Genomic DNA, 117666 nt, shown 5'->3' with positions numbered 1-117666 from the left:
GATTAATTGGCTAAACTCATTAACCACATTAATCAATACTCGTTAACTGTGTGTATACTCCACTGAAGACTCACAGTTGAACTCTTCTCATTGTAGATATATTTCTGTGTCCAAGGATATAGATCAATACCAGTAAGTTTGTCATTCACAAGTGTTCGTAACACTAGCTGGGTCAAATTACTGTTTTACCTAGATTACTTCTAGTCCTTAAATACTAGTACTCTTCTAGTGAACAACATGTTCATGGTCCGACCATTAAATAGAAACCCCTCTCGTGCCATAGAGAGTGTAGGACCGTTTGTTCAAATTCGGAGACACCATTTAAGAGAACAATTATTTACTTACCCAAAAGTTGGGAAAGAGTGAATTTCATCTTGTGTGATTATGTTCCTAACTCCCCACTCGATCTTGTCCCTAAAATGATAAGTATATTGAGTCGACAATCTAGCCACTCTCACCCGTACAAATCAAAAGACAATTCCTCGCGAACAGAAATTCATAATACACTTAGGATTAAGACTAAATTACCTAGGTCATCGTAATGAAATAGAAACCTAACTAGTTAGCAGAGTTACATATAGTGGTTACTAATTCGTGGTCCAATCTTATGCAAACTCATTGCATAGGATACCCTCACTCGCATGTCATCTACACAAACGTGTTGGATCATTGCGTTTGTATCAAATACAAAGTGAGTCATATCCATAATGTTACCAAGATAAGGTTACCCAACTTTATCTCTATATTATAGACCCTTTAAGTTGTATCTCGAACATTGATCCATGTATATCTCTACATACTGTTACAGACTCATCAAACAACTTAGGATGTTAGTTTATTGGATTTAGGTTATTAAGACAAAACCAATCATAACATATGTCGCCACGTACCTGAGACGACGCGGAGTGACCGATGTCCTTAAAAAGGGTTTAATTTTAAAAATGAAAAAAAAAGAGTTGCCACCAAGCTTTTTTACGGTGTGATTGGACACCGAAATAAAGTGAATCATTTTAAATAAAATAAAATCGGTCTACAAAAAAATTAGAGTTGAGTTCGAGAGTCATTTGTGTACAGGGAAGGTGTTAGCACCCCGTAACACCCGTTTAGAAAAATGGTGGCCAAATTTTATGTCTTGAGTAAATTTTATTTTTTTAAAAAAAATTATGTCTTGTTTTATTGCTCACCACTCCAATATTTGGAGCAATAAACCCATAAAATAAGTGGGACACACCCATAAAAACCTGGAGGGTATGCAGGCATGTCCTCTAGTACTTGGTTCAGATCTACTTCCACTTGTGATGAAATCCCCGCAACACTTTGTCCTCCTCCAGTAGTGAGCAGTTCCAAGATCTTTGCCAATTGATCTTTCAATCCTTCAACGTTTTAATGAACTACTTGAACCTGATCATTGGTTTGCTCATCCATTATTCGAGTCTTTCTTCTTGTCTAATATGGATGCTGATGAGGTGAACCTTGTGCTATTTTGAAAGTTTTGGCTTTTATCTTTTCCAAAAAGAGAATAATGATTCAATTAGGATGAATCTAGATGTAAATGCTAAATGTGAGAAAGAAAACCATCAAATGATGCAATGGCTCAAACAAACTTAGTGAAGTTAACGCTAGTATCTTATCTGACACAGGCCCTCAAAATGGTGTATAGTCACACTTGATCATACAACCAAATTGAGTGAGAATTTTTCGTGTGCCTGCACGGGAGCAACAACTCCTTGAAGGTCAAAATTGAATCTAATCCTATCGGTACAACCCGGGTAGAGGGCTTATGCTAGTGTGTGAGAATAATATAATAGGGGCAGAAAAAATTAAAATTCTAAAACATATGAATTAACATGATATACGAATCATAATGAGTGAAGCTGAATATAAGTCTTAAAAGATAAAAGGCCCTCAATTTGATCACAACCGTCACATGTGATTGTATGACCAAATTGAGTGAGAATTTTTCATGTGCTTACACAGAAGCATAAGCTCCTTGAAGGTCAACACTACTCTATCCTCATTTCTAATTCTATAGGGTAGAGCCTGGGCATGAAGCTTGTGATTGTGTGTGAAACAATAATAAACACACTAAAAAGAAAATAAAACAAAAAAAATATATACAAGATCAAGATAAAAGAAAAGGCCAAACTCTCAAGGTGGAACCTCGTGTCCTCAATGGAGTCACCAAACTATCGCCACGTATCCGAGACGACGCGGCGTGACCAACGTCCTTAAAAAGGGTTTAATTTTAAAAATGAAAAAAAAAATATTCGCCACTAATCTTTTTTACGGTATGATTGGACACCGAAATAAAGTGAATCATTTTAAATAAAATAAAACTGGTCTACAAAAAAATTAGAGTTGAGTTTGGGAGTCATTTGTGTACGGGGAAGGTGTTAGCACCCCGTAACACCCGTTTAAAAAAACGGTGGCTAAATTTTATGTCTTGAGTAAAATTCATTTTTTTAAAAAAACTTATGTCTTATTTCATTGCTCTCCACTCCTATATTTGGAGAAATGATCCCATAAAATAAGTAAGATACACCCATTAATTAGACTATATTGAGGAAAAATTCATCACTTTAAGAGAATGAGAAATTATTACAATTTCTCAAATTCTATCACAGGCTAGTTTTCGAATAAAGTTTTTTTTAAAATATTGATTAAATTTGTTTTTTATTGGGATCAATCTCGGACTCCCAAAGATATTGATCCCCACCTCAACAATTTAGAAATAACGGACTCCCAGAAATTTTTAGATTTCATTGTAAGATTGTTTTTAGCAAAATGGCATGAGTTATTATAAAAAAAAAAAAAAAAAGATTAGGAAACCTTATGAAATATATATTTAATTTTGAGTTTAAAAGAAATAATTTTAAAGCAAAAAAAAATCTAAATAGTTTAAAGAGAAAAAGTTTTAAAATAGATTTCAAAATTACATGTACTTAAGGTTAAAAAAATACTTTAAAAACTTTAAGAAATTTTTAATGATGATAAATAGTGCACCATAAACCAAATCAGATATGTCACACAATAAATGAGTCAAATAACGTAAGATATCAATACATGCATATATGGACTTGAAGTCATAATATAATAATTATTAAGATGGTAATAAAAATGAGTTAAAAAGAAAATAAAAAAACAAATAAGAAAAGATGAGAATAAATAAATAAATAAATAAATGAATAATTGAATAAGAAGAAGAAAAAAAAAAGAAATCGGAGTGGGTGTCTGCCGCCACCCTACAAGAAAAAAAACAAAAATATATAATAATAATAATAATAATATTAATAATAATAATAAAATAATAAAAAACATAAAAGAAATAAAATTGAATACATAAATAATAATAATAGATTCATCCTTATTTCTCTTTTCTTTCTCTCTATTTTTAGAGAGAAGAAAAAAAAGGTTAAATGACTTTTTTTTATAAAATAATGATAAGAAAATGGTAAAAACATAAAAAAAATTCTTTATACATTTTTTCTTTCTCTCTGCATTTTAAAAAAAAAGAAGAACAAAAGTAAGCATTCAATCTCGAAGAAAATCACTTGTTGTATGAAGTGCGAATCATTATGTAATATAACCTCCAACTAAGTTTCCTTCGTTATGGGATTATATTTAAGGTAAAAAAATAATATGAAGATAAAAATAAAAACAATAAAACGAAAAAAAGCTAAGAACCCACCTTTTTGGGTAGAGATTTTCTCTAAAACCATTTTTTTCTCTCGTAGAGATTCTCTAAAAAAAAATTTCTCTCTCTTTTCTAAATGACTAAAAGTCCCTATTTATAGTCCCGAGGTGCACCACAAATTAGGAAAATTTAATAAGTATAAAATCAAAATAGATATTACGTGGTTTTATTAAATTTCTTTTTTCTAAAATATTAAAAATGTGATATTGAAATATTTTGTTCAAAATAAATTTATATGTTTTTTCCTAATATGATAAATCAAAAAAAGATTTTATATAAATAAATTAATTTGTTTTTTGCTAAGGTGATAAGTCAAAATTGATTTGATTTTTTTAAAATAATATATATTATCATTAATGGTTTTATTTTCCCTTTTAATAAAAGATTTAAAAAAACATAAGATTTTATATTATTACAAAATATTTTATCTTTTTTATTTTTCTTTTAAGGATGAAATTAGGTGGCTAAGCAAAAGGTTATCTTAGTAAAGAAGATGACATTTTTCTTTTCATTCCAACTTAAGCATTCTAATGTTATTTATAAACCTAAATAATAACAATAATATTTTTATTTCTCATCTCAATAAATTTCTTAAATGCAAAAAATCTTAGGCATTTATAACTATTATTAGTAATAATAATACTTCTCTATTATTATCATTATTCTCTCACAAAATATATAATAAACATATATATTTATTTAAACTATTATTCTCTCCCTAATTAAATACATAACCTTTTATTCTCCAATCAAATCAACCATCTCTCTCCTCTAGGATTGTCTTCTTTTTCAAACAATTATAATTATATTTCAACGTATAATTAACTATATTTTTCCATATTCATTATTTATACAAAAACAGATAATTAATATCATATTCTACAAAAAAATCTAAATTATTAATTATATATATATATATATATATATCTATATATATATACTCAATTAAATCCAATTCCACAAAAACCAACTTTTCACTTCAAGATCTAAAATTAACTTAAATCATCAATTCTTTTAATTAATCAAATTTTTTTCAATAAATCACTCTGTTCGCACGAGATTTCCAAAGAAATTTGATTCGTGGAGTTGAACTTGTGTTGATGTTGTATTTATGTTGATTTGATGCGATATGGTTCGATCTCTAAAATTTGATCCTCTGATTCTCTCTCGTCTGGATGCTTACGCTTGATTTGAGGAAGCGGAGCACATGATGTTTTTGAAGTTGGAGTCTTGGAAGAAAGCTTGTATCTTCGAAGAAGCTTCAATCTTCGAGGGTTTTCTTGAAGTTGAAGACTTGGAAGAAAGCTTGGATCTTCAAAGGAGCTTCAATCTTCGAAGGTGTTCTTGAAGTTGGAGACTTGGAAGAAAGCTTGGATCTTCAAAGGAGCTTCAATCTTCGAAGGTGTTCTTGAAGTTGAAGACTTGGAAGAAAGCTTGGATCTTCAAAGGAGCTTCAATCTTTGAGGGTGTTCTTGAAGTTGGAGTCTTGGAAGAAAGTTTGTATCTTCAAAGAAGCTTCAATCTTCGAGGGTGTTTTTGAAGTTGGAGTCTTGGAAGAAAGTTTGTATCTTCAAAGAACTTTGATCTTCGAGGTTGGTTGACTTCAGGAGTTGAGGAGGTTGGGAGAATCCTCTCTAGACCTTATGGAGTCAAAAATTTCCAACCTCCACAAATGAAGAGAACTCCTTTATTTATAGAGTTCCCTGGTGGGCTTTTATGGACTTGAGCTTGTTCTTGTCCATGGACCATACCCATGGGCTCAATCACATGGATTTGGGTCATATTTTATTTTAGACTAAATTAAGCTTATTTTTGGGCTCAATTGAATTTTAGCCTAACTAAATAATATTTAATTGAACCAAAATAATTAATTTGACCCAATTGTCATAATAAAGACACGTGACATCATTAAAATTGTCCAATTTGTCTTTAAATTTAATTTGGGACACATGCCAATTTTTAGTTAATCCCAAATATAATTATTTTAGTAAATGATGTGGCAATTTGTGATTGGTCCCACTACCCATACCCGTTGTTGGAAGCATCTATTCTGTACACGATGCAATTGGTTCACACGTTCCATGGCCAAAATATCTTATAGTTATAGAAGAACAGAAAAAGGTAAAGTTTAAATTTCAAAATATGCATTTTTGCATTAGCATGTTCTTATTTTAATTTTTGACATTCTTTTGTTAGACATCTAGTAAAAAGTCTTGTGAGTTAGAAGCTTTGAAATGAACAAAGTCGAAAATGAATGAATTAAAACTGCTAATGACAATAAGGTTCGTGTTAAGGCATGTAGAGAAGGATATGAAAGATGAATATCTTACTATCCCAGTCGACACTCAGGAGATTTTTGGGTATAGCTTCAATGTGAACGTGATGAAAGATAGCATTAAACAACTTTGTTTGATGGAGGAATTAGCTCTTTCAGTGATATTGAGCTACATGATGTAAGTGCGCAACTTCAAAATCTTTATGTTTCTTATTTTTTAAGATGTCTATTTCTAATATTATAAGATTCTTTTTTAATGTTAGATGCTTATATGAATCTGATCCAAGTATTCTAGAGGAATATGCATTCATGAATCCTGGACAAATTTCAAAAGGTTTGGGTACAGACGAGAATAGAGCTCGACACTTGTGTAATAGATTGGTATCAATCAAGAATAAATTATTGATATGTCCATTTAATTGCGGGTAAGTTAGAATCATAGTATCATTTTTTTTTCATATGGTTTTTAATTATAAATATTTTGTACTAAATTGAAACATATGTTTATTATATAGATATCATTGGATATTATTTATTATCTCATTACGGGCAAATACGGTGTATGCACTCGATTCGTTAAGACATGGTAGTGTTCGAGACGAATTGAAATTATGGTCAACACTTAAGTATTTAACCGTAATTTCACATTAAGTGTATATTTATTATGTAAATTGCAGTTTGTTATATTTTTTTTATTATTTTTAATTCAGAGGCTTAAGAATGTTTTATGCTGAAACAAACACAAGAGCTCAACCTCTTACTTGGGTTTCTGTTAAGGTATGAGAACTTAAATTATAAATAAATGATAATGTGCGTTCAGTTTAAATATTTATTTTTATTTTAACATGTGTTTTGAATATATGTGTGCATATAGTGTGCTCAACAGCCGGGCAGTACAGAATGTAGGTATTACGTGATGAAGTTCATGCAAGACGTAGTAAGGCAAAAGAGCATTACGATTACAGATGTGGTATGCATTTTATTGCACCATATCTCTTATAGCTATTATTCTTACACTTAATACAATCTAGTAATTAAATTATATTTATTTCATTTACAGCTGACGAGACAAGCACCTTATACTCAATCTGAATTGGATATGGTGAGAGTGGAATACTGTGACTTTCTAGGACGCTACATATGATACATGTTTTTATTGCAATGAACGGGTAGTTTTTATATTTATAGTTTAGGTATATCTTGATACGATGTCAATTTCTGTAGGGTTATGTCTTGATCATATTTGTTAGATATTGTTTTTTGTAGAACATTTGTTTACAGTTGATTAATGAAAATTAATTAGTTCATTTGATGGATGTTTGTGTGTATGATGGTACTTGTGTGTTTCAATTATATAGTATGATGGTATGAATTTCATATTTGTGATTGTTGATATTTTTCATTAGTTCGTTGTTTGAAGTTGGAAAGTTAGAAGTTTCGAATTTTTGGAGTTCTGCAGTTGTGTGAGTTCTGAGTTCTGCAGGTTATGTAGTTGACACGCAGATTTGAAGGAGTTGTTTGAATTAGGTTTGTAGTTGTATGTAATGGATTTTACATAAGTTGTGAAATTAGAAGTTTCAAGTTGTTGGAGTTCTGGAGTTGTGTGGGTTATGTAGTTTTGGAGTTGTGGTGGAGGGTTATGTAGTTTACACGAATTTGCAGGAGTTGTTTGAATTAGTTTGTAGTTGTATGTAATGAATTTTGCATATTTTCAGGTTTTGGTGTTTTCAGTTTTTTATATTGTTTGAGGTCGATCAGGTCACATATATGGGCGGGTCGTAATGACCCTTCTTTTTATTTTTCTAAAGTTATTATAGTTGACAGGCTAAAAACGTCAATAATAAAGTTTTGTTGACAAGTAAAATCCGTCAATAGAAGGGCTATCTTGATGGACTGATCCACTTTCTTGATGGGCAAAAAACGTCAACGTCACATTTCTTAATGACCAATCCCATCAAGAATAGGTTTTTGATGACATATTTTGACCATCAAGTAAACTGGTTTTCTTGATGGCCTTTTTAGTTTCCTTAATGGGTAAAACACATCAAAGTCTTATTTCTTGACGGCCAATACCATCAAAAAGGGGTTTTTTATGGCATGTTTTGGCCATCAAGAAAACAAATTTCTTGATGGACTTTTTAGTTTCCTTGATGGGCAAAAAACATCAAAGTCTGCTTTCTTTATGGTCAATACCATCAAGAAATAGTTGTTTATGGTATGTTTTGGCCATCAATAAATGATTTTCTTGATAGGCTTTTCAATTTCCTTGATAGGCAAAAAACATCGAAGTTCCCTTTCTTGATGGCCAATACTATCAAGAAAGAACTTTTGATGACATGTTTCAAGTTTTCTTGATGGTCGGGCTTTCTTGATGTCTGCCTACATGATGGGCAAAGACCATCAGGGTAGATAATTTTTGACGTGCTTTGCACATCGAAGAAGGCCAAATATGTAGTAGTGACTAAAGTTTGCTTTCTTCCTTCTCCAATATCTCAATTCTAAACACAATTCAATGTGCTTGATATACTTGAACTTAACCATGTATTTAGTTCCCCTTAAAACCACCAACATAACTTACTTCTTAGATTTTCAGTTACAAAACAGTTCATCAGGCTAATCATGTCCTACTCTTTTGCCTACTCTTCCACCCCTTTGAGCACCTTTACTTGGAGACATTTTTCCTAAATTTCACCACAAAATCCTTCTCCATTAAATCCTAATATTCATATAATTCTAGTTTAATACAAGCAAGGTCATGTGCATATTCATAATCATGTATCATAAAAACATACCTGACGAGTGACGAAGGATCGTAATAGTCATAAGGACAAAATCAAACTACATCGTAAGTCAGTCTATAGAACCTAAAAGCTGACACTCTGAAACCAATTATAACGACCAAACTTTTTATACTAAGTTGAGTCATTACTAAAAGAAACAATAACAAGAGACACTCTCTTGAAAAGAGGAAGACTAAATCTTCATTAAAAACAGAACACTAATACACTAATACCTAAACCCTAAACCCTAAACCCTAAACATAACACTAATACATAGACGCGGAAGCAAAACTGAGTTCTTATATGGCATGGCACGGATCCTTCTTTGTCCCTCACTAACTTTCCTCTACCTTTACCTTTACTTGAAATATTAAACATAGAAAGAGAGAGTATAAATATATACTCAGTAAGGGACCCACTAATAGTCTCGCTAAGTGTCTGTTAACTTTCTATTAGGGTCCTGTAAAAAAGTATTCCTAAACTAGCGCGTTTCCGAACACAAGCAATCTAATGATCCCATAGGAACACATATGGTATTCGGTGAACCCAAAGGAACACCTAGGACAAAACTGGTATTCAGTAAACTCGAAGAAACACTTAAGACAATCGAGCTGTAAGTGATCCTGTTAGACCCTTCATAAACATATCATGACAGCTGGTGGTCCCGTGGAATCACACAATCATAAAAAGGTGATGATCCCAAGGGACACCCATGCGGGTGCGACCTTTATAGACAAAGTTAATAGAACACACAATCATAGCATGTAGCATATTATAAACATCGTAAACATGACATGAATATTAATCATAACGTTCTTAATCATGTGATTACTATATCATGCATCATTATCAACGTAAATCAGTCATCATCATCAACATACTACCAGTCATAAACATAACACCAGTCATCATCATCAGCCATCAACATCAACGCATTATGCATCTTGGCTACATCAATGCATAATGGAAAATTACATACAAGCTCTTAACTTCAGTTCGAAGGTCTAATAGGAGAACCTCTTACCTGGAGATTTCAGCCAAACAAAATACTCCCTATCTGACAGTAAAAATTCTCCAATTAATTTGATCCTAATCATAAAAGAAAATATCAGTATCTTAATTAATAAAATTAGTAACTGGTTATCATCCCAAAGATCTTCCAAATTAATTAACTTCCTAAAAAATTGGGGTTGAAACCAATTCAACCTTGATTAGAAAAATCCAAAATTTAATCTTAAAAATTTAACTAATTGAACTTTTAAAGAAATCCCAAGTAGATCCAAAATTAAATTAACAAATTATTAATTTAATTACCTTAGCTTACTAATGTTACTCAAAAGAAGGTTGAAAAATTTTGTTAACCTTGATGGGAAAATTCATCTCTTAAAATCTTCAAGCTTTGCCAAAGGAACCAATCATAACTAAAACTAGTGATGCAGCAGCAGCAGAGGGCTATATTAGTGAAGAAGATGAAGAACATTTTTTTTTTTTCTTTTCATTCCAACCTAAGCATTTCAACCTTATTTATAAACCCAAATAATAACAATAATATTTATTATTATTTCCTTTTCCTTTTAGAATATATATATATTAGACATTTATAACCATTAATGATAATAATAATGCTATTATTATCATTATTCTCTCGCCAAAATATATAATAAACATATATATTTATTTAAATCAATATTCTCTCCTTAATTAAATATATAATCTTTTCTTGTCCAATCAAATCAATCATCCCTCTTCTCATAGATTGTCTTTTTTTCCAAACAATTATGATTATATTTCGACATATAATTAACTTTACTTTTCAATATTAATTATTTATACAAAACCAAATAATTAATATCATATTCCACGAAAAAATCTAAATTATTAATTAAATATATATATATCTATATATATACTCAATTAAATCCAATTCCTCCGAAACCAATTCATTCAATAAATATTTAATTAATTTTAATTCTCACAACGTCAAATAATTTTCATTAAATGAATTCACAATAATGTCCAATAAATTAAATCTAATTAGTCAAAACTAAAATAATTGACTCTAAAATTATCTTAATTTTGAGAACGTTACAAGTTAGTTTTGGATTGTTGGAGCTTTTGGAGGTCGAAGTTTCTTTTAATAGTTTATTAAGGAAATAAACTTAGATAATATAATTAAGAAATTCGATTTTTTCAAATAAGTCGTTAAAAGCAATCAAGGTAATTAATGATGGTGGCAAAGTTTCAATTTAATAAATGATATTAAATCAATTAAATAAGTTTGATTAATTAATTAAATAAATTAAGAATATTTTTAAAAAGTAAAAAGAAACCAAATAAAAAATGAGTTGGTGGAAAGGAAATGGAAGTGTCCCATTTTGGTGGGATTAATTGAGGAAGGGTATATGCTTAGTTAGTTGTTGTTGCCCAGATCAAGTCACCAAATTTACTATCTAATTGATGAAATAAGTGTGCAAAATATTTCTTTTTAAATGCGAAGGTTAAGTTGGACTGAAAACTTGGTGAATTTTGTTGAACATAGCTCACTCTCAACTCTATTATTATTAATTACAACAACAAATTCATCATCTTAGAGATTCTTTTTAATTAATCAAAAAGAAAAACAACCATAAAAATACTAATTTTGTCTAAGAGACTGTATGAGATGGATGGTGAACTATAATATATATAATAAAAAGGTAGTACACAAAGCCATGATGTGCAAATCATCTCTTTGGTTTTTGTCCCAACTATATCTATACTACTCTCTATCTCTACACAATATGATGAATGACAAAAATCATAAAATTCTTAATTTACTCTTCAATTAATTATATGAATATTTAATTCATTAATTGCGATTAATGAATATTAATTTCCATATTAATATTGCTAACTGTGATTATTTCAACCCATTGAAGTTTGTTGCTTTCTTAAAAAACAAAAAAAAATCAAACCTACTACATGAAATTGACTTAATTCATAAAAATAGAATTAAAATAGTTTAAAGTTTATGAAACCTAACTTTTACTATTATTTATTCATAAAATCAATTCAACTTACTCTACTGGATTAATTTTATACTATTTGCACATATTTAAACTTTAAAATACGCTATAAATCACATCTTTTTTATTTATTTATTTTTTTTATTCCTTTTGATACAATAATCTGGAAAATGTTTTTGGCTAATTTAAAAAAAAAAATTAAAAAAAAAATTGTCCCTCAACTTTATCATTTGTGTCTATAAGTACCCTTTTCTCTTTCAAAACTTTAAAAAATATCGCTAATTTTCTAAAAAGTTAAAAACTATCTTTTATGATTGGTTTTAGATGGAAAGCATTAGTGTTTTGTTTTTTTTAAAAAAAACCACCTCAAAACTTTGAATTAGTGTCGAAAAGAAAGCAAATATTATGTAACGGCCCCACTTTTCAAACTTAAGCTAAGGGCATTACTTAATAAAACAATACTTGGAAAAATTTCAAAACGATGCAAAGTCTACGTATTTTATTAAATAAAAACAAAATAAAAAAATTTAAGAAAACTAAAAGTTTTGCAAACTAAAATAAATAAACAACTAAAAAAAATATACAACTCGGGCCTACCTAAACCATGAAAATAAAAATGTTTAGAGAATTTAAAAATAAAACCATCTATCAGTTATGACATATAATTCATCAAAACTCATAAAACATGAAAATACAAAAGCATAGACATAACAATTCTTAGGTCCTTTTTGTCACTCGTTACCTATTTCGTAAATGTAACGTTCATTTGTAGATGTGCCATGTTAAGCTCTAAGTAAGAGACTTAGTAGGCGGCTAAAATAAGATTGTGCGATAGAAGGTGCAATTCCTATCTTTGTGTTGCTAATTTCTTCATGATATGTATGTAATACAAGTTTTTCTCTCTATCGTCCAAGTGCAAGCAAAGAGAGGTTTTCTAGTAATTTTTCTAGGGTCGAAATCGAGGAATTAGTATTCCTATTGAATCCATTGCGCAGTTAATCTTATGCGGTATAATGTATACAATGTAGATATGGACAATATATTATATCCTAATTATATACACTAAGGTGCAACTGGTGGTGCAAGATGATCGTGACAATGGATGTATTGTCATACTTGCTTGCCTCTTGGGATCAAAATACTTAAAGTTAAACTGTGATTTGTATCTAATTTGTTTGTATGCATCACAAATAACTTATTCTAATTTAAGGCGAGCATCTTTTTGGTGCTTTCGCCGCACATGTTAACATTTCTGTAACTTATGCGAGGATGAGCTCAGAGATGAGTTTTTATCCCTACAACCTCTTCGTCGCTCGCTTAGTTAAATACAGGTTCTCATTTGTCAAGTGATTACTCTCAATGGGATTGTCTTTTCTCTCGAATATAAAATGATTGACGTTCGTGTTTAACTAAACAAAACTTACAAGGCATACATTTAGATTCTCTAATATCAATAACACATTACATTGCTCATAAACCAATTAAATGTATTGAAAATGGATAGCAAAAGGGAGATGGGAGATGGTAGAAGAAATGCACTAATATTATAAACATAGCTTTAGGCCTCTCGGCCAAAGGGGTACATTTTAAAACTTAATACATGAAAATTGTAAAGTGGGATACAGACAAATAAAACAAGTCCCAGAATATGATTTCTCACACTCCTAAGGTATGATTTTTGCCTGATTTGATGAGGGGAAATGGTAACGGAAGAACTCTCTCTCTCTTTTTGTTCTAAGCTCTCACCTAAAACTCAAGACAAAAAGAATAGGATGAAGAATAAGTTTGTTCTCCAGTTCAATTTGGCACACTTTGCTTTGAAGTAGATTCTTTTATTTATAGGCAGGGAATGATGTTGACAGAACATTCCATACCTCATTAATTCTTCTGATAAAGTTGTATCAGCACAGCGCATACGTCTTTTTCCTGACATTTTCACCAACCAAATTTGTCTGCTAGTGCTTCAAATCGCCTAGCTTGTTTTGATTGTCGCCTCATTGGTTGAATGCGTCTCCTCGCCTCACTTTCTATCGCCAAGCTCTACTTTTTTCCTATGATCATGCAATAAGACACATAAAACGCGATAAAACAGAGATAAAGTTCTTTTGCATACTACGATACACAAGTTAGTCAAATCTACTACTTTTCCCCGCGTTTTCTTCCAATCTTATGCAATAAGGCTTCACTATTTTACATAAAATGCTACAATAACTTGTATTTCTACAAGTTATCACTCGTCAACTTGTCTCTCAGGGATCCCTTTATCTTTGCTTGAAAAGTAAACATAGAAAGGGTGAGTATATATATAAATATACACAATAAAGGACCCACTACTCTAGTCCCACTAGGTTAACCGTTAACTTTCTATAAGGTTATACCATGAGTTGTAACAATTTTGTAGCCTTATAGGAGCACATACATCAATCATAAAGTGAACCTAAGGGTATACTTAACAGTCAAGCCGTCATCAATATTAGTCTAAAGGCGGTGATCCCCTAGGACACCATACATGCAGGATATGCTAGCCTAATAGCAAAAACTAATAGTCGCCATCAATCCAAAAACAATCTAATGCAGTCGATCTTAATCCAAAATGGTCATAAACATATTATGCATAAATCATCCACACATTCTCAGTATATGTTACATAATCAATCAATTTAATCATGTTGTCAAACACAATATATTCAGTTCAGTCAAACCAACACATGTCCTCACCACTGCTTTTAACTTGACCAGTCCATCACAGAAACTCCACTCTTAACATCGAAGGTCTAGTAGTAAAATTTCTTACCTTAAACGTAGCTAAAATTCCTAGATTGAAAATTAATCCAAGTCAACCTAAACATACTAAAATCAAATTAATAATTTTGCCAGACAAAAGTATCAATTTTAATTAACTTAATTTTCCCAATTACTTACCCCAAATGGAGGCTACAACCTTGATAGAATTCTACAACTTAATTAAAGAGCATCCTATTGAACCTTCAATAAGAAAATTTCAAATTTAATCTAAATTTAGAACCTTAATTAAACTTTGATGGGCATAACTCGCAAAAACCACACGAACTCCCTCAAATTGAATCAAATCGGTGAGCGGCAGAGATGTCCAATTTTCCCATGGGGACGCCCCCTCCCCACGAACAAGGCTAGGATTTCCTAGTTAGGCGGGGAATGGGAGAGGGAGTGGAGGAAATTTTTTTTCCATGATTAGCTAAATGGGGACGGGGAATGCAAAAGATTATGTTATTTATTTATTTATTTCGTATGGTTAGAAAAGGTTAAGTTATTGTTGTTATATAAATAATATGTTTAAATTACAAGTTTGATTTCTTATCGGTGAAGATAATAAGAGTGCTTAAATTCAGTTTTTAAATTTAGATTATATATGTGAACAGTTTGATTTCTATTTATATCTTTCTACTAAAAAGTTGATTAGTTTCTTAGGTCAAAATTTGACTAATTTATCTTTAAATTCAAGTTGTGATATAAAACTAACGATAACAAGCAACTTAGTATTAGATTTAATTATTTAATTAGAATTTTCTACATTAATGATTTAAATTAATCAGTTTTTTCGAAAACAAATAATGGACAAAAATTTCCCGCGAGGAATTTAATCCTCGCAAATTCCCTATTAGAAATCCTCACGCCTCGATCCACATATAAAATTTCATAGGGATGGGAAATGAAATGGAAAGTAGGGCTTGGACGGGGAATGACATCCTCAACCTTACCCCGTCTGATAGAGATCCCTAGTAGCGGACAACAGAGGGCAGCGGTCTACGGCTCGGATCTGTAGTAGCGAAGAAGACCAATGGTGGCACAACTTGGCTTGGATAGAGGCTTCGACCCAACTCAGATTTATAAAGATGCGACTCGTAGCTAGTCAGATGTCGAACGAAGAATAGAAGCAGTTGGGTTTTTGTTCGTCGGTCGAAGCAAAATGGAGAAGAATAGAGGTTGTATAACAATTGCATCTTCTATCACACTTGCTTGTAAGAGTTGAGGAAGGGGTTAAGTGTTACCCAAGGAGTCTCAAGTCATATCAAGCAATGACATCCGGAGTTTAACAAAGCGAAGCAGGTACCCAAAAATGGCATCTCATGTGGTGAGGCTCAGTCTTGCACGGTTAAAAAGAAAGATGAGTACATTTATGTAAGGAATCGTAGGTAGCCTTAAGTAATCTCAAATGAGATTTAAGATAGAAACTAGATCCCAAAGCTAAGGCACAAGCATCTCGATGCTTGTTGGTCGAGATGAAGGACAGAGTTTAGAGATGGATTCTTGAGCCATCTCAGGATCATTTTTGGTCGAGACTGGAACCACGAAAGGAATTTTTTTGAAAAAGTTTCATACAACAACTCAGGGAGGGGAGGAATTGAACTAGGGACCTCTTGTCCTCAAATACATACAAGTGCTAGTTGAGCGGAGCTCATGTTGGCAGGAAAGGAAAATTCAAGGGTTCTCGAATAGATTTCAGACATATTTGATCGAAAGGTATGCAAATCTCAGAGATCTCGAGTCATTCCCAACGGAGTCATTAAAGGACGCATGGGGATCAAAACTTTCAAAAATTTCTATCGCACGAGGGTTAACGTTGTTCGGATGCAAAGTTTATTAATTTCAATATACCCCTATTTTTCTCATGTTGCATCATTTTGCTTCAAGAGAAAAATAGAGAGAAGAGTTGAGAGGAGTTTAGATTTCTTAAGAGTTGAGAGTCTAAAAAAGAAAGTTTTTCAGTCAAGCTTTATTTGATGTTTTCGGTTAAGAGACATCCAAAAGAGTTGGGGTTTTGGCTTGTTTAAGTTAAAGCTTGAGGTTGATTCCATATAAGTGCAAGTTTTCCCTTCTTTATTTTAAGAAGATTTGGAGCAAAGTTTGTTAGATTTGGTTGTTGATTTAGACTCTAAATCTAGACAGGAGCCCAGTTGAGCTAGAGCAAGCTCATTAGAAGAGTTTTTTAGCCAACCAAGGTTTATCAAGACTCTAAAAAGATCAAGGTTAGTTTGAAAAGAGTTTCCTGGAGTAAACATAAGGAAATAAAAGTGAGAAAGTTTTTTAGTTTCGAGACCAAAGAATTTACTTGAGTTCTCTTGTTATTTTCAGATCAAGAAGAAATAGAGCAAATTTAGACCAAGAAACTAGTCAAAAGTTGTGAGTGATAAAAATAAATTTAAAATGAATTTCTAAGCTTGATTTACGAAATTATATTTAAAACATGCTTTGAGTTTAAGTATTCAAATATACTAAATTTATGATTTATTTGCAAAGCATGAGTTTCAAGTTTAGAAATGAAAACGAGAAAGCATGTTTAGTTGAATTTCTAAAGCATTCAATTTTGAAAAAAAATACACACGAGATTTATGAATATGATCAATTTGAATGTTATGTTTATGAAAGTATTTAAGCAAAGAAATTATATAAGCAAAGCTAGATCTAAAACTTGCTTGATGCAATAGATTTTACATGAGCATTTTACTTCAGTTGAGTTAAAGCTTTAGCCTGATATTGTTGAATATGTTTTAGTTTATATCGAGATGTTTCGTAGAGTTTGTAAGACAATTCTCAAATGCTCAACATGTTTTACTGCATTCTTTAAGTAAATCAAAATGTCATCAATAAACACAACGATAAACTGATCCAAATAGTGATGAAACACCCTATTCATCAAGTCCATAAAAGCATTTGGTGCATTCGTCAAACCAAAAGACATTACTAGAAACTCATAGTGCCTATAACGCGTTCGAAAGGCAATCTTAAGTTGGTGATAGCCTGAACGAAAGTCTACTTTTGAGAATACTGAGACTTCTTTCAATTGGTCAAATAAGTCGTCTATACGCAGCAACATACGCGACAACAGATACTTATTTCTAATGGTCACTTTGTTCAAATTGTCGATAGTCAATACATGGTCACATGGTACAATATTGTTTTTTCACAAACAACACTGGTGCTCTCCAAGGTGGAGTATTAGGTCGTACATACCCCTTATCCAACAATTCTTACAATTTTGCGATGCGATAAAGAGCTTGAGAAATTGGCGTTGTTCCTAGTGCAACCTTAATAGTAAACTCAATCCCTTATCAGACGATAATCCACTTAATTCCTCAGAAAATAAATCCAAGTATTCACAAATAATTGGCACACTCTTAGGATCTTTTCTCACCATTCCAGTGTCCATTATATGAGGTAGGTAGGCGTTACAACCCTTATTTATTAACTTCCTCGCTTTGAATATCGATATCATATTTGTCAAGTTCACCTTTTTTTCGCCAACAAACTTAACTTCGAACTCACCTTGTTTCCTAAATACTACCTCTTTATTGGAGTAATCTAGGGTAGCATAATACTTGGTTAGGAAGTTCATTCCCAAGATTACATCTAACTCATCAAGGCTTAATAAAACTAAGTCTACAAACATAAACACATTCTCAACTCTTACTTCACAATCTTTATACACTAAATCAACTAATGACACCTCAACGTAGGTGTGCTAATCAACATTCCATCCTTTAGAGGTTCTATCTTGTGATTCAAGGACTTAGCATGCAAAGCAGAAACAAAATAATTAATGTGTGGCTCCTAAATCAATCAACAAAAAGGCAGGAGAATTACAAATTAATCACGAACCTGTAATCGCGTAAGGATTGTATCTGGCCTTTCTTTGATTCATCACAGAGACCTTCCCTTATTGCCTTGGCCTTCCAGGCCCCTTACCCTTGACTCCATTTGGCCCTTCTCTATTTCCCTTAGTGGGATATAGCCGATTCTCAAATTGCAACATTACCCCTTGATCATTTTGAACTACTAAATTAGGAAAATTTATGATGAAATGTCCTGTTTGCCCATTATTCTAACACACCTTTAGGCCTATAAACCTTCCTCCAGGGTTCAAGGTAGTTTCACTTGCTTGCCTTATTAGCGAAGCTCCCCCTGTCAAAATTGGTGCATTTCTTCTCCCCTTGCTCTAATTTTGGCTATGAAAACCTCCATTTAGGTAAGTAGTTCGAAAGTCACATTTTTTAGTGAAGCTCTCCTTGTCATAACTCATTCTACATTCAGAACAAGCATTGAGTCGAGGCTTGAAGTCACCCTTTTGCTAAATGCCTACAAAACGCCTATTGCCCACTTTGACCTCCACACCTTCTTTCACCCTTTGCACTCTCCACTTCGGCCAAACACCTTTTAATTCTCATGGTTGCCTCAACTAATTTTGAGAAGTCTAACCAATTAGAACTGACCATCACTGAGGCTATAATCTCTATTAATAAACCATCCTCAAACTGCGTACACTTGTCAACTTCATCTACCACAAAAGCTAACGCATACTTCGCTAACTCATTGAATTTCTTTTCATATTCATCTACAATCATTGGGCCATGCACTAAGCTCATGAATTCATACCTTTTAGCATCACAAAATGAATAAGGATAAGACATATTTCAAAACATTCTCTTAAACTCTTTCCATGAAACAGAACTCACTCCTCATGTTCTCTCCTTATGCAAGGTCCAAAAATCGTCAGCACTATCTCACAACACTCGCGACAAGAATGTTACTAACTTAACCTTTCTTTCTCCAGGGTATTCCATTACCCCAAAACACTTTTCTATAGATTCAATGTTCCTAAGAACGTAACACTCCTAAGTGTAGAAATTTATGTTCTAAAACTCGTAGTTTGTAATTTAAAATTATATTCTATTCAATAAAGTTGTTATTGAAAAATTATTAGCGAAATTGAATATTATAATCTTGAATCCAATAAAATAAGGTTCCAAGTCTATCTTGAGTGAACTTGAACTTTTTATAGAGAAATAAGCATTGATCAAGTTCGAGCATGTAGCATAAACAGTCTCTAGTATAGAATAGTGTTGGCTTTTTGGCCCTAATCTCAAATTAATTAATTAATATTTTGATGATAACAAATATGAATTTTTTATTGATGGTTTTATTATTTTGAATAGTCCATAACGTGGAGCTCAAAACAATGATTCTAACACCTCTTGAATCACCCAAATTGGAGTTCAAACGAAGAAAATATTGCTAAAAGAAGCTTAAATGCAAAAATGCCCGAGATGGTGATGTGGCAACCAAATAATCAATTTAATTCAATTAGAGAAACCAATTGGAGCAATAGAGAAGAGTAACACATGTGACTTTTGTTTTTATTTTTGCTTTTCTTTCTTTTATTGGCTTTTAAAAAAGAAAAAGAAAATGAATTTAATATTATTATTTATTTTTGTGTCTAACTGCTAGTTTTTTTAAAAAGATTGTGAAGTTGTTTTATTGGGCTTTAAACAAATTATTTTTAAAATGATATATTATTATATTATTATTTATCTTTGTATCTAACAGCTAGTTTTTTTAAAAAATATTGTGAACTTATTTTATTGGGCTTTAAACAAATTAGTTTCAAAAGATATATTATTATATTATTATTCGTGTTGTGTCTAACGGCTAATTGAGTTTAAATATCGACAGTTAATTTTTCTTTTACTTACATCCAACGACTCAAAATGATTTTGGATTTTAATTTTTGCTTCCTTTTAAATACTTCATTTTCCCCAATTTTTTTAAGATCTTTGTTTTTCTTTACAATCTTCAAAAGTTGCAAAAGTCACTATTATTATTCTCTTTAAAGCTTCCAATTTTCATTCTTTTCATCTTGTCCTTGAGAGAATTCTTATTGTATTGTGAGGGTTTATTATTGTGAGCTTAAAATTGTATACTCACTCTTTTAAAGAGTTGTTCTTTTGTGTAATTTAAAACTTCAACATATTGTGACGATTTGATCCTAATCGTAGAAAGGATTGAGTTTGCTCTTGAACCCGAAAAAGGAGCAAGTAGCAGTTTGACTTTAATCCGTAGAAAGAGTCAAAAGAAGGTTTGCAATCAAAATCTCAAGAGGTGTTTGGAAAAGTGGATGTAGGTCGAGTTTGACCGAACCACTAAAAAATTACGATGTCTTCTTCTCTAACTTTTTTCTAATTATTTTTGCATTTAATTTTAGTTAATATTCTTGTTGGTTTAAATTTGATTGTTGGTTTTAATTTGATTGCATACTCTATTACATGCTTTTTATCAATCTTGTTATTTAACATATTTTAGCTCGTTTTCTTTGTTTAATTTAAAATTTATCTAATTAGTTTAATTTAGTAGGCTTATTTGTTAAAAAGTGTGATTAAACCCTATTCACACCCCTAGGATTGCCATACCGATCCAATAAATAGACACTACATGAAAATGAGTTTTTAGTGGCGCACAAAAAACATTACTAAAACGAAAAAAACACCGCTAAAATTACAGTATCCGCGTAGCTAAAAGTTTCAGCGACGCAACAAATACGCGCCATAAAATGTATACTTTTCCTGACATTTGTGCATTACTAAATGCTTACTTTTAGTAACATATTTATTATCACTATTTATCTTTTACAGTGACATAGTACATTCGTCTCTAAATGTGATGTTTTAGCGGCAAATAATGTTATTACTAAAGGTTAATTTGTGACCATTACAAACATCCTTTACAACATATTAAAATCAATATTTAGTGCCACTAAAAATTACTACATTTTTTTAGTTTAAAAAACCAATGATTTTTTGACGTTATTGAAAGCGCCAATAAAAGTATTTTATTAAATAAAAATATAATATTAAATTTACTATATAAACCTGTTATAAAATATCAAATATAATAATCTTAGTACAAATCTGGGTTTTAACGACACTACTAATCAAAACATTGTGTCATTAGAAATAAAAAAAGGGTGAGGTGGGAGTAAAATGTGTCATTGAAAATAGGAGTGACACACTATTTCTTGACACAATTCTATTGTCACAATTTAATTTTTCTTGACACATTTAAATTGTCGTTAGTTAACGACAAATTCTTTGTGTCGTTAAATAATTTCTGAAATAAAAAACCCAAAATTCAAAATTTTCCAATTTCCTCTTCGCACGGCATTCATAAAGAGTCAGAATTCGCTCAACATTTTCTATCTATCTCTACCAAAAACGGGAAACAACGTAACTTATCTCCAAATCTAAGAGACTGTCGTCGAACCCACCAACCTCACACCATCGAACAAGCAAACACCGTCTAAGGGACTGTCGTTAAACCCACCAATCTAAGAGACTGCTGTCAAAGAATCTTGGCCGTTCCGATTTTTCTTCTCCCCCATTGGATTTTTCTCTTTTCTCCATTTAAACGTTGCTCCAATTCCTTCTGATGAGTTCGTTTTCTTCAATTTCTTTTCCTTTTGTTTACGCTTCCATGGTTGTTGTTCTATGTTTGTAATATATCTGGTGTTTAATTTCTAGGTTATTTTGGCAATTCAATTTTTTAGGGATTGTTTTCCACTTTTTCAGGTTTTGGATTGATTAATTTTTTTTTCTCAGATATAGTTTTGGTTTAGTGATTATTGAGCAAACTGGGTAATTGCATTATTAAAGTTAAAGAGTTTAGGTAGAACAAAAAATAGGAAAAAGGAGAGTTGTACAGAATGGATTTGATGGGAGGATGAAGAGAGGGGGTTGTAAGTCTTTACATAAATTAAAGCTTATACATAAAAGAAAAAGGGTTAAAAAAAAATGTGAAAATTTTGATAACTTTAACAAGAGAGATAATGGTTTCACAATCAGGATTGAGCTTTCCAATCACTGCCTCTTTTGATCTTAAATAATAAACAAACACAACTCCATTGTATATAATCATTAAAACAGTCAATATTATTGCTAAACCTAAAAAAAAAATCAAGTTAGAAATAGCACATACTCACTCACCTTCATGATTTGCTTCTTTGTTACTTCCATTCTTTCCAACAACCCAGATATCTCCTTCTGCATTCTCTTCTTCATGCTGTAATAATCTCTTTGAGAGTTCTCCAATACTTTCAGCTCCCCCAACTTCTTCCTCTACCTATCTTTCGCCTCTTTCAAGCCCAACTTCTTCCTCCACCTATCTACCTTTCTTAGTTTTATTAAAAGAGACAAACCTTTCTTATTAAGCTTCCTCGACATAATGTGTAAGATACTTTGATCTTAGCATCTGCAGCAACAATTTTCAAATTATGTGGTTATGACTAATGAGGGGTTAATTACAGGTTTGGAAACAAATAACCATCCTAACACCACATCAGCCAAATTATACCTCTAATCCTTACCCAAGACCTGAAGTTCACATTTAAGAAAACCCCTAACATAGAGACGTATTTGCTTAGGTAAAAAGCATAAAAGTCTAAACTTATAGTTTAACCATCTAATTGTCTTAGAACAGTACAAAAGGAGAATAAAATTTAGATATCAAACATTTTGTTGGTATGCACAATTGATCATATCAGTAAAGCAAGCACTGACAAAAACAATATTGTGGATGTCAAGAATGGCCAATGTTTGAAGGATGTGCCAAAGGAGAGACTATTTTTTATTATACAAATCTACAAATATTATTCACAACTCAAAATATCCTAAACTAAAACCAACATCAGTTGAACTTAAGTTGTCTAGTAGAACAAAAATAATTGCATCGCTGCCCCTTCATTGTGACTTTAACATGAAGATTTTGTTAAAATCCCACAAAACTCTCATAACACCAATTTTAGTTTCTGCCTCATGGAATAAGGTGCATGTGTCCTCGTGTGGGTATGGAAGCACTGTGTTTTTATCAGTCTTCAATTCATCAATATCAACAACTAATGTTTCAAATTCCTCCAGGTTTCTCCCATACCATTTACCATGTACCTGATGCACTTTTCCTTTCACAATCTCCTCTCCGAGCACGTCTATAAGAATGACATACAGTCGTGGCTTGAAGTGAACAAGTTCTGTTGGGCCACTGTCATTGAACTTCATTGTTGAATTCTTAGAATTATTAGTCGTGTTAGTTCTTGATGCAGTTCTTCGATCCCTTCCTATATTATGTACATTTTTATCTTCACATTGGCTATCAGGTGAATCACAGGATCCAGCTGCCATACCCCCTTGCTTATCTGGAATTGCATTGTCAGCTTCTAAGGTTGCACGCCTATCCCTAGCTGTGCGTGCTAGCCTCGCTTTCCTATTGTTCGGCCTGTTCATTCTACAAGCACAAACATTTAAAAACACAAGCCAACCAAGATTCTGAAATGCATAAGAGAGAGGATGCTCACTAATTTTTAAGTTGACATGATGCCACCTCATAAGCCTAGGAAATACATGTAAATCCCTTAAACTAGGAAATCGTTATTGGTGATAAGAGAAGAAACCATTATCAAGTTTAGACTTAGAAAAAATTATCAAGTTTAGACTTTTTGGTTAGTTTGACATACATAACGAATTAATTCATTAGCCCAAAATTGGATTGACGCTGGATTTCTCTACGTTTCAAGTTCATCCAAGAGAGCTCTCTCAATTACTTAGATCTGCTTTTCGTTCATTATGGTATGATTTCATTTTCTTCTAATCTTCTCTTCACTGTGAACATTTTCAACCTTCTCTTCCTCTAGATATTAATGACACAATTTTGGTGTCATCTAAGCATATTTAATGACACGTTTTCCAAAGTGTCGTTAAATAGCCTTTCTTGACAATGGCTTCAATGACGCGAAAATTGTGTCGTTGAAAGTCTTTATGACACAAACTTTGCGTCGTTAAATCCCAAATTTATAGTAGTGTTTGATTAATGTCATTCCTTCCTCTAGTAGAGTTTGTGTCAAATCCACTAGTTTCATCATTCTGTATATCTCCCTCATCCCCTTTTGGAATCTCGGATGCATTTCTTTCAGATTCATCTTCATCCTTACTTTGGGGAAGGTACCATGTTGTGCATTAGCAGGATGGAAGTTAATGATAGTAGGTCTTACAGTCATCTGAATTGCATTGCATTTCAACTAGTGTGAATTGAATGAATTAGCCATTAGGTTAGCTCCATTTAGAATCTCGTCCTTGACACTTACCAGAATGCCAAGTTGTGCCTTGGATTTCATTTGTTCTTTTGTATATTTACTTACAAACCAAAATTTTTATTATTCACTATTTGTTGTTAGAAATCATTAGCATTAAAGATATTTGAGTAGACTCTATTTTAAGCCATTGAATTCGTCTTCGATTTGAAGTATCATATTTAAGATGCTCATCTTCTTAGTTAGGGAGATCGTATCCATTTTGTAGCATTTATGAGTTGTCAAATTGTTGTTGAAATCAATTTGAATTCCACTTCACCAAGTTTCTTCTCAACACAATGTTCAGCTTCCAACCTAACATTTACTATGTTCCATACTACAATACTAACTTTAACTTAAACATAAGAGAAAGTATAAAATGTTAAAAGAGCTTACAAACTATCACCCCTTCAAACATACTAATCAATCAATAAGACTTAATCAATGATAGACTTCTATTAGCATCTATTATTATCTATCTAGGCAATAAGAAGGTAAAAGATCATGCTATAACGGATAAATACTTTAGCCTATTTTTCTATATTTAAAAAACTCCTAATAAATATATATCAAATGAATTTTGAACTAGGATACTCAATTTGAACAATATTTTCAAGATGTCAAAAAGAAAATTTTGGCAAACCTACTTTGATTTTTTTTCAAGATATACCTACTTTAGAATACTTTTTATCCATTGTAATGTTTTTGATCTTCTCATTCTTCAGATTCACATTTCTATTGGAACCGACATTCTCTACAGTGAAAATTTTACCGACGATTTCGAGGTATAATTGCTATCTTTTAGCTTCCTCACGCTTCATAATTTCAAGTGAATTGTTGTTCGTTAACTAGCTCGTTATTGGAAGTTGAAAAAACTATTGGAGGCAGAGCAGTGATTAGCTTTACTACCAATGCTTTAAGATTATATGAATGGATAGAAACTAGGAAATGCCATGTTAGCCAGCTAAAACCTCAAGCAAAACGTTTCTTTTAAGACCATTAAGGATAGGGTGTACGTGAGAATGCTTTAGACAATTACATAAGGAATGTGATCATAAAGAACTATTGTGTACTCTTCTGGAAAAGAGGCAGAAAAGTGAAACCGAGATGCTAAAAAAGTGATAGATAAAGTGTTGTATGAAACAGGGACAAAAAAGTTTGTACTTTTCTGGATGGGGTATGAAACAGAGGCAGAAAAGTGAGGAAGAGAAAAGATGGGGTATGAAACAAAGGCAGAAAAGGAAGAATGAGAAAAGAGAGGTGTAGTTGGCAAAGTTTTGAGGAAGGATAAATGAAAGAGGGACAAGAAAAGAAGTTGTTAGTGGGTAAAAAATAGGAATTCAGAAAACATAAGAGGTCAATCAAAACAATGTTACCTATTTCTTAACGCAAACAAAGCAATGACATACAAAACATGATCTACTCTATTTACAAACCCAAATTATTTCAAACCCAATACAAAAAATAACATATAAGATAGCTGACGAAAAAGGCTATAATAGACTTTTTATAGCCTTTTTCGGAAGTCCTGACAGCCCATGTTATTAAAAGTCTTGGACTTTTTATAGCGTTTTTCTGAAGTTATAATGAGTGCTATTGTAAAGTATGAAGATATAGCTTATACACGTTGCTATGAAAACATTTGATAGCGTTTTTCATTATAGCTATAATAAGTTTATATAGCTTAAATAATGTGTTATCTTTAATATACAATAGCCTTTTTTCAACGTTATAATATAGTACTTACAGCTATAACATTATACTATAATAATGCTATTTAATCATTTCCAATTATTATAATAATTATAATAACCTTTTGATAGCATTTTGTTTTTGGCTATATAAATCTTTATATAGTTGTAACTTATGGCTATGAAAGAGGTAACTTTGTTTTCAAAAATAATTTCTGATTTAATTAGCTTTTTATAAATTTTAGTTAAAGTACTCAACTTTAGCACACATAAATACTTTGTAGAACAAAAAATAATAATAACTTCCATTCATAATCTATTAAAATTACAAAATAGAGTATTTAATAATTTGCTCAAATAAAGTTGTGGTCTAAATGATACAAAGGTAGATAAAGTATTTAGTGAATGTAGCACAACATAAGATAACCCTCAAAATACAAACAAAATTCACCAAGTGTTCAAGATTATATTATCATATAAGGTATGAGCTACTGTCATCGTTAGATCTTTTTTCCACTGGTAAGACACATTTCATTCACCTGCATAAATTTATAAAACATATATCAATATGTGATTTTTTAGACACCAATAATAGTGGATATTAATTAAAAAAACATAGAAAATATTTAACAAATGTAGATAAAAAAATGATAGCATACCGATGGTCACTTTAGTTGTTGAAATTGTCGTCTCGACCTAAATTTGTTAAAGATTTGTCATGTCCATCACCCCTCAATTTTTCTTTCAATTATGAGAAAAAGAAAAAATGTTCATTATCAGAGATTAAAAAAGAATATTCAATTTCATTTTTAATGAGCACTAAATATGACCACTGAGAGTAAATTAGATGTTCTTGAGGGACAGAGAGGGCAATCAGCCATTAGCATTATTGCAACTAACAACAATGCAACAGCATGATGAGGTACACATGTTATATAAATTTCTACATAAAATTATAAATCTAAGAAATGAAATGTCAACCTTAAGCCATTTGAGTGAAAAGTTTTGACCATAATATACAGTTCCATGTGCATATTTCCAATTGCCCCCACTAACAAAATCACCAATTCTGGACATCATCTTTTCACAAGCCTAAGCAGCCAATAGCAAATCAGTATAATTATCTCAAACAAACATACTTTGTTCATCAATGACCAAGTAGCGTCACACACAAATTCAATAAGGAATGGTTAGCACCTGAAGAAGTGTAGTCCGGTTGACTGAGAAAAGCTAACATTATCACCAAAATTAAAAGCTTCATTGCTTCTTTAAGTTGCAAATTCCCCTTGTTGTACATATAACTCCAAATTCTCAAAGTTCCACCTTTTAACAATAAAGTACCTAATCTTTCAAAAATAAATGAGGTCATTTAGAGTATTTCAAAGGTTCATGTGAGAGTCAAATTTTTTTATTTTCATTTGTTTTGCAGAATTATATTAAAAATGAGTAACCATGTCTTTATCAGAAGATGAATGGAAAAGGTTACAGAACTGAAAACAATACTTCCATAGCAAGAGAAGATTGAGAAGATCAACATTTAAGATACTATAGTTCTTCAATAATATCACTCCTCACTGACCAAAAATCACAGCAAATGCCTCCATCAATTACCAGCTTGCTCATTAAATATTATTTGGATAAATCTCACAATATCACAATCACATATGACTGAACAAGTTTCCATCCTATTCTATCAATTGCAGCAACAAAAAACCATAAGTGTCAAAAGACCCAAAACTCAATGGCATATGTAAGCCACCTAGTTCACCTCTCTTGTCCATTGATACATTTTCCATAAAAATACAAGCCAGCTTCTTTGCAAGCACAACGAACCGTGACTAAAACTTATCACTAATTGAATTCAAGAACAAAAAACCTATAAGCACCAGCTAAAAAGCTAAGTAACTTGGTTTAATTATACACTATAGAGAAATAGTATTTATAAGAAATTGCTACCAAGAAACAACCATTCTTACTATGCTACCATCTCAAGCAACTGCAACAAAAGTTACAACGAAGCTATGTGTGAAAAGATTAAGATAGAATATCCGTTAAATATAGTGGTCGAACCCAAGCAACAATATAAGAATAAGAAGACAGTCAAAGTTGAGGCAAAACTTTAACCAAAATCAATGAAAGAATGAACGTAAGAATGTGAAATCAAACGCAAAAAAACAGATAATCTAACAACTTGAACTTGAACAAATGGAGTATGAGGAAAAGAACAACACATTTTCTATTCGCAAAAGCTACAAACCTCGAATTTGAGGCCAATATTCTCCCTATTTGATTGCCTGAATTTCCAAGATTAGAAAGTTGACTATGGTTTGAACCTGGTTTTCTGGAAATAAACTCACTGAAACTTCAGTAAATCCAAGAGCATACTTTTATAAAGAGTAAAAAACTATGCATAAAAATAATGATGATGATAAATCATAGATAACGAATTCCATTTTTCTCTTCTAATTCATATTTCACTCGATTGTAAATGTAGTAATAGTCCAAGTCATTCAATTGTCTAGAATGTGAAACATGCAAGCAAAAGCAAATTTCTACTCACCAGTATTCTAACAACATCCTTATGGATCCATCCAAGAGGATTGTACACCACCATGACCTGGCTGCAGGCACATTTACTCATTCATATTGTAGTTGAAAATTTTAAAGAGAAGTTCTAAAAGGAATGTAAAATAAAAGGAACATTACCAAACTATTCCCTTTTTGAATATCTTGCTCAGTTGGTAGGCAGAAACAGATATTGAGTAACATAAACTTACTCAATATTTTCTTTATTGAGAAAAATGTATGGTTTTAACAACTAAGCAAAGAAACAAAGACATACAAGAAAACCACCCAACTTCATAATCACATAAACATGTGGGAATTCAACTCTAACTTTCTTTTGGGCATTTCATCAAACAGTTTAAGAGCATACAGAAAACATCATCATTAACAACAACCTACTATGTTTCCGTTATCACAAAGAATAAGACATTCTTCCTCAGGCCAAGAGATGAATTTAAATGGAGAAATTGATATCACAATCCATTAGAGTACAAAGCAACACAAAAATGTGACTGTAAGAACAATTAATTAGATGAACATGACTTGCTAAAAATGAAAGGTGACAACAGAACTAGAGTTCACTTCTAGAGCATAATGCTAAAAATTACTTGCAACTTAAATTAATAATTGGGAGAAAAGAATATTAGTTATGAAGTTTTCCAAAAGAAAACTCTACAGTTCAAGCTTAATAAGATCAACAAAATTTTTGCGGCCTCAGAATTTTCCTAACCATTAAAAGTCTATGCAATCACTCACAAATTGAAAGAAGTTAACAACATTCAAGATACAAACAGCATTGTAAGAACTCAACTTTACCCATAAAAACATGAACATAAAAGCATTATCAATAGAGGTGATGTACACTTAAATAGTTTCATTTAAGCTATTCCTTACATACTTCACACACACTAAATTCTTAAAGTGGAGCAAGGAAAAGCTACTCACGGAAAGGTAAAATGAATAATAGGCAGTCTTGTACTGTACAATGTGCCCATGACTACAAAAGTTACATTATATGTGCATTAGAAAGCACCCCAAAATAATATATAGAAGTGAAAACAACAGAAAAAGGTCGTATGATGTGGGAGAGAGATATGTAATGAAAGATAGAGAGAAGTTGTGCAAAATTACCTATAGTTGCAAATCTCTAATTTCAATTTCATCGAGCAAATGGAGGATTTAATAATAGAAAGAGAAGCATTTGCTGTGAGGGATTAAAACTGCAAGAAATCAGTTAACAAAGCAAAACCACAATAAATTTTTTAAGAACAAAACATGAAAGGGATTAATGGAATAAACAAAAATTGGAGATTAGGGCATGAAGAAAAATATGAAGAACAAATGTGGAAGGATTTTTTAAGCTAAAACATCAAAATAACCAACTGTTTAAAGCCAAAAGACTAGAGGTGCGCAAGCCTATTCATATCAGACCACAAGTAAGACCACTAAGCTTGTTATGATCTAAAGAAACAGATCTCATTATTATAAACCTCAAAGAAAAGATGTTTACAACTTAAAACAAAATCATTTCATATGTTTAAAACTCCTTATTGATATTCCACTCAGTGCTCTCACCATAAAAATGATGTAGAAGAAAGGAAAAAGAAGACTAACCTCGAATCATAAGCTTCAAATGTCCAATAGCAGTAGAGAGACGAGCTAGTAGATAAAGAACCCTAAGCAAAACCCATGTGGACGACGGTGAGAGATTAGATGAAGCCAAGAGATTGCAAGTGTGAGAGATTGAAGCCGAAAAATAGGATATTCTAGGAAAACCGTGTGATGAAAGTGATGACGAACAGAGACAATGACGATGGATAGAGATGAAAGTGTCTTCATCGGTTGAATGGCAGTCGTGAGAAGGAGGGTATCGCAGAAAAGAGGTGAGAAATCGTCGTTTGAGGGTGGTGTTTTGGCGTGGGTATCGCATCTGGTTGAACAAAAGAATTCGCGAAAGAGACTCCAAAAAGGGGGAAAATATTGGTGGGATATTTTTATTTTCTACTTTCCACTTTTTTCTTTTTCTTTTTCAATAGCCCATTTTAAAATGGGCTATCTTCGTAGGCTATTAAAAGCCTCATTTTTTGTAGTGACCTTTGCTTTCTATCTTTCTTCTATTCTACAGTAATGGAGAAAGTGAAGCTAGCAAAATCTCAAAGATGGCCAATAAAGCTAGTCCTATGTGCAAGATATTTTCGTGTGTTTTGTTTTCATATCAAGTTAATTGTTGTTTGTTAACTAGCTCATTGTCTGAAAATTATTGTTCTTGGGAGAATGTCAAAAGTAATACATATACACTATGTTAAAAGCCTGTGTTGAAAGCCTCTCCATTTTATTGTCAATCTTTTATTTCTTGTGCCTTTGTATTTTTTTCTTATATCAATGCATTTTGGACCGACAATACTACAAATATGGGTTTTAACGATGCAAGTTTTGCGTCATAAAGACTTTCAACGACAGAATTTTCGCTTCATTGAAGCCACTGTCAAGAAAGGCTATATTTAACGACACTTTGAAAAACGTGTCATTAAATATGCTTAGATGACACCAAAATTGTGTCATTAATACCTTCATCTTTACGCAATAAATATGTCACCGTTATCTATAACTCGACACCAATATATTGTCATCAATACACTTATATTGACGCAAATCATGTGTCACCGTTATCTATACCTTGACACTAATATATTGTCATTAATACTCTTAGATTGACATTTTAAATGTGTCACCGTTATCTATTACTCGACACGATTTTATTGTCATTAATAACCTTATATTGCGCTTTAAATATGTCACCGTTATCTATACCTTGACACAAATATATTGTCATTAATACCCTTACATTGACACTTTAAATGTGTCACCGTAATCTGTCACTCGACACAAATATATTGTCATTAATACTATTACATTGACAATTTAAATGTGTCACCGTTATCTATCACTCGACACCAATATATTGTCATTAATACTCTTATAACGACATTTTAAGTGTGTCACCTTTCAATATAGTGTCGTTGTAAATATTTCGTTATACAAAATTGTTGTCAAGAAATGTGCTTTAACGACATTGTTTCTGTTTAATAAAGGTTTATATGTCGACACATGTTTGGTGCCGTTATTCTTCATTTTCGCAACACATATTTTTCTGTCATATATTTCTTCTTTCAAAAAAATTAAATATTAAATTTCAGCATTACCCACATATAATAATAATAATAATAACAACAACAACAACAACAATAATAATAACAACAGTAATAACAATAGTAATAACAATAGTAATAACAATAGTAATACAATAATAATAACAATAATAATAAATTTTGGTCAATTAAATTCCGCCACGTAATCACAATAAACATTGTGATAATCATAATTTGATTGGGTTTGGATAATTAAGTTTTCTTGTACCCGATCTAATCAAACCCTAAATATAAATTAGGGCAAGAAATAATGGACCAAGCCCGTCAAACAAGTGGGCCCGGACACGAACCCAACAAGCAAATGGGCCCAAGCCCAGAGTGCCAGGTGGGCTCAAGCCCAAGCCAAACAAGCAAATAGGCCAAGCCTAAGTCCAACAGACAGATAAGCTCAAGCTCAAGCCCAACAAGCAAATGGGCCAAGCCTAAGTCCAACAGATAGATAAGCCCAAGCTCAAGCCCAACAAGCAAACGGGCCCAAGCCCACCTAAAGCCCATAAAATTTCTCTATAAATAGAGACATCTACCATTCATTTGGGTGACCTTTGATTGAAGAGAAGAATCGAAGCTTTGAAGAATTGAAGACAAAAATTTCTGAAGACTCTCAAGATGTGCAAGTTATCATCAACCTCGAAATCATCATTCTGAAAGATCGAAGACTTGGAAGATCAAACTTTTCTTGAATTCCAGAAGATTGAAGCTCGAATTGACTTGTAATTACAACTTCTTGAAGATCGAAGACCACGAAGTTCTAAATTTTACTTTTTGTATTCGAGAGAAAGAATCAAAGGAGTAAATATTAGAGATTGTATCCACAATACATAAATCAATACAAAGTTCGATTCCACGAATTAAATTTCTCCTGAAATCTCGTGTGAACAATTTGGCACGCCCGGTGGGACCATCTCTACCTTTCATCTCTTTCTCTTTTTGAAGAACATCCAAAGAAGATCATGACATCTCAAGGCAACACTTCCAAAGCTCTCAGTGACATCGGCAAGCGGCCAAACACTCGAAGCCGCTCAAGGGAGATTCAGTCATCTGAAGATATGCCTCCTTTTGAAGTTGCAAAGAATATTTGGGAGCAAATCTCTAAGCCACCAAAAGGTGGAATTGTAATCAAAGATAATCCTGCGATTGACGAACACAACTCGTTGTATGAGCGCTCAAACGAGGAGGCGCCACAACCAAATATAATGTCAGTTATGGTAACTGATGTGGATACAAGCGAAGACAGAATGGCAGAGATCGAAAAAAGGTTAATATGCTCATGAAGGCGGTTGAAGAAAGGGATTTTGAGATCGCATTGTTGAAGAATCACACCGAATGTCGTGACGCTGCTGAATCAAGTCACACACACACTATAAAAAATGTTAACAAAGGGAAAGCGATTATGCAAGAAAGTCAACCACAAAATTCTACCTCGATCGCATCGTTGTCTGTCCAGCAGCTGCAAGAGATGATTGCAAACTCCATCAAAACTCAATACAGTGGACCTGCTCAAACGTTCTCTTTATATTCCAAGCCATATACGAAAAGGATTGACAATATGAGAATGCTACATGAATACCAGCCACCCAAGTTTCAACAGTTCAATGGAAAGGGCAATCCAAAACAACATGTTGCTCATTTCATCGAAACTTGTGAAACTACTGGTACACGAGGAGATTTGTTAGTCAAACAGTTCGTTCGAACTCTCAAAGGAAACTCCTTCGACTGGTACACCGACTTGGAACCTGAATCCATTGATAGTTGGGAGCAGCTTGAAAGGGACTTTCTCAACCGTTTCTACAGCACCCGACGTATTGTTAGCATGATAGAGTTAACTGCAACCAAGCAGCGAAAAGGTGAGCCAGTCATTGACTATATTAATCACTGGAGAGCATGAAGCCTTGACTGCAAAGATAGATTAACTGAATTATCAGCTGTTGAAATGTGCACTCAAGGAATGCATTGGGGACTCCTATACATCTTGCAGGGAATAAAACCCCGTACCTTTGAAGAGTTGGCAACCAGAGCTCATGATATGGAGCTAAGTATTGCTAATAGAGGAAACAATGATCTTTTAGTCCCAGAAGTTAGAAAAGAAAAGAAAAAAGTGAAGAGCACCCAGAAGGTATTGAAAGGTGCTACCAAGGAGGCTATGGTCGTCAGTACGACCCCTTTGAAGCTTGTCTCAAAGGAAAAGAAAATAGAAAAACGCCAAGACGAAGGCGAAAAAAGACGTCCAACATTGAAAGAGAGGCAAGAAAAAATTTATCCTTTTCCAGACTCTGATGTACCTGACATGTTAGACCAACTACTGGAAAAACAACTCATTCAACTTCCCGAATGTAAACGACCTGCAGAAATGGGGAGAGTAAACGATCCCAATTACTGCAAATATCATTGGGTCATCAGCCATCCCGTTGAAAAATGTTTTGTGTTGAAGGAGTTGATTCTAAAGTTAGCTCTAGACAAAAAGATCGAGCTAGAACTTGATGATGTGGCACAAACAAATCACGCCGCAGTAATCATACAGTCAGATAGCAGATTGTCTGCTATAGGGAGTCTAATCCAATTTGGATCGTTGGAACCTGTTGTTATATATTCTTCACTGGAGGATTTACAAAATAATGACTTCCGGGCTGATGGCCCCAAGGAAGAAGAAAAACAAGTAGATAATGTTGAGGAGGGATGGACGCTGGTAGCGCGTCGAAAGAAGCGCAAGCAAAGTTTTTCCCAAAAAGAATCCGGCTCGTACCGAACATACAAGAGCAAGGGTAAGTCTGAGAGAAGAAACACAAGAAAGAACCTGAGAAAGTTTCTACCGATTATTAAAGAAAGTGAGGGGCTTTCTCGACCACGACGATCGATAATTCTAAAGAACTTCTTTCCTAAAAACTTTCCAATGGAAATAGTCTCGTGTCATACTACCAGTACGACGGAGGAAGACGCTTTCCCCTCAAATGCGATGGAGGAGACACCCAAGCCAGAGGATTTGCTTCCTTTAAGCATAAATGATTTGTTGACACTATCGCGAGAAGTTAAGGATACAATCATCGAGATATTAAAAAATGTTGATGTCTCGACTATTGTTACATCACCAACGAAGGCATATGATTCCTGTTGTATGTCGATATCATTCAGTGATGAAGATTTGCTACTTGGGTCAAAGCTTCATAATAGACCTTTATATGTGTCAGGATACGTTCGGGAGCAAAAGCTTAATCAAATTCTCATAGATAACGGTTCCACCGTCAACATTCTACCCAAGTCAACAATAAATCAATTAGGTACTCAGTGGAAGAGTTATCAAATAGTAAACTGGTGATTCAAGGCTTTAATCAAGGCCTACAACGGGCAATAGGCACTGTTCGTTTGGAGATCGTCATAGGGGATTTGCAGGCAAGCACAATATTCCATGTGATCGATTCGAGGACTACTTATAAAATGTTATTGGGATGTCCATGGATACATGAAAATGGAATAGTAACCTCCACGCTTCATCAATGCTTCAAATTTTATAAACAGGGAATTAAAAAAGTTGATGTTGACTCTAGGCCATTTACAAAGGTTGAGTCTCACTTCGCTGATGCAAAATTTTATACAAAAAGCGAAGACGTGAGTGAAGTCATATCAACTGAAGTTTCAGTGACTAAGGGCACTTTTAAGAACGAGTAAGAAATAATCACAAGCAAGAAATCAAATAAAGGGGATGCACTCAATAGTCAGCAAAATGATGAATCAACGACCCAAACTAAGTCAAGGACGCCAAAGGCTGAAAAGATAGCAACCTTACAAAAGGAAGTTTCAAATCCTCCTATTTTACGTTATATTCCTTTGTCTCGACGTAAGAATGGAGAATCACCATTTGCAGAATGTTCGAAAAACCTGACGGTAAAAAAACACCGAGATATTAAAGGAAAATTTCACCGCGCCGCTTACCAAGATAAAGAAAAGAGAAGCGAAAAAAATTGAGAAAAATGAGTTAGAAGCATACCTTCCAGAAAGACGAACAGTTGAGGGATTCGACCCAAAGGCATATAAGTTGATGGAAAAGGCGGGTTATGACTTTACAACCCGTACTGAGCTTAAAAGCGTGAAAATATTTGACGAAAGGCCTGAGCTTTCCCCTACTCAAAAGAAGCTTCAGAAACAAGGATATTCTATACCTAATTCCAGAGCTGGAATTGAATATCAGTCTTCTGAACCAGTTCGAATAACTGGTAAAGGAAAAGCAAAAGTTGCTAATACATGTCATATTATAGTTGAAGAAAGCAAAGATTCTGAAGAGGGTAAAAAAGATAGAAGTCAAAGAAGTTCAGTTTTTTATCGCATTACTTTTTCTGCTATACGTCCTTTAGTCTTCCAAAGAGTGAGTACATCGATAGCGGAAGACAAAAATCAAGCTTCAACCTGCGGCTCCACTCGACTTTCTGCCTTTCAAAGGCTAAACACAAATGCAAAGAAAGTACAATCTATAAGCTCAACTCCGACCACAACAAAATCTGCCTTCAAAAGGTTAAGCGTGTCAGTAACAAGAGACAAAAGAAAGCCTCCATATCCGTCTCAAACAAATCTAGCCTAGTGACAGGAGACAAGGAAATCCGTAATGCAGTTCCATCAAGAATGAAAAGAAAGATGTTCGTCTCAGTAAATACAGAGGGTTCATTGAAAGTAAAGCGACATAATGTTGTTTTTACTCGACTTGAAGATAATGAACTAGAAGATGAAGTAGATGTGGCAGGTTATTGCCATGTTACAATAGAAGAGACATCTAATCATGATATATTTGAAGAGGATGCTGAAGCGGCTCCGTTATCATTTGAGGATGGGGGTCAATCAACGATTGATAAGTTAAAAGAAGTCAATCTTGGTACGAAAGAAGAACCTCGTCAGACCTTCATAAGCACCCAACATTCTGACAATGACGAAAATGAGTATGTGAACTTACTCAAAGCATATAAAGATGTCTTTGCATGGTCATATAAGGAAATGCCTGGACTCGATCCAAAGGTGGTCGTTCATCGTTTAGCGATCAAACCAGAGCATCGGCCAGTCAAGCAAGCCCAACGACGATTTCGACCAGAACTCATTTCTCAAATCGAGGAAGAGGTAAATAAGCTCATTGAGGCTGGATTTATTCGTGAAGTCAAGTACCCAACATGGATAGCTAATATTGTTCCAGTAAGAAAGAAGAATGGCCAACTACGTGTTTGTGTCGATTTTCGAGACCTAAATAACGCATGCCCAAAAGATGACTTTCCTTTGCCTATCATGGAAATCATGATAGATGCAACTGCAGGGCATGAAGCTTTATCTCTTATGGATGGGTCGTCAGGATATAACCAGATTAGAATGGCTCTAGATGACGAGGAGAAAACAGCATTTCAAACTTCAAAAGGTATATACTGTTATAAGGTAATGCCTTTCAGATTGAAAAATGCAGGTGCTACATACCAGCGCGCTATGCAAAGGATCTTTGATGATATGCTGCATAAACACATTGAATGTTATGTTGACGATCTTGTAGTCAAGTCCAAGAAGAAATGCGATCACTTGAAAGACCTAAAGCTTGTACTCGATCGCCTCAGAAAATATCAACTAAGAATGAACCCTCTCAAGTGTGCATTTGGTGTAACTTCAGGGAAGTTTTTGGGATTTATAGCGAGACATCGTGGCATCGAAGTTGATCACTCAAAAATTGATGTTATCCAGAAGATGCCAAGTCCAAAGAATCTGCACGAATTGAGATGATTGCAAGGTTGTTTGGCTTACATTAGAAGGTTTATATCTAATCTTGCAGGTCGATGTCAACCATTCCAGAGACTGATGAGGAAGGATGCAGTCTTTGATTGGGACCAGTCATGCCAAAATCCATTTCATAGCATAAAGAAGTATCTACTTAACCCTCCGGTCTTAAGTGCGCCTGCAATTGGAAAACCATTAATATTGTATATCGCAACTCAAGAGACTTCGCTTGGGGCATTACTTGCACAAGAAAATGATAAGGGTAAGGAATGTGCACTCTACTATCTAAGTAGAACTCTGACAGGAGCTGAATTAAATTATTCTCTGATTGAGAAAATGCGTCTCGCCCTCTTCTTTACAATAGATAAACATAGACATTATATGCAAGCCTTCACTATACATTTGGTGGCAAAAGCTGATCCTGTCAAATATATCTTATCAAGGCAAGTCATCTCAGAACGCCTCGCGAAGTGGGCTATTATACTCCAACAATATTATATTGTATATATCCCCCAAAAAGCAGTAAAGGGTCAAGCATTGGCAGATTTCCTGGCTGATCATCCAGTTCCATCAAATTGGAAATTATGTGACGACTTACTTGATGAGGAAGTATTGGTAGTTGAAAGCATGGAGCCTTGGATCATGTTCTTTGATGGTACGGCACGAAGAAGCGGAGCTGGTGTCGACATTTTCTTCATTTCTCCTGAGAAACATATGTTGCCATATAGCTTCACACTCTGTGAGTTTTGTTCAAATAACATTGCCGAGTACCAAGCCCTTATTATCAGCCTCCAAATGGCTTCAGAATTTGGGATAAAGTGCATAGAAATATTCGAAGTTAATCATAAATCAGCTCTCTTATCAGTACGAGGTAAAGCATCAAGACTTGAAGCCTTACTTTAGTTATGCTAGAAGATTGATGGACAGATTCGACAGCATAATATTGGAGCATATACCGAGATCAGAAAATAAGAAAGCTGATGCAGTTGCAAATTTGGCCACTACTTTAACAGTCTCGGAAGATATACCAATAAACATTTCCCTTTGCCAAAATGGATTGTGCCTTCAATTGAAAGTCAATACGAAGAAGCTGATGTGATATCTGTATATGCAATTGATGAAGAAGATTGGCGCCAACCCATTATAGACTATTTGGAGCATGGAAAACTTCCCACCGATCCTCGACATAGAGCTGAAATACGTAGAAGAGCTGCGCGATTTATTTATTACAAGACACACTTTACAGACGCTCATATGAGGGACTTCTGTTGCGATGCCTAGGAAAAGAGGAATCGACAAAGGCCTTAGAGGAAGCTCATTCAGGTATTTGTGGTGTCCACCAGTCTGGTCCAAAGCTCCAATATCAGTTGAAAAGAATGGGTTACAACTGGCCTACCATGATCCACGATTCGATGCATTTTGCGAAGTATTGTGAGGCTTGTCAATTCCATGCAAATTTTATACATCAGCCACTAGAGCCACTCCATCCGACAATAGCTTCATGGCCTTTTGAAGCTTGGGGACTCGACCTGAGTGGACCTATCACGCCTAAATCATCGGCTGGTCATTCTTACATCCTTGCAGGAACTGATTATTTTTCCAAATGGGCTGAAGCCGTGCCATTAAGAGAAGCAAAGAAGGAAAACATTGTAAATTTCATTTAGACACACATCATTTACAGATATGGTATTTCTCATCGCATCGTAACTGATAATGGAAGACAATTCGCTAACACTTTGATGGACAAGCTATGTGAAAAATTTAACTTCAAACAGTACAAGTCTTCTATGTACAATGCTGCAGCAAATGGATAGGCAGAAGCATTCAACAAAACTTTGTGCAGTCTGCTTAAAAAGGTGATTTCCAAGACAAAAAGAGATTGGCAAGAAAAGATTGGGGAAGCATTGTGGCCCTACAGAACTACCCATCGTACTCCTACAGGTGTTACACCTTATTCCTTAGTTTATGGCGTTAAAGCAGTACTCCCACTAGAAAGAGAAATTCCTTCCTTAAGAATGACGATTCAAGAAGGGCTAACTACTGAAGACAATGCTAGATTACACCTTCAAGAGTTAGAAGCACTTGACGAAAAGAGACTGGAAGCTCAACAAGCACTCGAATGTTATCAAGCACGAATGTCAAAAGCCTTTGACAAACAGGTAAGGCCCCGATCATTTCAAGTTGGTGATTTAGTGCTCGCAGTAAGAAGACCTATTATCATGACAAGGCATACAGGAAATAAGTTCACACCTAAATCGGACGGACCCTACATTGTCAAAGAAGTTTTCACGAATGGAGCATACAAAATCATCGATCAAGACGGATTATGAATTGGCCCAATCAATGGCAAATTTCTCAAGAAGTTTTATGCCTAATCCAGTTATGTAAACAAAAAAAATAATAATAAATAAATAAATAAAATTTGAACTACGTCATGACTTGATCCCTATATTATAAAAAGGGTACGTAGGCAGCTTAAAGTTCACTTTAAGTTCAGTCACATGTATAAAAAAAAAAGTCATGTTTCATTGTCTGCTCATATGAAAACATGGCAAAATAAATGTAAATGTATATATAAAAAAATCCTTCTGCATTATAATTCAACAAAAATCTTCACATCTACAAGGTTTGCAGCAAAAGAAAAAAGGGGCAAAGGGGGCATAAATCAAAGCCTCCACTTGAAGTTCTTAAATTCTTCTCGTGCAGCTTCCATGCTCTGGCGAATCGTAGCTAATGCCTCAATCGCTTCCTCAGTAATAGCAGGGGTGCTTTCAAGGGTATTGACTTCACCTTGGAGCTTGACAACTTCTAATTCTTGTTGGTCTATGGCCTCCGCTTTTTCACAAGATAAAATCGACAGTTGTTCAGACTCAGCATTTATGCTCCGAAGTCTCTTCTCCATTTCCTTCCTTTCTAAAGATAACTCTGCGGTTCTTTCCTGAATAACTTTGGCATCTCCTCATAGTTGTTTCACAAAAGTCAAAGCTTCCTTGATGGCAGATGTTTCCTCATTTAATTGACGAGCTTTGTCCGTCGACAACAACTGTACAGAATATGAAGATTGCACATCGTTAAAATTGTCTACCCTCTTAAGGTAACTATTTAGATACTCTTCAAGAGAAGTCAGGCCATCCGCATGGATCTTCTCAATCCCCGAGAGAACCGTCGCTATTTCTGGCCTAAGTCTTGGGATATATTCAAAAGGAGTTTGGATGATCTTATCTTGAATATCCTCCCACATACATAAGGCTGTTTTTTGAAAGAAGTTTGAAACCATCTTTTCACCAACCCACTGAGAAGGCTCAGGATTTCTCGTAGTTTGTTTATTAGAAGCGCCTAATGGTAATTCAGAAAACTTAAGGGGAGCATGTGCTTAGCTAACTTTTTGTAAAGATGCTTTATGACAGAAACCTTCTTTGGATGAAGGGCTCTCAAGGTCTTTTCCCCCCACTGTCATTTTACGTCGATGAATCTCCTCGAGAAGAGAAGATGGACGTAAGGATTGTTCAGCCGGTTTATTGACGGGAGTTTTTGAGGTACCAACTTCCTCAAAGGCTGAATCAACTGCGTAAGGTCCCTTCAAAGATTCATCACTATCTGGCTCTATAAATCCTTCAAGATGATCGTTCAATGGTGACTGCAAAAATAAAAAATTAATAAGTCACTTACGAAGAAGATGGACAAAACAAAAACAAAAATTTTAGAAAGGAAAACGTGCAAACCAGTGGTGGAACATCAGGAACTTCCAAAGCACTTAAACCCCTTCCGTCGGGATGATCACCTGATACCTTCGCTTTCTTCAAAGGTCTCTTCGAATGACGATCACTTTTGCTGTTATCACTCTCATCTTTATGCTCCTTTACCTCCTCCTCAAGATTAGGAGTCATCGCCTCAACCAATCGAATTTCTTTACCACCCAGGTTGCTCCCTCGGTTCTTCGGTAGTCTAGGCTGTGAAGGAGGAGGAATGACACTACTCACTAAATGGTGTCTGTTATCCTCAAAATAGGTCCCGTGCTTCGTGGTCCACCAGTCTATAAATCGCTGAGTCACATGCTTGCAAGGCTCTAACGAATGGGCGGGCAAGTATAGCTCGGATAAAGTGTTACGCCTTGTACATATTCTCCAGTGATATAATATATTATTCAGCGCGATCGCAGGTGGCATGCCCCCTATATAATTAGGGAGGTCTTGGTAAAAGCCAAACTGTCGTCCAAATCGATATGGATTGTATGATGTTATGATCCAGGTATTTTCGCAACGAGATGACAAGTAGCAAGAACGCATGCTTATGAAATATGACATTTGCATAAACGATGAATCATGGGTATCAACCATGTGTTCATGTTTACTTCTGTTCTGGAGGTTAGCGTGCCACTGAATTCTCGCACCATTATGGATCAATTCGTGTGCCTCATATTCGCCAAAATAAATAGACCCACCTTCGCCTGAAAAGTTAGTCATCTTGGGACCTCAAACTTCCGTGGGAAGTGGATAATGTGTGCCAAAATAATGGGTTAACCAGTCATGGACGTAATGCATGGGAAAGTGAACGTCCATGCGTTCTATCGGATTGGAGGCTTTGGTTATCAGACCTAGCCCATGGTATATGTTCGCCAAAACTGGAACTGCAAGACTATAAATAGTGCCAACGACCATTAGGCTTGCAGCCCTAAATACTTCAAGACAAAGAAACGATCATTTCTGAGGAAATACGAAACGGCACAACCAGCAAGATAAGAAGGCAGCTAAATACGTTTCATCCTTCAAATCATCCTTGATTTCAAGTTCTGCAAATAACATGCTCTCCCTAGAAGACCACTCACGAGCTTGGATCTTCGAACCATCAGGGTTTTGAGTAGATTTGGAGCGTGACACCTTCTTTTGCTTTTGCGTTGTTGGCTTATCATAGCTCCTAGATCCAAGATACCAGAACGAAATCCAAGAGCCAATAGTTACTTGGGAGTCATTCTTAGAAGATGTCGAGCGATCATTCCTCTGCGTACAAACTATTGAGTAATACGCCTGGAAAAGATATTGGCAGGTCGTCGGAAGACACTTCGTCTTGTCCCGCGATGTAGAGGTTAATTCTTTAAAAGAAGGATTCCTTTCGTCTTAGAAATCTCCCTTAATGGAAAGACCCCCAAAGGACCATAAGTCCCACAAAGAAATGGATAACTCGCCCGCCATAGTATGAAGATTATTAGTCGAAGGACACCATGCTTCACAAAACGCTTGAACAACATCACTGTTACGATCATAAGTGTATAAAGAAGCTGTTACAGCGCCATACAAACGAGTACTGTAAAAAAGTCGTGTATTTCGACCAACTACAAGCTCCAACCACTCCCAATAGCAGTTAGTAAAGCAGAACTCTCCAGGGACCTTGGTCATAGTACCGCAACGTGTTTGGCCTTCAATTAAACGTTGTCCAAGAGTGAGAGCTCTGCCAGAATTAGGAGCCTCATTGTGGATAGAAGATTGCAAGACTCATGCGCTTTTTCCCTCAGACAAAGGTATCTCCACGGATAATCTGGAAAGAACTGAGTTGTTATCTAAGCGTGGCCAATGATCTGCAAAAGCGCCAGCCTATGGCTTCTCCATAATGAGACTAAGTCCATCTTCTCTGGGTTGATTTCTATCAAAAAGTATTACGATATGTCGAACTCCAGACGAGAATCTTTCCGTGAAGTAAACCATTGTTCTGTAAAAGTAAATCATCACAAGCAAGTTAGTGTCGATGACATTGTCTTGGAACAAAGAGTATATGAAAACAAAGTTGACGAATCAGTAGGGCGTCATGATAGAGTTACATCGTCTATCACGAACAAACCCCAGGAATCGAGAAAACAGCAGGGCGTCATGATAGAGTTGCATCATCTATCACGAACAAACCACAGGCGTCGACGAATCAGTAGGGCGTCATGATAGAGTTGCATCGTCTATCACGAACAAACCTCAGGCGTCAAGGAAGCAGCAGGGCGTCATGATAGAGTTGCATCGTCTATCACGAACAAACCCCGGGCGTCGAGGAATCAGTAGGGCGTTATGATAGAGTGGCATCGTCTATCACGAACAAACCCCAAGCGTCGAAGAAGCAACAGGGCTTCATGATAGAGTTGCATCGTCTATCACGAACAAACCCCCAGGCGTCGAGGAAGCAGCAGGAGGAAGCAGCAGGGCGTCATGATAGAGTTGAATCGTCTATCATGAACAAACCCCAAAAGTTGACAGTCATAGAAGCAGGGCATCCAGAAGATCGTAACTTCATATATACTCGTATGGGATCTCCAATTTTTTTTTCTTTCTAAAAAAAACGAGAAGAAGAAGAAAAAATTCGTTAATAGTAAACAAAAAAAAAATGGAACCAACCTTTGATAGAGCTTCAGGTTGGTGCGAACCTGAAAAAAAAAATTAGGTAAGCTAGGGATAAAAAAAAAAGAAAGAAAAAGAAGAGATTAACAAACAAATAAATAAATAAATAAATGAAAAAATCTTTCTTTTAGAAAAGGTAAATATATATATATATATATATATATATATATATATATATATATATATATATATATATATAAAACAAAAAAAATAAGAACAAAAATAACAAACAAAGTGGAAAGTTAACAAAAAAAAAAAAGAAGAAACTAATTTTAAAATAATAATGATAATAATAACAATAAACATCTATGAAAAAATAAAAATAAAAAAAAGAGAAGAAAATTATAGAAATCATATATAAAAAGAAAAAAGAAAAAAAGAAGAGATTAACAAACAAATAAATAAATGAAAAAGTATTTCTTTCAGAAAAGGTATATATATATATATATATATATATATATATATAACAAAAAAAAAAGAATAAAAAAAAGAAAATAAAATAAAATAATAAGTGGAAAGTTAACAAGAAAAAAAAAAGAAACTAATTTTAAAATAATAATGATAATAATAACAGTAAACATTTATGAAAAAATAAAAAAAAATATAGAAATCATATATAAATAAAAAAAGAAGAGATTAACAAGAAAAAAAAGTTAAAAAATAAAAAAAAAAAAAAAAAAAAAAAAAAAAAAAGAGAGGGAGAAAAATCTTTCTTTTAGAAATTATAAAAAAATATGTATAAAAAATAAAAAAAAAAGGAAAAAAACAATTATAAATAGATATTATTTAAAAAAAAAACAAAAACTCTAAAGGTCAGCAATCGCGGCCCCCCTTTCTTTTCTCTCTGCACATCTTCTTCTTCTTCCTTTTTCTCTCTTTTTTTTTCTCTTTCTTTCTCCTTTCCCATTTTCTTTTTTCTTCCTTCTCCTCTACATCCCTCCTGTATTTTTTTTTCACTATCTTCTATGCATCCATTCTTTTCTCTCCTTCTTTCGACTTATTCTAAAAATAAATAAAAAAATGACGAACAAACAATGAATTTTCGTACGATGGTGCAGCGGCGGTGCAGACTAACAGAGGCGCGGCCGGCGGAATGAAAAAAATCAGCAAAAAAAAAAAGAAACAAAGAAAAACCTTTTTCTTCTTCCTCCCTCTTTGACAATAAATAATGTGAATGTTGTGCCTCTTTGCATCATAGAGTATTTATAGGAACTAAAAATAAATCATATCTAGGATTGTTGAGATTTAAATTTAAATTGTTGAGATTTAACATTTAAATTGTTGAGATCTTTATCTAAATCTTGAAGAAGTTTTTTTTTTAATCTTGGAGAAGTTTGAGATTATTTTTATTTATTTATTTATCTTTTTTTTCTTTTTCTTCCGTTTTTAGAAATTACGTATCTATATATTATATATAAATAATAATAATTCAAAAGAGGAAGATATATATATATATATATATTAAAAAAAACTTAAAAATGAATGATCGTCATTCATATACACATTTTTATCTTCCTTTTTTTTTCTTTCTCTTTTTTCTAAATATGTTGAAAATATAATAAAATAAATAAATAAATAAGTACTAATTTTACCTTCTCTCATTTCTCTTTTACACTAAAAAAAAGAATTATAATATAGAGTCAAAAAAAAATAATAATAATAATAAACAACGGCTTCAATCTTCCAATTACTATTTAAAAATAATAATAATAAATTAATTAATTAAATTTCACATAGTGTTTTAATCACTCATATCCGAATACAAAGTGATTAATTTGACATTTTTAATGGGAGCCAAAATCAAGAACAAATCGCTTGTATTTTTTATCTCAGATTATTATTTTCGAAATTCATCCACTCACGCAGGTGTACAAATCTCGAAAAGGGGCATTTGTTGAGCAATAAATTTTGGCCAATTAAATTTTGTCACGTCATCACAATAAACATTGTGATAATCATAATTTGATTGGGTTTGGATAATTAAGTTTTCTTGTACTCGATCTAATTAAGCCCTAAATATAAATTAGGGCAAGAAATAATGGACTAAGTCCGTCAAACAAGTGGGCCTGGACACGAACCCAACAAGCAAATGGGCCCAAGCCCAGAGTGCCAGGTGGGTTCAAGCCCAAGCCCAACAAGCAAATGGGCCAAGCCTAAGTCCAACAGACAGATAAGCTCAAGCTCAAGCCCAACAAGCAAATGGGCCAAGTCTAAGTCCAATAGACAGATAAGCCCAAGCCCAAGCCCAACAAGCAAACGGGCCCAAGCCCATCTAAAGCCCATAAAATTTCTCTATAAATAGAGACATCTACCATTCATTTGAGGGACCTTGGATTGAAGAGAAGAATCGAAGCTCTGAAGAATTGAAGACAAAAATTTCTGAAGACTCTCAAGACGTGCAAGTTATCATCAACCTTGAAATCATCCTTCTGAAAGATCGAAGACTTAGAAGATCAAACTTTCCTTGAATTCCAGAAGATTGAAGCTCGAATTGACTTGTAGTTACAACTTCTTGAAGATCGAAGACCATGAAGTTCTAAATTTTACTTTTTGTATTCGAGAGAAAGAATCAAAGGAGTAAATATTAGAGATTGTATCCACAATACATAAATCAATACAAAGTTTGATTCCACGAATTAAATTTCTCCTGAAATCTCGTGTGAATAACAACAACAACAACAACAATAATAATAATAATAATAACAAAGAAACTGAGAGGGAGGAGTAAAGAAAATTGATAAAGTTTTTGGGAGGAAAATGGCAGAATGGGGAGAGAAAAGTTGTGATAAAAGGAAATTTAGAGAGAAGTTTGGTGAAAATTGGAGTTGGAATGATGAATTGATGAGAAATTAGGGGGGAAAATACGTATTTGTAGAAAAGAAAGCAAAATAACTGTGAGAGAGGTTCGAAACCATGATTTGGAGCTCGCGCGTGAAATTAAAGAAAAAATGGAGGATTTTCAGAAAATTGATAATTATTAACGAAATTACCACTAAAAAATATATGAGAAAAACTTATTTGCAGCTTGCTAAGATTCGAACTTGGAATGTCTGGGGCGTGCGGATGAGTAGACAATGACATGTGGCTGCAACTGAGCGGTGAACAGTCAAGAAAGGAGTGAGTGTGAGGAGATTCAAAAAAATTTGAAATTAATTTGCACCTGGTGGTTGACATTGGAGTTGTGCACGTGGTTTTGACGTCGACACATGTCAAGAATTTTTCAACTTATTTACCAAAATGCCCTCCATCTTCTAATTACCTTTTTTTCGTTCGAACTCCACTTTTGTTGATTTTTGTTCGTTAGCTTCGTAATGGAGTCTATTATAATATTCTGAATAAAAAGAATAAGAAAGTAAATATATGCATGTTATAGTTGAGAAATTAATATTCATAATTTTATAAACAAACGTTTTTTGTTGCGTTAACTTCGTAATGGAGTCTAGTTTATTAATCTGCATAAAAATATCAAAATAACGAATATAAACATGTTATAGAACACAAAATAGACAGATAACTATGAGTCAAATATTGTCCCATCATGTACTAAGGAAGACGAAGAGTTATGGAAAGTAAAAGATTGGTTAGGGAAATTACGGAGAAAGAAAAAAATTTGTTAAATTTTGGAATAAGTATTTTTTATTATAAATTTTTTTAATAACACAAAAATTATCTTGTTAATTAACAACACGAAAATTGTGTCATGAAAAATTAAATTGTGTTAATAGAACAATGTTAAGAAATAATCCATATATTTATTTTCAATGATACAATTTACCTCATCTCGTTCTTTTTTTTTTATTTTTAACGACACAATGGCTTGATTAATAATGTTAAACCTATTTTTCTAGTAGATAATAAGGGTTTGTTTTTTTAAGAAAGCTCTTTTTAGATTAAAAAAATAGATTTTAGTGTGAAACGAAACTCAAAAAAGAAATTATAAAATAAAATAAAATAAAAGAGAAAATTTATTTGTAAGCACGTAGTTTAATTTAATATTATAAACAAATAACACCACACCCACCCCTCATCCCATCGCCTAATCTCAACATTTGATTTAATTTTGCCATTATCATCAAATAATTTTGCTTTCAAAATAAAGTTCTCGTCTCTTTTTTGCTTCACTATCACTCATTTGTTTTAAAGTAATTATATTTCAAGCATCCTATTTTCTTTTTATTAATTTTTTTATAAAAATAGAAAACATAAAATAAAATAAAATTGAAGGAGGGAGAAAATTAAAAAAGGAGGCAATAAAAATAAAAAATGGTTTTCTCTTTCTAATTTTACACCGTGGATGGAGGATGTGGATTTAGTTGTTTTTGGGGCGGCCCAGATTTAGATATGTTTGGACTTTGGAGGCCTAAGGAAAAGAAAATTAAAAAAATAAATGGAGATGCGGGGTATCGAACCCCGTACCTCTCGCATGCAAAGCGAGCGCTCTACCGTTTGAGCTACATCCCCAACATGCTTCCAGATACTTCTTTTCTTAATAAAAACAAATCCTTTTCCCGTTTTTTAAACATATATTAACTCAATTGATTTACTCGTATAAGATGTCTTGTATCATTTAAAAAATAAAACTTTACACCTCCAGAAAAAATGGCCTAAGATGATAGTTAAATGTTATCATAGAAAGATTTCGTGATGATTCTAAAAAACTATTACGAAATGTGTTTTCTATGATATATAATGACTGTCATTACTTATATTTATGATATATAATGACTGTCGTTTATATTTTATAACAGAGAATAACTGTCATTATTAATCTTGTTTGACAGAAATTAAATGTCATTATTTATCATTTATGACATTTATTAACTATCATCATTTAACCTACCATGACTTTAATTAACTGTAAAAAAACGTTTTCGATGACAGTTTTTTTAGATTCAAATATCATAGTTGCATTTCCAGTCTTGGTTTTTCTTGTCCTAATTTTTATTGAATCCCTATTTTTCCTGTTGCCCTGCCATTACACATACCAATACAACCACAAATTACTATACAACACACCCATATGGAAAGAAATGATGAACGCTTTAATATATACTATATAATATATGTACAATTGTTCGTAAAGTGTTTGTACAATAAAGAATGAATATGTATGTTTTGGTACGAACAAACTATTTAAATAAGTGCATTTGAACCAAACTTTTGCTACCAAACCTACAAAAAGGCCTTTAAATCAATGAATTGTCACAAATATGGCTTCACTGCTCCAATGGATTATTGCAAAACCTAATAAGAAAAGAAAATGATAATTGTAGCTTAGAACAAGACTTGTTATAAAGACAGAAAATAGTGCAAACACCCACAACGGACAAAGCAACAATCAAACTTTGAAGTCATTAAACTGATAATAAATAATTAAAAAATTTAAAAAAAAACTCATAAGGCAATAAAACTAAGCTATAATCATCAACCAAGAACAAATGAAACTCCACTTAATAAAATCCAAAAATAATAAACCAAGATCGAGAAACGAAAAAAATGAGAAGCAAATGAAGCAAACGAAAAAAATTTGATCCATGACATTCCACCACATGGAAGCAAATGAAGAAAGTATTAAGAACAAAGAGAAAGTGAAGAGCTTACTTATTCTACTGCAGGCAGCACATGACGAAAGAGATGAAGCAAGAGATCAACTGCAGAAGGAAACAATGTGTGCTGAGGAGTATTGGAACCAACATGAAAAATGGTGGTCGTTGTCAAGTTACTATGATATTGTAAAAGGAGAAGGAAACAATATCAATCATACTATGTACTAGTGAAGACTTTTTGACAAAAGGTGGCCAAAGATTATACTATCTAAAAGGAATCTCCAAGTTGGTCTAAAATTCAAAACCTGTAAGCTTTTTCATCCCAAATATCAGCATAAGACTTTGAGATAATACTAACAAAAGCACTTCAGATTGAGGATAAAAATATCTTCCAGATTTGATGTCTATCAAGTTTAGCTTGGTACAGTTATATTCCCTGCCTTAAGTCCTTTTTCTCGTTAATAGGTCCGACCTGACGTCCTTGATTTCTTTGTCGGTGATATCGATCCTGCTTTTCCATAACCATGCTGGACCGCCTCCTCAATAAAGGATGTTAAAGAAGGAAAAAAGAAAGGACACGGTTGCAAGATTCTAATTTTAAGCTCTTTTTAATACAAAGCAGTCAAATAAATGTTTCACTCATTTATTTCAATGCTATACATCATCAGAGTTTAAAATCTTACCATTCATTTTTCATTCTCTTTTTCTCAAAGCTTCCTCCCATAGTATTATAATGGTGGCTATTCTACCTAATGGACACCCACTAAATATATTATATCTTTCATTACCAACTGGCTTTTCCTCAAAAGCCTCACATGTCCCGAGAACCTTTAAGCCAACAAAGTAAATAATGTCACAAGGTCATCATGAAAGACAAAGGAAAACCAAGCACATAAGTTCCTAAACAGTTATATAAAATTACTTAACAGAAAAAAAAATCTAATTCATGAATAACGTTGTTAACAAATGTTTGCATAGTTCCACCAGTTGCAGCAGCAACCCTTTGTAGATTTTCCTCAGCCACACGGCCAGCAAATAAAATATCTCGATCTGCAAAATACTGTAAGCAGACTGTTTATATGGATTTAGAGGCAACTTTACTCATTGAGTGGTGATCATATTTGTTAATATTTCAATATAAATTGCTTCCTTCTCAATATACATTGTCAGAATCCTATCGACTTCCAAAAATACTGAAGATGCAATCATTGTGAGAACAGACCAAAATAACCTATGTGCCAAGATCGTTAATAGCCAAACGTGAAAGAACCACCTTGGCTCCACTCTCTACACATTTGCAAAATAACCTATGTGCCAAGATCGTTAATAGCCAAACGTGAAAGAACCACCTTGGCTCCACTCTCTACACATTTGTCTAATTTTTCGTAAATAATATTCCATTATGCATCAACAATGGACTGATACTGTGACGGATCAGAGAGCCTACAAAAGAAATTTCTGGAAGTTTAGTGCAGTTGTAATAGAAGGGGGGTGAGTTCTGTAAACTGAATCCTACCGTATCTCTGCATTTTCTTTCTCCGATTTCAATTCCAATTCAATATTTAGCAAGAGAATTTTTGGATTTGAAAACTTCTTAGGTTGTTGTTCGAAACCTGCATGAGAAAATGTCTTCTTGAAGGCAACACCATTTACCAAGGAGTCACGCATGGTCCCTCCAGGAACCTGACAAGACGCATCAAAAGTTACAACAACGCTTAATATTTAGTAACATACCAGCCTTTCATCAAAATCATGCCAAAGTGAAACTAAACAAAAGAATTATTATCAAACACCAAAATTTGTGTACATAACTAAAAGATACTTTGGAAAAAAAATTTGATTAGGAAGGTTTCACCATCAACACACTATTTAAGTGCAGATAATGGTCAAGATCACATTAAGAAATGAGTCAAAAGCGGATATCTACCGTACAACCTTGTGCTTGAAAATCAATACAGCTAAAAAAAGCACGCATTCTATTAGACATTATTAATACTCAAGGTCTCGAGCACCTTTTCTTCACACTGTCTCAAAATTCACAGAAGGCAGTTTAACAACACAGTATACTTATAAAAATAAATTATTATTATTATTATTATTATTTTTTAAAAAAAGTAACATAAAAGAAATACAATATATATCAATATCATATATGAATCAATCTCTATCCAACATGATCTTTCAAATACGTCAATTTAGCTAAGCATCTTAAGTTCAGAAAAGTCCAAAAGAAAATTATAATATTGCACAACAGACTGATTTATTTCCATCCGAAAAGTGCTATCTGCAGCCTTGGAATAAAATAATGAAGAATGTAAAATATAAATGTACAAACCTTCTTTATGTCAATTATATTTAGCCTCATTGGAGGGAGAACTGTGGTGCGACCCACAACGGTCCAAAAGATGGCCACTGTTTTCAACGAGTGGCGAACGCTCGTCCGGTGTCAAAAACCAGTGTAAATGCACTTACAGCGAAGGAAATGGGTCGAGCTCGAGGACTTCCGGTGTTCGTCCCATGAAAACGCGAGTAATCAACAACCATTGATGCAAAGAAATCCTTCTCTCCGCCAATGAGCTTAGATGAAAGTGTTGTTGCAGCACATTTAGCCAACAAGCTTTTCTTTTCCTCCGAGCTCTTCCCCTCTATACTGATTGCCAACTCTTTTACTTTCTCGATTGACTACCAAACAATCCTAGTCATGAGAGTTAGGATCACCATCCAATCCTAACTCTTCAAAACCCTAAACCTTATGGTCACAAGCTACTCAACATTGATGAAGCATGCTCGCAAGCCTACAGAACTGCCATTGCTAAGGTATTAATTAGTCTGATTTTTCAATTTTGTATACCATGAAATAGTGAGATTCGTTCCATAATCTTTGAACTTTATCTTTAACAATCTAATAGGCCTATAAGGGAATAAAACCTGGATGGACAAGAGTAAGCTTCCCATACTACATGCCAAATGAGGAGTTCGAATTCATTTTACAAGCTTTAGAATTCATAGCTGATTATGGACGAAGATTCCTTTCTTTGTAAGCCTTCAATTTGAGAACTGGTAGCTGGACATTGAAGGAAAAGGAACTCAAGGACCTACTTGGGAAGGAGAATTACAGTGCCAATCACATCTTTGCATTCAAAAACCATTGTACCAATGCAGAAGCTAAGTTAGCAGCCATAGTATACAAACATAAATCATATTTAGAATCTGATAAAAAAATTGCCAACCTTCTCCCCAAGTTCCCTCATGAGAGAGAGCTTCACGAGGATATTGAATCCTCCCTATTAAAATTCAGAATCTAGAAAAATACCACATTTTAGTTGCGTTGTAATCTTGGTTAGCATGATGGTTGAATAACGATAACCAACAAATAAACCAATGAATTCTTTTTACAATATTTATTTGCCCAATTTCCCAATTATCGCAGTCCCCTTCTTTCGATGAAAGGAAAAAGCCTTTCTCATTGATTAGTAAGATGTGGTGTGTGCAAAACTTTGTGAACGAAATACAAATTCAGAAGACCCGATGAACAAATGATACAATTTACAAGGGCTAATACAAACAAATACCCCTTCTCGTTGATGCTAACTCAGGTTGAAAGAGAAGGGAGATGAACTAAGACTTAGAAAGGGTAGCAGCAGCGTTGAGGGAGAGGAGGCGCGACGTTCGAACAGAAATGGTAGCAGCGACGTTCGAACTGAAACGGTAGGGATTTTGCGCGAGAGAGGAGACGGGAACGGGAGGAGACGGCCGGCGTTCGAACCCAAACGGTAGAAGCGGCGTTTGAACTGAAACCGTAGTGATTTTGCGTGAGGGAGGAAACGGGAACAGGAGAAATTTTGCGTTTGATGGAGGGTTTTTACGCGAAGAGATTGAGGGTTTTGGTCCCTTTTCTTTCTTTTTTTTTTTAAAAAAATTTTAAAATAAGTTTTATTTTAATAAATTTTAATTAAAAAATATTTAATTAATTTTGTTAGTGTCTTTAATACTATGACAACAAATATCTGTTATGTATTTGAGAATTTCGAAAATACCATTTTTTTCGGCCAAAAACACGTTTTTTGATATTTGATGACAGTTATTTCTTTCCTCTCTTCAATTTGGGATGAAATCAAATGTCATAATAGGTGATTTTTCTTGTAGTGATTACTAACTAAAAATATGGTCTTTTAGGTTATTTTATCCCCTTCAAAGTTGTATATGTATTTGAGAATGACATAAACTATTAACACAAAATATACAATTGCACTATATGTAGAAACACATACTCGTTAACATTGATATGTGAGTTTCTTTTGATCCATGCATATGAGAACATGGGGATCATACCATATGAATCAATCTTGTTTTCTCCTCACAAACTTCATTTGTATGTGTGAGATGTTTATTTTGTTATCTACGATCTTTTTTCAACTTATATGATTGTTAAGTGCATTTTAAAAAATTATGTGAAATTATAATATCGTTCAACTCAATTAGATTATAAAAATTTTATAAGAGGAAATTAAAGTAATTTTTGATATGCCTCAAATGTTAATTAATTAGGTTGGGTAGCATCCACGAAATTCTAATATATGTATTTAGAATTGGAGATGATATATGAGTATACAAGAGAGATAAATATTAGACTTGGATAGCCTAAGTTACCAATTGATTTCATGCACATTCCTATACAGCTGGCATGGGTTCCAAATAATTGGTTCTCTATACCTCCATTTTCTCTCCATTCTACCTTCAATTGCTTCATTCCTATACAACATTAAATTTCATATGATCAGATATATCACCTTTCACTTGGTGAAATTTTTTCGTAATCCAAATAAGTATGCAACTTCTTTTTTTCTCTCAATTTTTCTTTTTTGTTCTACCCTTCAACTACAAATAACCATACCATCCTAAATCTTTTACACTCATTTGAGATGTGAACTCAACAAATAGAAATATATTTCACAATTATTCACATCTAATTATTACACTTCATGTATACAAAATACTATTATTATTTATATGATTAACAATCATACAACATGTGTTTCAATGATCGTAAAATGGTATGAGAGTTTAACATGCACGTAAAGTAAGTAGGGGTTACCATCAATGACCTATTTATATGTACACAAAATAAATAGATAAGCATAGAAAATTATACTCGATTTCATGCTTAGAAAAAATTATTTACTAAAATAGTCAAGTTAGTTAGTCCTACCAAGTAGACACAAATAATTATATATCTTTTAGATTAGATGGGACTGCTGAGAAGATTTTTTGGATGTTTATGACAAGTATGTATATAACTATGAGGATAACTCGATCATCTTCAGACAATCTCTTAATGTCAAATTACTATAAAAGACGACTATTAAATATTATAAACTAATAATCTTAACTTTGTATTTAAATGCAATTTCACCAGTTGAGCCTTTTATGTTTAATATATGATCGATCATGTTGGTCCTAGCTCAAAGTAAACTATTAGAGATAAATGATGGGGTTGGTTGCATTTGCTAGAGTTGGTCGCCTAAGGTGAACGTTGACGTTAGTCATCATAAGTGGGTGTCACTACTCATAGGGAATTGATCCTATTTGTTTTGATCCAAAATGATAGCAAACTAATTCTATTACAATGTTCTTAGGCTTCCCAAAGACAAAGACTCCTGCCTTGAAGAACTTAAGCTCTTCTGTTTATAAGACTCCTTTCCCAGAGTGTTGCATCTATCCTTTGATCAAAATCTCATTTGTTCAAATGATTTAGACTCCCATAAGTTTAGAGAAGCTCTTCTCAATGAATTACAATGCACAATAGTAAAAAGAACGAAGTATGTCTCCAATGTAGGTAACATTCCCTTCTTCTAACACAAGCCAAAACAACTACAATAAGATAATACAAATGTTGCTCTTAGGAAAAACTAAACGATGACCCACCCCTACCTGAAGGACTAAGTGTCTTTTAAATAGACACAATAAAATTACACCGAGCAACCCTAACATCCATAGTAATCGCACACTAAATAAAGGAGGATTTCGACAGAAGAAACATAAAAGGCAACCATCAACAAGGAAAGTATTGTGTAGACCATTCATTTTCCAAAACAACAACAATGAAATGACATTTTTGATATCTAAAGCCATATAACAAATATCGGTAAACTCATAAAACTTAACAATTTCAAATATATTTATTACTATACCAATGATAAGAGACATCTTAAATTTTGAATTAACTTCTCAATGAGATATTAACAGTTTTAGTTTATATATTAATTGTGAGGGTTTTTTTTTTTTTTTTGTAAGGTGGAGAATATTTTTGAAAATTGAGAATATTTTTCAAAGCTTTTTAATTCAAGACTAATAGTAAAATATTTTTGGATAGTTTTTTTTTTTTTTTCAATAAGAATGAAGTATTTTTTTTCTCAACTTAAAAAAAAAAAAAAAAAAAGCCAAATTAGCACAAGTTAATTTAGCGTGATAATAATAATGAGAAACCCTGATTCCCTTCTTAACACCCATACTCCCAACTCACTTTCTCCGTCTTCCTTCCACCCTCTCTTTAGCCGCACAGTCACTCCATTTCTTCTTCTTTTTCCTTCCACCAGCGCCTTTTGTCGAGCTTCCCATCATACGACCCGTCTTTCGACAGCCGCTCTCGGTCTACGGTGCCAACCTCCGCTTACAGCAACTACACTCCGACGAGCAGCTTTAATTGGCCGCCTCCACCATCACTAACACTAACTGGCTGAATACCGATTTTCTGCAGCCACCCTTTCTCTATCGACATCGATTCGGGTTGCTCTTACTTCCCAGGGATCGCATTTTTTATTTTAAACTCCATCACGTTCCTGCAAAGATTCGAGTCCTTTTGGTAAATTTTCTTGGTTAATTTGCTCTAATTTCTTTGGGATTGAATTTAAATTTCGATTCCTTTGCTTGTAGCTCTTCTATTTTAGTTTCTAGGCCCGAGCTTTTTTTGGGGGTAAGATTTGGGTGTAAGTGTAACGTTGCTTTATAACTCTTTCCAACTCAGATGAAATGATTTAGATTAATATCTAATCCTTCGGAACTCTTAGTTGTAGATTCAGACTTATTTGGAGTGTTCAAACTAAGATAGTAAGGTTTAGGGTCGTCTTTATGTAAGTGCGGCCCAGATAAACACTCTTTCAGCTTCGAATAAGGTTTTTTAACTTCACTCAAACCTGTTAAGCATTTTCCTTTTTTATTTAGGTCTTTTTTGAACTAAGTTAGGAGCACCCTAGGCAAGTAGAGTTTTAATTGTTGGGTCTGTATGTTGTTTGCCATGAAGCTGTCCTTCATTTGTGCTATAGGGCTATATTTATTATTTATGATGTAAATACTTGATGCTTTTACGTCTTTATGTGCTTTGGATGTTTAAGCTTTCAGGAATACTGTAATTTTGTTGTGACCACTTACATGTTGGGACGTGGGTTCATGACGTAAGTTTATAAGCTTGTGTTACTGTTGAAAATGTCTGATTCATATAATTTCTGTTGAGGGCACACTTGTTTTATGTAGTTTTGACATAGACAAGGGTTAGAAGCATATTGTAGGACTCATACATTTGAATGAGATTGTGTGAGAAAACAGTCCTAAGTAGTTCGTGCATTTATAAACGGTAGTCAGTGCATATGGGTGTGGCTTGGGTGAAACTGGTCAAGGGTGATATGTCATCGTTGAAATAAGAGGTTCATTGATGCGTTGACAAAGAGTTACAATATGTTTCTTAGTCATTGAGGCATTGGATAAAATGATCATGGGTCGAACTCGAGCATCGTAGAGACCATTGAGGCCCATGGTAGAAATGGTAAGGGGTTGCCACTTGTTGAAGGAGCAAGTCTGAGAGAGCTTTGGAGGGGACTAAAGACGAGCTCATGAGGCTTGCGTAGAGATTGATTGTACATTACATTATGTGTCCATTCATGATTTTATCATGTTGGAATTATTATGTACTTTTCAATGAGGAGCAAATGCAATGGTTGTGAATTGAATGATTCTTAGCTTGTCTGCTATTTGGTGGCTCCTCAAGTGTGAGCTGCTTACTTAGTAGGCATTACTGAGCCACTAAAAAATTTTGTAGGTGATGATGTTGATGACTTTTACACAACACGTGTTATGTACTAACCCACAAAAAGTTCAATTCATTGTTTGATCATTCGTCATATATTGTTCAACCCATCAAATGAAGGGAAACAAGATTGTTAACTTTATTAGATTCTTTAGATTCATCCCCAAGGTTTGCATTTTCTGTTTAATGTTTGATTTGCCTTATCTTTGATTTACCAAAATGTACCTATGATTGAGGGAGATCTATTCATATTGCTTATTTTCTTTACATAACTTTATCTTTCTTTTTTTTAAAAAAAAGAAGAAAAATTCTGCATATCTGTTATGCTTCTCACGTTCTTGTGCTATAATAATTGCATCATATTTTGAATTATGTAGGTGATTTTGTTAAGTATTATTTTTTTCACTAGTATGTGAAGAAAATACCTATTTTATATTACATATACATAATCAAGCTAGATAACACTTGATATTCCTGTATATTACAACATTAAACTATTTCATTCACAATGCAGCAATTATTCAGTCTCTATCCTGGATTTGCTTGCGGAACATAGGCAACTGGTGCATTTTATAATTTGAACCGAAAAAGGAAAAGGAAATGCTACGAAGACAACTGTGTTACTTATTATCTAGCTCACTTGCCTCTGTTCGTACTAAACCCCCACCTGCTATTGTAATAAACCAAGCATTATTGCATCCATTCTTAGAGTTCCAGCAAAACCCTTGCCTTGATCGGTGTGTAGGTTCCCCTCTTTCTGGAAATATCTTTGGTTTTCGAGCTTTCAGCCTTTTGAGCTTAAATGATCTGAGAGACAAAGTTCCAAGGAAACAGAAGACAAGAAAGGGTCGTGGTATTGGTTCTGGGAAGGGGAAAACGGCTGGAAGAGGTCACAAGGGCCAAAGAGCAAGAGGTTCTGGAAAGCTCGGGTTTGAAGGTGGTCAAACCCCACTGCGCCGCAGGCTTCCTAAAAGAGGGTTTAAAAATCCTTTCAGCCTCACGTTTCAGGTATTTGATTTATGTTTATTTCTTTTTGGTTTGTTTCTTGTAATCTGTGTTCTAAAAAGTCCACAGCCCACTGAGGCATGCACCTTGGTCGGATTAAGTAGGTGCACACAACCTTTGTGTGACTGTGTCTCACTTCAAATAATCGAGGCTCCCTTAGTGAAGCCCACTTGAAGCTCTGTCTCAAGGCTTGCGATGTTTGCCTCAATGCCTCGACTTAAGTGATACTTATATTAATATTCCTACCATCTGTTAAAAGCTCTATTTTCTTGAGCTTTTTATTATTATTCATTGTACTAATTTTCTTCATACGTTAAACATTTACATATTTCTATTGGGCACCCCAAGCTTTATTTATTTTTTTAAAAGTTGGTATCTTCTAGTGTTTGGTCCATAGCGCATATATACAGGCACACACACACACAGATGGATCTGTTTGGGCCGAATATTTTCTCCGTGAGATTTATGATATTTCTCTATTGATTCCTTCTTTTCTTTTACGACAGCCAGTTGGTTTGGGAAAGATTGCTAAACTTATAAATGCTGGGAAAATTGATTCTTCTGAATTAATAACTATGAAAACTCTCAAGGTATTATTTTCTTTCTATCTTGATTAATTTATCAAAAGCTTGAAGTTGTTGTTTTTAATAGTGTGTCAAATGCAATACGAAAATAGGATACAGGTGCAATTGGAAAACAAATAGAGGATGGGGTAAGACTGATGGGACGTGGTGCCGAACATATCAAGTGGCCAATTCACCTAGAGGTAAATCATCAACTGAAAATAATTTTCTTTTTTCCTTCTGGCAAGTACTTCAAAGCTTATATGCTCCTTAGTTAATCTGATGTTCTCTATTAATTATTCATAAATCTGGGGGTATTTGATAGATCCCAAACTTGTAGAATAGAATTTCTCTCTTTATTGATGAATTAGTAACAGTACGATATAATTGAATTGAATGAAATTCAATTCAATGGCTAGGGCATTCTTGTTCTTCTCTCTCTCTCAAGAAGTAACAAGCCTACAGAATTTCTTCTCTAAATTTATGATCCCCCTTTACCGCCTAAAAGCTCCCTATTTATACAAAGCCTCCACCGACCTTGCACTAACAACTTTAACAACTAACTAACTAACGCATTTTATTTATTACAAACAACCCCCACACACATATTCTCACACGTGTAACTTTTTATTTTTCCTGCTATAATGGTGTATTACTGGGGGTTTAACATTACCCCTCCCTTCCAAATTCACCTTGTCCTCAAGGTGAAAGTTAGGATACCGGTGCTGCATATCTTCATATTCTTCCTGAGTTGCCTCATGAATAGGCAACCTTTCCCAACTTACCATCACTTCCCAGTTTCTTGTCTTAGTCTTGCGATAATCAACAACTTCAGTAGGTTTAGTCTCCCATTCAAAGTTCTCGTTTATCTGTTGGATTGTTGGCTGTACATTGATGTTCTCTCCTATCAGTTTCTTCAGTTGAGAAACATTGAAAACATGATGGATTGATGAGCTATCAGATAACTCCAGCTTATAAGCAATTGGACCGATCCTTTCAAAGATCTTATAAGGCTCGAAATATTTAGATGACAGCTTCTCATTCCTTTTTCTTCTCAAAGAGAGCTGGCGATAAGGTCTAATTTTTTCAAAAACCAAATCTCCAACCTCATATTCCACATTCCTCCTCTTCTTATCAGCATATCTTTTCATTTGATCTTGTGCCAATTGTAAATGATCCTTCAGAGCTGCTAGGGTCAAATCCCTTTCTTTCAACTGTTCATCCAGAGTGGCATTCGTTGTTACAACATCACCATAGTAAATCAAAGGAGGTGGTTGTTGACCATATACCACTTGGAAAGGAGTCATGCCTAAAGCCCTCTCGAAAGTGGTATTATACCAATATTCTGTCCACGACAACCACTCTACCCATTCTTTAGGCTTCTCACTGCAAAAACATCTCAAATAAATCTCCACTCCTCTGTTCACCACTTCGGTTTGACCATCTGATTGTGGATGGTATGCAAAACTCATGTTCAACTTTGTCCCTGCTAACCGAAACGTCTCCTTCCAAAAAGAGCTAAGAAAAACCTTATCTCTATCCGATACAATGGATGTGGGAAAGCCATGAAGTCTTACTACTTTCACAAACAACTCCGCTACTGTTTTTGCTGAATATGGATGCTTTAATGGTAAAAAGTGGCCATACTTACTCAAGCTATCCACAACTACAAAAATCACCTAATATCCTGCTGTTTTTGGTGGGCCATCCACAAAATCCATGGATATATCGCTCCAAACCTGAGTAGGAACTTCTAGAGGCAGCAATAATCCAACAGGTGAAAGAGCCAACGTTTTATTTTGCTGACATACTATACACTCTTCACAATATTTCTTTATACAAGTCTTCATGCCTTCCCCCAATACAGCTCTCCCGCAATCCTTTTGTATGTACGTAAGAAACCAGAATGACCACCCAAGGCTGAATCATGGTAGGTTTGTGAGATTGATGGTTTCAAAATGGATGTTTTTGAAATTACCAACCGGTTCTTGAATCTCAACATACCATTCTGAATCTTAAATTTACTGTCATTCTGCTCCTTTTCACCACTCAGTTCAGCTATTATCTGCAGTTTTTTATCTCTTTCCACTTCTTCTTTGTCTTTAAGTCAATAAGGATTGGAGCTGAAAGATTGCATAATTGCACCATTGGAGGTATCCTTGAAAGGGCATCAGCTGCTGTATTTTCTACCCTTGGCTTATAAACCACTTCGAAAGAATAGCCCAAAAGTTTAGCAATCCACTTTTGGTACTGTGGTTGTATTACCCTTTGCTCTAGCAGGAATTTCAGACTTTTGATCAGCTCTTACAGTAAATTTTGCCCCCAACAAGGGCGTCTCCATCTTTGGACAGCAAGGACAACTGCCATGATCTCCCTCTCATATACCGGTCTTCCTCTATCTCTCACAGCTAATGTGTGGCTGTAAAAGGCTATTGGGCACTTGGCTTGAATTAATACAGCTCCTATTCCAAATCAATCTGTTTCGATTTCAAAGGGCTGATCAAATTTGGGCAAGGCTAGAACCGGTGAAGACATCATTGCTTTCTTCAACTTTTCAAAGGTCTCATTAGCTTCTTCACTCCATTTAAAACTTCCTTTTTTAAGAAATTGAGTAAGAGGAGCAGCAATAGCTCCATACTGATGCACAAGCCTACGGTAAGACCCTGTTAGTCCGAGGAATCCACGTGTTTCCCGCCCATTTGTTGGTTTAGGCCATTTTGCAATCGATCGAATTTTTTCTGGATCCACTTCCACCCCATTTCCGGCTATGACATCCCCTAGATAATTCACTCTTGTCTTGCCAAAGCTGCATTTTTTTTTTGTCAGCAAACAGTTCATGCTTTCATAGAACTGCCAACACTGCCTCTAAATGCTCCAAATGCATCTCCATGTCTTCACTGTAGATCAATATATCATTAGATCAATATATCATAAAATAAAACCAACACAAACTTCCTCAAGTAAGGTTTAAAGATCGCATTCATCAATGACTGAAACGTAGCCGGTGCATTTGTTAACCCAAAAGGCATCACTAAAAATTCATAATGGCCTTCGTGCGTTCTATAGGTAGTCCTCTCCACATCTTCCTCAGCCATTCTGATCTGGTGGTAACCGGATTTCAAATCAATTTTGGTGAATAGTAAGGCCCCACTTAATTCATCAAACAATTCTTCAACTACCGGAATTAGAAATTTATCAGGAACAGTAACATTATTCAGCGCCCTGTAGTCCACACAAAACCGCCAACTACCATCTTTTTTCTTAACTAAGAGTGCTGACTTGAATAAGGGCTTACACTCGACCTAATAACTCCTGAGGATAGCATTTCTCCCACCAGCTTCTCCATTTCTTCTTTTTGGTGGTATGCATAACGATATGGCCTGATATTTACAGGGTTAGTATCCCTTTTTAAATGTATGTGATGTTCGGTGCTTCGTTTAGGTGGCAACTTCTCTGACCAGTCAAAGACATCAACTGGTCTAATATTGTGGTTATTAACCTTTCTGTCTCACAACTTGTACCACTTTCTTCATGAACTGTTTCATTTAACGATGCTACTGCTATGGATCTACAGTCAATCAGAAAACCATGATCATGTTCTTCCCACGTCTTCATTAGATTCTTCAAACTCACCCTTGATCTAGTAAGGCTCGGGTCCCCTTTAATACATATTTGTTTGTCCTTATCACTGAAAATTAAAGTCAAGTTCTTCCAATCCACAATTGTAACTCCCAAAGAGTAAAGCCACTGCATACCAAGTATGATATCCACTCCTTCATTTGCACTTCCAAGGATTCGCAAATACCCTTCCCTTGGATGGCTGTCCCTGATTCGAGGATCACCCATAATGAGCAGTTTCTTTAATTGGTAAGTACAGCAACTTCACCAATTTTTCAGATACAAGAGTCTATTAAAATCACAATATCTTTATCCAGTAATCTTCCTCTCACTTTCATAGTTCCAGGATCATTCAACCCTACTACAAAATTTATGGATAATTCCACGCAAGCTACGGTGTCTCCTACGATTTTTACCATCCGCAACTCCGTATTTTCAGCTTCAACTTCTTCAGTGATTTCAAACTCCTCTCGTTTATCAGTAACCACAAACATTCTAAGCTCACGTTGTTCTTACATCTTACATTTGTCATCTGCTGAATATTTCTTATTACATTTAAAACAAAGTCCCTTTTTCTCTCCTTGCTTGGAATTCGGCATCGGGCAATCACTTAGATAAACCTTCCTTTCGCGCCTCTCCAGCATTTGAACTTCTCAAAGTAATAGTTCTTATGGGAAACGTTGTGTTTCCTTTAGCATCAGCTGAGGCATAATTGGTAACAGGCTTCGTATTCGTTACTGGTAGTGGTGGATATTTCTCGCCAGAAAAACCATTCAAATTCGCCTCTCCTCTAATTATCTCTCTGTTCTCAACCAATTGAGCTAGCTGCATCATTTCGGCTAGATTCTTTGGTCTACAGAATGCTACTTTCGCTGATACCATGGAAAAAGTCCATTGATAGAAGTTTCTTCTACAACTTTTTCTTGTAAATCCGACCGTGGAGCTACTAGCTTACGAATAGATTCCTATACTCTTCCACTGTTGTTTCTTGCCGGATTCTAAGGAAGCGACCGCAAATGGATCCTTCTCTAGTTGATCGGAATCGAACTAATAGTCTCTCCTTTAAATTGGACCAATTCAAAAATTTCTCCCTCTCCTCTTGCGAACCTTACCAATTAAGGGCAGGCCATCAAAACTAATAGTTGAAACTAGCATTTTTTCAGATTCAATCAATTTATATATTTGAAAATACCTCTATGCTTGGAACAACCAGGAGTCGGGATCCTCTTCGGTGAAAACCGGCATCTCTACTTTTTTAAATTTGCTTCGATCTCCCAAAATATCGTCCGTATTGGCTTTCTTTTCAGTACTAGTTTCACCGATTTCTTGGCCGGAGGTTACTTCGTTCTCTTTCGACTTTGCCGCCGATGACTCGCGTGATGCCGATTAGGTCATCCGATCACTCATCATTTATCGCTTTGTCGCATTCGTCTCCATATATGATAAAATCGCTTGCTGCTGTTTTTTGATATGAAGTCGCATCAACTTCAGATTCTTCGTGATTTCGCTCAATGTTGCTTCGATTACCGGCATCTTACTTGATTCTTTCTTCATTCTGGCGATCTCATGATCAATCATTTCCATCCATTCTTCGATTTGCGTTTGAACCATTATTACTTCTTCCTCGGGTCATTGCTTTGATACCAGTATGATAGATCCCAAACTTGTAGAGTAGAATTTCTCTCTTTATTGATGATTTAGTAACAGTACAATATTCTTCTCTCTCTTAAGAAGTAACAAGCCTACTGAATTTCTTCTCTAAATTTCCCCTTTCCTGCCTAAAAGCTCCCTATTTATACAAAGCCTCCACCGACCTTGCACTAACAACTTTAACAGCTAAATAACACATGTTATTTATTACAAACAACCCACACACATATTCTCACACGTGTAGCTTCTTTTTATTTTTCCTGCTATAATGGTGTATTACTGGGGTCTAAAAGTATTGTCATCTCATGCTACGAATATGAAGCTTATGTACATTCTTCTCGAAGAAGGTTCTAGTGCTGCAGATGTTCTTCCAAGGGTTTCATTTAGCCTCCTTTCTAGTCTGGTTTGGGATCCAGTTGCATTCAGATTTCAGTTTGCCCTTATTTACTATATATTGTTTTAAAAAGGGAACGCGTCTCTTTTATTGATATAATAATGAGATGAGGCTCATAGTATGTAAGAATTATACAATGAGCTAAAAACTTAAGCATCATCAGGCGCACCTGGACATTCAACTATGTTGACACTCCCTTAGGGCCATAACGAACCTTACAAAACTATCAGAACTTTACATTTGGAACCCACACGAAGCGTATACGACATTGTCAACTAATACAAAAGGAATCCAAAGGGATTATCCCTTCTAGGACAAAAGACTAATCAACAAAAGCAAGAAAACAAAAGAGAACAAAAAGGCCAATCAGCTCCATGCCCACAGATAAGGTGAAAACGTAAAAGCTCTCCAAATCACGTTGAGCTCCAGGAATTCTGTAACTGTCGAAGTCCTTAGAAGGATGCATCAAGATGATGCGTTTCTACGAGCGATTTCATGACGATCCAACCAACCAAGGGATTAGTCGTGAAATGTTCTTTGATTCCTTTCAAACAATAAATCTGCCAAAATCACTTTTACCGCAAACGAGTGGTCTTGTTGAACAAAGCCCTCCTAGAAACTGCCATACTGATTCTCTAAAATCATCACTTTCCATGTTGATGGCAAAGTCTCAACCTAAAACCTTATAACTCCGCAGAGACTTAACGAAACACAAATAAAAAACTTCTTTCTTTGATTCTTGAATAAGTGCCAAGCCCAAATTATGAGACTTCAAAAAAACTTTCGAGGGCCGATCTTTTTTTGGATTTTTCAATCCTCTAGTATTCCATGAAACAATTTTCATTGTCTATCGAACTTTTCACCAACATGATATGAAATGAAATGAAGAAACAAGTACATAGCAATATCTACTCTGTTTTACAATATATTTCTAGGTAGTTCTGAAACAACGATGTAATAAAGTTCAGAATAGGGGTGTAAATGCCTCGGGTTACTGTATAAAACCTGAGCCGAACCACTCATTTCGGAGAAGGAAACATGAAAACTGACGCTGACCGGCTCGATGTGAAAACCGAGCCTCCTGCCCCCTGGCTGACAGTCTGGTTGGTTCAGTTGGAGAATCGCCACCAGGAGGTGTAGACTCGGGTCAGAGGAGAACTGTGGGAGTGTTTAGAGGAGTAAATGGGCCTAGGGTTTGGGTACAATAAATTTAAAAATTTCAAGAAATATGTAACTTCTAGGATTCGAATTAACCACTACAGGTTTCCAAGCACACCACTACACCAAGCGCTTTTCTTGTGGAAAAAGTTGTTTTCTAAACGTAATATCATCACCAGTTGACTCCGGTTTCTTTTGGTGTGCCACTATTGTTACCCGAAGCTGTCCGCAGAAATTCGGTTTGCACTTTCTTGTGACCTCCATCGGCTGCAAACCAATTAAGAACTGAACTGTCAACAATTTTTGGTTTGGTTTGGTTTGGTTTGGGCTGTTTATTCGGTTTGCAGTTCACCCTTTCACCCCTAGTTCACAAGATAGAAACAAAAGAAAAATAATGCAAGGGTCCTAGTTTGGGTTATTAGTATGTTGTTAGGAAAGGGACAAAGGTAATTAGATAGAGAGTTATGGTATCTTGGGTTACCTCGAAGTATCCTAACAAATAGCTTTGGAGCTGGATGTCCTCCCAAAGATTTCAGCCTCAGACGAATTGTTCACACCTGAACCATCACTTGAAAACCCGTCTTAAACCTCCCCAGTAGTCTTTACAGGTAACTGAACTTTTAGCTCACGCCCTGCACTTCATTCATCACCTTTGAAGTTCCCTTGTTACCCTTTAGAGAGTAATGTATAAAGGATTGGGGTCTTACAGACTATTCTTGCTGTTTGTGTAGATTGTGTAGCTTGTACGACATTGTTATTTGCTTGTGATTGACAATCTTAATTAGAATATTCCTTCTGTTTGTGTAGCTTGTGCAAACACTGTTATTTGCTTGTGATTGTCATACTTAGAATATCCTTTCTGTTTGTGTAGCTTGTGCAGATGTTGTTATTTGCTTGTGATTGACATTCTTAGTTTACAAGAGATTGCAAAACTTTTATTTCCAAATTGTCATAGTCAGAGCTCTCAAGTCTCAAGTTTCTTCTTTAACCGAGTGGATTGGTCTAATAGCCTCAGATTTAGCTATCAAGGGCTTCTTGCACTTGGAACTAACCTTCAATGAGTGGTGTTCAGGTGTCGAGGGTCACTGTTCGAGCGAAGGAAGCTGTCGAAGCTGCAGGTGGGACTGTTCGAAGAGTATATTACAACAAATTAGGCCTTCGGGCGCTTCTCAAGCCCGAGTGGTTTGAAAAGAAAGGGAGACTTCTACCACGTGCGGCAAGGCCACCACCAAAGCAGCAAGACAAAGTCGACAGCATTGGACGCTTGCCTGCTCCAACTAAACCTATTCCTTTTTCAGTTGAATATGAAGATGGAGGAAAGGCAGCGTCCAATTTGTCTACCTGAGCATTATAGTTGTTGAACTTCGATTTAAGGAATTTAAGTTTCGGTTGTCATTTTCAAATGCAATTTCTCTTAGTAATATGCTCATGATTTTGTTTCTATTACTATTCACACATATGTTAGGTTTAATGATGGATGTTGGCCGCATTTCACCTGAGATTTTACGGTTTTAGGGTAGTAATCAAAATCATTTAGTGTTATCTACTATGTTCAATAAAAGATAATATGTGCATACGTTTTGGGCAACTATCAATTTAATTTAACCCCTTGGTTTGGTTGCATTAATTAAAACCTTAAAATTATTAATAATAATTGTATCACTTTTGTAAATATAATTTACTTTTGTGGATTTTGTTTGTCCAATATGGAAATTGTCTTGACTATTGTAGTCTTGAGCTCAATTCAATTTCATGGTTACAAAGCTTTTTTCGGTATCCACTTATGGTGACTTTATCATCCTGGGTTTTAGTTTACGATTCAGAAACTTGCTTGTGCTTTAAAGCCTTTTGTAAATAGTTCAGGTAGATTTCTCTTCTGATCTCATAAAATCTGAAACCACACCATGGGATGATAATTTACCAGCTTAAGCTAAAGAAGCTACTGTCATAATGTAAAGGCACCATTGAATTAATTGTTAAAAATATAGGAATGTAAGCAAATTAGACATCTTAACTATTTCACCTCCTTACTAGCAAAATCTAAGGCAATGGTTTTAGCTTCCAAGGTAGATTTAGAAATTAGAGATACAAGTCGGTCGATTGTAGTTTTGGACTCAAACGACATTAACCACAAGTAATCCACTTTTTCAATTAGCTCTCAACAATTTTGTTCAAATTGATTATGTTGACTGACTGCCTATGTTGACAATCAACTGGTTTGCTAGATTTTGTCGTTCATTGAACCAAAAAAGAACACTAATAAACCTCCGACGAAAGAAAAAAGAGAAGAACGAGGGAAAAGAAAGAATAGATGGAGAAAAACTAAAATATAATAATAAGATAAATGAGAAAGAAAAGAAAGGAAGGAGAAGGAGAAAAAAGAAGGGACTTCAGATTAATTTCTAATTCTAAAGAGTTTGTTTCTCCTTGCATGTACATTTGATAATGGTTGAGGTTAGTGAGGAGGATAGTGTGACCTGACTTCATTGTTGTTTTGGTGTGCTTTCGTTCGCTAGTTGGGAGTCTTTACATCTTAAACATCTTGAGGTACCTTGAAGTCTTTGAAGATAATATTCCTAGATATTCATTTATTTCATAACTTGTTGTTTGCGAATCAATTACAAAAGAGCGATCATGTTCATAGATGGTTGTCATGCCAAAAAATGTGGTCTATAGAAGTCCCAAATTCTTCGTCCTCCCTAGCACAACTAAGGAGTCAAGACATGTCTCGCAACATCCAAAGGCACTAGGTGTAGCTAGCGTCATATGTGCCATGTCGAGCCCCCATGCGTAACCCAAAGCATGGCCAAGTGTGTAGGTGTGCTCATGATCACGTAGGCGCAATAGCACGCAAACAGTACAACCATGTGCGAGTGCAATTAAGTAAGGCAAATGATTGTATGACACATGCTCATCGTGAATGAATCCCTTGACGCATGTGAGAAACCCATCATAAGACCATTGTCCATATGTGCTAAGAAGATGCTCGATGAACCTAGAAGCTTCTAAAAGACACATGACTAGTTTGACAGCTACACCCATGTCATAGGTGTGACTAGAAGGCTATAGACAACCTCAGAATGGCTACACTACCCCATGATCAGAACAAACCCACAAGGTTCCAATGATGTTAGACACAGGATGCTTGTGAAATCCTAGATATAGTTGGAGAATTTATAACGTGTTGGACAAGGTTATGACATGCATACTAGACTTAATGATGGAAAAACAAGGCTGAAAGCCCTTGGATGTATTTGGTAGTGTCTAAATGAATCTAGAATGTTATACAAATGACTTGTATATACATAGAATTATTTGGTAGGCTCTAGAATAGGCCATAACTTACCTATTAAGGAGGTTTAGAGCATCTAAATTTATAGACTTCATCTATAAATATACTAGAGGGGTCTCATTTGTAACGATCGAATGTCATAGCCAATAGAGCTCATTGACATTCACTCAAACTCTCACTTTGCTTACTCTTTTGCTCACTTTATGATTTTCTTTGTACAAATCTCAATTGAATTTGTCACTTTATCATAAGACATAAGAACTAGATAGCTGCTTGATGTGTGTTATTATTTTCATGTTCAATGTGAGCTCAATAGACGTATCCATGGTTCTATTGTTGGGTTTTATGTCCTAATACTCGTGATTTGTGAATGTTAAACTATTTTATTGTACAATAAAGTTCTGGTTGATGTATTGTTCGACAAATTGTTATTGAATTAGTGATTTGCTCGTTATAAACTATAAATCCAATAAACTAAGGTTCATTGACTATAGTAAGAATACTTGAGTTTTATGTAGCAACATAAAAGTGGATCACTACAAGAAAAAGGGGGTCTGCCGATTTAGAGATGTGTTAGTAGAAGTCAGAACTGCGTTGGTACAGACCACATCGACACAGAAATAGACGTCGACAAGTTGTGAAAGGCATTCCTAATGCTCGAAGGGGATGAAGTCAACAAAGGGTTACTGCTGACACAATGTTCATTGGCATGGTCAACACGTCAGTAGTGGGGAACTGTCGATGTCTGGTAAAGGCGTTGCAATTACGTTATTGCCAACATCGTCAAGTACGTCAACGTACATAAACCATCGACGTGATGTTGATAGACCTTCTTAATGGATACGAACAATAACAGCAGATAAACCAGATCAAATTTTACTCTAATTACATCTACACACTTAGAGATTAACATGCATTAAACATAACCCTAATTACACTAAATTAGGGTTCAAAGAAAACAACCTTTGTAGTTTTTCGAAATCTCGAAATCTTCTCTCGAACTCGAACCAGACTACCACTAGAGTTGACCTGCTAATCTTTGGACTAAGAATCGAGTTGCGGGACCCGTTAACTTGAGGAATTAGAGAGACATGTGGAAAAATGGAGGGAATTAGGTTGAGATTTGTTTAATTTTTTAAGGGAGGAAAAATAAAAGATTTGAAAAAAAAATCAAACGGCCAAAAGTCTTTTTAAATTTGAAAAAAGGACTATTTATAATATAATTACATGCAAAATTGCATGTAATTAGTCGGTCAAAATCTCAACACTTAGAATTCCGCTAACATTTAGTGGAATTAATCACCATTCCATTTTCTCTTAGTGGGTTTGGTGTCATCACCATAAGCTTCCACATAGTCCATTAAGAATTAGTGGGATTATCCAAGAAAAGGTTAGATTTTCCCATTAACTTTAGTGAAGGGGCAAAATGGTCATTTGACCATTCTAGTCAAAATCAAACTTTGACTTTTTAAGTCAACATTTTGACTTTTAAGTTTGACTTTTTAACTAAAAAGTCAACATTTTGACTTTTTACCATTTTGTCTGTCTTGACTAATTCCAACCTCTTGAGCATGAATCCATAGTCATTTTTTTCCAAATTTAAATCACATTTGAATATAAAGTCAGTCAAAGTTTAATTCAAAGTCAAAAGTCAACATTTTGACTTTTTACAACTTTGACCATTTTTATAAATTTCGAGCTTTCGAATATGAATCTCAATTTATATTTTTAATATTTAAATTATATTTAAAAATAAAACCCTTGCTCAAAGCTATAACCAACAACTATATCACTTGTAATTGTCGGTTTCTCTCTCTTCCGTTTGGGTATTGGGTAAGCATTGCGTTTGGTGATTGACGGTTGGATATGAATGAGATATGTTTGGGCCTGAATTGAAGGGCCCATTATTGGTTTTGAAAATGGGAGTTTCTATGGCTTTCCCGCGCCGCGCTTTCAATCTAAATAGTTTCTATGAAATGGTTTTGAACCGCTACACTCTATCTTCTCTTCTTCAGTTCTTCTACGTCCTCAAACCTCAATCTCAATTCTCTCAATCGCATGCTTTGATTTTCCACTTCTCCTCAACCAAACATTCATCAATTCACCTCTCAATCACCTAATTCACCATCTTCTTACCCTTAATTCCTGTTCTTCTTTTTAAGGATCTACTTCCAGCTACCTTTCCCCTCCGATTCCCACACCCTCCCTTCACTCAAACATCCTTCTAAGGATCTACTTCCAATTTCCTTCCATTCTAGTTTCCCTTTCGGTTCACCCAAATCTTCTCCCAAATGGTTTCCAGCGAACCCGTGGATGACCTGATGGCCGAAACTGTGGATTCTATCAATGGAGCTTCCAGAGCTCCCAGGCTCTTCATTAAGGAAATGGTTTTGTCCAACTTCAAGTCCTACGCTGGTGAACAACGGGTTGGACCCTTCCACAAGGTTGTTCAATCATTTCGAGACTAGGGTTTTTCATTTCCTGCTCACAATTCATTTTGTGGAAATACTTCACTTCTCCTTCACTTCAATTTTTTCCATCTGCATTTTGTGGTTTCAGAGTTTCTCTGCGGTGGTTGGACCCAATGGCAGTGGAAAAAGTAATGTAATTGATGCCATGTTATTTGTCTTCGGAAAGCGAGCTAAACAGGTAGGTTCGTCTTTTGTTAGAGCTCACATTACGACTTTGGCTGTGGAATATGTTTTGAAATGTAAAGAGTGGAGGTTCAGTTTGCGCACTATTTAGTTTACGGCTACTACCTAACTACCCATTTCTACAGTTTCACTTTCGTTCTACTCAACTTTCTATCTGAGTTTGTAATCTAATCTTAATTGTTGAGCGTTTAGTTGCTCCACTATCCACGAGCCAACTTGTACCGGTGTATGCTTCAAGAGATTTTCAAGAGTTCTCAACACTTGTCACGGATTGGTTTGTGTTGATTAGGGCATTCTATACTTGACTTATCATTGGCCTTGTGTTTCCTTCGAAGGAAAAACTCATTGGTTGAGCTGTGCTTCCTGAAACAAACTCTCTAGTTCTTTACCATGCAGCTCAACCAAGTTCATCGACTTCCTCATTATGTTGTTCCTTTTAATCAACTTCATAGTGAGATATTGGATACCCGTTACCCAAGGGATTGAATAGGAGGTGGATTACTGAAGTGATTGTAGTTGTACTCTTGAGGTTTCAGTTAGGCTTGCGCTTGCCACCAATTTTCTATATAAAAATCATCAAGGGGCCGTTTGGGGGAAGGATTGAGTTATGAAGGGTTAGTTTTATGATAAAACTAGTGTTATGATAAACCTAGTTTATCGTAACATGTGTTTAGGAGAAGAGTTTAAAAAGGTAGTTTTATGGTAAGATGTGTTTGGGAAAGGGTTTAAAAAAGTAGTTTTATGGAAGAGTTGAAGAGATAGGGCTATGGGGAGTTGAAAAAAATTTAAGAAGACGGAGAGAGAAGGAAGAGGTGTTATGATAACCCTAAAACAAGGGTTATGATAACCCTTCCCCCAAACAAGGGTTGGGTTACCATAACCTAACCCAATAGTAATAACCTTTGGGCCAAACGGCCCCTAAATTATCATGGTTGTAGTTGTAGTCCTGCATGTAGTGGTGTTTGCAAGGTAGCTCAAATTTTCAAGTGCTGTGGTGATGAGAGTAATTTTTTTTTTTTTTTATACTGGATGAAGGTGAAACAGGAAGATATCATATACTGAAATGAATGAGTCAATTCTTATTGCTATAAATTGGACATAGTATAGAGGAGAGGGAATAATAATGCATGACTATCATTCTTACATGGAGGCACAGTACACATAAATATGATACGATCCATACAATGGAATTGAGTTATTAAATTTTCCTTCTTGTTTCTAATAGTAAAAAATGATATGCAGATGCGACTCAACAAAGTCTCGGAGCTAATTCATAATTCTACCAATCACCAGAATTTAGAGAGTGCAAGTGTTTCAGTTCACTTCCAAGAAATAGTTGATCTGGTAACTTTTTGATCAACAATTCTTTTTTTACTATTTAATGTCTGGCATGTTTTCAAAATGTGTTATTTTCTGAGAATCAGTAACTCAGTTTTATTTATGTTGTTGACCAACTTTGCAGGATGATGGAGCATATGAAGCTGTTCCAGGAAGCGACTTTGTTATAACCCGGGCTGCCTTCCGTGATAACTCTTCTAAATATTACATTAATAATCGTGCAAGTAACTTTACTGAAGTTACCAAAAAATTGAAGGGTAAAGGAGTTGACCTGGACAACAACCGCTTTTTAATTCTTCAGGTTAGTTCAATAGCTCTGGTTGTATTCTATTGAAATATTTCTACAAAATTTGTTATATCTTTGGTTTTATTAGGGTGAAGTGGAGCAGATTTCACTGATGAAGCCAAAAGCTCAAGGACCTCATGATGAGGGTTTTCTTGAATATCTTGAGGATATAATCGGAACCATCAAATATGTTGAAATGATTGACGAGTCAAACAAGCAGTGAGTGTCTTTTTTCTCAAAATTTTGGTGGACAATTTCTTATTGGTTTTCCTTATGTCCATCAACTATGTCTTGTTGTGCACTGTAGGGCCATTATTATGTGAGAGTGTTACCGTTAGTGCTCTTGGGACTTCAGTAGATACTCCAATAATTGGTCTTAAGCTCTAGTTTCATGGAGAATAAACTAGTTCTATTATACTGGTTTTTACAATTATTTAGTTTAATTTAAAGGCTTACTTTATACAATTCATCTATTATATAGAATGTGGGGATTAAAAGAGATAAAAAAAATGATTTTCATCTCCTTTCAATTTTTGATGTCAAAATTACGTAGTCCTATATCTTTCTAGTGACAGAAAAATGATGTATACCAAATATAAGAATCTTATTAATGTTTTGACAAGTATTCTATTTCATCCCATCTGTGCAACCATTTTCTTCATCCGCGATCTATATTGCTCCCCATGCCCCGATTTATGTACTGCCACCTAATTCTGGCTGGCAACCATCGCTTCTACCGTTAAATCTGTATTGCCTACCACCCACTGACCTAAGTTATGATCCCGATGTTAAGAATCCTCAAATTCACTCAACATTTGAGGTTGGTGAATCTTCGACAAATTCCAACCCTAACATGCTAGCTTCCTCGGGAATAGCTCAACAACTGGAAGGGCTTTGACAACAAACTGTAGCAATTGAGGCTACTTTAGGGACGACATCCAATTCTCCTGTATTGATGTATTCTAAGAATCCGGTAACCTCGTTCCCTACTTTATCCTCTCCTTATGTGACTAATACAGTGGTTCACTCTATAGCGTATCATCTCTTTGGGGACAAGTTGAATGACAATAACTATTTCATGGTCTCAGTTAGTGAAGATAGTCCTTGAAGGATGACATAAATTTGGCTTTCTAACAGGAGAATTACCTCGCCTTCCATCGGGTGACCCACACGAACGATACTCGAAGGCAGATGACTCTATTCTTTGATCCATATTCATCAACAGTACGAAACCCCATATTGGCATGCCGTTACTATTTGCTGCAATAGCCTTTACTCTTAATGTCAAAATGCCTCTCGCCTATACTCGCTGAGGAAGTAGGTTCATGAATGCAAACAAGGAACCATTTATGTCACATCCTTTTTTAATAAGCTTTCTTTTATCTGGTAGGAAGTGGACCTATGTAGAGAACTAGTTTGGAGTAATCTCAGTGATAGTTTGCAGTACTCTAGAATTGAAGAGATTGGCATGATTTATGATTTTCTTGCTGGTCTTAATCCTAAGTTTGATGTAGTTCGAGGGCGTATACTAGGCCAGAGATAGATTCCCTCCCTGATGGAAGTCTGTTATGAAATCTGCCTCGAGGAAGATTGCACAAGTGCTATGAATATTTATGCAACTCCTACTATTGACTCTGTTGCTTTTATTGTGAGACCCTCTATCAGTGGTAGTGACAAACACAATGGAAAACCAATTCCTTGACGTGAGTATTGCAAAAAACAATGACATATCGGAGAACAGTGTTGGAAGAACCCCTGACAAACAAAACACAGGGCGAGCATGTGTGAGTGGTCTGTTGGACCTTCTCAACCACCTGATTCACACAGGAACTAGATCAATCCCAGTCCCGATACTTTAGGTGCCATTGTCCAATTAGGTATACCTCAGTCCTTCGGTCTTATTAGTGTTGATGGTAAGAACTCCTGGATTTTGGATTCTGGTTCCACAGATCATTTAACTAGGTCCTTTAAACATTTTGTGTCTTATACTCCTTGAGCTGGCAATTAAACAATTAGAATTGTAGATGGCTCATTGCTGGAAGGGGAAGATTTCTCCCTATGCAGGGCTCTCCTTACATAATGTACGTATACGCTTAGACTGTCTTATAATTTGCTTTCTATAAGCAAGATTACTCGTGAGCTAAATTGCAAATCAATATTCTTACCTGACTTTGTCTCTTTTCAGGACTTGAGCTCAGGGAAGATAATTGGCACTGCCCGACATAGTAGGGGACTCTACCTCCTTGATGATGATACCTCTTCTAGTAGCATTTCTAGGACTAGTCTTTTATCTTCTTATTTTACTATTTTTGAACAAGATTGTATGTTGTATCATTTTCGTTTAGGCCACCCCAATTTCTAATATATGAAATATTTATTTCCTCATCTCTTCTCTAAAATTGGTGTGTCTAGCTTATCTTGTGATGTATGTATTCGGGCCAAACAACGTCGGGTTTCTTTTCCTTCACAACCATAACTAACCCACCCTTACACTCTTATTCATAGTGATGTCTGGGGACCATCTAAGATAACAACCTCATCTGGAAAATGGTGGTTTGTAACATTTATTGATGACTATACCCTTCTTATCTGAGGTTACCTCTGTCTTCTGGGACTTCTATAACACCGTAGAAACGTAGTTCAATACAAAGATTGCTATTTTGCCGAGTGACAATGGTCGAGAGTTCCAAAACCACACCCTCAATGAGTTTGTCTTCCAAAGGCATTGTCCACCAAAGTTCTTGTGCCTACACCCCTAATAAAAATGGAGTAGCCGAGTGCAAAAATCGTCACCTTTTGAATGTCGCTCGTTCTCTTATGTTGTCTACTTCCATTCCTTCATATCTCTGGGGTGATGTTGTTCTCACTGCAGCCCATCTTATCAACTGAATGCCTTCTCATGTCCTACATCTCCAGACCTCCTTAGAGTGTCTTAAAGAGTCATATCCCTCTACTCGTCTCATCTCTGATGTTCCTCTTCGGATATTTGGGTGCACAACCTATGTTCATAACCATGGTCCTAACCCATTTAAGTTTACTCCTCGGGCTCAGACATGTATTTTTGTTGGTTACCCTCTGCATCAATGAGGCTATAAACGTTTTCGCCCGTCTTCCTGTAAATACTTTGTCTCTATGGATGTTACCTTTCTCGAAGATCGTCCTTTCTTTCCTGTTAGCCATCTTCAGGGGGAGAGTGAGAGTGAGGAGTCTAACTCTAACTGGGTGATATCCTTAGAGTCTACCGGTCCTACTTTCGTTATCTTACCAATCCCAAATCCTCATTACACAATCCTACCTACGAACCAAGTTCTTGGAAAACCTACTATAAGAGGAATCTTAGAAAGGAAGTTGAGTCTCCTGCTAATCTACCAGCTCTAGTTCAAGATTCTGAACCTTTACGAGGTCAAGGTATGACTGATTCTATTGACAGTAAAATGAGTGAAAGTAATAAGTCCGAGATAGCTATTCCTGAAAATATAGGTGAATAGGGTAATGTTAAAACTGAGGTCATCCTAGATAGAAATGGCGGTAATGATGAAAATGAGGTCAGTATAAGAGTTACTAAAAATGAAATTAGGGAGGATCATTCAAAAAATATCATTAAGTTTGATCTCTCACTTAATTTACCTATTGCACTAAGGAAGAGTATCAGGTCCTGCATTACGCACCCTATTGCTAACTATGTTTCTTATAAGAACCTATCTCCTCAGTTCAAAGCCTTCACTGCTAGCCTTGACTCTAATGTGATGCCAAAAAATATCCACATTGCTTTAGATTGTCCTGAGTGGAAGAATGCTGTCATGGAAGAGATGAAGGCCCTTGAAAAGAACAAGACTTGGGAGATTTGCAGCCTACCTAAGAGACAAAATTGTGGGATGCAAATGGGTGTTCACTCTCAAGCAAATGGTATAATTGACAGCTATAAGGCCAAGCTAGTTGCAAAAGGGTTCACTAAAACCTATGGGATCGACTATTTTGAGACTTTTGTCCTGTTGCAAAGTTGAATACTTTGAACACTATTAGAGTTTTGTTGTCTGTTGCAGTGAATAAAGATTGGTCCCTATATCAATTTGATGTTAAGAATGCATTCTTGAATGGAAATCTTAAAGAGGAAGTATATATGTGTTTGCCTCTAAGATTTGAGCCTCGATTTAATAATTAGGTTTGCAGGCTTCGGATATCCTTATATGGGTTGAAACAATCACCAAGAGTGTGGTTTGACAGATTCTTCACTTTCATCAAGTCTCAGGGGTATAATCAGGGGCACTCCGATTACACCTTGTTCGCCAAAGTCTCCAAGGCAGGGAAAATTATAGTATTGATTGTCTATGTCGATGACATTATGCTATCTGGGGATGATACTGATGAGATTGTTAAAATATGGGGTTTGAGTTTGAAATCAAGGATTTGGGAAATCTAAAATATTTCCTTGGAATGGAGGTGACCAGATCTAAAGAAGACATCTCTGTGTCTCAGAGAAAATACATCATTGATTTGCTAACCGAGACAGGTATGTTGGGATGTCGTCCTATTGCACTTCTATTGAATTCAACTGTAAACTAGGAAACTTTGATGATCAAGTTCTAATTGATAAAGAACAATATCAGCGTCTTATGGGTAACTTAATTTACTTATCCCATACTCGTCCTGATATTTTTATTGCTGTGAGTGTTGTCAACCAGTTTATGCAGGCTCCCTATGAGGATCACATGAAAGCTGTCAACAGAATTTTGAGATACTTGAAAACTGTACTCAAGAAGTCAGAGAAAAGTATATTTCTTACTATTTAGAGTGTGAGCAAAGTTACATATATATAGAGAACAAAGGAGCCCTAGACTGTATGTACAATTACAATAATGGACATAATATAACTATCATAACACTCCCCCTTAAGTTAGAGCAAATATGTCTATCTTGTCCAGCTTGTTGTACAGATAACATATCCTTGCTCCATTTACATCTTTGGTCAAAATATCTCCCAATTGTTCTCCGGTCTTCACATATGCTGTGGACACCCACCCCCATCTTGGATTTTCTCACGAAATGAAGTGACAATCCACCTCAATATGTTTAGTTCGTTCATGAAATATCTCCCTTGTGTGTTCTATTTAATCTCCCTCCTTGTACCTTTTCATTGGAAAATAATAACAAGAAAGTATCGTGATTTTTCTTCTAGTACTCGGGTTTCCTCGTAAATCGGTGTGTGCTCTTTGTCTCTACTTTCAATAGAAACTAATTCTAATCCTAATAGATTAAGGATTGACCATAATACCCTATTCCTAATACATCATTTTATCCCTACCAAAAAAAAAACTTGTCCTCGAGTTTTAAAACGAAAATGAAGGTAAAAATGAATGTAAAAAATACCCAATCTTCATGATCAAGCTAATGAGCCCAAGAAACGATTTGTTCAAAAAATCCTCTATTGTGAAAAAAATGTGACAAAGGAGAGGTTCAAAGAATTTGGGAGACCAGAAGAAGAAGTATCCCTTTCAGAATAGGCATCGGAAAGAGTTTACTGAGGGCAAGCGGATACCACCCAGCAAGGGAGTCTGATCTTTCAGAAGAGGTTGCGGAAGTACCGAAAGCTTTAGATATAAGTGAAGCAGGTAAAAAATGAGGAAAAACCCATTTTGTAAGTGTGAAGAAAATTCAATTAGGGATGTGTTTCTTGCACTTCATTAAAATTTGTGTATGGTTCGGTCAATAGACTTTAATAAAAGGGAATGATGTCCAAATTTGAATTGGATTTGGGTTTGTGTTTTAGGAAGAAATAGAATACATAGGTCATGGATCTTTCGGGTAGGGTCTGTGAAAAGGGTAAAAATTTTGCGGGACCAAATGGGTTGCCAAAAAATTGTGTCGTCTTCTTCCCCTTCGTGGACAACTGCAAATGTGTTGCCAACACGCTTTTAAGGATCTTTATCAACCACACACTTTTCTTCTTTCTTTTCCACAAACGATGTCTTTCATCTTCTTGGTTGGATCTTTTGGTTTGGTCACCTCTACCTTGCTCAAAATACCCTTTTTCTTTTTTTTTTATTTGGGACATGTCAACTCCCCCGTTGTTTCGTAGTCGATTGTAATTAGGTTTCCAAATTTCTTCGAATCAGTTTGCCCACTTCTCCCTTTGATTTCAAATTATCTATTTTCTAAAATTGAGTTTGTGTAGTGGTGAAATTCGTTCCAACTAGTTGCATACAACATAATTTTGTCAATTCTCAGTGTCGATTTTCCTTCCAATCTGGGTCGCATAGACTCCAATTTGAAAATAGTTTCATCTTCTTCGTTCCCACATACTATTTCTTCATCTTTGTTTATTTTTTCTTTCTCATCCGGTTCAAGATGTGCAATCTTGCATTGGTTTTGTTTTTCTTTGGTGACTTTTGTTTTGACTCTTAGAATTTCAGAGACGTTTTCTTCCATTTTTGAATTTTTGTGTGGGTTTCTTGATTTTTGTTCATCACTCACATCTTGACAACGGATTTCTTGAATTACATCTTTTTTAAGTTCTTGCAAATGTCTTGAAAATTGTTCCACGTTTTGAGTTCTCTCCCAACAAACGTTGTACTTTCTTGACCTCCTTCATTTCTTCAAAAACTTCACAATTGATGTACAAATTGGGTGTTATTGAATAAGCTTCTTCATCATAATGGTTGTAGGACCGATTCTTGAATTTTCTTGCATGTTTCTCGATCATTCTTGATTGGTCTCTATAATTATTTTCGTCCCAAATTGTAGTACTATAAAATTCCATTCTTGCAAAATCTTGATAATTCTTTGTTTTTTTTTCTTTTTTTTGGAATTTTAAGGGTTCCCTCTATTAGATATGTGTTGTTTAGAAACGAGCACAACTCACAAAGCTCCCTCTTGTGATCGGCGTCACGAAGAGTTTCTCTCTTGTGATCGGTGTCACAAAGAGGTTCTTGGTTTTCCATCAATGGCAATCAACGTTAGTCCAGACAACTGCTCTAATACCAAATTAATGTATACCAAATATGAGAACTTTATTAATGTTTTAAAAGTTGTGAATACAAGAACACAAGTACTCTATTTATAGTTGAAAAGAAAACTAATCCTAATCCTAGTAAACTAAAGAAACTAATCCTAATTTTAATTAATAAAAGAAACTAATTCTAATCCTAATAGATTAAGGTTTGACCATAATACCCTATTCGTATTGCATCAAATAACTAGCTGAGAAGCAAACTATCATTGTAACTATACCTATGAAAAGTTATAATAAAATTGATTTATTTATTTAAAATACTATATAAGTTCTAATTTTTTTTTAATTAATTTATTAATTTATTTTTTGTTGTTGTTGTTGTTGTTGTTTAGCATTATAACCATGCAACAACGTCTATGGACAGTTACATCTAAAATTTGATAGATATACAAATATCTGTCTAATGCCAAATTTATAATTTTCAGTTCTAGCTCATGTATAAAACAGGGTTGGTTTAATCCATATATTTATCATTGCTGTTATGATATATATATTATCACTTTTTTCTGGATTTTAAACATTGCATATTGGTCTTTCAGGCTAGAGTCCCTCAATGAGAAACGTACCGGTGTGGTGCAAATGGTTAAGTTAGCTGAGAAGGAAAGAGATGGCTTGGAGGTAGAGTTCCCTATTTCTGCACTTAAAAGTATTTTCTGATATATAAATGAAATAGTTTTTATTTTTAAAAGATCAAGAGATAAAAAGAAAGAAAATAAAAAAAAAGAAAGAAAATAGAAAAAAAAAAAATATTTTTACATCTACGCATAACAGGGGGTGAAGAACGAAGCAGAAGCATACATGTTGAAAGAATTATCACATTTAAAGTGGCGAGAGAAAGCCTCTAAACTAGCTCACGAGGATACTACAAAGAGAATAACTGAACTCCAAGATGAAGTGTCCACCCTAGAGGCAAATAAGAAAACTGAGAGGTTCTTTCTTTATCTCTTTTTACTTTTCCCCTTCCTTTATTTCGCCACTCTAGTGAAGAAGTCCAGAATTTACGTTCATACTAAGTTGAGTAAAATTTAGTCCTAATTTCATCACTTGTCTTGAGCTTCAATAAATGTTATAATTGAAGGCTTCCAATAGTTGACTTATTATGTTTTTTTAGAAGAATTTTAGGTGGTTATTAGTGCTCTTTTGGCTGGATTAGCTATTTCTATAGGTATTGGTTATTTTTGGTTTGCTTGGTATTGTTTAAAACATGAGACAAACTATAAAGTGCAATAGTATCTTTTTAGTGTGGGTTGAGTACTTTGATGTTAATTAATATTATAGTTACCTTTTCACTTATTCATTTTATGATTAGTGTTAGAAATAATGGGCTTGGTCACATTGAAAGCCCAAGGGTAGTTATGTAATTTACTTTGCCCTAGTTTTTATTCTGTTAATTAGACTCGTGTTGCCTATAAATATTTCCCCTTTTGTACCTTTATGAGTATTAGAAAATAATAAAATTATCCCCGTGGTTTTTCTGCCTGTACTAGGATTCCCATGTAAAATTGTGTTTGTTCATCGTCTCTACTTTCAATAACTAGGTTTAAATGTTTCTATAGCTGCATTTGGGCATTTTTTAGCTTTATTCTATGTGGTTTGCTGGTTGGTTTATGTGCAATTTTCTAATTTGATTCTTTTGAGGTATAAATTTGACCACTTAGTCAGGTAAGAGTTGAGTGGAACGAAATTGGAATATTTAGGATAAATCAATTCATTAAGCTAAGTATTTTGATGAAATATTTTTCTCATTCGCCAAATAAAACCACATTTGTATAGCTCACTGTTGCTTGTTGGTGTAAAAGATATAGCGATTTATTTTGTGATTATCCTATTTTCTTGAGTCTTGACTCTTCTTAATTGGAAGATTCTGTTTAAGTAGTTCTTCTGGGGAGGGGGAGCCCTCTTCTCCGTCCCTTAAGTTCTTTACGTTGGGTCAGTTCATTTTTTCCTTGTTCCTTATCATCAGAAAAAAAAAAAAAAAAACCCAAATAAAACCATATTGGTTTAGACTGATGCTCTTGTTGTAGGGAAAAGATTCGTGAAACTAGCAAGGAGTTGAAGGAGCTTGAAGCTGTGCATGAAAAAAATATGAAAAGAAAAGAGGTTTGTTGTGCTTCTTCCAACTTTGTTAAAAGATTTAAGTTCTTTTTGTTTGACCTGATTTCAAAATGGTATTATGTTATGTGACCACTTTATACCCACATTTTGTACTCATCATCAGGAACTTGATAATGACTTGCGAAGATCCAAGGAGAAATTTAAGGACTTTGAACGTCTGGATGTTAAATACCGTGAAGATTTGAAGCACATAAAGCAAAAGATTAAGAAACTTGATGATAAGCTTGAAAAGGTGTGAAATAATGTCCAATTTGTATCGAGCACATGCATAAATCTTATCCTGTCTTTTATTACAGGATTCCACAAAAATTGATGGCTTAAGAAAGGAGTGTGAAGAATCAAAAAGCTTGATTCCAAAGCTTGAGGAGAGTATTTCACAATTCCAAAAACTTCTCTCAGACGAGGAAAAAATCTTGGATGAGATTCAAGAGAGTTCAAAAGGTAATTTAATTTTCTTGTGTTTGAGGGTGGTGGTTGATGATTGTCTTGTGTTTGTTTTTTTAATCAAGCTGGCACTGTTTCAAATCAGTTGACTGAGTTTGTTAAATCCTCATTTTTATTATTGTTTTTTTTTAAATTTTCTTCCAATCTTGCCTAAAAGTCTCCAAAGTTTCTGTTGCTAGACAGAATTTTATAGAGGTTGATTATTTGTTTGAGCCAATGGTGCAATCAACATTTTTTTGATTTATTTTTTTCTTTATTTCATTTGCTTCTAGTTGAAACTGAGAGGTACCGCTCAGAGCTTGCGATTGTTCGTGTTGAATTAGAACCTTGGGAAAAGCAACTGACTGAGCACAAAGGGAAACTTAACATCGCATGTACTGAGAGCAAACTATTGAGTCAGAAGGTAAAATTGTTGCAAATTCATTTCTTGGAGTACAGAGTGATGATTACACACCAACTACTCCTATCTAGAATATCCCTTTCTACTTCACAGTTTTGGTCTACACATTTACAGAAATCTTCTGATACTAAAGTTGATCTTCATGTGGCTTTTTTGTGTGGCACTTTACATGATAATTAAGGCTGCAAGTTCCTTTTTTCTCGTATCATTGATAATACCTCTTTTTCCTGCAGAACATGAAAAACAGAAATAATTATTATAAAATTAAAGGGAAGGCTATGATATGATAATATAAGACCTTTAATAATAATTTGACAGTGGGGATTTCTTTCTAGGAGATATGGAGTTGGCATTTTATCTTGCTGACTGAAATTATGGTGATTTGTTTCAGCATGAAGGTGGTCGTGCAACTCTTGATGATGCTCGCAAGCAGATGGTTAACATACTGAAAAACATAGAAGAAAAGTCTATAAACATTGAACAGGTTAAAACTGAGCTTCAAAAGAGAAAATTGGAAAGCTTGAAAGCTCAAGAAGAAGAACAAGTATGTGTTTTAAGGGAAAATTTCTATCTTCTTTTATGCAGTTATGCTTTGGTAAATGATGAAAGTGATTCACTATCTTTTTAGGAGTGTATGAAGGAACAAGAATCACTTATTCCTGTAGAACATGCTGCTAGACAGAAGGTTGCAGAACTTAAATCTGTTATGGATTCAGAGAAAAGTCAGGGATCGGTCATTAAAGCAATTTTGAAGGCAAAGGAAACCAACGAGATTGAGGGCATATATGGGCGAATGGGTGATTTAGGTGCTATTGACGGTGAGTTTTCTATATTTGAGATACTATTCTTTTGATGTTAACGCTTTTGATATCTTAAAACATCCCATCATGGGCTATAAAAATCATAATGCAATTTTGGGCATATAGCACTGTGAGTTTGTAACAACCTAAGACCCTTACTGGACGTGTTCACATGATGACTGAATTTTGCACCAACTTTTTTTCTTTTTCTTTTTCCTTTAAAGAAACTACTTAAAAGTTCTAGTTGAAATCCCTTTAAAAGAATCAACATATCATAAAACCACAACCTAGCTGGGACGGTCACACTAAGCCCATCTTCCATGTTATTTCATACAGATTGTGCCATGAATCTATATTCTGACTCAACACTCAAACGTGAAACCACGCTTTGTTTCATACTCTTCCACGACGTTAAATTTTCTCCCACAAAAATGCAAGATTCCATGACTGGATACAACTTTTAGATGACATAAAATTTGTTCTACTGCTGCCTAATGATCCACCGTAGATAAGACATAAACTAACTCACAATACTTATAAAATAAGTGATATCTCGTCATGTCATTGTTAAATAATTCAACTTTTAATTAATCTTCTATATCTCTCATGATCTTTAAATAATTCTTTTTCTTTAGCAAGTTGCATATTTGATATCGTCTAGGTACTACATGCCTTAAAAGCCTTTCTTGCTTCTCATTACTTCAATATCCAAAAAATACTGATGTAATAAGCTACTTAGTTGTTTTTAGCCAAAGCTGTTAAATGGTTAGATAAACTGTTTTAGTTAGTTACTTGATTACAACCTTGTATTAAAGCCTCCTTATAAATAAAACTCCTCCCTCTCTTTGAGGGGCATAATTCATTCAAACAAAAAACATTTTGGTAGTTTACAGTAAATTAGTATCAGAGCACCATAAGCTCTTGGGACCTATGGCTGTTCGGCGTGCACCAACTGGCGGCAGCTGAGCAACCTGCTCAAAACCCATTGACATATTTAAACCCTGTCCTCTCTCTAAGAACCACCTCATGTTGCTTACTGTCGGTGGAGGCTTCAGTGGAGAGAATTGAAGCTACCCTTCTTGAAGTTCTTCAAAGATTGGAAACAATGGCTCCTCCTTAAGTAGTGCGTGAAGAGCGGCCTGAACTTGTTCAACAATGAGGGCAACGTGGCAATTGAGGAGCTGGGCATCAAAGATTAGGACAAATCCAACAAGAAAGAAGATATGAAGTTCAAGTAGGAGATCTAATTAAGATTATCAAGCACTTCCCTCAATATTTCAAGATTGCTATCAAGATCCCCAAGATTGGAGTTCTATGGATGATAAACATCAAAAAAGATTGATCGATGATCAGGAAAGAAGATTTTGGCCCAGTATGATGATAGAAGAAAAGAACTAGTCGAGTATAAGATGAAGACCGATTTGCCTAGTTATGATGGTAAAAGAATCTTGAAACCTTTCTAGATTGGCTTAAAAATACTAAGAATTTTTTCACTTACATGAATACACCTGAGAGGAAGAAAGTGTATTTAGTTGCTTTGAAGTTAAAGCTGGAGCAAGTTGAAGTCAATAGAAAAAGAAATGACAAGAGGCCTATTGTTTCATGGGAAAAAATGAAGAGGTTAATGTAGGCAAGATTCCTTCCCCTAATTACGAAAAAACCCTTTACAATCAATACCAAGGCTGCCGGCAAGGAGGTCGATTCATGGCTGAATATATTTAAGAATTCCACCGTTTGGGAGCTAAAACAAACCTAATGGAGAATGAACAACACTTGATTGCATGGTTTGTTGGAGAACTAAGGTTTGACGTCAAAGAGACGGTTAAACTTCAACCTTTTTTGCCTCTATCTAATGTTATTACCTATGCTGAATCTGTTGAAGAACTTATTGAAATAAGCTCAATGCTCAAAGAAGCGTACTAGGCAAGGCCCATGGGATAGCTCTAACAATAGGAAGTCCATGGCTGTAAATAATGGCTCCTCTCTCTCCCAAGCCACAATAGATCAAGAAAAAGAAAGAAACCCTGATCCAAATGGAAAGAAGATAGTAACCAGCTCTAAGAAGCAATCTGAAAATCTCTGTCAAAGGCCCAATTTGAGCAAGTGTTTTGGCTGTGGTCAAATTGACCACCACTCTAATTCTTGGCCTAAGAGAAAAATATTATCAATTTTAGATGACGATGGAGATTCCAAGAATGAACAAGAAGAAGGTTTTGATCAAGAAGAAGAATCCCTTGAACTGGATGATGGGAGAGGCTCTCTTGTGTACTCCAAAGGGTTTTGATTGCACCAAAAGGTGGTAGTTCTGCCAGCAAAGGCACAACCTCTTCAAGACTAGATGTACTATCTAGAACAAAGTTTGTATCATGATCATTGATAGTGGCAACAACAAAAATTTCATGTCCAAAGACAGAAAGACTGACTTTTGCCCTTAATCGTAAGGTAGAACCTCATCCTAATCCATACAAGATAGGTTGGATCAAGAAAGGGGGAGATTCACAGATAACTGAAATTTGTTCAGTTCCTTTATTCATTGGAGGAAGCTATAAAGACCAAATTGTGTGCGATGTGCTTGATATGGATGTTTGCCACATCCTACTTGGGAGACCATGGTAATATGACATCCAAGCATACTTAGAGGACGGTAAAACACTTGTGGGTTCCAATGGATGAACGAGAAGATAATCCTATTGCCACTAAGCAAGAAGAATGAAGAAGGCATCAACTAGAAGTTGTCTAATAACCACCTTATCACTGTAAGTGGCAAACCGTTTGTGAAAGACCAAGGGATTGATATTTTAGGTTTTGTTATTGCAGGCCATCCCTCCACAATCCCTCGAGCATGTATCTTAAAAAATCCAAGACTTATTGGAGCAATTCTCAAGCATCGAAGAAGAGCCAACCAAACTTCCTCCTCTACGAGACGTACAACATAGTATTGACCTTGCTCCGGGCTCTTCCCTTCCAAATCAATCTTCCTCATTATAGGATGAGCCCAAAGGAATATGCCATCTTACATCAACATATTGGACTTTTAAAGAAAGGACACATACAACTAAGTATTAGTCCTTACATAGTTCCAGCCTTGACCTCAAAAAAGGATGGTAGTTGGAGGATGTGTGTTGACAGCATAGCCATCAATAAAATAACCATCAAATACCGGTTTCCTATCTGACGAATAAGTGACTTACTGGATCAATTGGGAGGAGCTCTCATCTTCTCAAAGGTAGATTTAAAAAGTGGTTACCATCAGATTCGAATAAAGTCAGGGGATGAGTGAAAGATTGCCTTGAAAACAAATGAAAGATTATTTGAATGGCTTGTAATGCCCTTTGGCCTATCTAATGCTCCAAGCACTTTCATGCACCTAATGCACTAAGTACTCCACTCTTTCTTAAATAATTTTGTTGTCGTCTATTTTGATGACATTTTGGTGTATAGCAATAGTGAAGATCATCTTCAACACCTAACACTAGTCTTTGAAGCCCTAAAGAAGAATGAGCTATATATCAATACGAAAAAGTGCACCTTCTATACGGGAAGAATTTCATTCCTAGGCTTCGTCATTAGCAATAATCAAATAAGGACGAATGAAGCTAAGGTGGAAGCTATTACAAATTGACCAATTCCAAATTCAACAAAGGAAGTCCAAGCTTTTATTGGATTGACATCATTCTACAGGAAGTTTATCAAAAAATTTAGCTCTATCACAGCCCCATAACTAAATGCCTAAAGAAAGGAGGGTTCTTATGGGGAAAAAGTTAACAGAAAAGCTTTGAAACAATTAAGATGAAGCTTAGCAGTCAATCGTTCCTAAAACTACCAGAATTCAATAATCCTTTTAAAGTGGCTGTAGATGCTTGTGGAGTTAGAATTGGAGCAGTTTTATCTCAAGGGGGACATCCAGTGGAGTTCTTTAGTGAGAAATTAAGCCCCTCTAGGCAGTTGTGGAGCACATATGAGCAAGAGTTATATGCTCTTGTAAAGGCTTTGAAGCATTGGGACCACTATCTTTTATCCAAAGAGTTCATCCTTCTCACAGACCTTTTATCCTTGAAATACTTGCAAGCTTAAAAAAGTATAAACATAATGCACGCTCGTTGGATATCCTACATCCAATGTTTTGACTTCACTATGAAACATCAAGTCGGGAAAGAGAATAAGGTTGCAGATGCTTTGAGTAGGAAAGGAACCTTATTAACCATCTTCTCGGCCGAGATAGTTGCATTTAATCATCTCCCACAATTATATGAAAATGATGAAGATTTTGAGAAAATATGGAACAACTGCTTTAATCACATCTTTGAAGCGAACTTCCACATAATTGAAGGGTTCCTTTTTAAAGGTACCAGCTTTGTATCCCTCAAACATCAGTAAGAGAAGCCTTGATCAAAGAAGCCCACGTTGGAGGATAGGCCGGCCATTTTGTTCAAGACCAAACCTTCCACATTATTAGCCAAAGGTTCTTTTGACCACAAGCAAAGAGGGATACCAATAATTTAATGAAAAGGTGTGCAGTTTGTCAAAGGGCCAAGGGAACCTCGATAAATGCTGGCCTATATTCACCTCTGCCAATTCATAAGAACTTTTGGGAAGACCTATCAATATACTTTGTTGTGGGCCTACCCAAACACAAAAAGGTTACGATGCTGTGATGGTAGTTGTTGACAGATGCAGTAAAATGGCTCATTTTCTAGCTTGTAAGAAGACAACCGATGTTCTTTATGATGCTACCCTCTTCTTTAGAGAGGTAGTAAGACTTCATGGGATTCCAAAGACAAATATATTTGATAGGAATGTCAAATTCCTAAGCCATTTTTGGAGGACTCTTCGGAAGAAGTTTGATACTACCCTAAAGTTCAGCACCACTTCACACCCTCCAAACAGATGGCCACACAAAGTCACTAACTGATCCTTGGGGAATTTGATTCGGTGCTTGAGTGGATCTTACCCTAAACAATGGGATATGGACCATGCACAAGTCGAGTTTGCCTTCAGTAATATGAAGAACATAACAACTGGCAAATGCCCTTTCGAGATTGTCTATACTAAAGCCTTGAGGCTTACTTTTGATTTAACAAATCTCCCTACTGGAGTAGAACTTCAAAATGAAGCAGAAGATATGCCATTCAGAAACTTCACTAAGAAGTCCTATATCACCTAATAAAAAACACATCACCTTAGAATACCAAGACATCATTTTCAGTGATAATAATATCATGAACATATATAGTAAGCGTGTTAATATCATCTCTAGATCCTCGATAGAAAACAAAACAATCAGACAAACCTTTCTTCATACTAAATCGTTCAAGTGCCAAGCTTGTGGGATTTTTTGCAATCCATACAAGCAATAATCGAGGTGGTTGCTCCATATGAACTTCCTCTTGAAGATCAACATTTAGAAAATCATTCTTAATGTTAAATTGGTGCAATTGTGAATCTTGAGGACCAACCATGGAAAGAAATAGTTGGATTGGCGTTAATTTAGCTATAGAGGAGAAGATAATTAGAATAACCAGTCCTATATATTTGTGCATAACCTTTGGTACCAAGACGAGCTTTCAAATAAGCCACTGATTCGTCAGAGTTAACGCTAATAGCAAACACCCATTTGCACCCAATTGCTTTCTTTCCGGCAGGTCACAAGGAGAGAGACTAAATACCAATTGTCATTATCATCTTAGGCAACCATCTTCTCAACCACTACATTATGTCAAACAAGATAAGATCTTCGTGATCAAAGTTAGGATGTAATAAGGGGCTGTTTGGGGCAAGGACTATCTAATACTATAATAATCATCTTCTTGCTATAGTATATATTGAAAAGAAGAGGACGATGTAAGGTGTATGTGGAAAACCCTAGTACAGCGAGAAAAAACCATGATAGAAGCCGCTTTTATTATTTTATAATTATTAAACTACCAATTCACCCAAAAGCTTAAGCTAGTGGTTGAAGGCAAATTTAATTATATATCACTAACACTCCTCCTTACTTCTGGACTTGAAATATTTGAAAGGCCCAACAAGTGGAAATCAATTTTAATTTGGGGTGGAAACGACAATGCAGGGGCTTGAACACAGAACCTCTCTAGACCACCTGCTCCGATACTAATATTAAACCATCAATTCACCCAAAAACTTAAGCTATTAGTTGAAAGAAAATTTAATTATATATCACTAACACTAATAATCCAAAGAATACAAAGGGGAAGAATATATATAGGCTACAAAAAGCCCTGACAAATAAAAAATAAAACTAGGGTACAATAAAATGCAAAAATACCCTTGAGGCTATAAACAATCTACCAACCCCTTATTTTTAACATATTTCCAACACTACCCTCAAGTTGGAGCTTAGATGTCAATTAGACTTAACTTGGTAATACAAGAGTCAAAGTTCTGTCTGAGTAATTCTTTGGTGAGAACATCGGGAATTTGTTGACTAAACGAACTGTACAGAATACAGATATTGCCATTATCAAGTTTCTTCTTTATAAAATGTTTGTCAAACTTCACATGTTTCGTTTGTCGTGTTGAATTGGGTTAGCTTATACTTATAGTAGCTTTACTATCACAAAAGAGCTTCATTGGTAACTCATAATCCTTGTGAAGATCAGTCAAAACTTTTTGTAGTCAGATCTCTTCACAGATTCCCAGACTCATAGATGTGTATTCAGCTTTAGCACTAGTCCTTGTGACAACACCCTGCTTCTTACTCCTCCAAGTAACGAGATTACCCCACACAAAAGTGCAGTATCAGAAAGTGGACTTTCTATCAGTAATTGATCCTACCCAATCAGAGTCGATATAAACCTCAATACATTTTCTGTTAGTTTTCTTGAACATCAAGCCTTTATTTGGAGTAGTTTTCAAATACCTAGAATACGATTCACAGCTTCCATGTGTTTTTTGTAGGGTACCTACATAAACCGACTCATAGTACTAACCGCATAGGAGATATCAACTTTCTCATTAGATGTCGATACTTCTCTTTATCAACAAGAACTTTGTCAACATAATTCCTAGTTTCGCATTGAATTCCATTGGAGCATCAGCAGGTTTGCATCTAATCATACCTGTTTCTTTTAACAAGTCAAGAGTATATTTCCTTTGTGAAGCGGAGATTCCTTTCCTTGATCTCGCCACCTCTATTCCAAGGAAGTATTTTAGATTTTCTAGGTCTTTGATTTCAAATTCGTCACCCATCTTCTTTTTCAGCCTGGTAATCTTAGCAATATCATCTTCTGAAAAGACAATGTTATCAACATACGCAATCAAAACAATTTTCCCAGATTCAAACTTTTTTGTCAGTGTGTGATTAGAATGTCTATGAGTGAAGCCTTGAGATTAGCAAAGGTGGTAAATCTGTTGAACCACGCCTTGTGGGTTTGTTTTAGACCATAAAGAGATTTTCAAAGCTTACAAACTTGGTGGTTAAATTGAACTTCAAAGCCTGGAGGAATCATGTACAGTGTACACTTCCTCTTCCAAATCACCATTTAGGAAAGCATTCTTTATCTCCATTTAGGAAATTATTCTTTATGTCAAGTTGGTGGAGAGATCACTCTCTATTTATTGCAACAGATAGAAGAACCGTGACTGTGTTTAACTTTGTCACAAGAAAAATTCTCTCTCAATAATCTACTCCATAAGCCTCAGTGAACCCTTTTGCAACAAGTCTGACCTTGTACCTATCTAAGGACGGGTCCCATCTGATTTGTACCTTAGAGTAAACACTCATTACATTCCATTGTCTTGTGCCATTTAGGAAATTTTCAAAGATCCCATGTCTTACTCTTCTCAAGTGTTCCCATTTCTTCCATGACAGGAGTTTTCCACTCTAGACTCTCCATAGCTTTATGTATGTTCTTTGGTACTGTTGCAGTATCGAGGCTTGCAGTGAAAGCCTTGAACTTAGGCGATAGATTACTATAAGACATGTAATTACACATAAAATGCTTTGTACCAGACCTAGTACTCTTTCTCAAGGCAATAACCATGTCAAGTGAGGGATCATAACTTCTTGGTTTGTCTGAGTCATCCTGGCTAGTCTCACCCACCTGTCTTTTCTAGAGTTTCGTCACTTTTGGCAACCTTGTTCTCTCCTGGAGCTATTATGTTAGTCTCTCTTTCTCAACCACATCAACAATATCATCTTCAACATACAAGTTATTATTATAAAGTTTAGTCATAACTTGAGCTTAGGTTGGTTCGGATTCACAAATTGAAGCCTGCGATGCAATAGGGCACACCACTTCCTTTCTAAGATTATTCTTGTAGTAAGTTATCCAAGGGACTTGGTTAGTGGTTCATGAGGCTCAGTAGGAGCTAAAGGAAGTCAAGGGAATGGGCCAGCTAGCCTCTTCACTCATAATCTCCCCTGAAGAGGGCTCACAGGATAGAAGGGTTTATTCTCAAGGAAGGTGACATCCATGGATACGAAACAATTTTTAGGAGGATGGTAACACTTATAACCTTTTTGGTGCAAAGGACACCCCACGAAAACACATGATTGAGCATGAGGAGCAAACTTAGTATGGTTTGGGCCATGACTGTGAATGATGATAGTGCACCCAAACACACGGAGATGAACATGGGGAATAAGTCGTGTGGTAGGGTAGAACTCCTTGAGACATTTAAGAGGCGTTTGAAGGTGAAGGACTCAAGATGACATTTTATTGATAAGATGAGCTGCAGTGAGGACTGCATCTCTTATAAGTAGGAGAGAAGACAATTAGACAACGTGAGAGAGCGAGCAACTTTAACTTCAAGGAGGTGATGGTTTTTTCATTTAGCTATCCCATTTTGTTGAGGAGTATCGACACTGGAACTTTGTGGACAATCCCTTTAGAGGACAAATTCATGAAGGGTATCTACGCAGAATTGCAATTTTGGCGTCGAATTGTGTCTCAATGGTGGTGTAAAATTGTTGAAATATTGATGAGACCCCATATTTATCAATAAGGAGAAAGTCCCATGTGAAACCTACGTTTTCCCAAAGCGGTGGTGATTCGCGAGGGCCTTCAAACATGACTATGAATGAGGGTAAAAGACTGGGTAGGTCTGTAGGGCTAAGACGACAATAAGACGTTATGCTGTTTTGCTCGAATACACACATCATAGGACAAAGAAGTGACATTCACTGTAGAAAATAAACGAAGAAATAGATATTTCATATATTGAAAATCTGGTGGCCAAGACGAAAGTGCCACAACATACAATCTTTTTTAGAAGTAGAAAAATAAGATGACAATAAACTATCCTATAACAATCCCTAGAGGAAGCATCATAGTCAAGGAAATAGAGTTCCCTACTGTGCCAGACAATGCCAATCATCTTCCTGAGCTAAAGTTCTGCAAAGAAACAATATCAGGTTAGAAGACAACTTGACAATGAAGATCCCTGGTTATCTTATTGATTAAATTGTAAAATATCTTAGAGATGTAGCACATTCTATAAAGTGAGACCCTCGAAAGGGGAAATATGACCGTTGCCTGCAATATGAGCAAAGGACCCATCTAAAATCCTAATTTTTTCATTGCCATCACAAGGAAGATATGAAATAAAATGGTATAAGGATTTAGTTAAATGGTGTGTAGCACTCGAATCAAATATCCAGGGTTTCTTCCTAACGATGCTGATAGTCTTAAGGATTGAGAGTTACCTAATTGTGCAATGGCTTCAAAAGAAGAAGTACCAGGACCACCTTGATTTCCTGCAGAGGTTGGGGTGTGTGACGTTCTGGTAGGTTTACTCATAAATGCCCTATCGGAATTATGCTTGTTCGCGGACGTTTCTTACCATTTGGCAGTCGACCATGTAACTTTTAACAACTGTCTTTCTTATGCCAAAGTTTTTTGCAATGTTCACACATTGGGATAAGCTTCCCATTTTTCTTTTCGCTACCGAAAGTGGAGGAATTGCTCTGAAGGTCGTAGAACCAGTGGTAGGAACAACCATGATGTTCATTGCCTGTGTGATCTTCCTCTAGACGAACCTCAAAAACACCTCCATCGCTAATGGGATAGGCCTCTGATCCAATATATGACCACGAACAAGTCAAGCTTGGAAATCAAGCCGGTGAGGAATTCATACATACGATCAAATTCCTCAATTTTGGAGTACTGAATACCTCTACAAGGATAGTCCTAGATAATCTCTCGACACTGATCCATTGCCCTCTGCTTGCACTCGTGAATCTACTTACGCAAAGTATAAAGGCGAGATGTATTCTGCCTCTTTGAATATAACTTTTGACTGTATCCCATATGTCTCGAGCGATAGCGGCACACAACAAAAGTTTTTCCCAATTTGAGGTTTTGTATTGTTAATTAACATCGACCGAAGAATAGAGTCCTCTCGTTTCCACATTTGCTCTTGAGGATCTTATGATCTAGGTCTTGAAATCTCTCCTGTTAGGTACCAAATTTGTGACCCCTTCAAGAGCCATCTTAATGGATTGAGACTGCGAGTATTAATTTTGGCCATTCAATTTCTCCCCTCCAATTACTCTTATGAATTTCTCAAGGAGCCAGATTAATAATTTGTAGCAGTTAAGATAGAGAAAGTGGTTACCGGGTTCTTTGAATACATCGGTAAGACTAAAGGAGTGACAGAATTTGTGGAGTTTGTGGAAGCACCTAAAGCTGTCCCAAGAGCAAGGATTTGTTGTTGAAAACTTGTTTGAAGATTAGACTAATGTTGTTGAACCATTACCGGAAATAAACCAACTGAACCTTGATGTTCATTATTAGGTGACACATGATGAGGAAAATTCGGTTGCTGCGAGAAGCTTGTTGCCGCGATAAGGAATTTACCTCTGTGGTAGGTGGACAACTCACTAATCTCGTTTTCACAATGTATGTTTTGGCTAGATTTCCATCAAAGGGTTGTGGTGGCAGTAGAGTTGGATGGACATGCAAGGATTGAAGATAACGATCAATGTCAGCTTCGACAGCAGCTACAATATCGATAGCGGGAAAAACGACGACTCTGGTGGTGGAGGCAACAGCAGTTGGAGCGGGGCTGATGCAAAACTAAGGTTATCTTTCACCAGTTAGTTTTCTCCAATGGCGGCTAGGGTTTCGTTACCTAGCTCTGAAAAGAAGAGGAAGATGAACACAAGATATACGTGGAAAACCTTCTATAGAGAGAAAAAACCACGATAGAAGCCACTCTTTTTCTTTTCTAATAATCCAAAATAATATAAGAGGGAAGAATATATATAGGCTACAACAAGCCATAATAAATGAGGAAATAAAACTAGGGTACAATAAAATACAAAAATACCCTCGAGGCTATAAACAATCAATTAGCCCCTTATTTCAAACATATTTTCTACTATAACCCCAACCAGGGCACGCTGCCCTTGAACCTCTGCTTGCTGACCGGTCAGCAAGGCCATGTATTAGGTTGTTTGTAGCACCACATACCGAATTCAAGACACTCCAATAGGAACGATGAGGACAAACTTTTTGAGCAAAACAAGTGTAACTAAATGTTGGTGCAATAGGAAACAAATATTTTGTATGAAAGAGAATGCAATAAAGAATCTTGCGATTAAGGACAGAGGAAGACATTTTATAAATAATGATGATGCAAGTTGTGGAAACGACAACTTAAAACAGTTAGTTTAATATAAATCTAATTGTTTATATCAAAACAATTTAGAAATATAAACGACATTTTATAAACCTCACTATTGAGAAACATTCTTTTATCAATTAGACTTAAAACAATTAGATTTGATATAAAACCTTGATTCAAAAATATAATCCTACATGTTTTCAATAAAGAACTTTAAGAACAATGGTTATTACATGCATCAATACTTTAAATAGTATATTCATGCCTCTTGTTAGTATGTGCCTTTGTAAACTTATGTATAGCATAGTTCTTCTTTCTGTTTCCTGACAGCATTTGTACATGAACCACATATATGTTTACTTTACAACTTGTGTCTAGTCTTTTCATCCCAGTTATTTACAATTTTGATTTACTGGTGTTGTATTTGCAGCAAAGTACGATGTTGCAATATCAACGGCTTGTCCTGGACTTGATTACATTGTAGTGGAAACATCTGGTGCTGCGCAGGCTTGTGTAGAATTACTGCGAAGAGAAAATCTTGGTGTTGCAACTTTCATGATATTGGTATCACGTTTTTCATTATGTTGAAATACATAATTTTATTCTTCTATGAAATTATTCGTCTCACTATCCTTTTTGCAACTTGAATAAACTTATGTGCTTGGTATTTTGATGATCACAAGACAATTGTACTTTTAAAGTTTTATGCCTGTTCACGATAGGAAATTAAGAAGCACAACACAAATATGAGGAATGGACACGACACGGCCGTCTATGATGTCACATTAATTTCTAGAAATCTAGAACGGCCTGGCATGGAAACATGTGTCATCCTAATAAGCTAAGCATGCAATTTGAAATTGGGAACGATGACTCATCTTTTTTTTTCAACATGCAGGAGAAGCAGGTTGATCATTTATCAAAGTTGAAGGCAAAAGTTAGCACTCCTGAGGGGGTTCCTCGGCTTTTTGATTTAATCAAGGTACAAGATGATAGGATGAAGCTTGCCTTCTTTGCTGCATTGGGGAATACAGTTGTTGCTAAGGATCTTGAGCAGGTTGGTTCTAGTACTTTATTGTGCGTTATGTACTTTTAATTGTCTTTAACTGCCAAAGATTATGCACATGTTGAGAAAGAATTTTAGTGGAGCTGGTACGTGTACAAAAGCTGTTGTAGATGTTGCAATACCCTGTAGTGTTAGATATCTAGATTAGTATAGGGTAGGGGAATAAAGGTAATTAGATAGGTGGCAGTTAGATGGTTATAAATAGGAAGTTGGGGAGTGAAGAGAGGGCATGAATGAAGTCAAGGGACTACTATACTCCTTGAGAGAGGGGAAGCAGAAGGTCAATGCTTTTGAAAAAGAATTATATCAGTATTCAATTAAATTGGTATCAGTGCGGTAAATCTTAGAAGGAAATCAACAATGGAGCAAACACAGATTGAAGAAAAACTGGAAGCCTTTGAACAAGAAGTGATGAAGAAAAACTGGAAGCCTTTGAACAAGAAGTGATCAGGATCAAGAAAGAATTAAGCAAAATTGCAGTAATCGAAGAAAATTTGAGATCCTTAACAAAGAGCCTTGAGCGGTTAAGAATTCAAGCCGAGGAAAATCATCGGTTGTTTTTAAAGTGCGTTGAAACCATGGTGAAGGAAAAATCGACAGTGATGGAAAGAATCACAGCATCGGCGAATCAAATACCAGTGATAAAGAGTATAGTTGAAGGGAGGAACTACATCAACGAAAATAATCAAGAACGAAGAACGAAAAGAAAGAAATAAAAATTGAAGTTGAAGAGAAGGTGACTAGAGGAAGGACATTGATGAAAAGAACCGAGAATGAAGAACGAACAGAGAAAATAGAGATTGAAGAGAAGGTGACCGATGAAACAAATTCGGATGGCCAGTGTTTAGCGTAAGTATTTTTGTTGGAATCGCTTTAGGTTATTATTGATCACCGGAGTGACACGATCCATCCAAGAATTGGTTGGAATTAGAACACGATCCATTCAAGAACTGGTTGGAATTAAAACAGAGGCTGATATTTAGTTTCTGATCAGTAAGGAAAGAACTTAACCACGGACGATTCTTAGCAAACAAGCCGAAAATCATGGAAGATCGGCAAGAATTACCGGCGAGACCCGAAACAAAGATCCGAGTGAAGAAAAAGTTGATGTTCAAAGAAGCTGAAATTGATTGGCTGTGGTGGAGAAGGAAGACATCAGAAGCTGACTGGTTCCGATGGAAAAAGAAGATGGCAGCAATTGTGTGGATGAGAAGGAGGAAAAAAACGCCAGCAAATGGTGATCCACGGTTGTCTGAGAAGGCGATCTGGAAAACGGGAGAGTTGCGTGGAGAGGAAGAAGTTGCCGTGATGCTGCCAGTGACGTGGCAGAAAGGGATAGAAAAGGAGGTTAGAGGAAGAACACTAAACCCTAAAATCTGTTCAAATGGGCTGCAACTTATCTTAAATAATACATTGGAGGCTCATCATTAAATAGGTGGAGTGGCATTTGACAAAGCAAATTGATTATGGGCCTAGCCCACCGGAGAAGAAGAGCTGAAAATAATTAAGAAAAATAAAAATGAAGCTGATGGAGGATTTTTTTTTTGAAGGGCAGATTACTGAAAATTGTTGGTAAAAAAGAAAAAAAAAAAAAAAAAAGAGAAGAAGAAGAAGAAAGTTGCAAACACACCTCGATGACAAGGTGTTTTTTAAGGGCCAAGTAGTGTTAGATACCTAGATTAGTATAGAGTAGGGGTATTAAAGGCAATTAGATAGGTGGCAGTGAGATGGTTATAAATAGGAAGTTGGGGAGTGAAGAAAGGGCATGAAGATTTTAGTGAAGTCAAGGGACTGCTATACTCCTTGAGAGAGAGGGGAAGTAGAAGGCCAGTGCTTTTGTTCTAGTTATTTCATATTGTAATTTCCTTTTAGATATCAATAAAGAAGAAATATTATATCAGTGTTCTATCACAAACTTTTGAGTAAATATCTGCCTCTTGTATCTCGTAACTTTGTAACTTGTTTGGACTTTGGATAATCAATCCATGACTAAAATTCCCAATAATCTCTCTGGCCTCAACCTCGAAATGGTTTAGTTATTCCTTTAACGTAAACATGCCATGAACTTTGATTGACATGAGTGGATCCTTGCTGTCATATTATTATAATCTTGATAAATAAATGCATTCACGTCGGGAAGTTGTTCCAAAGGCAACAAGACCCTGTTTGGTTGGAGGTTTTTTGAGGTGGGAATGTGTTTGGGCATTTGAAGCCCATGTTTGTTTGATGGGTTTTGTTCATTTTTCTGGGAATCACTTTTCCATGCATCTTTATTACTTTCGACCATTGGATTTGCTTTACCTTGGAAAATGGTGAATTTCTTACCATCTTTTCCCTCATACTTACCATTTCCTTATTTTATTTTATTTAATAATGTTAACTTTACAAAAATATATTTAATTATATTATTAATTAAAATTAAAATTAGAATATAATCAATTTGATATTCTATCAAATATATTGGTTAGTTAGTTATAATTATAAATTATGCAACTTTCAAATACTTACGATTAAAATTATAGTAAATTTAATTATTTTTTATCAATATATAGAATGATATTTATTCTTTAATTAATCAATTTCTTACTATTATATAAGATTGTCAAACTTAGTTTCATAAATTAAATACAAAATAACTTTTTTTTTCCAAAATTTTGATAGCATTCCTATGTACAACCAAGCACAGTTATGTTTAATTTCTAGACATTATATTCTCAGATATCTTATTTACAAACATCTTATATTCCTAAGCATTTATAAAACTTTGAACCAAACGACCTCTAAAAACTATATGATTCTATTCTTTTGAAGAAGAAAGGGAAGGTTTAATCATTCCTTGCAATAAATAACTTCAAGCGAGATAAACTTCTTCTCACAGTAACATTGCTATTTAAAGTTTATCTGAGTTTCAGACTTTTAGTGAGGTTTCATGTTGCTTCATTCTTCTCAGGCAACACGAATTGCATATGGTGGTAATAGAGATTTTCGACGTGTTGTAACTCTTGATGGTGCCCTGTTGGAAAAATCTGGAACCATGAGTGGTGGAGGACGTATGCCTCGTGGTGGTAAGATGGGTACATCAATTCGATCTGCCAGTGTGTCGAAAGAAGCATTTATAAAAGCTGAGAAAGATCTCTCAGATATGGTTGATGCACTGAACAAAATCCGTATAAGAATTGCTGATGCTGTGCAACTTTACCAAGTTTCAGAGAAAGCAGTTGAACAATTAGAGATGTTATTAGCAAAATGTCAACAAGATGTAGTTTCACTTGTTGTCTCTTTAGTTGTCTTTTGATAAATATAGTTGACATAATTTTAACGTGTTCAGTTTGTCTTCTTTTAATTGTCCCCACAGATCGATAGTTTGACTTCACAACACAGCTATCTTGAAAAACAATTAAGTTCCCTTGAGGCTGCATCAAAACCAAAAGATGATGAGCTCAAGCGACTGGAGGAGCTGAGGAATTTTATATCGGAAGAGGAGAAGGAGATCAGTAGACTTGTGCTAGGATCGAAAAAGCTAACAGAGAAGGTATGCTAGTAGCATGACTTTTTTTTTCCTTGAGATTTCTTATATCTTACTATGATATATTGAGGGTGAAGTGCAATGTCAATTATTTTATTGTATATATTTGTCTCTCACATATCTGACATATTTATACTTTAGTGCTGTAAATCCTTTTACATGAACTATTCGTTTCTGTTTGTTTAAGATGATTTCATGACAATATTTTAATTTTAATCATGCCTCTGCCTATTTTAGGCATTAGAACTTCAGAGTCAGATAGAAAATGCTGGTGGTGAAAGATTAAAAGCTCAAAAGTCCAAAGTGACTAAGATTCAATCTGTAAGTACTATTATTACTCATCAATATATAGAAAACCGAATTACTTTTTAGATATTAATATTTTGGTACTTTGTAGGATATTAGTAAGACCAGAACAGATATCAATCGCTATAAAGTTCAAATAGAATCAGACCAAGCAACAATGAAGAAGTTGACAAAGGCTATTGAAGATTCAAAAAAGGAGAAGGAACGGCTTGAGGAGGAGAAAAATAATTTGCAAGGAAAATTCAAAGATATTGAAGTTAAAGCATTTGCAGTTCAAGAAAATTATAAAGAGACCGAAAAGGTAAATGGTTTACTTGTCCACTTCCATACTTCTTTGAGCTCTTTCCTGAAGAATTCTATACATTTTGTGCTGCAGCTAATTCATCTGCAAGAAGAAGTCTGTGACACATCCAAAGCCAACTATAACAAAGTCAAGAAGACTATGGATGAACTCAAAGGATCAGAGGTTCCCCCATATGAACCTATAACTGTATTCTTTATTTGTATTACCGTAGATTGAGAATCAAAATTGATAGGTTGTTGACTACATAGGTTGACACTGAGTACAAACTACAAGATTTGAAGAAGTTGTACAAAGAATTAGAGTTGAAAGAGAAGGGTTACAGGACAAAGCTTGATGATTTGCAGACTGCTTTAGCAAAGCATATGGAGCAGTAAGTAACTTTTGAAAGATAAAGAACTTTTTAGAGTATGGTTTTTTTGGATGAAACATTTGTATTGCATATCTTGTGGGCAGAATTAATAAAGATCTTGTTGACCCCAAGAAGCTTCAGGCAACTCTTGCAGAAGACATTGTTGAGTGTTGTGACCTGAAAAGGGCTCTCGAAATGGTAATGCTGCTGGATGCACAACTAAAAGAAATGAATCCAAACCTTGATTCAATCACTGAGTAAGACTACTCATTTTGAGTATTATTATGCATCGATTCTCCACTTGCTTCTTTCTTTGAAATGCCATCTCTTGACAGATATCGAAGGAAAGTGGAGGTGTATGATGAAAGAGTTGAGGATCTCAATACAGTCACTCAGCAGCGTGATGCCATGAAGAAGCAATATGATGAATTGAAGAAAAAAAGGCAATTGAATTTTTCTTCTCTTTTTAAGTACTGCAATTATTGACTAAATGAACCCAAAAGCTTTAAGTTGACGAGTTAGTGGTAAATTCAATTATATCCACACTTCAACAACATTATTCTTTTTCAGGTCTTTGCTTATTAATTATTTGCTTATATACTCTTAGGTTGGACGAGTTTATGTCTGGATTTAATACTATATCTTTGAAGTTGAAGGAAATGTACCAGGTTCTCATCTAAGCTTATTCTCTCTCTTTTTATTTGTCATTCACTTTTACATTCATGTTTCTCTCTTTTGTATGAACCTGAATGATTGTTCTACCACTTGGATTTTGTTGGAATGCCTTGAATATGCTATCTTGTGCTTCAAATGACAAAACATGAAGTCTATAATTTTGGCCTTGGGGATTTGAGGAGTGCACTGTATATAAATTCTCTAACTCAGCGCCTCCACTGTATGTGATTTTATATTCTCTCTAATAAAAAACTTCTCTCTCTATTCGTGGATGAAACTAACGCATTATTAACAAACTTCATAAATTTGTGTCAATTTCTCTATTGTTTACGCTTTCTCGCATTCTTTGTTTGTTAGTTTCATAACTATTTTCTTAAATCAGGCATCACAAGTCCACTTGATGGTTGATGGTTAACAGCCTTCTAGTGGCCTTTCTTTCACAGATCTTTCTTTCCATCCTTTGTTGCTAGTTGTACTTCTGAGCAGTACGCTTTGATATATTCCATTGATGTTTGACAGATGATCACACTTGGAGGTGATGCAGAACTTGAGCTGGTGGACTCTTTGGACCCTTTCTCTGAAGGTGTTGTTTTTAGTGTCAGGCCACCGAAAAAGAGCTGGAAAAATATCGCTAACTTGTCTGGTGGTGAAAAGGTTGGCTGCTTTCTAAATTATCTTGAATGCATATTCTTTTTCAGCAAAATGGTTGAGAAGTGCATTCTGTATACCTTTAAACTACCATAGTAACAAGACTTCTTATCTCATCACCCCTTGGCATTTATCATGTGGCATATATGTTGAATTCTAATGGAATCGCTTTTCTTTCAGACTCTAAGCTCTTTAGCTCTTGTTTTTGCACTTCATCACTACAAGCCGACTCCGCTTTATGTGATGGACGAAATTGATGCTGCTTTAGGTAACTTCGCTGAGCATTTAATTCTTTTTTCTTCTCCCTGTCTGCTTAGCTTATAATTCATAGATAAAAAGATCCACTTCATTTATCTATTGTTATTGTGGATTTAGATTTCAAAAACGTATCGATTGTTGGGCATTATGTGAAGGACAGAACCAAGGATGCTCAGTTCATCATTATAAGGTTTGATGAACCCGCCAAGTGCGAAGTTGGTATTTAGGGATGCAATGTTATTTATGATTGATTTTGTGTTTTATAATATGTACAGCTTGAGGAACAATATGTTTGAATTAGCGGACAGACTAGTGGGGATCTATAAAACCAATAACTGCACAAAGAGCATAACCATCAATCCAAGGAGCTTTTCAGTATGTGAGAAAATTGCTTGACATTTTCCTTTTGGTTTTCTTATGTATATAAGTACGTGTGTACATATAGATATATATGACAAAACAAAAAGGAAGAGAAAACTAGTTATCTTTTTTTTTTTTTTTTTTGTTCTTTTTCCATTTTGTTTGTAAGCCACTTCATATGGCATATTTGTGATGGGAGTTTGATGTTCAAAGGCATTATTGAACATAGGTATTTGTAAGTTGTGTGTAATTGGACGTTTCAAATGATGAATGGGTAATTGCCATTGTATCCCCACATTTAGTTGAAAGGTGTTGGCACAAAGCAAGTGGGGCAGCTGATTTGAAGTTATGTCAAATAAATCCGACATGAAAGAGAACAAAATTTAACCGTTAATTTAAGTCTTTGTTATTTAGGTTCTGTTTTTTCTACCAAAAGTTTTTCATTTTTCATTTTTGAAAATCAAGCTCTTTTTCTTTCCTCTTTTTTTTTTTACCATAAATTGCGTATTTCTCTAAGTCAGATTCAAAAAATAAAAACAAAAAATCATTGTTATCAAATGGTGTCTTGGTTTTGATTTTCGTAAATTGTAAAACATACTTTTGATTTTCGTAAATTGTAAAACATACTTTTGATTTTTATTTTTAAAAGTAGTACATTATTTTTAAACTTGTAAAGCTGTTTTTCTCTCCATCTCGTGCGAAATCAACAATCGAGATTTACCCAAAAATATTTAAAAAATTTCAACTTATCGATTGTTTTGGTTATTTTTAGTTGTTGGGTGCATCTTGATAGACATTATATTAAGATTCTGTTTTTTTTTCAAATCTTTCTCATATTTTTGGCCAATTCCTTAATTGAGTAAATTCAAATTACCGCTCAAAACATACTGTTAGAATTAGTAGGGTTTTGCCCTAGAGTACTTTTGGATAGAATAATATATAAGATTTTATTTCCTAAATATTTCCTAGATCTTTTCCTTTTTTATTCATATTGTACTTTATTTATTCTCCCTTTGTACCTGTTGTATTCAGTTCATAAGAAAAATAATAAAAACTAAAGTATCGTGGTTTTTCTCCTAGTTTTCGGGTTTCCATGTAAGTCTCGGGTTGTTGTTAATTGCTTTCAATATGGTATCAGAGCAAAGCAATAACGAAATCCTAGAAAATAACCTAGGAGAAACCCAGATCGAAATTAAACCCGTCACTGTCGCCGCTGCCGTGGACGTCGCCTTCTCTGTCGCCATGGAGAAACTGCTCCAGAACCTACAGAAATCGCCGATCTACCCAATAGGAGTGGTTCCATAGTCGTACGCACCGCCGTCTGACCAGAAGGTGATGCACGCGCCGCCGTCGTTTCACGTCACCGCCCAGCCCGTTCCCTTCTATGCGTCGTCAGATGTCCAATCGTCAAACCCCTCCGGCCATCCGCATCCTCACACGCCGTCTATGAGCTCCGAACCGTAAATCTGTCAAATCTGTACAGTAATCATCCACTGTACATTGACTCTTTACAGCAACCGCTGTTTTCTGGTAACGGAATTGATCAACCTCAGAACAGATCGAACATTGAAGCGGGTGAATCTTCGACGCATTCCAAAGCAACCGAGTTGCCGATGTATTCCAAGAACCTGGTAACTTCGTTCCTTAATTTATCGTCAAATTATATAACTGACTCTTTGGGTTCGTTTACAGGGACAAAAATAATGGGAAGTCAATTCCTGTGTGTGAGCACTGTAAGAAACAATGGCACACCAAGGATCAGTGTTGGAAACTCCACGGTCGTCCCTCAGGAGGTAAGAAACGGTCCTCCAACGAGAAACAGAACTCAGGACGTGCCTACATTAGTGAGACTACCCTTGCTAGCACTTCTCAATCAACTGATCTTACTGCAAGCTAGATCAAGACTCCGACTCTGGGTGCCATTGCTCAGTCAGGTATGCCTCAGTCCCTTGGGCTTATTAGCGTTGATGGGAAGAATCCCTGGATCTTAGACTCGAGGGCTACAGATCACTTGACAGGTTACTCGAAACACTTTATATCATATGCCCTATGTGCCGGTAATGAAAAAATCCGAATAGCCGATGGCTCTCTAGCTCCGATCGCTGGCAAAGGACAAATAGTTCCCTTTGACGGTTTGCTCTTCAGAATGTTTTGCATGTCCCTAAACTGTCTTACAATTTGTTATCTACAAGCAAGATCACTCGTGAGTTGCATTGTAAAGCTATCTTCTTACCTGAATCAGTTTATTTTCAGGACATGAGCTTGGGGAGGACGATTGGCACTGCCCGACATAGCAGGGGACTTTACATCCTTGATGATGATACCTCATGTAGTAGTTTGTCTAGGGTTAGTTTACTGTCATCCTACTTTAACACTTTTGAACAAGATTGTATGTTGTGGGATTTTCGACTGGGCCACCCAAACTTTACATATATGCAATATTTATTTCCCCACCTTTTTTCTAAATTTGATGTCTCTTCTCTATCTTGTGATGTGTGTATTCGGACTAAACAACATCGAGTCTCTTTTCTCTCACAACCATTTAAACCTACACAACTGTTTACCCTCATCCATAATGACGTTTGGGGTCCTTCCAACGTCACCACCTCCTCGGGAAAGCGGTGGTTTGTAACTTTCATTGATGACCGTACCCGTCTTACCTGGGTCTACCTTATCACAGATAAATCCGAGGTTCCATCTATTTTCCAAAACTTCTATCATACTATCAAAACAAATTTCATACAAAAATTGCAATTTTTCGAAGTGATAATGGTCGAGAATTCCAAAATCATAACGTTAGTGAATTTCTAGCCTCCAAGGGGATTGTTCACCAAACCTCGTGTGCCTACACTCCTCAACAAAATGGAGTGGCCAAACGAAAAAACCGTCACCTTGTGGAAGTAGCCCGTTCACTTATGCTTTCCACTTCCCTTCCATCATACCTGTGAGGAAATGCTATTCTTACAGCCGCTCACTTAATCAATAGAATGCCTTCTCGTATCCTCCACCTTTAGGCTCCCTTAGATTGTCTTAAGGAGTTTTACCCCTCTACTCGTCTTGTTTTTGAGGTTCCTCTTCGTGTGTTTGGGTGCACCGCTTATGTCCATAATTTCTGCCCTAATCAAACCAAATTTACCCATCGGGCTCAAGCCTGTGTGTTTGTTGGGTATCCCCTTCACCAACGCGGTTATAAATGTTTTCACCCGCCGTCTAGGAAATACTTTGTCACTATGGACGTTACTTTATGTGAAAACCGACCCTACTTTCCCGTTAGCCATCTTTAGAGGGAGAGTGTGAGTGAAGAGTCTAACAGCACCTTTGAATTTGTTGAATCTACTCCTATTACCGTGTCTGACATTGATCCTCATCCCATAATCTTACCCACAAATCAAGTTCCCTGGAAAACATATTACAGGAGGAATCTCAGAAAGGAAGTTGGGTCCCCTACTAGTCAACCGCCGGCTCCAGTCCAAGATTTCGAACCTCCTCGAGACCAAGGTATGGAAAATCCTATGAGTGAGAATGATAAGTCTGATGTTGTTGTTCTTGAAAATATGGAAGAAAAGAACTGTGATGATGAGACTGAGGTTAGAATAGAAACCAGTAACGATGAAGCTGAACAGAGTCATACAAGGAAACTTGATGAGTATGATCCCTCTCTTGACATTCTAATTGCATTGAGAAAAGGTACCAGATCATGCACTAAACATCCCATTTGCAACTATGTTTCCTATGATAACCTCTCTCCACAGTTTAGAGCGTTTACAGCAAGCCTTGACTCTACCATAATACCGAAAAATATCTACACTGCTCTAGAGTGTCCTGAAAGGAAGAATGCTGTTATGGAAGAGATGAAGGCTCTTGAAAAGAATAAAACTTGGGAGATCTGTGTTCTACCCAAGGGACATAAAACTGTAGGATGCAAATGAGTATTCTCTCTCAGATACAAAGCAGATGGTACGCTTGATAGACACAAGGCAAGGTTAGTTGCAAAGGGATTCACTCAAACCTATGGTATTGACTATTCAGAAACTTTTTCTCCAGTTGCTAAATTGAATACTGTTAGAGTCCTGCTATCTGTTGCTGTGAACAAAGATTGGCCTCTATACCAGTTGGAAGTTAAGAATGTTTTTTTGAATGGAGACCTTGTGGAGGAAGTCTACATGAGCCCCCCGCCAGGATTTGAAGCCCAAAATGGTCAGCATGTGTGTAAACTCCAAAAATCCATATATGATCTGAAACAGTCTCCGAGAGCATGGTTTGACAGATTCACTACCTTTGTCAACTCTCAAGTATACAGTCAAGGGCACTCTGACCATACTTTATTTACAAAGGCTTCCAAGGCAGGGAAGATTGCTATTCTAATAGTTTATGTGGATGACATTGTTTTGACTGGAGATGATCAAACAGAAATCAGTCAACTAAAGCAGAGAATGGGTGATGAATTTGAAATCAAAGATTTGGAAAATCTGAAATATTTCCTTAGAATGGAGGTGACCAGATCTAAAGAAGGTATTTCCGTGTCTCAGAGAAAATACACCCTTGATTTGCTAACCGAGACAGGTATGTTGGGATGTTGTCCTGCTGATACTCCTATTGAATTCAACTGTAAACTAGGAAACTCTGATGATCAAGTTCCAGTTGATAAAGAACAATATCAGCGCCTTGTAGGTACATTAACTTACTTATCCCATACTCGTCCTGATATTTTTATTGCTGTGAGTGTTGTCAGCCAGTTTATGCAGGCTCCCTATGAGAAACATATGGAAGCTGTTAACAGAATCTTGAGATACTTGAAAAATATACCTGGTAAAGGGTTGATGTTTAGAAAAACAAATAGAAAGATCATTAAGGCATATACTGACTCAGATTGGGCAAGATCTGTTATTGACAGAAAGTCTACGTTCGGTTATTGTACCTTTGTTTGGGGCAATCTTGTAACTTGGAGGAGTAAGAAGCAAAGTGTTGTGGCCAGGAGCAGTGCTGAGGCTGAATACAGAGCTATAAGTCTGAGAATATGTGAGGTAATTTGGCTCCAGAAAGTCTTGTCAGATCTTCATCAAGAATGTGAGACATCATTGAAGCTTTTTTGTGATAATAAAGCAGCTATTAGTATTGCTAACAATCCAGTTCAACATGATCGAACTAAACATGTTGAGATTGTTCGGCATTTCATAAAAAAAAAGACTTGACAGTGGAAGCATATGCATTCCGTACATTCCTTTAAGTCAACAGATTGCTGATGTTCTTACCAAGGGGCTTCTCAGACCACACTTCGACCTTTGCGTTAGCAAGTTGGGACTCATTGATATTTATGTCCCAACTTGTTAGAATTAGTAGGGTTTTGCCCTAGAGTACTTTTGGAAAGAATAATATATAAGATTTTATTTCCTAAATATTTTCTAGATCTTTTCCTTCTTTATTCCTATTGTACTCTATTTATTCTCCCTTTGTACCTATTGTATTTAGTTCATAAGAAAAATAATAAAAACTAAAATATCGTGGTTTTTCTCCCGGTTCTCGAGTTTCCACGTAAGTCTCGGGTTGTTGTTAATTGCTTTCAATACATACAATTGTTTGTGAAAAATTAAAGTCAATGATTAATGGCAAGATTTCAAGAATTAATTGCAAAATTAATTTCCAAAAAATCTTACACTTGAAAAAATATTCAATTCTTTAACAATTTGACCAAACAATTTGATCAAGAACCAATTTAAACCTCTAATTTACTTTGTCTATTTTTTTTGCCCCATGATAAAGATTGCATCCAACCCAATGCCCTGGCCTCATTTATCACTTGAGAGCTTTAAATCTAATTTTTGTTGAATTGAATGAAATTGTTTTTAAATTTTCTCTTAATTCTTGTTTTACGTGTTCTTTAAATTCTTGCTTTATATTCTTTTTACAGTTCCTCTTATCTACTAACAAATTCTCCATAGTTTTGATCTCGAGAAAGGCTATACATCGAAGTACTCCATTGGGTTCAACCCCTTCTCATTATACTACGAGTAGGGAAAAATATATATTGTTTTTAAGGTGAAATGGTAAGAATTCTCTACATTTCCATCTTAATTGCGAATTCTTATAGCATAGAACGATCTTACCGAGCATAATTCTTTGCTATATATTTTGTCCCGTCAAATAATGGCGCCGTTGTCGGGGAGTCATGGAACAGTGTAGTTTCAATTCTTGAAATCTTTACTAGTACTTTGTTGTTAGTGATTTTAGGAAGTACCTTTCATTTTGTAGTAGTATAGAAAAAACAAAAGTTTGCATGTTAATTCTTTCCTTGTCTTGTTTAGTTGTACATGACTAGGTCTTCTCTTGTATCTAATATAGAATTTTTTGAAGATATAACTTTGCATGAAAGAAAATTAAGGAAAGAAAAGAGAAAGCAAGTTAATTAATCACATTTAGAATCTCACATTAATGTTGTTGAACTTCCACATTTAGAACAACCTTTAGAGTTAAACCTAGAGAATCCTATACATAATAGGATGGGAGAAGAAGCACCTAAAAAACATTAAGAGAGTTGTATGAACCCAATGTCCATCAAAAGCCAATTTGTATTGTTATACTTCCTACTACCACAAACTTTCATCCTAGGTTAGATTTAGTTTCTAATTTGCCCATCATTAAGGGTAGTAACGGGGAAGGCCCACACAAACATTTAAGGACTTTTCTTGAGCTTGCGATTTGCTTAGGCCTCACGGGGTTACTGAAGAACAATTGAACCTAAGAGCCTTTTCTCTTTCTCTCTTGCAAATAGTGCAAAGAGATGGTTGATAAATTTAGACCCCATGAACTATAACATCTTAGGATCAATTAAAGAAAAAATTCTTAGATAATTTTTTTCCAATCACTAGAGCACAATCAATTTTTAAAAGAAATTTTTGGTGCTAAACAATTCCCAATGAAACTTTGTTTGAGTACTGAGAGGGATACAACGAATTGTATGCCAATTACCTTATCACCAATTATCCGATAGGGACATACTTCAATACTTTTATTCGGGTTTGCTACCATCCAATCAAAATTCAATCGATGTTGCAGCTAAGAGGAGCTTTAGTTGATAAAACTCCTTCTGAAGCAAAAACATTGATTTTCGATGATGGTTAAAAATTCTCAATTGTGGTAGGACTTTGGAGTCTAATAATTTCTTTTCAAATGATAATTCTATTAAGGACCAAGTTAATTTTCTCACTAAATGTAAAACTTGTAGTTAAGATAAGAAGTAAAAATAGTTGTAAGCCCCTTGTTAAGATAAGAAGTAAAAATTTGACTAAGTGTCATGAAACAAGCGTTTTAAGTGGACTACGCGAGAAGAGGTTGGTTAGTTTGCGAGAAAGGCTAGGCGATTAGAGTTCTTCAAGAAATGAAACTTAGCGAGAAGAAATAGGGAAACTTCTCAGAAATTTCCTAAATTTACTTAATGTGTCACGTGTAAGGTTTAAGTTAAGCATGATTAAGTTAGATCTTAAGATCACATGTATAACACTAAGAAGCAAGAGATGGTGATTTACCATGAGCTTAAGGGTGGCTAAGCTTGTTTAAGAAGTAGTATAAATAGAGGTTGAGATTGGAATGTTAAGGATTATTATTCTGAAATTTTGAGAAGAAAAAGATAAGTGTTGAATTGTCGTCAAAGTGTCTATGCAAGAAGAAGAAGAAGAAGAGAAGCCTTTGAAGATTAAGTAGCTAAGTAGGGTGAGTGTTTTCTTCAAAGTATTTATATAATTTCAAGCTTTCTTTATAAATTCTTTCATGATTTCAATATGAAAAATTCTAAAAAGAACTATATGAAAAGTTATTGCTATGATTTCAAGCATGTTTTATGTATTTCAATGATTATGAAATGTTGTTCAAATATTTAGTCTACTTCCTATAAATGAGCTGACTATTATGTGCACACGAGTAAAGGTAGCCATGTAGAAAAGGACTACGTGGTGGAGTGAAGTTGGCCAATGTGGAAAAGAACTGCATTGTGTTTAGACATTCAAATCACGTTTTGCGTTATAACGCTGTTTACTGTTCAAAACTGACTATCTCGATTATTGATGACCTAGGTAACTTAATCTTAATCATGAGCTAACTGTGAACTTCTGTTCTCATGAGATTATCCTTAGATCTGCATAGGTGAGGGTAACTCATTAGCATTGACCCCAATAAGCCTCCCATTTTAGGGGTAAGATCGGGTGGATAGATGGGAACATAGGGTGCAAGACGCACTCCTACCTACTTTAGGGTTAGTAGATAGGTTGTTCTCTTAAGAACTGAATCCAAGTCTTGAACAGATGGGCCCCATCCTCTCATTTGTCCAAAAGGGATTCGGTTTACAGGTTGGACCTTAAACCAATTGTTTAATAGTGGATCAGTGAGACTTAAGGAACAAGATGTACACTCGGAGGTAAAATGGTATTGTGACCCAGTCGATGTTATGAACAACCTGTGAAGGATTAACTTACTAATCATGGTTATATCAAATGGACACAAATATATCTATAGTGAGGGGAGTGCAACTACGAGATTTTAGTGGAATGATTCGTTAGTTAACGAATGTTAATTAGCTCGATATAAAAGAGTTTAGCTTGTTAATCTCAGGTCGTTGGAGCCCATGATCTGTAGGTCCATTAGGTTCCCTTGCTAGTTCATATGAAATAAACTTAAAACTGTATGATGGAATGAGTTGAATTGTTTGAACTGGGAGAAGAGAGAGAAACCGACAAGTATATATGATATAACCGTTGGTTTTAGATTACTAATAGAGCTTTATGCTTAAATGAGATTTAAACATTAAAGATATGAATGTGGATTCATACTCGGAAGCTTGAAAAAGATGGAAATAGTCAAAGTTGTAAAAAGTCAAAATGTTGACTTTTGACTTTGAAAAGTCAAACTTTGACTGACAATATATTCAAATGTGATTTGAATCTTGAGAAAATAAATTCGGATTCATGCTCGAAAATTTAAAATTAGTCAAGCCGGACAAAATTTTAAAAATTCAAAATGTTAACTTTTTGTTTGAGAAGTCAAAGTTTGACTTTGACCAAATGACAATTTTACCCTTTGACTAAAGTTAGTGGGAAAATCCAACATTTTTTTGGATAAACCCACTAACTATAGTGGGCTAGGTGTTAGCAAACTATAATGACATTAAACCCATTAATGGTTAGTGGGTTATGTATTGTTGGCTCATGTGTTTGCATGCACATGCAACCTTGCATGAAAAACCTCTATAAATTGGGCTCTTAGTGCCTCAAGGAAAGGTGTTGGCTTATTTTCTAAAGAACAAAATTGGGCTGGTTTTTTTCCTAAAAAAAAAAATCAAACCCAACCCATTTCCATATTTTTCCATTTTTTTCTCTCTCCCGATTTCCTTCATCCAACGGATCCCACAACCCGGTTCTGAGTCCAGAGGATAGTAGGACAACCCTAGTGGTGGTTCAAGCATTAATCGAAGCTTCGAACGTAATTTTTTCCTAAAACCCTAATTTTAACCTTTTTTCGGTTTTGGGGTTATTTTGTTAATAATTGCAATTAGAGTATTTATTTGATCCTGTTTCCGCTGTATTGTATGCTTTTCTATCAGTTAATACAGTAATCTAAACGTGAAGTAATGAGACTTAGCATGGATGATTCGGGATTCTTGGAAAAAGGAATAATTATTGACTAATGTGTGTTTATGCGAAATTATATGTTTATATGAAAAGGTAAATTTATACGATTTGATGTTTGATGAAATGATGTTTACAAAAGATATTTCACGAAAAGAATTTCTTAAAGTTTCACTTAGTCTATTGACTTATATTTTAAAGTTTTACTTCTAGGTGATCGGGCATTAAGGCCAAGCAAGGAAGGATAAAGGCTTGCTAGGCGTTTAGATCTTAAGCCTAAGTAATGATCATGTATTTTGGCTAAGTATTGTAAAGTGTTGTAATCGCGTGTCTCAAGTTAATAAAAGAAATGTTTACATCTTATTCTTTGCGTTAAGTTGTTTGTATTTCTTAAGGTATAATTACTAAGTTTAAGAGGCTTAGCGATTAAACAAAGCCTAAGGACCTCAAGACTGAGTGTCTTTGGCATTTAAAGCATTAGAGATACTCAAGTCATGTCGTGCCTCACTTATAACTCAGGTACATCTGTCGGGCCGGGGGTATGACACTAAACTTTTTTCTTTTCTGATGAAGGGTGAGGTTCCCAAGGTAATTTCATATGGAGTGTGTGGCATGATTGACCACCATAATGATTGCCTTGAAAGAGGTAAGTGCTATGAGAAGTTTTAGGAGGAACAACCCACAAAGCAACACTTATAACTCAAGATGGAAGGATCATCCCAACCTTAGATGGGGTCCACAAGACCAAAAGCTATTTAACACTTCTTCCTCTTCTTCCTCATCACAAGGGTAAGATATGTAACTTGAATAAATGGTATTTACTGTAACAAGATATGGTTATTATAGTCCATAATATTTGTCCCAAATGGTCCTTAAATGTTTTCCGGTTGATTTTGAAGCTTCAACTTATTGAATTTCACCGATTTGACAAAAGGGCCTCTGGCAAATTGTGAATGCTACTTTTTTGGCAAAAGGAACTCAAACTTAACACTTAATGAATGGATCGCTTCCAACCTCTTCATCCTTCAAAAGTTGATTTAATCTAGCAAGATCAATTGGGTTTGAAAATCTGAAACAAATAATCCCCCTGACTTTACTTGGTGGACTAACTAACAAAATATCGCCAAAATTTAAGAATGTTTCCTCTTTCTCGTCATTGATTTCTATTGTTGTTGGAATGAACCTACAAAGGTTTTCTTTGACTTGAATTTTGGCTTCTGATACATTGAAAAACTTTAAAGTTTCCATGGAGATGTCTACCAAACCCCGAAAATAAGTCCCAATAACTTCAAATGTCTGATTACTCCAGTAGTTTAAAAGAAGTTCTTAATTGAAATCCATCCACCATAAACCCTTTGCAGTTTGCATACAAAGGTCTACAGTGTTCTAGCATATCCCACTTTTTGAGCTTTAGATGATAGGCGCCAAATTCAAGTCATTTCTTAGGTTGTTCCACAATCTAATAATCCTTGATATATATCAATTAAAGCATTCTTTGGAAATAATGGATTGATGATAACTACCAACTGAAAGTTTGTTTGCAACGTTTCTTTGCAACGTTTCTTTGATCTCTACCTAACTATTGAACTCAAAAAGACGAGTGACAACACATAAATATTAGAATCTGTTTTGTTGACCTTTGAACTCTTACCATCCACTGATGATGATTACTCTGTTATGTCGGGTCCAAGGTAGAGTATTTCTCTTATGGTTGGACCTTGTCCACAAAGCTATCCATCTTCTCTTTTTGCGGTTTGTTTGCATCTTCAGAAAGATACATTTTTAGCTTGCTTTGTTCTAAATACCATATTATGTAATTATGCTTTAATTTGAAACTCTTCAACATAATGAGAAATATTTTCCACTCGTACTTGTCCCCGAGAAGATGTGTATGAATGATCTTCCACCTGTTTGAGGCCAAAAATTGCATCTTAGCACCCAACCTTTCTCTGATCAAAATTTTGAGACTTCATGATGTCATTGTCTATTCTTTCTTTCTAGTAGAAATATTGATCTTCAACACTCTTAGAGAGTTCCTCAATGGCTTCTTGAAACCAGAAGAGTTGAGAGCTTGATAATGACAAGAGTTTATTCGCCTCAAAATCTTCAACTTGGAATAACTTATACTCGTGTTATATGCAGTAGGGAGAGCGAAAAACCCTACAGCTTTCTACTTCCATTCCTTGCTTTCCTGCTGAAGAAACAAATATCTGAAGGAGTCGAAAGGGAAAGGTTAAAGGAGAAAGAAGAAATGAGAAAGAACAGAGAAATTACTTTTTATAGAAAAAAGTTGTTACCTAGTTTACAAGTTTCAAGAAAATATTTTTTGTAACGCCCTAAATTTAGGTAATTTTCTTTTCATTTATCTTGGTTTAAATTATGTTTATATTAGAATTGTTTGATTTTGTAGAAATTAGGATTAATTAATTATTTGATTTAAAGATTTGGAGATTTATGTTATTAAAGTTTGTGATTGGTAAATCGGTGAAATTTAAGGAATTACATTATATATATATATATATATATATAATATTAAAGTATAAGAAGTTTTGGTTAGTTCATTTGGAAAAGAAAATTAGTAATAATTTTATTATCATTTCTCTTAAATAGGTCTTGAGATGTGTGTTGTAACTATTCATCTTCTTCCTCAAAGAAATCCTAAGTTCACCTTCAACAAAACCCCAGATGCCGCTACCGCTCACCTTCGCTACACTCTATCCGTTTTCGTCGTCTGCCTTCTTCCGATCGTCTACCACCACAAAACCTATCGATTCAAGTTGTCGTTGAAGCCGAGAGTTGTCACGAAGCATCCTTTATTTTCGTCGTGCAGCATCATCACCGCCCGTCTCTAATCGACCATCACAGCGCTCCACCATCGACCACCATTCGAAGCGTCGTTTCAAGTTGCTGCATCGGTCGTTCGTGGTCAGCCATCCAAGCCGCGCACGCGAGCCATCCTTTTGCTGAGCCGAGCCTCCCTTTCTTCGAGCCGCACACGCAACCGTCAGCTGTGAGCCAAGCCGTTCTTCTCCTCCTTCAGTTGAGCCGCACGCATGAGCCACCTTCTTCCTAGCTGAGCCGCCAATCTAAATTTTTGTCCTTTTTTCGACTTATTTTGGTAAGTTTTAGTAAGTTTTAATGGGTTTTGGATAATACCCATCAGATGTTAATTTTGGACTCTAAATAATTTAATATTGGATTAAGTTGGGGTATTTTTCATGAAGGTTTGACTAGATTAAATTGAAAGTTTTGTGTTATGGAATTTTCCCAGATCAAGGATAATTTGACTTCAACCTCAACTTTGGGTAAGTTTAACTAATTGGGTTTTGGAGCTTTTTAGCCAGCTGAGGAATTTATTAATTTAGTTTGACATTAGGACTTGTCTGTTTGAAAAGCTTGGACTATTGTTGTTAGGCATTATTATCTGTTTGCTAATCTCGAGGTAGGAGATTCTCCTACTAGACCTTCGTACTAAAGTTAAGAGCTTGCATGTAATTTCTCCATTATGCATTGATGTAGCTAAAATGCATAATGTATTAATGACGTATGTTGATGACTGGTAGCTATGACTGATTCATGTTGATGATGTTAACTGATTTATATTAATGATGATGCATGAAATATTAATCTCATGATTAAGAACGTTATGATTAATATTCATACCATATTTATGATGTTATGATGTGCTACATGCTAATGGATTAAGTGTTTTATTAATTTTATCTATTAGAGTCGTACCCACATGGATGTCCCTTAGGATCACCACCTTTTTATGACTGTGTGGTTCGATGGGATCACCAATCTGTCATGTGATGTTATGTATATAAGTGGTCTCACTACAAGCAATCCACGGCGTCGGGAAAGCCTCCCTCGACAGGCTTTATCGTGCAACTTTGTTAAGGTACCGTTTTGCCGACACTATACTGAAAGCTCGAGAAAAGGCACTTGAAAAGGTTCGTTAAACTTGAGATTTTTCTTGTTTGTCCAATGTTAGACCAACCCTATGATGCACATACGCACACATATTCATTCAATGAAAGTTGTTTCAATAAAAAAGATATTCATTTAAGATATATTTGTTTAGAAAGTCATTGACTGACTTAGCTACAGGGTGACAAACATGATCCTGAAAAAGTGAGAATGGAGAGAGAAGAACTTGAAAGACAGCAAAGAGAAGGTTGGAGTCTTTACATTGATGACAGCACAATCATAGTAGAGAAAGTAGAGCGATCAAAACTATTTCAGGAAGTTATTAATTCCTTTTTCTATACAAAAAAAAAAACATTGTTGCAAGCAGAGGCAAAAGCTGTAGAGGATGCTCGGAGGAAGGTTGAAGCTGAAGTTGTGCCCGCGACGAGAGACGGCAGTGAG

General features: G+C 35.2%; 3 protein-coding genes and 1 non-coding gene across 7 annotated transcripts; 2 read left to right on the top strand and 2 right to left on the bottom strand.

The window, feature by feature from the left end:
* Nucleotides 1–48636: 48636 nt before the first annotated feature.
* TRNAA-UGC (transfer RNA alanine (anticodon UGC)) lies at nucleotides 48637–48709 on the bottom strand. The gene has a single exon. It is a non-coding gene; the product is annotated as a tRNA-Ala (tRNA).
* Nucleotides 48710–49267: 558 nt separating this feature from the next.
* Nucleotides 49268–53676, bottom strand: LOC103499365 (T-complex protein 1 subunit eta-like). 3 transcript variants are annotated; one of them, XR_007824218.1, is made up of 5 exons: nucleotides 52723–53676; nucleotides 52130–52597; nucleotides 51311–51477; nucleotides 49850–51237; nucleotides 49268–49492 (listed from the first exon to the last, which is right to left on the bottom strand). XR_007824218.1 is itself a non-coding variant. In XM_051090814.1 (3 exons), exons 1-3 carry the CDS (start codon nucleotides 52157–52159, stop codon nucleotides 51195–51197), a joined length of 240 nt encoding a protein of 79 aa, XP_050946771.1. In that variant the 5' UTR covers nucleotides 52160–53676; the 3' UTR covers nucleotides 50030–51194. The 3 variants fall into 3 exon arrangements, 1 of the variants encoding a protein (XP_050946771.1); XR_007824217.1 differs by having other exon boundaries at nucleotides 49850–51477; nucleotides 52130–53676; XM_051090814.1 differs by lacking the exon at nucleotides 49268–49492 and having other exon boundaries at nucleotides 50030–51237; nucleotides 52130–53676.
* Nucleotides 53677–56283: 2607 nt separating this feature from the next.
* LOC103499363 (uncharacterized) lies at nucleotides 56284–67703 on the top strand. The gene is made up of 5 exons (XM_008462349.3): nucleotides 56284–56656; nucleotides 58389–58882; nucleotides 59386–59469; nucleotides 59556–59645; nucleotides 67335–67703. The coding sequence occupies exons 2-5, from the start codon at nucleotides 58475–58477 to the stop codon at nucleotides 67605–67607; spliced, it is 855 nt and encodes a 284-aa protein (XP_008460571.1). The 5' UTR covers nucleotides 56284–56656; nucleotides 58389–58474; the 3' UTR covers nucleotides 67608–67703.
* Nucleotides 67704–71513: 3810 nt separating this feature from the next.
* On the top strand, nucleotides 71514–104075 carry LOC103499364 (structural maintenance of chromosomes protein 4). Of its 2 annotated transcripts, XM_008462350.3 has the most exons (28): nucleotides 71514–71998; nucleotides 72114–72203; nucleotides 73451–73552; nucleotides 73671–73847; nucleotides 73921–74051; nucleotides 81381–81459; nucleotides 81613–81770; nucleotides 82866–82941; nucleotides 83060–83188; nucleotides 83253–83397; nucleotides 83673–83803; nucleotides 84192–84344; nucleotides 84429–84618; nucleotides 96620–96753; nucleotides 97088–97246; nucleotides 100206–100514; nucleotides 100611–100787; nucleotides 101019–101102; nucleotides 101179–101388; nucleotides 101464–101553; nucleotides 101640–101761; nucleotides 101845–101997; nucleotides 102076–102183; nucleotides 102348–102408; nucleotides 102935–103069; nucleotides 103244–103331; nucleotides 103439–103511; nucleotides 103597–104075. In XM_008462350.3, exons 1-28 carry the CDS (start codon nucleotides 71846–71848, stop codon nucleotides 103715–103717), a joined length of 3738 nt encoding a protein of 1245 aa, XP_008460572.1. In that variant the 5' UTR covers nucleotides 71514–71845; the 3' UTR covers nucleotides 103718–104075. The 2 variants fall into 2 exon arrangements, with proteins under 2 accessions (XP_008460572.1, XP_050946638.1); XM_051090681.1 differs by lacking the exons at nucleotides 71514–71998; nucleotides 72114–72203; nucleotides 73451–73552; nucleotides 73671–73847; nucleotides 73921–74051 and adding an exon at nucleotides 76040–76057.
* The last annotated feature ends 13591 nt before the right edge of the window (nucleotides 104076–117666 follow it).

This window comes from Cucumis melo, chromosome 10 (genome assembly GCF_025177605.1).
Source record: "Cucumis melo cultivar AY chromosome 10, USDA_Cmelo_AY_1.0, whole genome shotgun sequence".
NCBI lineage: Eukaryota > Viridiplantae > Streptophyta > Magnoliopsida > Cucurbitales > Cucurbitaceae > Cucumis > Cucumis melo.
Note: the sequence above shows the minus strand (reverse complement) of the source record. Positions and strands in the feature narration are given on the sequence as shown.

Excerpts from the sequence above, each read along its gene's own strand:
- LOC103499365 (XM_051090814.1), bottom strand. The coding sequence starts at position 52,159 with ATGAGGCTAAATATAATTGACATAAAGAAG. Across the intron at positions 51,478-52,129 it reads ATATAATTGACATAAAGAAG|GTTCCTGGAGGGACCATGCG; the intron begins GTTTGTACATTT and ends GCGTCTTGTCAG. Across the intron at positions 51,238-51,310 it reads AAAGAAAATGCAGAGATACG|GCTCTCTGATCCGTCACAGT; the intron begins GTAGGATTCAGT and ends TTTCTTTTGTAG.
- LOC103499364 (XM_008462350.3), top strand. The coding sequence starts at position 71,846 with ATGGTTTCCAGCGAACCCGTGGATGACCTGATGGCCGAAACTGTGGAT. Across the intron at positions 82,942-83,059 it reads AAAATATGAAAAGAAAAGAG|GAACTTGATAATGACTTGCG; the intron begins GTTTGTTGTGCT and ends ACTCATCATCAG. Across the intron at positions 84,619-96,619 it reads TGATTTAGGTGCTATTGACG|CAAAGTACGATGTTGCAATA; the intron begins GTGAGTTTTCTA and ends TTGTATTTGCAG.
- LOC103499363 (XM_008462349.3), top strand. The coding sequence starts at position 58,475 with ATGCTACGAAGACAACTGTGTTACTTATTATCTAGCTCACTTGCCTCT. Across the intron at positions 58,883-59,385 it reads CTTTCAGCCTCACGTTTCAG|CCAGTTGGTTTGGGAAAGAT; the intron begins GTATTTGATTTA and ends CTTTTACGACAG. Across the intron at positions 59,646-67,334 it reads AGTGGCCAATTCACCTAGAG|GTGTCGAGGGTCACTGTTCG; the intron begins GTAAATCATCAA and ends AGTGGTGTTCAG.